The 144,179-nt window shown below is 38.1% G+C and overlaps 1 protein-coding gene across 1 annotated transcript; it reads left to right on the top strand.

The window, feature by feature from the left end:
* The first annotated feature begins 27,367 nt into the window (after positions 1–27,367).
* On the top strand, positions 27,368–136,320 carry IQCM (IQ motif containing M). Its single transcript, XM_075422097.1, is given in 11 exon segments — positions 27,368–27,453; positions 29,085–29,377; positions 37,058–37,148; positions 40,870–40,940; positions 55,732–55,827; positions 65,231–65,294; positions 71,212–71,401; positions 72,753–72,897; positions 77,227–77,361; positions 112,872–113,030; positions 133,326–136,320. Coding segments are annotated over 11 exon segments (1,428 nt in total). The 3' UTR covers positions 133,424–136,320.
* The last annotated feature ends 7,859 nt before the right edge of the window (positions 136,321–144,179 follow it).

The following is a 144,179-nucleotide window of genomic DNA, read 5'->3' as shown; positions in this document are numbered from 1 at the left end:
CTATGTACATTTTGACAAAATGTTTTGAATTCATGTAGTAATCAGGCTCCATAGAGTAATCTGGCAAAAAATAGTGCCATCTGAACAGAGGAGAATACTGTGGATTTTAGTTGGCCAGGTTGTAAAATACTGTGCTTATAAAGAATATATTTCTTTTTCTCTCTGGGAAAGAGACAATAACTGCTTCTCCAGGTGGAAACCTTCCTTTGGGCACTTTGAGTCCTAATGCTTGTCAGTTTAAGTATCTAGGCTGGCTGTGGGCTCTATGTCCTGCTTCTCTGCTGTTCCATGTAAGTAATACTTGAGATACAAGTGGCAAATAGAGGTTTTAGGTAATATTCTGGGTGGTCTAATAGAGAATCAGATATTTTTATGAAAAAAAAAAAAGAGACTTAGAATCCATTATTGTACATGTACTTAAGGTCACGAAGATGATCAGAGGGCTGGAGTATCTCTCCTACGAGCACAGGCTGAGGGAGTTGGGGCTGTTCAGCCTGGAGAAGAGAAGGCTCTGGGGTGACCTTATAGCAGCCTTCCAGTACCTGAAGGGGCCTACAGGAAGGATGGAGATAGGCTTTTTTACAGGGGTGTGTAGTGATAGGACAAGGGGGAATGGCTGTAAACTAAAAGAGGGCAGATTTAGATTAGATATTAGGAAGAAATTCTTCACCATGAGGGTGGTGAAACACTGGAGCAGGTTGCCCAGAGCAGTAGTGGATGTCCCTTCCCTGGCAGTGTTCAAGGCCAGGTTGGATGGAGCTCTGAGCAACCTGGTGTAGTGGAAGATGTCCCTGCTCATGGCAGGGGGGTTGGAACTGGATGACCTTTAAGGTCCCTTCCAACCCTTACCATTCTATGATTCTATGATCAATGTAATTAAGTTTTGGGGTAATGACTAGTGTTTTGAATAATACGAATACACTCAAGAAAATGTATTTCAATCTAATGTAAAGCATAAAGCGAAGCAAAGCAATTATACAATCAAACAGCAAATCGGATTCAATATCAAATAGAAATAGAAACATCAGTCATCAGAATAATACCTAAAATTCCAACATCATTTGTTTATGGATCCAAAACTTCTAGTCAGTGATATGAGTGTTTATATAGCTGTGTAGACAGAAACTAGATTTTAAATTTGTGTCTGAAATTCTGTCTTTCTTCTTGTTTCTGTTTCAAGTCCAACCCTTTCTTTCTGCCAAAAGGAGGTTTTATATTGCTGTTCTTAGTGAAAGTTTGATAACTTTTATGTATTGAGAGTTATCAAATGTACTAAAAGCAAGGAGAGAAGTCTTTCGTATCCCTAGAAACCATCTTCATCTCAGTCCTTGGAGCAGCATAGCTGTTTTCAAGCACTGAGAATGGCACAGCTTCTGAATCCAAGCTTGAAAATTATTGTTCTGTATGTGATATATGAGTTTACCAGCTTGGACATCTTCGTATCTTTTCCATATATGGTATAGAACGCCCTTTGGATGCCTTTCAGCTATGTTTTCCTTACATATCCACTAAGTCATCCTTGGAAGTCAGCAGCTTTGCAAAAAAGACAGGAATGATTCACTTAAGTTTGTACGATGCAATCTAAGTCACCTTGTTGCAGAGCTTGTTGAAATTAGTATGAATTGCAGGATCAGCTTTTCATCTATGCTCCAGATAGAGGGAGATGAGCGGGTCAAGATCATCTTTTGTTTTTGTGGAAACATAGAGAGGATAACCAGACAGACTTTACTGCATTACTTTCAATGCATTTCGTTCTCACGCTGTTAGAACACAACTGATATCATGCTGTTCTCTCTTACAAAAAACAGTGTAGAAAGGATTTTTATATAGAATCCTGAACATCATGTTTCTTGGAGATGGGGTCTTCTGCTGCAGGTAAGAAGAAAAATCTCTTGTATGTACTCTTGGCATAGTTGCAGTCAGACCTCTAGACTGTTAAGGCTTAGTGTAGGCTTTGCTCTACAAGGAGCCAATTCTCTTCTTTCACTTTCTTGTCTCTTTGTGCTCTGTATTCCTCCATGGCGTGGTTTGGCTGAACTGGACACCTTGTGGCTTTGGAGGGACATATCCGGGTTTTATGATTTTTATAAAACTGCAAATTTGAAGTGTGCAGGAAAACATTAGACAACCTCTTACAGAACATCAAGGCACGAAACTTTCTCCACTTATTTTTGTAACTCATTTGGTTGAAGCAGGTCCTTTTATTCAGCTGTGAGCCTTTTAAACAGTTAGAAATTGTTCATTTCTAATTGTATGGTTTGAGGGGTTTTTTGCATGCTTTTCCTTTTCCTGTTCAGGGGAGAAAATGGTAGTGTTAAGCAGTATTTTTTAGATGTCACTTTGCTTGTTTACTGGAGATACAATGAACTGTTTCCTCAAGGACAACGGGAATAAAAGAGATGGCAGTTTATTTTCTGTGTTTCATTATGATTTACAAATAGTACAGACTGTCTGATAGTCAGATGGTAAGTATTTTCTCTCACTGTTCTCCTGGCTTTTCTGGCTGTTTGGCTGCCTCTGTTCACACATCTGTAGACCTTCATCAAATAATAATCAGGTCTCTATCTTCAGTGCACAGTAAAAACCTCCTCAAACATGTGGTCTTACTACTGAGCAGATTTGTATGAGTACTGTGTTTTTAGGGGGAAAGTCTTACAGCTTCAGTTATTACTAAGCTTTTGAAAAGAGCTTAACTGCATTTTAAATGTACTCCAGAAAAAGGACGTTATTGTGCTACACAGTTTCAATGAAGCTTCACCCAACTTCCTTTTTAGCAATTGCTCCTAAAAAGTTATCTTTTCTTTATTTGAGAGATAAAATGAGGGGGAATCCTCATTTTCTTTAACAGGAAAATAATTAACTCTATAAGTGATTGAGTAATTAATGATTAGAGTAATCTAATTGTAAAGATTTATCATACTGTTATAAACTGTGCCTTATTTTTATTTCTCTCTCATGTGAAAAAGCCCATAAAATGATCTGTGATGCAGTCTGTGCTTTTGCCAACATCAGTCTCTTATCAGGAGACTCGTCTCTTTAGAAGAGGAATTGATGCTTGTTCCTGGCATCAAAACATGACAAAAAAACTATGTAAACTGGATTTTTGTTAGAGCCAAACCATTTCTTTTCTGTGAGATCAAAACGTGGGGCGTGAGAGTATGGAAGGAGGATTGCAGATAGGAAATGCTCAGGCTTTTATAAATGTTTAGTTTAGAGTAAGTAAACTTGGGATTTCAGGAAGCAGTAAGATGAAGTGGCCACTGTATTTAAAAATCTCTGTTTTCAGTTTAATTCTGGTTTCTTAGCAAATTGTCTTTTGATTTCTAGTTTCTCATGTTTTGGCTAAGTTTAGAGACAGATCTCTTGGTGTGTGTGTCTGTGTGGGGGTGTATGTATATATGTATGTACGTGTGTGTATATTTAAGACTTGAAAAATGCTAAGCCCAAATCCAAAAACTATTCATGTTAATATCTTTTGGCTTTGTATCCATCATTATTTGGAATGTGACTAAATCTCATTTACTTCACTGGGCCCAAAGCATGTGTTTAAAGTTAAGTATGTGCTCAAGTGTTTTCCTGAATAAGGATGCTTTTACTGAATGAGAATTTAAAGTGAATGCACTCAATGTGAACAGTAAACATCTTTTTCCATGTAATTGTTCAGCGTCATACCAAAGTCTGAGCTTCTGTTAGTATATTTTTCTTTCTGGTTAATGTAGAAATAAATATTGGATCACATGTGTTGAATTCCTTTTTTAACTGCATATTTTTTCCTGTAGTTATAGCATATATTACTATAATAGCAAACGTCTAATTCAGGGCTGCAAAGGAATAGAGAAATATTCTATAAATAGACTAGCATCTCATCATTGGTCTGAATATTTACTAACTTACTTGACTATTAGAGATTTGGTTCAGAGGGCTTATCCTTTGGTTATTTTCTCGAGAAACCTCTTTCATTTGTCACCTGTGCAGTAATTTATAAAACATTAAAGCTAATATATAGCAAAGCCAGTGAAGGAGTGTGTGTGGATTTTTTTTTAATACATTCTTTAAAGGTAGTATATTTGTACCTTATTACTACTTAGATAAATGGATGTTTAGGATTAATTTGTTTGTCTGTGACAACAATGGCTGTCATTTTTTAAAAGAAAGGCAAACACTTGCAGCATGAAAAAGGAAATATTTTCAGCTGAAGCCCAGCAGTGAGTTTTAACTTGCTAATATTTATTTTATAGGTGTGATCAAAAAAAAAAATGGCAACATATTGACTCCCTGTTGTGGAAATGCAATTTGCAAATTTAAAAAATCTAATATCAGTTATCAAAATTTAAAAGGTATTTAGGAATGCACATTGCTTCTAGGAACCTCTCTGTAATAATTTATTAAAAATTATGTTATTCTTATTATGAATATTTATTTTCCAGAAAATGTATTTGTGATTGCAAATTACTTGCTCCAGTAGAATATTTTCTGTCATTTAAAAAAAAAAAAGTCTGTCATTCTTTGTCATATTTCTTCTCAAAAATCCTAGTGTGTTCTTTACAAATTTAATGCATCTTAAAACCTGCAGTGAAGTTCTAATATTGGACTCTTGCAAACTGTTGAAAAGCAGGCTGATTGGAACCAGTCTCTGCAAATATAGTAGTCCAGTGCATCTCAGTCTGTGTTTCTGTAAGGAATTCTAGTTTGAACCTCATTTAGAAAACAAACAAACAAAGCGATTGAGAAGTGGTTGTGTTTTACATCTATAGATTAGACTGAGGCTTAGGGTTTCAAGTTGTCTTGAATTTGTCTGATTTTTATTTCAGAATTTGTCTTTTTAGTTTTCAGCATGATTACTTATGGAATCTAATTCACTCGCACCCGTAAGTCATTTTCTGGAATGACGACAGGGTATTTAATGATACACGGCAATCTTAGTTACCTTGGAGGTACCAAGTTCCCAGTGCAGCAGAATGGTAGGATACTCTTGAAGAGTGCAAGTTGCCTTTCAGGAGTCAAAAGATGATGATGCTCCTTTTAAGAGCATCCATATGCTTTCAAATCAGGTTCAAAAGACTATTAGAAATTTTGAGCACAATGAGAGCTGCCACAGCTCTTTGTTTTTTACTTTTTTTTTTTAGGTTTGGCATTGCCGCAGTTTGCCTGATAGCTGACATTCTGACATATATGTATGTTCAAGTGCTTTCAAATCCAATTAATGCACAGAGTGCAAAATACACCTTTCAGCAATTGTGTGAGTTACTTATGGCATCAGATGAACAGAAAAAGAAGACAAGTTTGAGGAGATACTGTGCGGTTTTTTGATGTCTTTATAGAGCATCCACCAAAATTATCTCTGAAACTTTTGGGAACTACTGTAACAGATACAGTAAAAATAGATACAATGAAAAATAATTTTTGGTAATGTAAAAGGATTTAATTTAAATTTTAAGAACGTTAAACTAGACCACTATGCTGATTATGTTGTTTAAATTTTAAGAACGTTAAACTAGACCACTATGCTGATTATGACAGAGCTACTCAGCTCAAACTAGCTGAGTAGCTCTGTCAGCGTCTTGACAAAAGCTAGATGTTGTTACATAAATGTACACATTAACTATTTACTCAGCTAGAAAAACTGAGTTCTGTGTAACTGCTTTTGCAAATAGTGGGCTTTTACCTCATGGCAGCGAATCTTCTTGGGCTGTTTTTATAGTGGGTAGAGTTGGTGGGGTCCTTGAGAAGGAAATTGTAAGAGTCTGCTCTTAATGTCCCTCTGGAGGAGCATATATCTCTTTACTGGAGAGAAAACCTAGGAGATTTGCCTCCTTAGGTGAACCTGAGCCCTTTGGAACCCCTTGCAAGGATGACAAACAGCTGCATGATAGATTTCATTTTTGCCATGATGTGAAAGGCTTTGGCAGCCATTAATTCCATTACTGCTTCTGCTGATTATTTTCTACTGCAATTGCTTGTTGCTGTTTTCTATTTATATTCTGCTCATTTCACTGGAGTGCAAGGTTATACCCAGAACATTCAGCATCTCTGCAAATCTGTTCTTTGTGGAGATACTAGGGACAGCATTTGATGTAATCAGAAGTGTGCAAACAGGGCTTGTTCTGGAGTCTCCTGAGTCAAGAGAAAGATTTCAGTGGGGTTCTATGAATTTTGGATCAGGCTGATGGTTCTGAAATTTCACCCCCCAAAATACTGATCATATATTTCATTATCTGTGAACATCAAAACATAAGGTAATTGAGAGTTTTTAAAATAGAACATATTATTACAATATATATGAAATGTATTGACTCTATTTTTTTATAGTTGTTTGCTATTGTATGTATATAATTTATTGTGCCTACAGCAACCCGAGGAAATGCTGGAAAATTAGATGATTCATTTCAAGTGTTTTATCCTAGTGAGCAAAATTTTAATCAGTCAGTTTTCTAATCCCAGCTCTGTTATTGGCACGCTCTGTAAACTTGGCAAAGTCATAGAAGGACTCCATTGCAGGCACAGTATTGCATCTCAGCTAAATCATTACTGCATATGTTTTAATTTATCTGTGTTATAAAATTTTGAAAGAAATAGAACTGTAGAAAGGTGCTTCTCTGATAAGCTATGCTAAAGGTAATCTAATAACATAAATTATGATGAATTAAAGATTCTTCTTGAGCTAGGGTTGCTATTTCCTATGCATTTTTTTTTACAATTTCATCTTAAAAATAAACTCCTCTAACCTAGTATAGAAGAAAGTAAAAATTCTCGTAACACACGGACTACTGTCTTGTCACTTTTACAAGTTTGTCACTACAGAGTTCATTGAGCAATGTGAATTATACTGTGTGGTGAACAGGAACTGTATTGTCAGTTTGCTGTACCTGAAAGCTTGCTGTTAGCTTTTATCAAGAAAATCATGCTTTTGACAATGTGGATATAAATTCAGAAATATAAAGTAGTCTAGAATCCAAAAAATAGTTGAGTATGTTAAATGCATGCTAATGATACTGTAGAAGATGTTCTAATTGCCTTAATTATCAGGCAGTAAATATCACGGAATCATAGAATCATAGAATGCTTTGGGTTGGAAGGGACCTTTAGAGGTCATCTAGCCCAACACCCCCCCGCAGTGAGCAGGGACATCTTCAACTAGACCAGGTTGCTCAGAGCCCCGTCCAACCTGGCCTTGAATGTTTCCAGGGATGGGGCCTCCACTACCTCTCTGGGCAACCCGTTCCAGTGTTTCACAACCCTCATTGTAAAAAATGTCTTCCTTATATTCAGTCTAAATCTACCCTCTCTTAGTTTAAAACCATTACTCCTTGTTCTGTCACAACAGGCCTTCCTATAAAAGATTGTCCCCATCTTTCCTATAGGCTCCCTTTAAGTACTGAAAGGCTGCAATCAGGTCTCCCCACAGCCTTCTCTTCTCCAGGCTGAACAGCCCTAGCTGTTTCAGCCTGTCCTCATAGGAGAGCTGCTCCATCCCTCTGATCATTTTTGTGGCCCTTGTCTGGACCTGCTCCAACAGGTCCATGTCCTTCTTGTGCTGAGGGCTCCAGAGCTGGACGCAGGACTCCAGGTGAGGTCTCACCAGAGCAGAGTAGAGGGGCAGAATCCCCTCCCTCGACCTGCTGGCCAACGCTTCTCTTGATGCAGCCCAGGATACGGTTGGCCTTCTGGGCTGCAAGTGCACATTGTTGGGTCATGGGCTTTTCATCCACCAGTACCCCCAAGTCCTTCTCGACAGGGCTGCTCTCAGTCCCTTGACCCCCCAGCCTGTATTGATATTGGGGGTTGCCCCAGTCCAGGTGCGGGACCTTGCACTTGGCCTTGTTGAACCTCATGAGATTCACACAGGCCCACCTCTCCAGCTTGTCCAGGTCCCTCTGGATGGCATCCCATCCTTCTGGTGTGTCAGCCGCACCACTCAGCTTGGTGTCATCTGCAAACTTGCTGAGGGTGCAGATTCAGCTCCAGCCATGCCTTGGCCCTCCTGACCTCGTCCCTACATAACTGGGCAGCAAGAAAGGTCACATTGGAGTAAAATTCTCAAAAGCATCCAGTGTGCTAATTTTAAAGGGATTAAAGAAGCCTAATATCCATTGAAAGCAAATATAATTAGACTCCAAAACTCATAATTGACTTCTGAAAATGTGTCATAGACTCCTAAGGACTCTTAAAAAGTTTTACCCACAGATGACCATGAAAAACACTAGCTCTTCAGAATGATAGACTGACACATCGCAACATTATATTGACAGTGGGATCATGAAACATAGAAATCATAGAATCATAGAATCATAGAAAGTTTTGGGTTGGAAGGGACCCCTAGAGGTCATCTAGTCCAACCCCCCCGCAGCGAGCAGGGACACTGCTAACTATATCAGGTTGCTCAGAGCCCTGTCCAACCTGGTCTTGAATGTTTCCAGGGATGGGGCCTCCACTACCTCTCTGGGCAACCCGTTCCAGTGTTTCACAACCCTCATTGTAAAGAATTGCTTCCTTATATCCAGCCTAAACCTACCCTGTTTTAGTTTAAAACCATTACCCCTCGTCCTTTCACTGTTGTCTCTACTAAACAGATTGTCCCCATCTTTCCTATAGGCTCCCTTTAAGTACTGAAAGGCTGCAATCAGGTCTCCCCGCAGCCTTCTCTTCTCCAGGCTGAACAAGCCCAACTCTCTCAGCCTGTCCTCATAGGAGAGGTGCTCCAGCCCTCGGATCATTTTTGTAGCCCTCCTTTGGACCCGCTCCAACAGTTCCATGTCCTTCTTGTGCTGAGGGCTCCAGAGCTGAACGCAGTACTCCAGGTGAGGTCTCACCAGAGCAGAGTAGAGGGGCAGAATCACCTCTCTCGACCTGCTGGCCACGCTTCTCCTGATGCAGCCCAGGACACGGTTGGCCCTCTGGGCTGCCAGCACACATTGCCGGCTCATGTCCAGCCTTTCGTCTATCAGTACCCCCAAGTCCCTCTCAGCAGAGCTGCTCTTGATCCTTTCATCCCCCAGCCTATATTGATACAAGTGATTACCCCACCCAGGTGTAGGACCTTGCACTTGGCCTTGTTGAACCTCATGAGGTTCACACAGGCCCACCTCTCCAGCTTGTCCAGGTCCCTCTGGATGACATCCCGTCCTTCTGGTGTCCCAACCGTACCACTCAGCTTGGTGTCATCTGCAAACTTGCTGAGGGTACACTCGATGTCGCTGTCCATGTCATTGATAAATATATTGAACAGCACTGGTCCCAGTACGGACCCCTGAGGGACTCCACTCGTCACTGGTCTCCATCCGGACATTGAGCTGTTGACCACTACCCTTTGGCTGCGACCGTCCAACCAATTCCTTATCCACCGAACGGTCCACCCATCAAATCCATGGCTCTCCAATTTAGAGAGAAGGATGTTGTGGGGGACCGTGTCAAAGGCTTTACAAAAATCCAGATAGATGACGTCCATTGGTTTTCCCTTGTCCACCCTTGTTGTTACACCATCATAGAAAGCCACTAGGTTGGTGAGGCAGGACTTGCCCTTGGTGAAGCCATGCTGGCTGTCTCGAATCACCTCCCTGGCCTCCATGTGCCCTAGCATATCTTCTAGGAGGATCTGTTCCATGATCTTCCCAGGCACAGAGGTGAGGCTGACAGGTCGGTAGTTCCCAGGGTCCTCCTTTCTACCCTTTTTGAAAAGGGGCACAATGTTTCCCTTTATCCAGTCACTGGGGACTCCCCCTGACTGCCATGACTTTTCAAATATCATGGAGAGTGGCTTGGCAACTACGTCAGCCAGTTCCCTCAGAACTCTGGAATGCAAACATGTTATATGCTGCATTTTTTTAAGCAGGTGTTCAATTTATTTACAAGGCAAATACAAATTTTGCCTTGGCTATCAGAAAGCAGAATGCATTTCAGATTAACTCCCGCATTAAAAAAACCAAAACTGAAACAACCCAAACCAGTGAATATTATTAGCAAATTATAGAAGAAGGAGCCATAAAACAAGAGAGGTATAAAAGGAATGCCATTTTATAGACTCAGAAATGTTTAGTAAGGCGTTAAATTAGGCAAATGTGTAAGCATGTTTCTGCAGAATTTGAGTGAGAAAGGCGCAAGTAAATTGATTCTAAGCCGGGAGGGAGATAAGGATTACATATATCATAATAGAGGTATTTATTTTATATATATATAGCTCTATGAGTGTATGGATATATGTATTATATCCACAAAAATCAGACTAGAGTTAAAAAAATTACTTAAGTCATACATCCTTCAGGTCTTTCCAAATAGCAGTTTCTATTAAAGCAGTTCCATTGATCAGCAAGTTGAAACATCTTTAGTTTTTAATATTATCTTATGATATATTGCTTTTCTATTCTCTGTTTTCAAAAATTTTCAACAATACTGCTCTCAAGCTCGCCTTTTGATTTTGTACTGCATCACATATACTGCCATTGCAATCTGTTGTGTTCAGTTTATGAACCTCTGTTTAAAACAAAGTGGCAGACTCTGATTGCTGGGTCCCCCAATCTGGCAGTACCACTTCACTCCTGTAGGAATGATGAAACCTGGCAAACAGGCAAGAGCCATCAAGAAAACTGTGGAACGTATCACATTTAAGATGCCAGCAATACTGACCCCTTATCATGTATTTATTCAAGCAGTAATTTTTGAAGGACAGATACTGATGACTAACTATAATTATGCTGGCCTAAGTGTTCCCATTTTCTCATTTTGCTGTTGTGGTATGCACCCATATAGAGATTATCATGTTGCTATTATTTTGTTTGACAGTTTGAACAATAAGCTTGTGGGAGAAGGTATAAACTACAGTGAGAATAATTTAAAAATATCTACCTTTTATGATACGTATTAGCTTCTTAAATCCTGTGCTGGACTTCAAGAGTTGCAAAACAAAACAAAAATCTCTTAGGGCATCTGAACTGCAAAAAATACTCAGTGATTGGGAAAACTAATGAGAATGCAGCAGCATAAGAATGAATGTTTTCTAATAGAAATGGCTTCATTCTAAGAGATAGTATAGAATTTGTGAAAAATGAGGAAGATAAATTCAAAAACATATGGAAGCTACAAATTCATACAGCAAATTGGCAGTTGGGTGGAATAACTGGCCCTCTCCTTGTCTTCCAGTGTTCTTTCACATTATTCTTGGTGCTTTAGTTTACAGAAAATTAAATACCAGGTTGTGGAAATGTTGAAACCATTAAGCTAGTTTTTGTTCTGCCTTATCACCTATTTATAATGCTATAATCGAGGAGAGTCTGCTTACAAATTTTAGTAGCAGAAATCTTTGTGCACACATATATGAGAGTGCAGAATGGAAGATTAAATCCGTTTAGTGTAGCAAGGCTCTGTGGCACATCCCAGTAGGTAAGTATATGAATATTCTCATTGGCTTTTCCATACAGGCAATATGCAAAGTTAATTAGCATAAATATACCAGCCATTTCTTCCAGATTTGGGTGCCTAAAGATGTACTCTGGTGTGCCCTGATGGGTCAGTTGAGAAGCGAGCGATAGTGGTTTTTTGAGCATAAAATGACCTTGATGCAAACAAATACCGTTTTATATAACTGACCTGTTAGTTTTCCGCCTTCGCTTACATCTGGCAACATCACAGTGACGAGGTTTTTATTGTCCTTGTTAGCAGCACTGGAGTGAATATTCAGGTTCCCACCCTGTGCATGGGCAGTGCCTTGATGTTAGCCTTGGTGACCTGTTTTGAGTGGTGGCCTGACAATATTGTTTTCTTTATAGCAGCTGCAGAACCATCTGGTCTTACCTGCCTGGGCTTTCTTCAGCCTAAGAAGTTTGCTCTGCCCCATGCTGAGCAAAAAACTCATCCATCCACTGCAGCACCTTCACAGCTTGTGCCTTTACCAAACGTGCTGGAACTTTGCTGACCTTAGTCTCACACTTGCCAAAGTCACCTGCTGGACCAGGCCATGCTTGTTGCTTATGCAGTCTATTTACTCCCGTTCCTAAGTGTGGATTTTTTGTTGTTTTGTTTTGTTTTGTTTTGTTTTTAAACTTTTGCTTCTTTCCTATTAACATGACCATTCATCCCAGCAGCCTTGGGGGACAGCCCTTGCTGGACTGGGGCATGGGACAGTGTTGGGCAGCTCCCAACTGCGCTGGTGCTCTTCCAGGGAGTCTAGTTGCCTCAGTGAGTTATAACACTTCCTGCAGGTGTGTGAAGCCTTGCAGGACAACATTGGAGGACTCTGAGAAGGTCCAGGGAGCCAGACCTGATGTGGTCTAATTCCTTTTGCAAGTAAGGATGAAATCGGGTGGGTATTGTGCTTGGTTTCCTCTGATGAGTGAGGCTGGTTGCACCAATATATCATGTGGGTGGAAGGTGGGTAGACAAAGATAGGGCTGCAGCATTAGAAATACTGCAGCATGACAGTAAAGATACACTATGCTATTTTGTATAAGGGAAGCTCTGTGTAGAGAAAACGTATATCTACTGAGCGATTCTCCCATTTTTAAATACTTGTTATTATGGTTGGGAAAACTCTCAGTAAAATTAATTATGGCTAATTATTTACAGAATACTGGAAATGTGGGCAGTTACAAAAGAAAGGAAAAGAGGAAGGCCTTTTGAGACGCCCCAGACTTCTGTTATGGGTTGCTAAGATATGACTACCAAGTGTTTGGCAGAGCAAGTAAGGATCCCTTGTGCAGGGCAGGGGGGCTAATTGGCCGACTTCAGTACGTAGCTGCACACGTACATAATGTCCTTTTTTAATTCAGCAAGATATTTAGGTCTTTATGGAAAAAGATGTCCTATCCCTGATCATCATCCAGACCAGGCAAAATTGTTTCTGCTTCTTATGCTTGCAGATTAAAGTTGGGAGATAGGTTGTGTAGGCAAAAGGGACATCTTCAGTTCTTCAGGAACTTTCTTTCACTTAAGGGTGAGAGCAGAAAAGACTAACTCCTGGGCTTGTCTCTAATGCACTTGATGCACCAGCCCTACCTCGGCCTGTGTTCAGAGATATAATCTGGCCTCCAAATACACAGAAAATACTGTTAGGGGTATTAACCATATAAATATTTTTTTATGCTTTCTTTTTAATGGCTAAGATAAAACATCAGAAGTAAAATGCCTGGCAATATTTTACTGGGTTTTATCATGTTGCTTTCATTTCAACCATAAACATCTATTTGCCTGTTCTCTTAATCAAAAAGGTCCAAAAATGAGTGGTGGTGTGTAAATTGGAATGAATTCATGGACCATTCTTTTTTCTAGTCTATTTTTACCTGTGTCTTTTGCCTTTCTACAAAATCCCTGCAATTTTAAAGAATTGTTCAAAAGTTGATATATTATGTTCTGGGAACAGAAACGAATCACTGATCCATTTTAATAAATACTATATTGTCACGCATTTGCTATCTAATTTATCCAGTGATTCATTAGTTTAACTTTCAATATACATAATACTCATAAGATTTAGTAGATCATATATTTGATTCTAAAGATGTATTAGATGTGATAGGTCCTGACTTCAGTTCAACATAGGATAACTTTATCTGTCTTATGAGGATATATGTGATTTCCAGAAGCAGTATATCTGTTTTTGAAAAATCCTCCACTGAAAAGGGAAAAAATTAATTTAGTGCAAGGAATGAAACATTCATTTTGGGAATCTGAATGTAGAAATTACCCACAATTATGTTAGAATTTCATATCAAAGCAATATACTGTGCATATCCTTGCATTTCATATACTGAAAGTAATATTTTGGTCATAATTTGACTGCATATATTGCTGAGTTCTGAACTGAAAAGCACTTTGTTCTATAGAATAGAAAAATCAATGTAGCATGAGGTGATCTAATTAAGTTCTATTTATCTGAGATTACAACAATTTAGAAGAAGACTGAGAGTAGAAGTAATTGTTCTTTTATTAATCCAAGTAGCTTTTAAAAAGTAATCTACTGATTAGGAAGCTCTGCTTGACTTCTAACTTGAATCTCCCAGGACATATTCCAGGAGTTTCTGATTTCAGAGATGTGTTCTGATGATACCATAAACAATTATGGTCATACCTTGCTGAAGTCACAGAAATAAGATGGGGTAACAGGTTAACATGATCTGTTAGTGTATTTCACTATTAATTTGCCATAGAAATGTTAATATTTTTAAGCATTCTGCATATATATGCTCTCTTGCCAACTGTTGATTTAGAAGCTGGAGCTTTAGGCAACCCTTTCACTTTTTAGGGATGTAGATTTCTGGTTTTAGTTTGAAAAATTAGTACAGTGTTTTGAAGATACAGTGCAATCCCCATGACATTATAAAAGCTATTTTGGAAGCAAGCTCTGTGCGCCAAGGTTGTGTTGCTGACCCTTATGGATGCTAAGTCCCTGCCTCCTGTTCTTTTGCATGTAAGGGCGTAATACTTCTTGCCAAACAGAAGACGAAAAGGGAGAAAGGACACCTACTGCTAGGAGGTCTAGACTTTCACATTACACCTCCAACATTGAAGTCCCTGAAAATGTCTTTGAATTTAAATCAGAGTTTTCTCCCCCCCCCGCAATTTCAAACCCATGATTTTCATTTGAATCTTCCTTTAGTTACTGTATTGGTAAGAGTGACAGGTTACAATACATTGGGCACTTAACAATTAAAATGTTCATAAAATTCAGCTGAAGAAGTGATGATTATGTTTTCAACTTGCAACTACAAATGTTAGCTCACTGTGTCAGTAAACATTTAGTTGCATCTGACAATTTTTGTCTCAGCTCCAGTGAATCAAATAATATAGCTGCTAAAGTGGGGTCATGCAGTATTTATAGACTTTTATTCATTAAACATTTTATCTGATAAAAGACCCTCAAACTTCCTTGCAGTGTCTCACACAAAATTCAACCATTTAAGTAAAGAACGTCAAAGAAGGCAGAAGTCCTCATGCAGTAACTAACCAAAACATTTCCTTGCCTTACAGGGAAGAATTGTGGACAGAGGGTACAGGAATAACAGCAAGTTTCTGGTTTATGAGTGTAAGCCAAAAATACGCAAGGATCTCTGTAACTGAGCAAACCCATGGTTTCTGTGTCCCAGATCCCACTCCACCTTGGATTGTGACCTGTCCTTGCACTCTGCCCCTTTGCAGGCCCAGCTCTGTTCAGCTGTATCCCAGTCTGGAGGCACACAACCTTTTAGGAAGGAGAACTTGCATATTTAGTGAAGTCAGGTGCCCTAGTTACTTTGATGTCTCTCACGTATTTTGCTTTTGGTGTTAGCAGAGAAAATTTGTCACAAACTGAGTTCTTGTATTACATCATCTGAATTTCCACCTAGATGGTGGTTTAAAAAGTGAGATGTGGAATAAATGTAGAGAAGACTTAAAAGGACTGGTGAAATGAAGTATTAGTTTAGAGGTATTTTTTTGCTTATTTGGAGATCTCAGACTGAAAAATGTGCTGGTGTCTTGCAAATAGACTTACAATTCTTACATAAGAGGCCAGTGCTAGAAGAATTCCTTTTTGGTATATAAGGCCGTGTCACTGTTTTATAAGGCTGTACAGAAGATCAGTGACCATGACTAATGTAGCTATTGTGCTTTTTAATGTTTTTGCTGCCAGAGTAGTATTTTAGTGATATTTATATTGTTATATTTTAATTAATTTTTAGTTTTTCAAATTTTAATGACTTTAGGATTTTATTCAATGGAAAGATCTTTATAAGTGAAATTGTTTCTGAATAATTCTAAATGAAAAGTTTGCAATTGTTAAAACTGGAACAGATGAGCAGGAAAATAAATATTTTTAATCCTTTCTCTCTCTCCTTTTCAGAACTAGACTGATGTCTTTGTGCTGCTTCAGTATTCCACTTTCACAGAAATGATCTCAAAAGAGATAACCTTTCTGATGTCTTAATCATCTTTGGTGCAGTTACTTTTTAATTTTTTAATATTTTCTTATACAAGGTTTGGAAAAAAATGAAAACTTGAGCTAAATTTTTAGAAGAGAGAAGTTTATGGGCTTTACTTAATTTGGTACTTGAGAGTACGCCTCTGAACAATAATGTCTTTAAGTGGTGTTGGGCTAGAAGAAGAGCTGAGCGAACAATGCAGGTTGCTTTAGAATGAGTCAATAGCTATTGTACCTTCATAGAGACATTTTAATTTCCAGAGAATTGATAAGAAAAGGAAATGTGGTGTTCCACTTTGTATGGTAGGACAGATTCCATGTAGTAGAATGGTTGCTGAGGGCACCTGAAGGCTGGCAGTCTCTTTTACACTGTTCAACAATTAGATTTTAAGATACCTATGTGTCCCTGACTGTGCTAAACAAGCCATTTATAGTTAATAATTTCTGCTTCCTTTAACAAAATGCTTAGTAAGTTTCCTACTTGGAGATTTAAAGTAGCTAGATGACTGTGATTGTGGGCGATTTCTCTATTGATAAGGTATGCTATCCTAACTTCTCATACTGTTCACAGAGTGGTGAAAGTAATATTGCTTTAAAAATTGAACTTATCTGTAAATCTCAAGTTCACGCTTCTTAAAACTTTAATTTGTTAGAGTATTTAGATAAAAAGAGGCACTGACTTAACAAAATGGAGCAAAACTGCAGTATCTCAGTATCGCGGTTCTGAAAGGAAGATTATTCTGCACCTCTGAATATTGAAAGTCCCCGTGTCGTAAGGTTCTGAGTGTGCATGTTGTTTCTGAAGAACTTAATTTTAGGTCTTTCATGTTATGTCTTGAACTTCGTGTTTCTTTATGAAGGGCTACTCTGCATATCCTTATGACATAGATATAAACCGTCTGTACACTGTTAAATCGAAACAACTGTACATGTCTGTGAATAGTGATGATTTTCATAATCTCAAACCACCCTTAGGAAAGCTTCAGAAGTTCTGTGTTGATAAGTTAAAATACAGGTGCTCAGAGCTGCTACTAAAATCTCTTATGGCTTTATTTTTGCGTCAGAGTACCTTTGCTTTGCCTTTTTTCTCCCTTTGTCAGCCATATCTATTATGTTCACTAGAGCATTTCTCCCATGCTGGACTTTTCCTAGTTGTGTGTCTTGTTGCTAACACCATTCTATCTCAGATGTATCTGTGATGTGGTACCTACTCTGTTCTGATGTTTTCCTTCAGTACTGCTTGTTGTCGTGTATTTTCTTTTCCATAGATACACGTGTTTTTCGACTGAGGAAAAAAACCCTCAAAATATGATGTTTACAGTCTGGTACTTGTTTTGAGCAGCTGTTAATGGTAGGGAGAGTTGGGAACCGATGGCTGTAGAGAACTGTGCCTCAGCACAGTTTATTTCAGTTTAGCAGAAGCTAAACAGAGAAGTCAAGTAGATTCATTCCACTGTTGAAGTAGCAGAAGAGACACAGAGATTCCTAAATCCCCAAGTATAGCCAAAGAAAAAGTGACATAGGATTTTGAAGGCCTAGAGTTCCCCTAAACATAAATAATCAGAGAGCAGAAAAAGGACAGCATCCTATGGCATGTTCCTTCAACTGACAATTCAGTGCTTGAATCTGTGTTACCACCTATGTTATTAATGCTATCCACAGGAGAGAATTTCAATTATTCCTTTAGAAGTTATAGCTCTTTCTAGACATGAATGTATTTCTTCACTTATTGCTAGTCATATTGCATAAATGAGGAAAGGTGGGCAGATTTTTTGTAATGAAAAAGTAACTTCTCTTACCTGTTAGTTTTTATTTTTGGAAAGGAGCCACTTGATCCAGCTGATCTGCACAGTATTTAATATTCACCAGCAATTTTTTTTGACATGTAGTGTTTTCATGCTGCTTTTCTTTCTCCAGCAGGTTCAGTTATTTGCAGCTGACCCTATAGTTTCCTCTTCTTTTCTTAGCCTTTAACATTTGCAGTTATGAGTCAACCTGATAGTTTTATTTCCCAAGTGACTGCTAGAGCTAATATGATTTTGGGATTGACCTGCAACTTTGCAGAAAGTAGCATTACCATGATGTCATTGTGTTTTTCTGCAATGGCCACAGAGTATTCTCATCTCTGCTCCCCCATTAAAAGAAACAAACAATCAAACAAAAAATCCCAAACAAACTAAAAAGCTGAGCACAGGTCTGTTGGAAGAACAACTAAGAGAAACTTCTTTATTAAAAATATTAGTTGTTTAAATATACCAGATTAGCAAAACCTTTTGTAAATGGTAATAAGTTGCTTTTATATACATTAGGAAAAGCATGAAAAAGCCAGTGCAGACCCAAGAGAAGTCAGGAGGGCTGTGGGTGATGTTCAAGGCTATTGTTAGCATTATAACAGCTGCAGAATGCTTTGCAACAGCTCCAGGGGTTGTGGTGGTGTCCATAGCACCATTCTATAGATGATGAAAACAAGATAGAGTACGCATAAAGCTTAAGTATTGACCTTGTCTGCCCTATGAATAGTCAGGGACTCCCTCTGCCCTGAACCTCTTTTCAAGGAATTGGCCAAATTCCAGGGCTTCTGCTATTGAGCTCCGCCTGAGACAATCACCCAAGGAACTTCAAAGAAAGGAGGGTTAAATTTGCAAGATGCTCAGCCCACCTAGTACTGCTGACTCATGCTGGTCTTCTTTCAGGAGCTGCTTTTGTCCTGTTAGTGCCTTTCATTTTTGACTTGTGAGAGAAAAACCTGTCACATTTGGTGTATTTCTTTGCACCTCTGACTGCTTGTGTACTACTGAAAAAATGAAGGCCAGGATCTGTTCTCTGGTCCTTGAGGTCAAATGAAACAGACTGGCCACATCCACGTTCCTGGGCATTTGGCTGTAGCCCATGTTTATCCATACTGTCAAATAAAAGAACAGTAGTCCAGTTCTAACACTGGACTCCTGCGGGATGTGATTTGTACTACTCCAAATAGATTTCTCAAAGAGAAATCGGCATCCCTTGGCCTCAAAGCTGGAGCTCGGTCCTGGACCACCATTTGCTTATTTCTGTGTAGACATAGAGGCTTTTATAGAAATTCCCCTGACTTCAAAGTGAGTGTTGAGGACCCACCTGAATGAAGTGCCGGAACTGGGACAGGAACTCCAGAAAGGCTACTTAGTAGTCCTGTGTTAAGACAGATCTTTTCAGTCTCATACCATCTATCTGCAACAGAATCTTATCTGAACGAGGAGTGGCAATGGCAAGTGAGATTTTGCCTGCCAAGAATTTGATGTTATATGGTTTCCAAGCAGTCTTTTTGAAAATTGTTTTATTTAATTGTATTTTTAAATAAGCCATAGAAAAATACAGCTGAAAAGACCCTCAGGAGGACTTTTGGTGCAGTATTATTCAGCCTCCAAGCAGCTGATCTGTGGTAGTTCATAAAGCTTCTTAAGGAGATCTGCACAATGACTCCCAAGTCTGAAAACCCTGCACATATACTCGTGAGCTGCTGAAATGCATGCTCAAGTATCATCATTAAAAAAGACTGGAATATTCCATTAAACTACATTTTACAAAGAAGTTAGTTTGTTTACCTGAAAGCTAAATACTTTATTTTTTCATAAATTTTCTGGAATGTGCCAGGTAAATCAGATACAAGATGACTCTCTTTTTCTGAAATCCCATCATCCACTCATAATTACAAAGATACTTTTTTATATATATGTGTACACCCAAAGGCAGGATCAGCTGTAGCTATACCATCCTGTATACGCTTGCCAAGCCTCTAACAATGGTGCTCAGCAGATTCCCATAACAATCCATTCCAGTGTTTCCTATCCATTACATTATTTTTCCTCATAATTAACCTATATCTACCCTGCTGCAAATTTAGTGGTTCATTTCTTGTCTTGTCAGTTGCAGATAGAGTATACCTTTTACAGATAACTAAAGCTCTTTGTTTTTCTCATTCAATCATTTTATTAATTGTCCTTATGAAGTTAAGGCATCTTTGTATGTGCGTATGTGTATGAACAACAGTGATTTTCTGTGAACAGGAATGGAGAAAATGGAAATTAAAGGAGAGTGTCCCCAAAAGTCTGCTTTTGCTTTCATCCTAAATGTTTTGTACCTTCGCACTAGCTAACTTCCAAACATATTGTGAGAGGCAATATCTTTAATGACAGCAGTCCAAGGTTATTCCTTGCTAGTCAATAACTGGTAGGAGTGCAGTAGGGAGCACAGTTAGAGTGAGACTAATCTGGGTTAAAATAATAGTTTGGAGGTAAAAATAGTGTGGTGAATTTATAAAGAATTGTAGATTTGTTTCTCAGAGACATCCCAAAAAATAAGGCCCTGCTCACTGCATCTGCTCATAGTAAAATCCTCCTTTGACTAAACACTGCTACTTCAACACTGTCATTTTCAAGAATCTGATCAGGAACTCCAAGGTCATTTTGATGAAGAAGTCTTTTCAATGATTAGAATTAAGAGACTTCTCACAGTCTCCTATTGCTCAACTAATCATTGTTTCAATAACAAGAAGTTACTCTGCAGTGATGGTATCAAACTTTTCTTCTTCCTATGGTGCAGTCAGAGGTCAGCTGCAATGAGAATATAGAAGTCTGTCTGACAGAATGAAAGGAAAACTGCAAGCTTATAAATCATCATGAAAGAGGCAAAAATTGTTGTCTTAAGAAACTAGGATTACTTTTTTGTTCAGACAGGAGGATAAGGGAACAGATTATATTCCTGGACATCTTTGGGAAAAGAGAGAAGTAAAGGGTCTGCAGAATTTACAGTGGTATGAAGTGGTCTTGGTTTTGGCTGGAATTGCCACAATGTGAAGGCTGAAGGTGAACTTTCTTTCTGCATTCCCCTTCACATTTTGAAAAATTATTTTCACCTATGCTGTAATTCTAAGATGATTTTTGACAAAAATAACCCATGAAGCTTTAAATTCAGGGACAGGGATGTTGATCAAATCCTTATTTTCAAATATGGTAGTCCATATTTGTGGAGAAAATGGTTGTGTCATACATCTAAATAACTTGATAATTTTTCTCTCGGCTCCTTTGCTTCCCTCTAGTTTGCCTCCTACTGGCTATTTATCATGGAACCTGCTGTCATGAAAATATTATTTTTTCTTTTCATAATTATAGATTTCTTCTCTCTGTATATTTTCTTTCCTTGCACAAGTTATCAACATTGTTATTATTATTTATTGCAATAAATAATAAAAAGTATTTGACAAAATAAAGTCAACATAATCTCAAATACATTACTGAAGCTTAATATTTCATACTATTCTCTATAGTAGAGAATCTTTTAAAGATATAAAAGAAAATATTTGGAAACTTCATACAGAATACTTTAGGCTTATAATAAACAATATTTAAACCTTTAGAAATGAAGCTGATGTTGAAAGCCTAACAAATTAAAAGTGTTTCTAGGTGATTAGTCAACGTGTGTACAGTACTTTGAAAATTAAATGCTATATCCTTGCTTAATTATGAGTGTCCTTGGTATTACTAGATGCAGTCTGAAGAAATGTGAAAACATATGTATGTTCATTTTAAATTCTGATGCCCCTTTTACCCTTTTGAGTCTTTCCTCCCCCTGTTCCTCTCATAAAATGTATTTTCAAGAAAGCCAAAAAAGGCTGCATCATCTACCTCTCTCCAGCAGGTGAGGATTCTTTTTGTATATGGTCTGTTTGTATACTCTGCCATTTCTCTCTGGTGCAACTTATGTTTTCTTGTTGCAGTGGGATTTAGGAATCCCTCTGTTCTTCAGAGTTGCAATGAATTCAGAGGCAGAAAAATAATCTAGACTGGCTTCCTGCATAACACAACTGAGGAATTCTTGCATGATGCCATAACTTTTGAAATGTATCTTTTAGATTGACATCCAATCTTTACTTAAATATTTCAAATTATGGCTAATCTAACACCTCTCAGTTTTATCTTGCAACAGGTACCTTCAGTGCAAACGAGTGCAATTCATTTTAGTTCTACACGATGGGTTTTGCTACACCTCTCTGTGTCTGATTAAAAATGCAGTTACTATTTCAAATCTTTCCATGCAGGCGTGTAAAGGCTGTGATTTGTTGCACAAACGTTCTTCTGTTACTACAGAAGATTTTTTCCCTCACTGTAAATAGGGAAATGAGAAGTTTGTAGTTGACACGCAGGGTTTACTGAATCTTTGTTGGGGGTAACACAGTAAGTGTTCTTGGTTTGCAAGCAAGCAATTAAATTTTTATTAATTTCTTTAAAGATATTGTCTGTATTTGGTGAGATGGTTCTCTAGAAATAATTCGTGCAGCTTTCTCTGTAGTTTTCTTAATTTCCAATGCTTCTGTTATTTAAAAAAAACACAACCCCCAAGACACCTCCCCCTCCTCCCCCAGCCACATTTAATGTCTCCATATATTGTTTCATTCTCTTTTCACATCTGAATTTATCTTGATTCTTCTTTGACTGGCTAATCCAGATACCTTTGTCCCTTCTTTTTGAAGGAGTGGTGAAAGAAAATACATTCCTCATAGTGTTTTTAGCTGGTGACTAAACTTGTTTCTTTTCTGCCTAGTCTAAACATGAGTGGTGATAAGGCAACATGTCTTCCTTAATGCTGCAGTTATCTGCTTTCCTGATTTCTTGGAAATCAACACTGTCAATCTCACGTTTTAAGATCAATGATACCCTTTATATTGAGCAGTGCTGCCATTCAGTGAGACCTGGACAGGCTGGGCAGTTGGTCGCAGAGGAACCTGATGAAATTCAACAAGGCCAAGTGCAGGGTCCTGCACCTGGGGAGGAACAACCCCATGCACCAGTACAGGTGAACCTGCTGCAGAGCAGCTCTGTGGAGAGGGACCTGGGTGTCCTGGTGGATGACAGGTTAACCATGAGCCAGCAGCGTGCCCTGGCTGCCAAGAAGGCCAATGGGATCCTGGGGTGCATTAAGAGAAGTGTGGCCAGCAGGTCAAGGGAGGTTCTCCTTCCCCTCTACTCTGCCCTAATGAGGCCCCATCTGGAGTACTGTGTCCAGTTCTGGGCTCCCCAGTTCAAGAAAGATGAGGAGCTACTGGAGAGAGTCCAGCGGAGGGCTACGAGGATGGTGGGGTGACTGGAGCATCTGTCCTAATCGGAAAGGCTGAGAGAGCTGGGCTTGTTCAACCTGAAGAAGAGAAGGCTGTGAGGGGACCTTATAAATGCTTATAAATATCTCAAGGGTGGGTGTCAGGAGGATGAGGCCAGACTCTTTTCAGTGGTGCCCAGCGACAGGACAAGGGGCAACAGGCACAAACCGAAGCCTGGGAAGTTCCAGCTGAACATGAGGAAGAACTTCTTCCCTCTAAGGGTGACAGAGCCCTGGAACAGGCTGCCCAGGGAGGTTGTGGAGTCTCCTTCTCTGGAGATATTCAAGACCCTCCTGGATGCGGTCCTGTGCAGCCTGCTGTAGGTGACCCTGCTTTGGCAGGGGAGTTGGACTAGATGACCCACAGAGGTCCCTTCCAACCCCTACCATTCTGTGATTCTGTGATACTAATCATAGAATCAATAATCGTAGGTTGGAAAAGACCTCTAAGATCATCAAGTCGATTAACAGAAATCAAGGCAAAACACCTTCTACAGGTACGTAACTATAAGCTGTTAAATAGTTTGATTGCCATCTATCTGTATGGATTCTGTACACACATTCCTCTAAACAGCTGAGACTTTAAGCTTATTACCTTCCACACTTTCTTCTAGTTTACTCTAGTTTTTCTCAACATGAGCAAAAAATTTTCTAGCATTCTCCTGATTAAACTAAGTATATTGACCTTCTCTGGCCTTAAGGCATATTTTTTAGGTGTCAAAATATATTTTAATTGACTTCTGAATATTTTCCATTTTTTAATATGTTTTTAAAAATGCAAATGCTAGACTAAACATAGTGTGACAGCACTGGTGACATCAGTTTTTGAATATGGAAATAATGAAAAGCATCTACATCTTTTCAATATTCCTTTACTTTTCCAAGGTTCAAATTAGTTCATTTAGCAACAGCTTTGCACTGTGAATTTGCAGACAGTTTCTTACCCACCTACAGTTTCACAATCACTTTTTTCAGTGTCCCATCCTGTAAATAGAACCTGCATTCCCTGTGCCTAGATTTATGACTTTGCATTTGTCCTTTTTAAAATTTATCTAACCAATCGAGACAGATCATTCTATGCAACATTTGCCTTATTACTTGCCAATCCACCAATTTTTGCATGTTCTTCAAGTTTTACCAGCAGTTGCTTTGTAGTTTCTTCCAGATCATTGAAAACAATACTTAGGACTTAAGACTTGATATACTGGCTAGCCCATATTAGAAATACTGTGATTAGGCAGGCATTCTCCGTTACAGCTGAAGAGGAATATAGAATATATCTATAGCAGCTATAGCTAATAACTAATTAATCATTTTAAAATAAACTTTAATCATTTAAGTACCATTTAAGTTATTGTATTTAATACTATCCACCCCTCACTCCAAGAAATCAGCAAGAATGTGGTAGCTCAGAATGTGGAAATAAGCCAAATGCTTTAGTCAGGTAAGTATAGTATATTAACCAATTTTCTTCTCTCAAGAAAAACTCTAAAGCTTGCAGCCAGAGTGCTCAAGGTACAATCCTCCATTTCCATAAAATCAATTAAACTTTTTTGGAAGATAAGAAAGCCACATTTCTCAGTCCTTTTTTCTACTAGTAGGATATAAGCTCCAAAATGTTATTTAAATTTTGAAACAGTGGTTTGTTCTAAGCTTGCAAAAGATTGCTGCATTATGATGTCCCTGCTGGACCATGAAGAATGAAATCTGAAGCCAGCAAGTGGTGTCAGGTGTTTTGGTTATTGGGATGGTGGCATCTCTGTCTCCTTGTTGGTCTGTTCCTATTGAAGGAACTCCAAAACAGAGTAAGCTGATCTAAGTCAGAGCTGCTGCAGTCCTTTTTCCCTCCCACTGCACAGAGCTGCGTGTTGTGTATCAATACCAGTGTTCACCTGGACCTATGGTAAGCAGGCTTGGAGAGTTAAACTGGCTCAAAACTATGAGGATGGTGATGATGATGATGCAGGAACCTGGCCAGCTCAGCTGTGCAGTAGCAGTGTGAGAACATGGTCTGAGCTGAGGAAGGTCAGCATGAGTGTAAATTGGATCTAGCAGCCTGTGCAAATATTTTTAGGTCTGTTGTGCCTTTCCATTTTGTAAACTAGAGTCACATGATTTTCCAATACTTAAACTGTCAGGATCTTAAAAAAATATTTGGGTTTGTCTAGCTCTGTTTTCTGCTGGAGTCAATGCAACTTACCTTCCTGCTAATGATGGACTGGGAGAGGAAGGAGTTGCTTACTCAACTGCAATATTTCTTTATGGAGCTAGTGTTCACGAAATAGTTCAAATGTGTAAGCAACTGTAAGGAGAAGCTATAAATCATTCTTTATCATACTGCACATTAATTTTTGTCATGCAGGCACCATCTTGGTGATGGTTAATTATTTTTATTTGTAATGAACAAACTATGCTACGTGAGTAAATGTAGAAATTACACAGAGAAGTATGATGTAATGGACATTTGCAAAGCTAAGTGACATGCATTCACAGATAATTTTTTTCCACAGGTAAATGATTGAAATTAAATATGTAATGTTGTTTTCCATAGAAACATATACTACAAAAAGAGCAGTTCAATTTGATTGAGCAGTTTATAGATGCTGTGGGCACATAATTGTCTATCTATACACAATACCTCAACCTGTAACATGAAGACAAGTTTCCCTTCAGTAATTTCCACTGCTTCATCTCTTTGGAAATCTAAATTCATTGACTCTGCAAACAGCAGTATTTACTTCATTTCTGTAACTACACCTCAAGTCACTTCTAGTCGGCTTTCTCTCTCAACACTTTCCTGAAACTTCTCTCAGCTACCCATATCTTGGAATTGCTTGGAATATCTTCCACTCTTTTCTCTCCTTTATTTTCTTTATGCTACTGTCACTTTCAGTTCAGTCTTTCCTTTGAAAATAGTATCTTTTGCAGGGTTTGGTGAAACATTCTTCTAATTTTCTCCCCACCTCTCTGCTTTATTCTACAGCATCTCTATCAGTTTGTTGTTTTTCACACTGTGAGAATGCCAGACGCTTTCTATCTGTCCCTAAAGGGCTTTCCATCTGCACTGCATCCACTACCATTTTTATATTGGTGATTTATTTCTGACCCATCTCCTGTAACTACCAATCTTGGTGCTTATCACCCATTTTGGTAGTCCTCCTGCCTCCAGCTTTACTATCCCCAGACGGTGTATCTCTCCAGATCATCTGTATTGCCCATCATACCCTTTCAATCCTTTTACTGTCTCTTTCCTTCTTTCTAAATTACATTGTTTCTATTGATTATCTTCGAGTTTCTTCCACAGCTTTGCTTTTGTCCTATGTACTTTTACCTCTACTACATCATCAGTACGCTCTAAGCCTTTCTAATGAAAACAAGTTTGATGAGTGCTCTATTTGTGCCTTTCCAGTGCCTGACAAGATCATATTCTTCTTGAGACAAGCTATATAGAAATTTGCTCCCTTTTGCACATCCCTTCTAAAGCTGGAGTAAAATTAGATGTCTCATGAAAATAATTAATTCATAAAGTTCAGCAGAGAGGCAGTTGAGGATAGCTGCATTTTCTGCCTTTTCCCTCATTTGATGTTGCTTGGTTTTGGTTAGAAGTGCTTTGAATTTGAGATTGCATCTGTACACAAGTTTGGAAAGTGACTAGCCCAGGATGCAGATAATGATTTTTAGAAAAGATTCAATTGAGTTGTGAAAAGCAAAACCCATCATCATTTTAAAATATTTAGAATGTTACTACTTGCAGTATTCAACACATACAGCCAAATAATAGTTAGCTGTCTTCTCCAAACAGTGCATTGTTATGGTGATTTTTATTGAAATACTTGAAAACTCACATGATTCTTCCAATTTAGAATCCAAATAGGCATCATTAAGCCAACAAACTCTTAAAGTGTAAATATCACCCAGCACTCTGAGTTACCAAGCAGAAGACAACAATGTTTCTGACCATTGAAAATTTTTTCATCTGGGCACTGAAGAAGGGATAAAGGAAGGAATGTTCCCCCTTCAAAAGGATGAAGTAACAGGAGAATGAAAAGTCTCTCTTATTGCATCTTGATCAAAGAGTTGGTGGGGGAGAAAGTCAGAAACTTCAAGGAGCCTGCAACAAATTCAGATTAAGGATAAAACTCTTGAGGAAGGTCTCAGATGATACAAATTGTCATAGAATTGGTTAAAAATTACCTCTCTTGCTTACTTTACCTTCCATCACCCATGACTATTAAATAATTATTAACATATACTCAGATGGAGAGGGACAGTCCAGGCTCAGGTTAAGCACAGTAGCCTACTGTATTTGTGCCATGGAAAGATGCGGTCAACTTGCTTGTAGCAGCGTGGAGAAGCATGTGCCACCATACAGAAGCAGCACAAACAAGGCTTTTGTTGCGGTGCAGCACCGACCAGCAGCTTCTAAAGGAGAGGAGCCAAGAGCTCGCCCTGGGACCACCAGCAGGTCCCATCCCTCCACCCCAGTGAGGGAAGCAGGGCAGCCCAGGGCTGCCATCACCAGGCAGGGACACAGGGATGAGCTTCACCCAAGGCTTGGCCGGGAAGCCATGCTGTGAGGGTGTCATTCCCTAGTATTGAGCTTGGGGTACTCATTTGTGAGATGTGGTTGCCATGGAAGGAGCATACGTGTTACCTGCTGGATCCCTGGACAGGGGCCTGGGAAGTCACCGCAAGGTTGTCTCAGAATGTACAGTGGGGAGAACTTAAGAGGGATGGATGGGATGTTGGACACATTTTATCAAGAACAATTCATTTTCAGGGGAGTGAGACAAAAGGGCAAAGGTTGGTGTCATTTGACACCAAAGTGGGAACTTGTTTATGTCCTTGACTAAAGCTGGAATTTCTGGGATACTGAATGTGTTGATATACATGACCCAGTTATTTATAAATCTGTCTTACAAAACCTCTCTCCCTTTGGGTTTTTTCTGCTCAACTGATGCCCTTCTCAAGTCTGGTCTGTGCTGTCTGTACCAGCACAGAGACTGATTGTCTCTATAGTCCCTTCCTACTGGTTCCAGTAGCAACCAGCTTAGTTATAAAAGACCTTTAGGATATTTTCACCTACTGATAAAGAGTAGTTGAGGCCTTGTGAATCCTTGTCAATGCACCTCTCTTTTGTGGTATTACAGCCTGCAGCAAAAACAGGATCAGAATTTAAATGGGAGAAGGACTCTCTAAAATACTGTGTAATTAGAACAGTAATTCACCTCTGCTGAACTAGCTATAGATATGTGTGTAAAATGATTGTCAATTAAACTTTTCTTCATTAAAGCTTTAGTAATTTTATCTACACGAGCATTACAAAATGCACCAATATAGTGATCCTTGTTAGAACAGGGAGCTACACTGTGTGTTCTCTAGATAAGACAGGGATCTCCCTACTTTGTGAGCTACTAGCCATGCTGTGGGTATAATACGATACTAAGTAGCAGTAACATATTTAAAATATAAGTATTTGACTACATTAATCCATGTCATAATGGGGCAGCTGCATTATTAGACTGTCCTTAGGAAACTGAATTACTCTAATAAATGTAAATGACTTGTTTAAATGGAAGACTATTTGCATAAAATAGACCAATGCTAAGTGACCAGCTGTTAAATAGGTGTAAAATCTAGTCTCAAAGTTCTGGGTCAAGAAGGGATGGGTTCTTGCCAAAGATTTTCATATTTGTGCACTTAGCCTATATATAAAAATTTTGCAGTTAAAAGAAGCTTTAAGATCCGAAAACTGCAGCTTAATTTATTAATTTTCCTTTTTCATATTTTTTATTTAAGAACAAGCTAGTGATTGTCATTTAACAAGATCAATAATTTCTCTTAAATGGAAATAAAGAATAAAAAGTCAGATGATACAGCTTCATTTAATACGAGAAATGAAGGGAAATGCCACTGTTGGACTTGTGGCATTTCTGAGGTAACTAAGCATTTGTTTCACTGTTACCTTATTTGATATCAGGGGCTTGGAGATAGTTCAGTGTGAAAGAAATAATTAAAAACTGTCATCATCTTAATAACATATGTATTCACTTTATCATCAGACATGCAACAGGTCCGTATCCTCCCAGCAACTTTCCGTACCTTATTCCAACTGGGGCTCGACTCAAACTCCTGTGAGTGCTCCTTCTATTTTGGAAAATAAGCCCAACTGTTACGACACCAAAGCTTTTGGAAAGGCAAGCTGGAAAAGAATTATTCAGCAAGATTCTTGGTTAGAAAAAAGGTTGTACAAGTTACCTGAAAGACCACTTTCTGTAACATTCAGCCCTACATTCCCTGAGAAGGCTGTCAAAACTTGTAAGGTTTACATCTACCTATCTGCACAGTACGCTATGGAGCAAGAAGGTGAGAAGTTTTTCCTTTCACCTGTAATTTTTTTAAACAGGAGGAAATTCATCACTTTACTGTTTGCCCACTGCTGCCTGTTTTGTCACAAGGCCAAGTTCTCCTGTGACTTGACATAAGTACTTTTCCATGTCCACTAACAGATTTATGTAGCTGATGAGCTACATTATAATCTTCTCGGTCTGTAAGCATAGAGTAACTTGGTGTATGAATAACTAACACTAGCAAAACTGCACAGTGAGAAATATCTTGAACAAAACACAATCTTGGAAAGATTTTTTTTTGTTGTTTTCTGTTTCTCACAAGTAACTTTTTCTGCCAAAAGCAGATAATGTAGATGTGAAATAGTAATTTCCTAAAAGCTTCAGTTTCTGTCAAAATGGTATCTTTTCAGCCAACAATTTTTTATATTGAATATGATCCTTATTCATTTTCTCACAATGACTTTCTGAGTCACTCTGATGTGGAAGAAAATGAAGCAAGATATCATGTGAATCATGTGACTGTTCTGTGGCATTCCTGTGATGTCATGTGATTAGTCCTGGTTTGGGCTCAATTTATTTATTCCATAATGTGGAAGGGAACTTCACTTTTGGTGAAGTTAAAGAATGTTTTTTCACTGAAGATCCTGAACTCTGTATGTCAGAAAGGGACACATTCTCCACACTTCTCTGTGTTGGCTGTGGCTTGAAAACTGGAATTTAATACCCTTTTAAACATGAGCGTCCTGGTTTCATGTGTTCCCCTGCCGTTTGCTAAAAAAGAAAACTACTGTAATTATAGATATTACAGAAATATTTCCAGAATTTTTAGTCCTAGCCAGCTGATAAGTTTAGCAACTTTCACTAGTTCTACTTGAGGTAAAACAAAGCTCCTTTAGGGTTATAAAGGGCAGCTGGATGCATATCTTTGAAGGAAAGTGTCTGTAAGTCTGACTTTTCCTTTTCTGTAGAGGAAGAGAAAACTGTGTTTTAGAGAAAATGCCTTCAAGGTTTACTCCTTTGGCCTTGTCAAGTATTTATTTAGAGATAAAAGGAATGAAGCCAGTAAATACTGCAGGATATAAATCTAATCTGGCTTCCTGTCATCTTTAACCTGTAATCTTTTATCTGTATTCTGTGCAGGTGGCCCGAGTCCCACAGTACTATGAAATCTGGCAAGTTCTGTGGGAAAAAAAAGATATTTGCGATTTAATAAGAATGCTGAGAAAGTTTACCTGGCAATTCTGAAGCCCCAAAGAGCCACTTTTGCAGTTACATTTGTTATTTAGTTGTTTTTTTTCCCATCAAGAAGGAGTTTGCCTCCCTTTGGTGGATTGCACCTCATTTCAAATACTCTGAATCAAATCAGGTTCTCCACAGGTATCCATCTACATATTTAGATAGATAACAAAAACTAAATGTATTTATCTAACATTAGATAAATAATCTAAATACCCAGAGTCAAACCACAGCAAACAGGAATAGCTAGAGGAGACTGGTACTGTGATATGTAGGTGAATATGCAAGTGACCACTTTGTGAAAGCTGACATGGAACTTACAGTGGTTCATTTCACTAGCGAAGTTTGGGCCCAGCAAGGAGGTGTTGACTGATACCTGCTACTTTATCAAAGTATGTGTGGTGAAGTAGTTCTCTCTAGGCATGAGAGAAAATAAAAGAGTTTCTGCACAGAAAGTATCTAGGGCAAAGTTGTTTCTACAATGAAAATCTCCAAACAACAGAGAAAAACGAAGAAAAGAATCTCTGAACAACAGCAAGAAAGGGGAGAATAATCTGAAATTTCTATTTTCATGAACTCATACTTTCTTCCAGTTTTGGTACCCTATTCCTTGAGTTAGTAGCACAGCAATAGCTTAAATTATCTCTTTTTCTGTCTTTGTTCTTGTACAGGTAAAAGTGCAAAATGGACATTATTAGCTCTTCTCTCTCTCAGTTAAAATTCCAGTTCTTTAGTAGATAATGAGCCAAGACAGCTCTCAGAGATTTTACTTTCACCCCTAAAGAAAGCTTTCTGAAACCTTGGATTATACTTGCCGAAGTGAAGAGAGTTATTGGGTTGCATCTCTTTTAATATTTTATTAATTTGAGAGCGCTTTCTTTCTCAGCATGAAATCCCTGTTTCTACATGTTGGAGTCGGCTTGAGCTGCTACTAAACTAAACTCAGAAAAGGTTCAGGGACTTCTAAAAACATAAGACCTACTAAGTGTGTTTGGTCACCTGACTATTTCCATAGAATCATAGAATCATAGAGGATTGTTTGGGTTGGAAGAGACCTTAAAGATCATCTAGTTCCAAAACCCCCTGCCATGGGCAGGGACATCTTCCACTACACCAGGTTGCTCAAAGTCCGATCCAACCTGGCCTTGAACACTTCCAGGGAGGGGGCAGCCACAACTTCTCTGGGCACCCTGTTCCAGTGCCTCACCACCCTCATAGTAAAGAATTTATTTATTCTATCTAATCAAAATCTACTGTCTTTAGTTTAAAGCTATTACCCCTTGTCCTATCACTACATGTCCTTACAAAAAGTCCCTCTACAGCTTTCTTGTAGGTGCCCTTCAGGGCAGGTACTGGAAGGCTGCTACAAGGTCTCCCCAGAGCCTTCTCTTCTGCAGGCTGAACAGCCCTAACTCTGTCAGCCTTATCTCATAGGAGAGGTGCTCCAGCGCTCTGATCACTTTTGTGGCCCTCCTCTGGACCTGCTCTGTCCTGGGTTTGGCCAGGACAGGGTTAATTTTCACCCAAATCCAGGAAGGGGCACAGCCGAGTGGGCTGACCCCACCTGGCCAAACGGAGACGGGTATTCCATACCATGTGCCGCCACGCTGGGTTCTGGTGGGGGGGAGCTGGGCAGCGGAAACTCACTCGTGACTCGGGAGCGCGCGGCACCGGTCCGGTCCGGGAGAGCAGCTCTGTGGGTTGTGCGGTTTGTGTTGTGTTTTCTCCTTATCTGTACCGTTGTTGTTGCTGTTCCCTTTGTTTGCTGTTCTGTTAAACTGCCCTCATCCCGACCCACCAGTTTCTGCCTGTTTCTTTCCATCCTCCTCCCCACCGCAGCGGGGGGAGGGGCGGCCGCGTGGCACTTTTGTTGCTGGCCGCAGCCAAACCGTAACATGCTCCAACAGGCCCATGTCATTCCTGTGCTGAGAACTGAAGACCTGGACGCAGTACTCCAGGTGGAGTATGATGAGAGTGGGGGAGAGGGGCAGAATCACCTTCCTTGACCTGCTGGCCATGCTTCTTTTGATGCAGTGCAGGATGCAGTTGGCCTTCTGAGCTGCAAGTGCACATTGCCAAGTCATGTTGAGCTTCTCATCAACCAGCACCCCCAAATACTTCTTGTCAGGGCTGCTCTGAAGCCATTCTCCGCCCAGCCTGTATTTGTGCTTGGGATTGCCCCAACCCATGTGCAGGAACTTGCAGTTGGCCTTGTTGAACATTGTGAGGTTCACACAGGCCCACCTCTCAAGCCTGTTAAGGTCCCTCTGGATGGCATCTCTTCACTCTGGCATGTTGACCGCACCACACATCTTGGTGTCATCAGCAAACTTCCTGAGCCGTTGACCGCAACTCCTTCAGTGCAACCGTCCAGCCAATTCCTTATCCACCAAGTGGTCCATCCGTCAGTTCCATGTCTCTCCAATTTAGAGATCAGGATATTGTGTGGGACACTATCAAATGCTTTGCTCAAGTCCAGGTAGATGACATCAGTTGCTCTTCTCTTATCCACCAACGCAGTCACCCTGTCGTAGAAGGCCACCAAATTTGTCAGGCATGATTTTCCCTTAGTGAAGCCATGTTGGCTATCACCAGTCATCTCCTAGTTTTCTATGTGCCTTAGCATAGTTTCCAGGAGAATCTGCTCCATGGTCTTGCTGGGCACAGAGGTGAGATTGACTGGCCTTTTGTTCCCCAGGTCTTCTCTTTTACCCTTTTTGAAAATGGGGGTTATGTTTCCCCTTTTGCAATCACTGGGAACTTCACCAGACTGCCATGACTTCTCACGTATGATGGATAGCAGCTTAGCAACTTCATCCGCCAGTTCCCTTGGGAACTGCGGATGCACCTCATCAGTTCCCATGAATGTGTGCACCTACAGGTTCCTTAGATGGTCTCAAACCTGATCTCAAACAGTGAGTGGTTCTTTATTCTCCCAGTCTCTACCTTTGCCATCTGTGACTTGGGCAGTGTGGCTGGAACACTTGCCCGTGAAGACTGAGGCAAAAAAGTCTATGAGTACCTCAGCGTTCTCCATATCCCAGGTAACCAGTTGTTCCACTTCCTTCCAGAGAGGGCCCACTTTTTCCCTAGTCTTCCTTTTATCACTGAAGTACCTATAGAAGCTTTTTTTGTTGCCCTTGGTGTCCCTGGCGAGATTTAATTCTACCAGGGCTTTAGCTTTCCTAACCTGATCCCTGGCTGGTTGGACAATTTTTCTCTATTCCTTCCAGGCTGTCTGTCCTTGCTTCCACCCTCTGTAAGCTTCCTTTTTGTGCTTGACTTTGTCCAGGAGCTCCTTCTTCATTCATGCAGGCCTCCTGGCTTTTTTGCCTGAATTCCTCTTTGCTGGGGTGCATCTCTCTTGAGGCTGGAGGAGGTGATCCTTGAATATTAACCAGCTTTCTTGGGCCTGTCTTCCCTTCAGGGCTTTATCCCATGGTACTCTATAAAGCAGATCCCTGAAGAGGCCAAAGTCTGCTCTCCTGAAGTCCAAGGTAGCAAGTTCGCTGTGCACCTTCCTCGCTTTCCTAAAGATCTTGATCTCCACCATTTCCTGGTCACTGCAGGCAAGGCTGCACTTGAGCTTCACATTCCACACAAGCCCCTCCTTGTTGCTGAGAACAAGGTGCAGCATAGCATCTCTCCTTGTGGGCTCCTCTCACTTGGAGAAGGAAGTTATCATTGACACAGTCCAGGAGCCTTCTGGATTGCCTGTGCCCTGCTGTGTTGTCACTCCAACAGGTATCAGGGTGGTTGAATTCCCCCATAGGGACCAGGGCTTGTGAATGTGAGGCTTCTCCTATCTGCCTATAGAGGGCCTCATCTGCTTGCTCGTCCTGGTCAGGTGGCCTTTAGCAGACCCCCACTATAATGTCACCTGTCTCTGTCCTGCCTTTAATCCTGACCCATAAGCTCTCAGTCAGCTCCTCATCCATCCCCAGGTGGATCTCCATGCACTCCAGCTGGTCATTGACATAGAGGGCAACACCCCCTCCTCGTCTCCCCTGCCTGACCTTCTTAAAGAGCCTGTATCCTTCCATTCCAACACTTCAGTCATAGGAGCCATCCCACCACATCTCCGTGATGCCAATAAGATCATAGTCCTGCAGGTGTGTGCACGTCTGTAACTCCTGTTGTTTATTCCCCATGCTGTGTGTGTTTGCATAGAGGCATTAAAGTTGGGCCCTCAGTGAAGCTGGCTTACTGGCTGGAATTCCTTTGTGTAGAGGCTATACAAGAGAAGCATCTTAAAGAACAATTACACATAGTCTTGATGGAACTTTTGTCATCATTTGACACTATATCTTGTGTATTAATATCAGAATGGCTGATCTTTGAACGAACAATACAATGTGCAAATTGTCAGATGTGAATCTGCAGTCTGGCAAGACTGCTGGTTTTGCTACTCTAGACAGAGAGCAATTATACTAGATCAAATTCTGGAATGCTTTCAGGATAATTATCTGTGTCTGACTACTTCACTATCTTGCTCTACATCTTTCTGTAGTGTATTCAAAGTTTTGTGGCATCTAGATATAGCAAATAAATGAGCTGTCTTTCAAAGCTCAGAGTGCTGATAGTGAAGTATGAAATGGAAGTGCCAAAATGCGAGAGAGATGTTGCAAACTTGCATGCGAAGAGGAGAGACAATCTCAGCTGGAAAAGCCATGGGATTAATACTAATGTTAAGTCTTCTCATAAAAGATGTGTACCTGGCATTCGTAACAGTAGTGTGTGGCATGCTGGGGAAGTTAGAGATGTCCTGTAAAGCCTTTCCATGTACTTGATGATACATAAAGAAATCTTGAGAGGTTCATGACAAAGATAAAATTTTTCTACTTGGGTTCTACATTTGAAATTAATACTCTCCCAGGAAAATTCTCTGTTAATTGAGGAAATAATGACATGTTAATAAGCACAAGAACAAAGAGACTGAAAGTTGTACAACTCAGAGGAGAATGGGTTTAGGGTCATTCTGTTTAAAACAGAGTTTGCAAAAATGCGTAAATGTATTGAACACAAAATTGAGGAAATATCCAAAATAAAGAGAAGAGAAGAAATATGCAGCCTGCCTAACTCACCCTGTGGAATACATGAATTTACTCACAGCACTGAAAGTGCAAAAACTTTTACCTGTGTTAAATCACCATGTACACATTTTAAATTCAAAAGAGGAATGAACTTTGATTTCGGAGTGATGCATTATAAAGTACAATGTAAACCAGGGGGAACTTTATATTCCTAAGCAGGTACAAATAAAGACATCAGCACTGCTACCCTAGTTTTGGCATACCCTAGTGTTGCCCAGGGAGGTGGTTGAGTCCCCATCCCTGGAGGTGTTTAAAAAAAATGTAGATGTGGCACTTCAGGATATGGTCTAGCAGGAATGGTGGTGCTGGGTGGATGGTTGGACTCGATGATCTTAGAGGTCTTTTCCAACCTATGATTCTATGATTCTATTCCATCTACTGGAGATACATGCTTTGGTGGTATTTTTTTTGGTTTGATACTTGAGTGTGGTAAGACTATACGGGCATATTACCAAGCTAATGGGAATGAGCTGTTAGTGGGTGAAAGTTGCATGTGCTGTGTTGCATCTGCTGCGACAAGGTGAGAGGAGTTCACAGGATGAGTTGAAATGGATTGGTTTCTGAATGCCCCTGTATCCTTCACTTTGAAATTACTATTCACACTTGTATTCCGCCTTGTTTTACCGAAATTAAAGGGACTTTATTCGTTTTCTTCCCAGTGTTTTGTTTCTTTCTGAAAAGTAAGACTGTTTGCAAAAGAGAACCTTAAATAATGATCTGTTTGCCAGTGTGCTGAACTGGTGTGTGGGTCTTGGAGAATTAAGCGTCTTCAGTTTTACCTCACCCATAGCGTAGTGTTGTATGATTACATGAGTATTAAAAGAAACAGAAAGATTCCAATTTCATCTTTCTGTGTGCATGAACACAGTACAAAATGTAAATTTAATAAAAAATTAACATATGTTAATTTGGGGAAGTAAATACAGAGGGAATATCTTTATTGTTTAAGGAAAGCTTCTGAAGGGAGTGAGGAGAAAGAAAAGGTACCTGTAGTATACATATTTGAAGGCTATTGAATGTTTTTAGTACCTTGTTACTTCTAAAACAATTGCTGTATGTGTACATTCCTAATAAGATCTTCTCTAAAGCAGTTTTTATGCATAAAAGTGGTTAGTTTTCTGTGTGCTTGTGAATATAAACCAGAGCTGTGTGGAGTGTGTGGTTCACTTGCGTAATGGTTTCGAGTCCAAAATTAAATGCAGAGCAACCTTGGAGAAGATGTCTGTTTGCAGTATGTGCATATGTTTGTATTTTTGCTGAGAAGTTTCTCATACTCTTGTAGAAGAACGTGATGACTTGGTGTTTCTCTTGAGCTGACTGTGCTGGTGTATTTTAAATATTTGTTATATCACGTGCCTTTTTCATAGAGAGAATAAGTATAACTGAGTTGTTGTCCGGGATTGACTCTGTGAGTAGAGCCTTGGAGAATGAGAAAAAGGAAAACTTCTCATCTCTCAGGTAAGACCTGGGATAATTGACAGGAGTATTAATTGGTTTTCCTCTCAAAGCCAAATAAGAAGTTCACTCTGCCTTTTTACAGGTTATATGTTGCATTTACTGTAAATTTCTTACTATAAATTCTTTGAGAAATTATAAAGTTCTACAAAATCTAGGAATACAAGTTCTGTTTGCTTGTTTACATTTATTTTTATTGAGTTAGCTATTGCCTCTTCAATATATAGATTATTCCCAAGATCGCACTGAGAAATGCAGGATGAGCTATCTTTGCAATGATATACTTGAAAGACTTTAGTTCTTACAGTAAGAAGAACTGAACCTTCCTTTTCATATGTATAAACTTACTAATTTAAACTCCTGATTTTTTTTCCCATTGATTTTAGTGGTCAAACTCCTATTTATATCCTGTCATCTCTGGTCAGGCCCTATACCTAAACTAAAACACTACCAAAATGTAGTAAAACACTACTGAAACGTAAATTAAAAAAAAAAAAAGCAGCACATCATTTTTAGAGTACCTACTTTGCCTTTTTAAAACATCAGTTATACAATAACCCACAATATCTACAAAAAGAACAAGATCTTCGATTGCCTTGACTTAAACAAGGTGGTGATCATTTACAGCAGCTGAAGATCTGACCCAGTTCTGCTCCCAAAAATCAGCTTTTCCCTTTGTTCTGTTCCTATCAGCATAGCATAAACATTCTGTGGCACATTTCTCCCTGGTGGTAGCACCACCCCTTGTGAATCTTCATAGACCTGGGCTGCGCAGCTCTTAACTGTTTTTGTAAGTATTTACCCATGGCCGCAGCCTCTGTGCTCTGATGAGACATGTGTGTGAACACATGCCCACTCACCAACATGAGTAATGGAGCACACCCTAACCCATTATAGACATGTATTTGCAATCTTGGCTGATACTTAGTGAGCTGAATCTTCCCAAAAGTTGCTTTATGCTTTTGTTAGTTTTAACGATTTCTCAAACATCCTTATTACCATTTCAAATACCTTTCTAATAATGCCTCAAAACTGTTGACAGCAACTTCCTTTTACCGTCTGAATTCTAGCACTTTAAGGAACATTCTTAGTAGAACATTTTCAATTTCAAATTGAGATTAAAATATTGGTGGAAAATAAAGAGATCTAAGTGTGTAGTTTTAGACACTTTTCATTTTATCTGTTTAGCAGGGTAATTATATTTGCTTTGCATAAGCACAATGAAATGGCTACTCACAGAAAATGATTCAGCTTTATCAGTGAGTTGTGGCTGCTTCTTTCCACATATCCTCAAAGCAAGAGAAAATTATAGCTTGTGAAATACCTTTTATTTGCTTCTGCTTCCATCCAAAAAGAACAAACCTTAATATATTTACCAAAAATTTTTTTTTTATGATTTTGAAGTGTTTCCACTGTTTAGTATCCCCTTTCCATCCCCCAGTTCTTGTGTGCACCTAGATAGAAAAGGGAAGTGGAATCATAACGAGGGGAGGAAGTAGGGAGTAACAAACAAAGACGACCACTATGAAGCAGAAAAAGCAGGGGGGAAGGAAAGCTATGTGCAAATGGATTTTGCATTGAGGTCTGTAATCCTCAGTTTTTGGGTTGCTTTTTTGATTACTTTGAGTTTATCTGTATCTTTGTGACAACATTTTGCAGACACAACCCTATTTACTTGAAGACCTTGTGTGTGTCTGTTACTATCTCCCACACTTGTGGTTGCATTTGCATCTTCTTATGGGAAAATAGTAACATGAACACATTGCCTAGCTAATTTAAGGGCACATGCACATCCACTGCAATTATATATATCTATTGAAGTGCAGAGACTTGGCTGAAAATAGAATTGAAAGTGGCCTACCGTCATTAGTACATGAACACTAAATGCAAAATCAATGGAAAATCCTGTTCAGAATTTCTCTTTTGCCTTCTCTTACATCAGGCCCTCAAGATTCTTCAAGAGTTGCAGGAAAGCTCATTTAGTGTCTCCAAATGCTTGTGAATTTATGTAAGGTTCCAGTGGTGACACTCCCAAGGAAAAAGAAAATATAGCTATACTTGTGATTTCATCTTACGTTGCTTTCAATGTAACCTCTTTACAGCCTGAGTATCTCAGGTAACCTTACCTTCATACTTGGAGTTCACAAAAAACTGAAGATCAGCCTCCTGGTCACTCCTGGAGTACATTATAAAAGAACATGAGAGATTTAAAACCAAGACGTATAATCTGGATTTTATTTTTGGAAAGTGTAACGTATCTCAGTAATAAAGCAGAATTGGGCATTATGATTCTGGATAATAACTGTTCTTGGTGGGTGTAACAAGGTATTGGGGTAAGCAAAAGGTTAAATACCTTTAACACTGATGAAATCTGACAAGCCTGTAGTAACTTTGTATACATATAGTATCCTAGATCTTCAATGAACATGAATTTGGCTATTGAATAAAATTGGGAAAAAGTGCATTCTTTGCAAGATGGCATACTTAAATACCAAACGCAATAACATACATGAGTTGTGGTAGTGATTTCCTTTCCATTAATTTCCTGTTGATCTTTTGATAATATCTGTGTCCTTCTGACCATGGTTGCACAGCAGGTGTGGAAAAAAGTGCTGAAGTTTTAAAAGGACTTTGTGTTATTGTTGACTATGGCAATTCTTGGTAGCCTCATTTCCAAGCTAGAGCTGAAACTGAGCTGTGTGTATCGCATGGAGGCTCCTGTGGCTCTTAGTTATTTCACAGCAGTTCTAGAAACTGGCCATGGGAACAAACTTGTTCCCTGGGAAGAGTACGTTTTATGCATCCAGCATTATGCAAAATTAACCACAGTTAAGCAGCTAGGTTAAAACACATTACATAAACATACTTATGTTAATATAATGTATTTATGTAGTTAATGGAGCCCAAAAGCACAATCTCCATGAATGAATTAAAATTCAGCAAGTATGTGACTGGTACTCACGAACAGTGAGTAGTTTTCACTAATTGATTTTTCAAATAGAATATACTTTTTCATTTCTGAAAATTCCTAACCATGACAGCTACACCTCACATTGTTTTAGTGGTAAAAGATATGAAACATCTGGGACTGACAGAATTACTCCACAGAGCAGCCTGTGAACAGATGAGGAGACAGATTGACATGACAATGAAGAAGCAAAGGCCAGACCAGCCTGCTCCCACCCATCCAAAAGAGAATGAAGCTTCCCAGAAGTCATTCTCCTTGTCTCACTGACACCAGTTATTCACAGCTACACTATATCTGTATGCAATGCCACTTGCCCAGTTTTCTTTACCAATATGGACAAATTTGTGTTTTGGAGTGCTACCAGAGAAAATGTTCGCTTACTTTAATTCTTTGACTTCCATACCCACAATTCCAACATGAGTGGCAGCTAATTAAAGTCACAATGAAAGAAGTCATTCTGTGAAGAACTAGAATGAAGCCATCAATTTATTTTATATTATCACAAAGCAGTTTTTAGACTGGAATCACTTTAAGCACATCTAACAGGAACAGCTAATTTAGAAATTAAAGACTCAAGCATTAAAAAGTCCCCAACCCAAAAGCTAGTGTTTATTCAAACAGTTACTTTTGACTTTTAAGTGTTTAAAAACATATTTTGAAGTGATATTTTACACAGTATGAGACTTCTGCTTACAGTTTAAGCTTGTAGAAATATAAAAAAAGATAAAATTTTGCTTTGTTTCTGTTTTTTTAAAGCAAATCCTTGGATTTACGCTGTACTTCCCCTAGACCATATGGTATTCCTGGATTTCAGATCACACACAAAGGTAAAGAGCAGTAAATTCTGTACTGATGCAGAGAGTAGATATTATCTGATTAACCTATACTGAGTATTAGAAAAGTTATCTTGAGTTCTAGGAGGCAGAGGTATTCTTTAAAAATTCCTCGTGTTGAGTGTATTTTTTCTAATGGTCTGCAAAACTTCAAAAGGCTTACAACATGGAAGCTAGAGAAATTTAGATTTTTTAATTTTAATTTCAGACTTTTTCGTAAATCCAAGTATCTCAGGGACAACACTCCTATTTATCTCCTAATCCCCTCCTACTGAATGGGCTTCTCAAGCTTACTTGAAACCTGTATGTTTTGTCCTTCAAACCCAGAGTTTGAAACCCCCTTTGCCAGCATTGACTGCTTGAATCCTGACTTTAGCTTGTATTAGCTTTTCACTGGGCTAAGCTGCTGTAGTAGAAGGACCAGCTGAGAACCTGAACTCCCATTCCTCCGTGCAAACTCACTAAAAATAATGTGACTGAAGAAAGATCTGCAGTAAGAGCTCCTGATGCAAAACTGGATGCTTAATGCTTTTGAGACCTAAGAAGCTGACTCAGTTGCATCTCTTTCAGTCAAAGGGCACTGAGAAGTGGATAAAAAGCTCTGATTCTTGTGAAAATAAGACACTTACCTGACCCAAGTTTTCCTTGACAAACAGAAACAATAACAAAAATGTGTTTTCCATAAATGCTTCTTAGGGCTTTCACAGACTTAACTGGGCTCTGAATCATGATAGTCACTAAACATTTTCTTAATCTGCTGCACTTAAAAGTCCCCAGGCAGGCTGTTGCTAGCAGCAAAATTATCTGTCTGCTCTGATCTTGCCTTTTTCTCTGCACTCTGTAATCTTGGTATAAGGAAATGTAAGACTATGAAAAGTCAATGGATTCTGTAACAAACAGGTACTGAGAATAAGTTAACATCCTTTCTGTCTTCCAATGCCTTCTGTTTAGGTCTTTTACACATTTTGAAATCTAAATTTTCATGCAGGCAGACAAAAACTGAACTGATTTAGGCTACCATCAATAGGATACTGCTGTCTTAATGAGCAGGAATGTTTAGACTATATCCACAATGTGTTTTTGCAGATATTGTTTAAGAAGGCAAAGGAAGGCTCTGAAAACCTGTATTTGATTGTTCTTTAGATTAAATTGCCGCATGACAACTTGCCTTAAACTGACTCAGCGACAGCCTCTAGTTGTCCTCCTCCAGATCAGGTCAGGCAGGGAGCTAGCTCTGAGTTACAGTTTGTGCTTTGGTCCTCCATTCATTACAAGGAGGAAGCAATCTGTTACAGTCTGTTCAGCACAGGATTACTTTTCCTTCCTAGCTGGTCCAGATCTGCTGGCCAACAAGGCTGGCTATCCTGCTCCCACGATTCACGCTGTGCACATTGCTGTATGCGATGAAGAGTAGAAACCTCTGTGGAGTCACTGAGAGAGCTGTGATGATATTCAGTGGAACAGAAAAATGTTAGACAATCTTGCAAAAAAATGTGACTGTCCTTTTTAAAGGATGTGGTTGTTTTTACTTTGCGATAGTCTTCTATTTGGCTCTATTAGTCAGAAACATATACTCTGGTTCTTTGAGCTGATATATGTGAGCAAGCCCTAGATAAGTGCAAATTTCCTGATGTAAATGCTAGCAGATTACATTGCAGTGCTGGGGTCTTGAATGAAAAGAGAGAGGAACATATTTTGACAGCATATTTTAAAACAAAATAACTGATTACTTTATTGGTACTACCTGCACATTTGTACTATAGTTAGAGGAAGCTGAAGATGAGTATCAGCTCAGCTATGAGATGATGTTTGTTACGTATCTTTTTTTATAAAAAAGCCTTATATCCTCACAATATCTGCAAAAATGTTAATTTCAAGGAAATAGTTTTTTAAAATGTGCTATTTAGTACTTTTAAAGCTTTTAAGTCCATGTGTTTGAAAAAATACGATTTTTTCCAAAAATATATTAAAAGAACACGAACTGCAAGTTATCCCTCTTTTTGAGGTAAAAGTGATTCTTTCCTTCGACTTAGTGGATTATGTCATTAAGAGCTGGGAACTGATAAATAAGTGAAAATGGCTGGGAATATGCAAGAAAAATATGTTTTCTAATAATTTATTCAATGATTGGTGCCAATATTCCTCAAACCATATTCAAGCAACTGTCAGACTAGCTGAATAAATCTTCGGTAAAAACCAGTAAATTATTTGATTAAAAATGTCAAGATTTATTCTAAAATGTTTTTAACAAATGACATTAGTCCAGCTGTCTTGTAAAGTAAGAGGACCAGAGCTTTTCCCATATCTCCTGGGAACAAAAACTGACTAATTCTGTAAATGTTTGTATGGATTTGGTTGTATTTCTTTGAGTCTAAACTGCATATTAAATTATGAATATTGTCATTCCTCTTGTAGAAGAAGCTTGGTACACTGTTATAAAAGCTAAATAATTAATTCAGTTAAAAATATGAGGCAAGAACTTCAAGGCTGTAGGCAAACATCAATTCTTGTACATTAACATCAGTTTGTGTGTATATCACTAGGCATATGTAGAAATACGTATGAAGTCCTAAAATCTGCTGATCCACTTTGCTTACAGTTACAGCAAAGTGGACATGGATACTTTGTTCATAGTACAGAATGGATACGATCTGTTTATTTGTTAATGTCAAACAATTAGCTAGCTGCCTTTTTTTAAACATTGATAACAAGAAGAATAACTCACTAATCTCACTAATGTTCTGCAAGCTTGTTAATATAGCTCCTTACAGTATTTCCATGACCAAGGTTCATAATACCATCTTGCAAGATGGAGAGGCAACACATACTTTTGTCGGTGTTTCTTGCTGTCAGTCTTCCTCCAGAACTCTGGAGAGACTGGGGGAAGAGGAGTAGAAGTGCTTCTTTTGCTGTCTTCTACTCACCTTTGTTGAGTAAAGTTCATATGATTAACAGGATACAGAGGAACTAGATGGGTTTAAGGTAGTGTAAACTGTGGAGTGGCCTTGATTCTTTTCTTCTGGTAGTACACTGTGGCCTGCAAGAGCATAAGGGACTTGCAGGTTGACTTGGAGCCTGTTTTTCATTCCTCCTCCTCTCAGCGAAAGTGTGAAATATTTTGAACGGAACTTTGAAGCTGTTTTATTTTTCTCTTTATTTGCTGCCATAAATTATTCCTCATATAAAGGTGATAGAATGCAGAATATTTCTCTTTCAATGAGCTAGATAGCTAAGGATGTGAGTTTAATCAAGAGTCTAGCTTATCCCTATCAGCCAAAACAATCCAAGCTAAAGGGTGACAAATATGTGAGAAATCAAACGTATTTGATGATAAGGAAATAATGCCAGAAATGTTGCATTGACTTGGTTCATGAACAGAGACGAGTCGCAATCAGGCGCTGGCTTGAGCTTAGTTCAGCTTTTTCATTCTGTTGCCCACCTCTATTTCTGTCACATGGAATAATGATATTCTAGCAGAATACAAGGAGGCAAGTTGGAATTCAGTTTTGGTCTAGTAGGCTGTTTTGGGGGATTTTGTTTTTTTGGGAGGTTTTTTAGTTTTTTTGTTTAAAGATACATATGCTCAGCAAAGAAAACTTCAGCTTCAATAGCTGAAGTTCCTCTAAGCAGTTGAAAACAGAGCATCGTAATGGAAAAGTGTTGACTAATTTTGATGGGAAGGGCTGGTAAGAATGCTTATTTTGCCCATTCGTGCAAAAGCGTGATTGAAGAAAGACTCACTGAACATACTAGCAGCACTCTCAATGTTTAGTGAGGTGCTTCAAATAAACCATCTGATTTATACTTTGAAAAAATAATGCTAAGATTGAAACACTTGCAAGATCACCCATCTTTTATGGCTGGACTTAATAAGGTTATACAGCTCTCTCCAGAATGGCTCACCCTGACCAGAAAAGCCTGGTTCAGATTCTTCATCTTTGTTTTAATTAATTGAAATAGCGTGCTTTTTCAAGTCACTGTTAGTCTATTTGTTTTCATAGTTAGGCTATGACAGATCTGGTACTGTAAAGAAAATAGGATCCCAGAAGCCATATACCTGTAAATATTTGCCAAACCTATGTTTTCTACAGGTAGGTCTTCTATGAAAAAATACATTAATATTAGCATTGCTGAATGCCCTGATGAAAATTAACCCTGATGAAAATTAACTATTCCAATGAAGTCAGTTTTCCTCCCCTGGCTTAACAGATGATGCTGATAAGAAATCTGTTTTCTGAATGAAAGACTTGGTGCAATAGAGGCCAGAAACTGAAAGGCCAGGAGTTGGATGGTACTGCTTTATGTATGACAGCTGAACAGTTTTGAAATTCTGATCTTCAGAGCTGAAGGATTGCCAAAAGCTAGAGGCCTTAGTATGTTGCTTGGGCTCACTACTAAATACAAGTTGCAGAATCACACTCTCTCTTGAGGTCACTCATTATGGAAACATCTGCAGTCCCTTTTTCCTCTGTAAAGGGACATTGGCTAGTGGCTGAGCTTCAGCAGAAGTGTAAGCCCAGCCTAATTCCCTTTTATGTCACCATTTTGGGTGATCTGTAGTCAGTCACGTCGGGGTAGAATGGAAGAATCAAGGCTGAGATTCAATCTGCGTCCTCAGTATAAATGGGTTTTTAAGAAACAATCAAATTACTCCTGTCCGCTTCAGGCACATTTACCTAATTTTTTCTTATTATGTAAGAGAAATGGCCAATTTTTCTGTCAAACAGAAAAAAAAAAGTGTCAGATGAAGAGATATAATCCTTTTTAGATTCCAGTGTAACTAGTTTTCAGTTGTGTGCTTCTAAAATAGTGATGGTATTGGTAATTAACACTATTACAAGTATAACTTCAAACCATCTAGCACAATTCGTGGGGGTTACATTTTATGATGGCTCGCTCTCATCTTACAACAGGAAACTCTGGAACTGATTATTTTTCTTGCTTGATTCATCACAGTTCACGGTCATACATCTATCAGAGAAAAATGTACTTGTTTAATAACATGAAGATGCACAAATGATTAGGCTTTTTCATGGGAAAGCATGTAAAATGTTTCATTTCATAAATGACAGCGTTAGCTGGAAGTAAGGTTTGCAGGAAGGAGAGAAGAGCTATAGCACTGCAAGTAATCAGTACATTTCAAATACAGCTTGAATCATGAAATAAAAAAGGTGAGGATATTTCACTTTCTAAGACAGGAAAACAAATTGATGTTTATGAAAGATATTCACACTATGTACTGCTCAGGCCCTTTCACAGAATCACAGAATCACACAATGTTAGGGGTTCGAAGGGACCTCCGTGGGTCGTCTAGTCCAACCCTCCCGCCGAAGCAGGGTCACCTACAGCAGGCTGCACAGGACCTTGTCCAGGCGGGTCTTAAATATCTCCAGAGAAGGAGACTCCACCACCTCCCTGGACAGCCTGTTCCAGTGCTCCGTCAAATCCTTTGATGCTTCGTTGGTAAAATCAAAAGCTATTTAGAGCAAATTAGAGTTAGCTTGATTTTGAAGTAATTGAAAAAAAATGAGAAGTTTGCAGCAGTGATAAAACAGACTTTTGCTCTTGCAACCAAGGCCACAGGTGTTTGAACTACAGTCTTTATTCTTTCCTCTGTTTCTTCTGACCCAGTATTATTTCTTCTTCGTCTTGTGTTTTTGCATTACAGTTTAAGAGAAAAGCTTTGCTGAATGGAACAGGGTTTGTTTGGGACTACAGCTTTGTATGTATTTCTAAAGGGATTTGTAGGCAATCTTTGAGCGCTGCTATATTTTTAGTAGTACTCTCACTTGCCTATTAAATACAGTGCTGAACGATAGTAATTACTGCACAAATACCAAGGTCCTAAAGTACCATTCATTTCAATGAAGAGCTACTGTGAAAGCACATTTGAAAAATAACCCGTGATGGTAAGAGATGGAGAAGAAGGGAAAGAAACTGTGGTTTGAATGGCTTTTTCTGAGGGAGCATAATTCATTCATGTGTATACAAGATTCCTTTCCCAATTGTTCGCATTTTCACTACAATAAAATGGGCCCGTGGAAGTGCCTTGTGAGCAGAAAGCGAGTTCTTTAATGGAAGAGTTTGTATGACTGAAGTAAAGAAACCTGGATCAGCTATGCAAGGGGTTGAAGGGAGAAGATTAACTGTGGGATCAGACTTAGAGAGTAGCAGGGGGCAACAAAAGACCTGCAAGGTGTAGCAGGAGAGATGTCAAGGAGTGTCAGTGAAGACACAGTATGTTTTCTAAAATGGAAATTTTAAGGCCGTCTGCCATCAATGTCCCTGTGCCAGTGCAATGCCAGTGAGGGACCTCCAAGGTATTCAGGCATGTGCTGGTTTAACTTCTGTTTTGTTTGTAAATCCAGTATTGCTTTGGTGAAGGTGAGTTGCTGTAGTGCCATAATATTTTCATTATTTGCGAGGTTGTACAATACAATGGAAAACTGTATATTCATTTGTTTTTTTCAGGTTATGTTTCTGCTCTTTCAAGACTGCTGCAAACTAAGAACTTGATTTTATTAAGCTTTTCCCGTTTTTAGAAATGAATGTTTTCTTGAGAAAACATTATTTTAGTTTTTTTTCTCGAGAAAACATTATTTTAGTTTTTTCACAAAATATATGTATTTTTTATTCCCATAAGTTTTTTCTATGTTTATGGAGCTTTTCTTTTAGATTATGAAAGGAATTAGTGAAGGAAATAAGGAAAGAGGAAAGGACATGCTTTTCCTTTTGTCCCCAAATCTTAAGAATATAGAAGATAGGACATTTGACATTGTTTTCACTCATTCTAGCATTTCACATTTTGACTTTCTTTCATACATTGTGTACTCCAGATCTCAAACAAACTTTTGTGTACATGATAATACTGTCTTGAGACAGGTCTTCTGCTTGGTTCAGTAGACTGCACCATCATTAGACTCTGGCATTAGGGGAAAACAAAAAGAGTCAGTGGCTTTGCTCATGTTTCCCTTCAAACAGGAGAGTTTTGTAGATCTGCCTCACCCAAAGTTTAACCAGTGAAGTAAAATTAATTGTAAAAAAACCCAAAACAACCCTACACAAGAAACCCCCAGGCTTGTAAAAAATGCTGTCTGAAAATGCTATATGGGAAACCTATTTATAACTAGATTTCTACCAGAAGGGTTGAAGACTCCATTCTCTTCCCTGGTGAGGTGTGGGTGTGCTAACCAAGCAGCTGAACTGGGTGAATGATACTCTGATATTACAGGCTCGTGGAAGAGGTTTCAAGATTTATAATGCACAGAAATAAAGCTGATGAGACTGTCATGACATAAACACTTAATATTCTTTGTAACACAAGCAGGAAATTTCACAGTTCTTCAATTACTGTGGTTTTCTAAGTGCTCTTGAAATGTGGGTTGGGTAACTGGACTAACACGTGCATTCCTGATTCTTCTTAAGTGATTGCTTTATTTGCCAATATCAAATTAAATTCTAAAGCCTAGGAAAAGTTTAAGGACATATAATTTCAACGTATTTTCTGCTTTCTTTTGACCAAAAATGTAAGACACAGTCTGAATTATTTATGATTTGAAACATGCTAGAAAAACCCACGTGACTTTAATTCAGGGTAAATTTATTATAACTCCAGTATGGGCCTCCTTAGTTTGCGGTATATACCACCTTTACCACAGGACATTTTATCAGAATTTATTCTAAGCAGAGAGCGCCATAATAGAAAGTTCAGTTTACAGAAAGATTGTTTATTTCAAGTATTTCATGCATGTAGATGTTTTCAACATGAGCTGGCAAAAACACTTTACATAAAATGTGCAACAATACCACTACCTTTTCTAACCAAAACAAGGTTGTTCTGTTTGCTTGTTAAGTCAGCTTTAGCAGCTCTTAGAAATGTCATTTATTAAATGTCAAACTAATTACTTGTAATATCAACCCTGAACAGCAAACCTTTGTGGGTGCACTTTGAGAAGCCTTACTCTGCCCTGTTCACAGTCTGTTTGATACATTTCTAGTAAATAAATTGATGTTTTTCTAAAGATACTAAGCTATTTTCTAAATATGTATCTTTGTTTAGAATATAGAAGGATGTTTAGTAATACTTTAATGAAAAGAAATGCACAATATCTTTTTATTTTAAATAACCAGGTTTTTAAAACGTGGCTATTATACACAACAAATGAATTCTAGCAAATATCCCATGTGTGGCAGGGACCAGTTCCACGTCTGTGGGGTAGCAGGGATTGGTTTTGTTCTTGCTGCTGGACCTGACACCAAAAGTACAGTTGGTGCCGATTCAATACCTATTTCTATACCATGAATCATTACATCTTACATTGGCTGCTTGGCACTGGAAGTGTGCTACCAGCAGTAACTGCACTACTAGGAAGAGTAATGGACCTCATTTTGTTAAGAAAAAGAGGTTAGTAGAAAGAAAATAAATTCCAATGTTATGGGTGCTTTGTCTGCAATGATATGTAAATCAGTAAAAATGAAATGAAAGTTGTGAATCAGTAGAAATAAAAGAAATGGATTGAGAATTTCTGTACTGTTTAGACTACAAAAACAGAATTCTTGCATGTGGAAACTCTTTAACAAGTTCTGAAGTAGCCTAAGTATGTATCTGCAAGGCAAAAATGATATGAGCACTGTCATGGCATGTTAGTTAAATCTAGTTTACATAGGTAACCATAAAGTCAAATTGCAGCAGTTCAAAGGAGCTAGTATAGGATGAAAATTGAAAGTGGAAGTGACAAAGGTTGAAGCTTGGAGATGAAAGAGCTTGGGAATAGAAACAGTAATTTTGACATTGGTAGCTGTTGTATCTACATGTGGGCACCAGTAGTTCCTGTTCTGGAAAGTTTGCATTCTGCATGTCAAAAAAGGTAAGTAAAATTAATGCATTCACAAAATAAACCAAAACTGAGGCTAAAAAGTTAGACTTTAGTAATGTTTTGGCATGTCAAAATGCGCCCTGAGCACTGGATTTTTTAAGAAAACCCATCAAGTTTTAATTGTTTGTAGATCCATATGGGAGTTAAGGTCTTAGATGGCTCAAAATTCCATTAGACAGATAGCCAAGTTTTTGTATACTTTTAAAGTTTGCCCTGAAGAAATGACGTGTCAAGGAAAAAAGTTAATAAGCAAGTGTTTTCAGATGAAGTTTTGAAAACAAAAATAGTCCATAATGAAGGAATTTATTAGCATATTAGATCTTTAAATGTTATGAGTTTCTGATAAGATCTTGGATGCTCTTATGTCTTCTATTACCTGAGAACTGCAAATACATCATAACATTATGTTAATTCTGGGATATTTAAATACTTTCTTGCTGCACTGAAGTTGTACTTTTAATTCTTATATATGTATATAATCTCTTACTATACATACACATAAAAATACATTAAAATTTACATAAATTTATATAAAGTTGCATAAAAATTTCCTAATTCTATTACAGCCTCAGCCACTGGAGACGTGCAGAAAATACTCATTTCTTGTTATTGCAACTTTATTTGAAATAAATGTAATGGTAGTAATGTAGACAGGGAATGCAATCTTCTCTTTTGGTGCTCTGTTGAGCCACAATCTTATTTATGCTGTTCTGGCAGTGTAAAAGACTGATATCAGAGTAGATGCAAACTTCAACTTCATGCATTCTGTGGCTGCCTTATATTTCTAGATCCTGGCCACTATTTTTCCTGTTCACTGTTTCAAAGCACTCATAGACTGACTTTATAGATACAATTGAAATGCTTTGAATTAATTCTCTAACACAAAGATATTAAACTAGCCCCCGCCTTTGAATTATATATATAAACTATGAACTGCTAATTCTATATTTTAGCTAATAATTGCTTGTAAGTACTACGGATTAAAAATGAGTGTCCTATTTAAAAATGCATTAACTGCTGTGAATTTTCATCAACTTCCGTCTCTTCCCTCCATGCACTCATTTTTGGAGTGAAATGGTAACTGGGAAAAAGAGTGCTTTTGTGAGAAGCTTGGTTTAAACTCTGGCTTTTCCCACCTATTTATTGGATCACATAGATGTATCTTTCACAAGATTCCTGCAACAACCTTTGACTTCAAAAAGGGTCCATGGAAGTTAAAACCACTCCTGACTGACCTTACAGAAATGTTCCTTATGGGAAAGGGCTAGATAAAAATGCCTGATATCAAAATGGAGCACAATGGGAATTCAGCAGAGAAGTTAATTCAGGACCTGATAAAGTTCAATAAGTGTCAGAGAACTTGGGAAGGTATAAAGAATATTAATTTGTTTATTTCTTTTTTTAAAATGAATTTTGACTCACTGGAATTGCAAAGGGATGTAAACTCATTGTTTTTTCCGCACCAATATTTTTTTGATATTGCTGATGTTTATTAAGTTCTCAGGCTCCAATGTAAATGGTGTTGTGCCTAATGGAAAAACATATTTCCAAGCTGTGGGACTAAACAATCAAAGCAGAGAGCCCCAGGTTATGGTGATCTCTGAATGTCTCTGCATTAAGATATTTTCCTGTGGTCATTACATGACTCCTTTATCTTCCATACCTAGGAATGTCTCAGACATTTTTCAAATATATTTTCTCTTTGTAGAGGAGGGATTAATGCAAATACAGACAATAGACAACATTCAGTAGTGTTCCATAAACGATCGAGGTTTTTAAAAGTGACTTAAATAACTGAACTTTGCAGTGGATTCTGTTAAGCATTCACAGAGTTAGAAGTTGTAAAATCCATTCCGCTAAACACAAACATGCTTAACCAAATACATAAAAGGTGCAAAAGAAATAGATGTATCTTTAAATCCTGTTCTTTCTTGCATGTAGAGGCTTAATGTCATGTAGCTGCATGTTTCCTAATTGTATGCTGTGCCTGCTCTATCAAATATAAAGCAGAATTTGCTATTTTTTTTTTTAAATATAGTCTAGGAGGTCATTCAGTACTATGTAACTTAGTAGTTAGGAAACTCATCTCTCCTGGTAGCAGCCGTTAGACTACCATCAGTTCACTGCAGGAATTAAAACTATGTTACATTAGAGAGAATGCTGGATCTAGCTGGCAGGGATGGCAACTTCTAGGCAACTTCTTTACATGGTCATCTTTCCCTAGTGTTTTTCAGCTTTTATAGTTGGTGAATCCTTGACATTGACAGAATTTTTGTTGGTTTTGAGTAGAAGGCTAAGCTGTCATGTGCTATTAAATGAAGTGTTGTGACCAGTAGAATAAAAGAAAGCCGATTATGATGTTAAGGGTTAATATGGCAAATGCAGAAAGAATAATAAAGTTTCTTCATAAATTACCAATGCGGACTCATCTGAAATACAATGTGCAGGCCTGGTCACAGCGTTCCAAAAAGCATGTATCAGAAGCAGGATGGCCATTTTACAGCCTTGACGATATTTACTTGGATAAAGCTTCAGAAAAGAGGACTCTGCTACAAAAAAGGAACGTTTAAACAAGTACACATGTCTCAGGCATGCTGAGTAGTAAAGAAAAGATGGATGAGGGAATTCCATCATCATCAAGGGATGTCAAAAACAACAAGAAGGGCTTCTTCAACTACATCAGCAGCAAAAGGAAGGCTAGGGACAATGTGGGGCCGCTGCTGAATAAGACGGGTGTCCTGGTGACGGAGGATGCAGAGAAGGCAGAGCTACTGAATGCCTTCTTTGCTTCAGTCTGCAGTGCTAAGACTGGCCCTCAGGAATCCCAGGCCCCAGAGGTAAGAGAAGAAGCCTACAAAGAGAACGACTTTCCCTTGGTCGAGTAGGACTGCGTGAGGGATCGCTTAAGCGATCTGGACGTCCACAAATCCATGGGCCCCGATGGAATGCACCCATGAGTGCTGAGAGAGCTGGCGGATGTCATTGCTGAGCCACTCTCCATCATCTTTGAGAGGTCCTGGAGGACAGGAGAGGTGCCTGAGGACTGGAGAAAGGCCAATGTCACTCCAATCTTCAAAAAGGGCAAGAAGGAGGACCCAGGGAACTACAGGCCGGTCAGCCTCACCTCCATCCCGGGAAAGGTGATGCAGCAGCTTATCCTGGAGGCCATCATCAAGCAAGTGGAAGAAAAGAAGGTTATCAGGACTAGTCAGCGTGGATTCACCAAGGGGAAATCGTGCCTGACCAATCTAATAGCTTTCTACGATGACATGACTGGCTGGGTAGATGAAGGGAGAGCTGTGGATGTTATCTACCTTGACTTCAGCAAGGCTTTCGACACAGTCTCCCATGATATCCTCCTAGGGAAGCTGAGGAAGTGTGAGCTGGATGAGTGGTCGGTGAAGTGGATAGAGAACTGGGTGAATGGCAGAACTCAGAGGGTTGTCATCAGCGGCGCTGAGTCTAGTTGGAGGCTGGTAACAAGTGGTGTCCCCCAGGGGTCAGTACTGGGCCCAGTCTTGTTTAACTTCTTCATCAACGACCTGGATGAAGAGTTAGAATGTACCCTCAGCAAGTTTGCTGATGACACCAAACTGGGAGGTGTGGTAGACACACTGGAAGGCTGTGCTGCCATTCAGCGTGACCTGGATAGGCTGGAAAGCTGGGCAGAGAGGAACCTGATGAGGTTCAACAAAGGCAAATGCAGGGTCCTGCACCTGGGGAGGAACAACCCCATGCACCAGTACAGGCTTGGGGTGGACCTGCTGGAGAGCAGCTCTGCGGAGAGGGACCTGGGTGTCCTGGTGGACGACAGGTTAACCATGAGCCAGCAGTGTGCCCTGGCTGCCAAGAAAGCCAATGGAATCCTGGGGTGCATCAAGAAGAGTGTGGCCAGCAGGATGAGGGAGGTTCTCCTTCCCCTCTACACTGCCCTAGTGAGGCCTCATCTGGAGTACTGTGTCCAGTTCTGGGCTCCCGAGTTCAAGAAAGATGAAGAGCTACTGGAGAGAGTCCAGCGGAGGGCTACAAGGATGATGAGGGGACTGGAGCATCTGCCCTACGAGGAGAGGCTGAGGGAGCTGGGCTTGTTCAGCCTGAAGAAGAGAAGGCTGTGAGGGGACCTAATAAATGCTTATAAATATCTGCAGGGTGGGTGTCAGGAGGATGGGGCCAAGCTCTTTTCAGTGGTGCCCAGTGACAGGACAAGGGGCAATGGGCACAAACTGAGGCACAGGAAGTTCCATCTGAACATGAGGAAGAACTTCTTCCCTCTGAGGGTGACAGAGCCCTGGCCCAGGCTGCCCAGGGAGGTTGTGGAGTCTCCTTCTCTGGAGATATTCAAGACCCGCCTGGATAAGGTCCTGTGCAGCCTGCTGTAGGTAACCCTGCTTCGGCAGGAGAGTTGGACTAGATGACCCACAGAGGTCCCTTCCAACCCCTACTATTCTGTGATTCTGTGATCATGTGCTCCCTTGTTCCTAACAGAAAACCAAAAGGGATTTTTAAAAGAGAAAAGAAACCCCCATACTTTTCACTAAAATTGCAATTACTTTTTGAGATAATTTTAAAATGAAATTTTTGATACTAAAATGTAATAATATCAAGAATAACTAAAATCCTTATTAAATGTAATACTAAAATGTGCTAGTGACATTAAACTTCATGACTGAAGACTAGCCAATCTAGAGAGGAGAAGGACCTCTCTTAATTGGAGATTTCTCTGTATGGTTTCCAATCAAAATTTTCTCAGAAGTGTTTAGTGTGTGCTATTTTTGGAAAATGAGTCCTGGACGAGAAGGACCATTGACCTGTTTTCAGTAAGACAGCTGCTGTTGTTATGTATGTAATAGGAAAAACTGGCACGATGAAGATTTTCCCTGGTGTTGCAATGTATTCACTGCAGTCAAGGTTGTATTTTCTTTTTGACATCTAGAGCTAAAAATTCATTCTCCCTTCAGAGTCAAAACTATTGCAGTATGGGTTAAGTGTGTTACCATTTCAAATGTGTGTTATTATTTACAGGACATAATGAGCACTACCATCGAATGGAATAACTGCTTACAGTCATTCATTTGCACAAAAACGTTAGATGATCTAATTGTTTTTGAGAATTTTGTAGATAAGTGCTTTATCTTACAATGTAACCTGGCAATTCATGATTTTAGGTAATGCATGCATTTTCATTAAATAAGATTGTATAGGAACCAGGAATTCAACACAGATGAAGCTGATAGGGAAGGTTTTTCTTAGAAAATAATGTAATGTATGTGTATTTTACCATTCAGAGTATTTTGAAGATGGAGTATATTATCACAGGAAGAACCAAGTTGTCACTTGGCACAAGGCACTCATACTGACTGTGGAGGAGCTGTAGTTTGATAAGAATTCAGACTGGCTCTTTAAAATACCTTCAAAAGCAGCCCTGTTCCTGGTTTCAGCCCTGATCTGCAAAGAGGTGTACTGGTTAGGTATTTTTCCGGAGATGAAAGAACAGTAAGTCTTGCAGCCAACACGCTTGAAGAGAAGAACAGGAAACTATGCTAATTCTTCCCATGGTAAAGTGGATGCAAGAATGCAGAGCTGCTTTTATGCCTCTCTGTGAAGGATATCTGAATATAAATTAAGCTTTTTATTTTTGCTTTAAAAATACTTGTGGGACTGCATTAAAAGCTATGCAATGAGGTGCGGACTTTAAGATCTTGCTGGTGTTGTTGTCATTGATCTAGATGGTGAGCTTGAGAATATTTAAAGTAATTTATGGAAACTGCTGACTGACCCAGTAGGAAGCAGATGTCAACTCCGCTTCTGGGAACTGAAGCTACTAATTCATTAGCTTGAATACAAATAATAATGTGAAGTTATTTGGATAAACGACATATTTTTCAAAAACACACCGATCTTCCCAACAGGCATAGTATACCAGGATTGGAGAGGCGTGATTGCACCAAATCCTGTGAAGGACTATAGCTAAACAAGGCAAAAAACCATGAAGGGCAAGGAGGTATGTAAAATGACCAAGTCTTGGTCAGGAATGATCATCTGTGTGTACATTAGAAATTCATGCATTTTAGTAATGAACTTTGCTTGCTGCATTACTGATCTATAATATAAACAATGTTGTTATCAAAACAGGGGAACAAAGTTTATAGCTGGGGCAGTAGCCAAGATTTTGGGTCCAGAAAATTCTCAGCTTACCAGATATCCTTACATGATTGTGAGTACTGTGCTCTACCCATTACTGTGGACACAGCAGTGCTTTAGTATTGGTGCACTACCATAAGTAAAACTTCCATGACTATTAATCTATTGCATTACGTACGTAGGTATGACATATTACATACAGACCGTCATATAAAAAACATGTCCCTGTTTTAAACTAAACCGAACAGTACATCTAGATTTCGGGAGTACGCAGACTTTTAAATGCTGATAGTCACCATGTCCTAGAGAACACAGACTAATGTCAGAATTGAAATAACTTTCTCTAGGTATACCCTTTCTTTAAGAAGAGGGAGAGATAGACTGATATTTAATTTCGAGTATTTGCATTTTCATGGCATGGCTATCTCGTTGTTTCACCAACTTGATTTTTACAACATACTGTCCAGAAATATAAGCTTTTTTCCCCAGTGGGCTAATAAAGCTAAAATTATTTGACCTAGCCTCATGTAACATAAGGCAGAATCTGGATAATTTAAATTAACATACCTTTAGAGCTATTAAAAAAAATATTTTATGAAAAATACTAAACACTGCAAAGAGCAAAGATTCTCAAATTCATCTAGTTAAAATGAGGTAAAACTCAGAAAGCAACATTTAACAAAACTTTACACAACATTTAGAAACTATGTGGTTTTGAGGTACAAAGATTAAATGTTAAAAGTAATTTAAGGTAGAAAGCAGCTGTTGGAGGTAACTTCCCTACTTCAAGTTTTCTGTTTGACCTTAGAACTCAGTAGATCCTACTATTTAATAAAATATTTTGAAACACATTTTAGCCTGTTGGAAGAACTTGTGAAGACTGAAAGGCTTGCAAGAAACAAAAGTGGAAGTTTTCTTTTTTCTTTAAATATTTCTTTCATTCTCTATCTGTGAATAAAGCAGAATATAAAACAAGAGAGAGACTTTGATATCTTAAATTGAGTTGGATGGGATTCTGGATAGTGGCCGCTGAAATTCCAGCACCTCTTCAGCTGAGAGATGTTATCCCTAAAAGCGTCTTATAATGATAGTTACTTTTAAATGAGTTATCCTTAGAGAGATACAGTCAGATAATTGTTCTCTGAATTATTTGGAAAACACTATGAACCTAGCCTTTGTATAAACAAGAACTTTTCTTTCTGTACTGTATTTCACTTATCTTTGTAAATTGTCCTAACAGTCAGTTAATTCATAAAGAAAGTGATTTTGGACTAATAAGGGTACTTTCACCTAATGAATCCGTGACCTTGCTGTAGGTTACTGTGCTGTTCACATGTTTATTAAGCACTAGTTTTCATCTAGTTAATTTTTTTTTTTCTCCCACTACTTCCATGGAAAAAACAGCTCTTGTCTCCTTTGGTGGTCAGAAACCTTCAGTTTTCATCCTGAATTTAGGCAAGGCCAGTTTGTACTTACTCTTTATTTTGTTAACATTGCCCTTTGGTTTTATAGCTCTTGTTTCTTCTTGACTTTTTACACCCACTCCTGCCTGAATCAATTGTGTCCACTGTCAGCCTTTGCCTTTCTGGTCTGAAAGAGGTGAAACTACTTTTTCCTCTCATATGAGACACTCTTCATTGCCTTAATTGTCCTAGCAGCCATTTCTCTGCGCTTCAGCCAGTCAGAATGCACCTTCCTGGAATGCAGAGTGACCACAGTGATACTGGCTATAACAATTAACAGAGTAGCATTAAGCTTTTCCTTGTCTAATATTTCTAAGATCAAATTTACTTCTACTCAGCTATGGCTTATTGTTATACTGGCAAATGCTGAGACATCCAGGTCTTCCTCACTCTACCATTATCTCTGACTAAAAAACTTGTATAGAATTTCTTCTCATTAATCAGTTTATAAACTTGCACTTTTACTGTCACTCTTTCTGTAGCTCCAGTCTATAATATCATGCAGTTCTTCTTTTCCTATATGATGTTTTGATCTTCCAGGTTTATTGGTGCTTTACTCCAACTATTTGTCACTTCCCTGGTACGCTCTTATTTTATGCTGCATACTAACAGAAGTATTATTATGTTTACCAGTGACACAGATTTTGGAAGAAATCCACCAACGATGTCCTCTTAGCCCCTAGTTTCTTGTTTAGATCAATGGACCACTCACTCTCCTTTATTCAGCTTCTTATCCACCTTACAAATAATGAGAAGCCACAGCTAGGAACTAAATCAGTTAGAATTGGTTTAATGTAAAAAAAATTGCATAGCTAAGAAATTAATTTTTTACTGTATTTGAAAAAAATAGGTTTGAAAGGGTAAATAACTGCATACCTATGCATACTAAACAACTCATGCTTGTATTTTGATATTTACTGTAGTTTTCCATCTTAAATTTTGTATTTTACAGGTGTCCTGTCAGAAATTATCTGCAAATTGATAACTCATATTGTTGTTTTGGGTTTGAAAACTGTACTAGAAGGCGTGCTGTCGAAAGATCCCTTGGATGACAATTCATCAGTAAAGACACAGAGACTAAAATTTAGTTTACAGAATGGAACAGACTAATTGCAGATAAGGTTGTTTTGGTAATATACTATTGTATTCCCAAGTCTGTTGTCAACATTAATGGCATGCCCAAAGTGTCACATTTAGTCTCTGCCACAAGCTTAGACTGATGGTGACTAAAAGCAAAATGTAATATTCGGCCTTAAGAGTATTCTGATAATTGGAATGTCTTAGGAATTTATGTTAAGGTCATTTAAGCTGCAATAGAAGTGTTAACTGAAGAATCTGGTAGATGTAGGAAATGGCAGAGTGAAGTAACCCTTGCTAGCTGATGTTGTGCAAACCTTTCTGTGAAAGCCTTCCTGAGGAAGAGTGAAAAGTCCACAGACTACACCGACATTTCAAAAATAGTATGGAAAAAAAATAGAAAAAAGAGAAATAAAATCAGATGGGATGGAATTAGTGTCCTTGTCCATCTTTAGATCAAGAATAATGTTTGGAAGAAGAAGTATTGCTGAATGCAGTAAATTTTCAGCTTTGACGGCATGGAATAGTCTTAGGGAGTCTAGATAAAACAGGTTACCTCTTGCCTAGAGAGGCATGGGTTCATTAAGTCTAAGTTAAAATTTCATTTTATAGTTATTTGTAGTGTGTTGTTTCTAATCTTGCTTCAAATGCCGGATGTTATCTTTCATTAAATAAGGAGTTTCTTCATTATTAAATTTGCTTGGTGTTAAAGATGAGATAAGCATAGAATGCTGCTTCTATGGAATGAGCGAAAGGAAGGACTGAGTTTCATGAGTAGATGTTGCTGAGAAACTGTGTCCCAGGATGAGTTTAGGGAATGCAGGGAGTCAGAGTATCTCCTGCTACACTGCAAACACTTGCATTAAGAACAGGGACTGACTTTACTGTGTAGCGTCTATTGAAAAATGTTTTTCTTTTTAACAAGGGTAAGCCAGCATTTCCTCTATGAGGAGCAAATGACTGAGAAATATATCCTGACTTCAGGCAAATCCTGAAGCTCTACACCTGAGATATTCCCCCCCCTCGAAATGAGTTTCAATGGCATTTTTGTCAAGAAGAATTTCTCAGGCCTAGAATATCTGCTGTGGGGAGGAAAGGAGAAAACAGAAATTCTCACCCTCTCACGAAACCAAGCATGCAGAGGGGTTTTTGGGTAGGCTGTGAAAAAGTGAAGTTGAAATCACTTTGCTGATTCATTCAGGCCATTTTATTCAATATGAGTTTCTGGCATCACAAGTGAATGAAGCCTTAGCCACTGTGTAAAATCTCTTGATTTTGTTCTGCAACAAAACAAAACCAAACTTTAAAATCTTGAAATGTTACATGAAGTTATGAGTGATCCTGTAATGAACACATTATCCAAAGACAGGGCAGTACTCTTAATTGTATGGATAAATGTAGCTAAACTACCTTCTCGAAAGAGGCCTTGGTGATAGGCCTGTATTGCCAATGCAATTATGTTGTTTTTGCAACTAAATCTGAAGCACATCCTTTCAATTATTTGCAACATCAATTCAGCTTTCTATTTGCAATACCCATGTTCCTGGTAGGTAAGTTACCATGTAAACTTATGTGCTTGCTTCATGGCATTTTTGTTTAATTAAAGCCAGCTGCTATGTTTAATCTACCAAGAAGAAAAACTAACCTGGATTAAAATGCAGACAAGAAATTGGGAAGAAGAAGTAGAAAGCATGTCATGCACAAAGACATCTTTGTTACTGAACATTTCATGTGAAAGAAGATCACCTTGAAGAGTATTTCGATGTCTGATTGCATTTTCTTTAATGAGAAAAGGCAACAGAGATCACTGTAGCTTATGAGTCTGGATAAAACTGTGAGTGTGCTCAGAAAGTGTCTGTGCCTTTGCTTACATCTACACACAAAGGGTATTGTTGTTTCAGAATGGCTTTCATGTGTTCTCTGAAAAATTAACAGAAACAAAAAAGTGAGAGTGGTTCATTAAACTTTAAAATATGCTTAATAAAATCTTTCCCCAAAAGACACATGAGGAAGAATGGGTTATAGACAAGGTGTTATGTTATCGGAATGCCATTATTTTGAATTATTGATTTATTTTCCTTCGGAGGAGAGAGAATATAGCTGTGGTGTTCTAAGAGCTGAAGTCACTTGGTTTACTTGCAGTTTGCACTTTATTAGGGTTTTGCACTTGACCTAAGATAGCAGACAGTTATTTAAATTGAAAGCTCTTTCAAAGCTACCTGTGAATTAGCCATTTCTGCATTATGATTCAAGGCTGATAAAGAGTTCTACTGTTCATCATGTGAAGTGGTTCCATGGTTCAAATTCACCAGTTTAGACAGAATACCATAATAATCTGAATTGAACAAAATATGAAACATCCTTTTCCAGTCTGTCATCTCTGATTCACAAGAGAATGATCAGCTTCTATTCTTCCCATTGATGAATGATGCCAGTTTCAATGTTCCAGTGTGTAACTGTAGGTGTTTTTCCTGTGCTACCTCGTAGGCTTGGCAGAAACTCTTTGTAGGTGGTCCAAAACAACCTCTTTAATACACTTTACATTAATTCTTAAGATTAACCTTTACCACACTGTCTATTCTAAAGTAACAACCATTAAGCTCCTGATGTACTATGACAACTCTGTCATGCCATTCAAAATCACTTCATTGTTTCCTTGTGTTATTTCCTCTGTTTATATTCCTCTGTTGTCTCTCAATTTTTACTGCAATTGTGGATTATCTGAATAGTAATTGTCCTATACTTACTGTATTTAAGCAGTGTCCAGCATTATGAGGCACTGAGACCAAGACTAAGGTGTTGAGTTTCTGTGATGTGGTACCACTGAGTATAACAGATGAGCTGAATTTTTTCTCTGATTGCAACCTAGTCACCTCCTCCAGTCTTTCATGTGCACTCTTAGTCCATTTTTTTTCTGGGCTGCAGTGATCTGTGGTCTTATTGGAAAAGTTCTTTTTTTTTAACTTTGGGACAAAAGTCTTAGCAGTCTTTTGAGTCATCAGTCCTGCATTTCAGCTTATCCCGATTGCAGAAATGCTGGAAATATTACTTTCAGAAATTGCTGGAATTTTTAATATTATATTTTGAGTAATTTTTCATTCTTTTTGTAGATTAATATCATTATTATATCCATATATGTCCTGTCCTACTAAGAAAATTTAAAGCATTCACAAATAGATCTTGGGCCCTGTACAAAAAAGAAGCAGACTAGCAGAGCTAGTATGGAATAAATGAGTTTGCTACCCCTGATTCTGGAGTAGCTTTCCATGCAGACATTATTCTTAAATAAAAGTTTCTTTTATTCCAGAATAATTATTCTGCTCACAAAGCAGCACCAGCTCTGAGACAAAGCTGAGACTTCTAACACTTTGTAAGTTTATCTCTGAACTCCTGCTGTGCAGATGGCACAGTGGGCTGGGGAGCAGCAGGACTGGGAAGCAATATAGGATTTGGCAGGTTGGCGAAGAAGATAACAGGTGGCTTGTGAAGTGGAATGAAGGTCTTTATTGCAGGCCACCCTTGTCTCAGGCAGAATAAAACTTTGAATTCAAAGTGGGGAGGTAGCCTCACATGAAAGCATATGCAACCTATTGGACCACATACTGGAGACTTCAAAGGTAGTTTGGGAAGTAAAGTAAAAGAATTGTGAACTTTTGATTGGCCCTAGGTAGAAATTGGAAATCTAGAGGGAGGAATGACTGTTCAAAGGGTAGCTACACACTGACATGGTGGACCAGCACAAAGGGCAGTGGAAGAAAAATACTATATGAGGTCTTCAGATGAGATAGCTTGGATGTGTTTTGTTTTTTTGTTTTTTTTTTTCTCTCAGCAACCTTAGTGTACAGATTGCTGTAACAACCAATTAAATTCCTTTTGTAAGTGGGAGGCAGGAGAATGAACTCAATTGGCAAGTGGCTCATCATAGTGTGAAGCAGGAACAGCTTATTCCGAGTCTAACACATGCTTCACTGCACTGTTTTATGTGGAAGATTCTGAGAAGGTAAAGCCATTTGACTCCTTTGTTATAGCAGTGTGTCAAGTAGCTTGGCAAGTGCAAAGTGGAAAGAACCTCTATGTGTATTTCTCACCACCCGCTTTTCAGGGGTTGATGATACAATTTTCTGTATTGTTAAAAGGGAACATACTTCAAGCTATGTGTTCAACTTACTTTAAGAAAGTAAGGTAAAATATACCTTACTTAAGAAAGAATGTGTAATACTTAAGAAAGTAAGGTGAAAAATAGTTTTCACTCAGCTGTATTAAGCCTTATGGGTAGCAGTCTGCTAATCAAAGGTTTATCTTCTCAAAATGTTCATTTGTTGAAATGGACAATACCTGTAAGGGTTTGAAACTTGATTAATGAATATCAGAGATATTCAGAGATCTGGTCCTGGCACATACTGATCGCATGCATAGTAGGGTTTTAGTTTCTGTTGTCAGCTCATAATCAGAATCACATATTGATAAGCACAGCTGGAGAACCTTCAAGTCCTTTGGACAATGTCTTGATAGCATTTGGGAAATCTTGTGTGAATTACTAAGATACATTTGCAGCAACTTAGAAAGTTATCAACTATCTATCTTGTTCTGAATTCATACATTTATGCCCAGACATGTGCGAAGTCACTTACTGTAGTGCTGAATCTTTGCCCGGAAATTCATTTTTGGACAATGACTCCTTAGGTCTTATGCAGATAGTATGCTTATTGCACCTCTATGTCCACTCTTTTCTCATGTTTTCTCTCAGACAGCTGGTGTTAATATCCAGGCTGCATTAAAATGACTAGTAACGTCTCAATTGCACAAGAAGCGTGATATCATCTTCGTATTAAATCATAGATGGTAACTTTATTAGGCATTGGCTTGGCTTTAGAGCACATGAACTAAAATGTAGACTGCCTTTCAGCATATGACTTACATGCCTGACGGGGTTTCTAAATGGATGAATGGTGTTGATAAAATGATGGCTTTAGCCACCCTAGTTCTGGGAGGAGGAACTTGAGGACTCAAATCCATAGATCAAAGCCAGAAGTGAAGACCAAAATATAGCAAGCTAGTGTAAAAGCCAACCAAACTGGACAAGACTACTCAGTGGTGACACAGACCAAAGAACTGTACACCTGTAAAATGAGACACGAAATATGACTATTCCTGAGCATGGGCATGCATTTTAGCTCTCCGACTGGATAACAATTAATTGCACTGGTGGCTGATGATCCTAAAATATACAAGGGTGTGCAGAGTTAGGTCTTCTATTTGCATTAGCAATTGCTTGAAGTGCAGTAGCAGCTAGCATGTCAGGCATGCAGTCTTTCCTTCAGCTTATTCAATGTGTCAGGTCCTTAAGAGATAGGAAGACTCGTGAGACCAGCTGTAGCGCTGATAATCTAATTGGATTTTACTAAGAATATCAAAGTACCTGTGTAGCTGGCTGCTGATCAAGATAGAGTGCCTACTACATCCATAGTACACTCATGTCTTAAATATCACATGCCAGTCATACTGTCCTAAAAAGAATAGGAATCTAGAAGGTAGTGTATGGGATATCCACAGGTGTGGAATAGTTTCTGTCATAAAACAAACTAAATAATCTAGGTATCATCAGGTGGGAAAATGTTTCATGCTGTATTTACTGATAATGGAAATCACATAACATTTTACCATCCATTGATTCAGTATCATAAAATCTAGGTGACAGAGGTAACAGATCAGGAATAAAAATCTTGAAAGTAGGGCAAGGGCTAATAAAGAATAATACATATTGTTTTACTAGCTCAAGAACTGGGGGGGGGGGGGGCTGATGAAATTGTCAGGTAGCAAATTTAGAACAAAAATACAAAAATCTTTTTCATATAATGCATGATTGAATTGTGGATCTTGCAGCTACAGGTGTTGTAAAGTCTGAAAATAGAAAAGAGATCAAAAAGGGATTAGATAATGTGATCAATTTGATATCTGATTGGTTATTCAGTGGCCGTTAAAGGTAGAGATGCTGCCTCTAGCACAGTCACTAAATGCTGATAATTAGAAATGCCATGTTTCTTATGCCTGCCTATACTCCTCTGTTGGCTGTTGTTAACAAGAGCATATTGGGGTGGGTGATATTTTGATGTGATGTTAGATATCTGTTCTTTAACATGCTTTATTGCTGTGTTTCAGGAACACAGGGATTAAAATGGCAAGGACTTTGAGGGAGTTATAGTTACATGCTGCAGTTATATACTGGTTTGGTTGGTTGTTTTATTATTTTTTTTCCCCTGAGTCTTTTACAGATGATGGTATCCTTTCTAAGAGGTAGCCAGATCAGAAATGCATCACATGAAAAGCCAAACCCCCTGATCTATCCAAGTGATAGCAAATGTTTGTGGGTTTTGTGTTTTCATAATTCATTAAATGAAAACACTGTTAGAATTAGAAGGTAGCAGGACAGGGAGTAGTCATCAAGGAGGTGGAAAGAAGAAAGCAATGTTTACCCTTTTTGAACCTGTACATCTGAACTTAAAGCAAAGTATTGCTAGGTTTATTCCTAACATTTGCTGTTACTGATTAGGTTGGGTTCATTTTTTTGAACTTTTTAGTTTTGCTTAGTAAAGCAGTAAGTCCTATCTAAATTTAAGACCTTTTAAAGTATGTGTACAGTTCTTGAAATATATGGCAGTTATAAACTGTCTTAGATTTAACTAGCTAATTGACTAGGTCTTTCTTCTGTCTTTGCAGATTATGGTAGACTTCCAAGCCGACAAGAAGAAGAGTGCTGCATCAAGTGTTAAGTCAGAAAGGAGGAATATGAGGTGCTTTTCTCCTATTCATCTTTTGTAGAAATGGCAGCAGATGAAACTGATTTACTTATTTTCAAAATAATTTTTAAACATTTTTCTTTTGGAAATTAATACTGAAAACTGACAAAGGCATTAGAAAACATGAATAGGTCTTAGCCATCCATGTACACTATTTCAAAGTAGAATTCATAGATTCTCAAAGTCATTAAGTTGCAAAACCTGAGAATGGTGATTCTGGGTTCTTCTGTGTGATAAATGAGATCTGTTTGTTTGATCTCCCATTAACATCATTGCAGCCTCAGAAAACAAGGCAAATTTTAGTATCAGGCCCTCAGACCAACTAAACTGGGCCCACTGAAGTTGAAAACTGTGTCTTCCACTGGAAGTGAAAGCTGCTGCTGTGCCTGTCCTTATGGCTTGCCTTTATTTCTCCATGTTGTTTCACTGTCACATTTTGTCTTCCATGTATGTCCTGAGTGAATAATTTGGGAGGTATTTTTGAGTTTAATCAGTGTTTCATCATCTTTCTATTTTATGTCTGCATGAATTGTAATTAGCTGGTCGTCAAAATTCTACTCAGCCATACATTGATTATGTATATGCATATCTTCAGATTTTATTTGTAAAGTGATAAATTCTGGATTGAGAACATACTGACACTTATGAGTAATCATTGGGCTCCAGTTCAGCACTCCATCTGTATACAGCAAAACACTTAAGCATATGCTTAATTTTAACTTTAGCTCAGGGAAGCATGCAATTGCCTCCATCCAAATTCAGCATAACATTTTAAGTATATGCCTAACTTTAAGCATATCCTTAAGTCCTACTAAAGCTGAAATCAAACACATCCTTAAGTGTCTTAATGAATATGCATAATTACTGAATGAGGTTTGATGAAATAAACTCTATTGGCCATTAAAGAACAAGAAATACCTGGCCATGATTTCATTAATGTCCTACAGGCAGTGAAAACATAGCAGAGAATTAAAGCAATCTATTTGTTTCTTGAAATTCTAATAGCTGAACTGTGTACTATTGAAGATAAAGTATTTTATAAACCGTGGGAAAGTCTTTCTATCCCTTAAAGAAGACTGTATCAGTAGGAAATCAACATTTCATTCTCAGTGTTTCATCAAGGTCAGAATGTTCAATAAAATTCTGTTTCATTCTTTAAACAGGACATTTCAGGTAGTGTATCTAAGTCTGTTTAAAAATTACAAATCATAATGAGAGCGGAACTGGTTGCAGAAACTTACAAAGAAAATGAGTACACTGTATACAGGTGGTAAAGATGTTACGGCTTATAGCACGTTTTCCATGATTTTGTTTTATTTTCAGTGCTGAAGTGCTATATTCACATCACCATTCTTTGTTTCAGTCCATTTTCACTTTTGCTGCTTCAGCCTCTACAATTGTTCTGCACTATTTATGTGAAAAGCTCTTTGCACTTTTTATTTCAGATCCTCTTCTATTGCAGTTCATGAAGTCTTTCATAAAGTCTTTAACAGTAGACTGTTAATCCTTTACAGATTAATATGATTTCAGTGATAATCTTCTCATTTGTTGAATTTTTAAGACGTATAATCATTGAAGAAAGCACTTGATAGGTTTTCCATTAAAGTAATACAAAGCAGGTGGTATGTCTTTAATGTATGTCGGTAGCACTTCATGTTGCTCATTTATAAAATTAAATTTGCAGGTGAAGCAAGTAAGCCTAGGGTTAGTTACTGGTCTTTTCCCTTGGGTATTACAGTTCAAACCCAGTCAAGGAAAAAAAATTTTTCAGGGATTTGAGAACAAATCAGGTTTAGAATATCTGTTTCAATGCTCTTTTCACAACTCCGTTGCTACTTTTCGTCTGCAGTAGGGGTCAGCTTGGGTTCTGTCCTGAAACTGTAAATCATCAAGTTAAGTATATGGGGAAAAGCAGGGCATAGTTTAATATGTGAGATTTGCTTTCATGTAAATGGTATACAGGTGTTATTTCAGCTCTCTGTAGAAGACTAATTCTTGTCTTCATTTAAGTTAAATTTATGACTGAAATACTCTTCCCCAGATGGAACTGAAGTCTGTAAGTATCTCGTAATAAGGGCACACATATATCTCTTGCCATTAGGGGTTTTGGTTTGCTGTTGATGCCCAGCTCACAGTCCATGACTGTCCTTTTAATTCGAATTCTTTACCCTCTTTTTTGTCTTCTTTTTCCTCTGATATTTGCCATATTGAGTTATTTTTCATTTTACTGTTCTTTTATGCACATTGATAAAACAATAGATAGGAAGAGAAGGCACAAGTATTAAAATACAGTGATACCGAGTACTCTTGTAAACCACATTTTAGTTAAGATCTCAAAAACAATGCTTTGAAGTTAATATACAAACAGCAGAGATGCTTTTTAGCTAGAGGTGTGAAAAATATTCAGAGTTTATTAAAACCTCTATTTAAATGAATAGGTAGTAGGTGTGGTCTATCGTAGTAGGCTGAATTTTTGCTTTTATATGCCGAAAACTCGTAGATACGTCAGGCAGAAGGGAAAAGAAGCAGACACCACAACTGTTTATGAAAATCAGGTCCTGAACCTGGCAAACCTATAGCTGATTTTGTCACATATTTGCAGCTTTAAAATGATTTGGCCTTTGCAACAGCCAAAATAAGTGTCCTTTAATCACTTCCAACCTATTAACAGATGGGCAAACAGCTTTTGTAAACGGGGCATACAAAATACTCCAATATCAGCCAAAACTAATTAGTAGCATTATCTGAACTGAAATTTGTAAGTGATGGAGTATATATTAATGCAGATAAACTGTTGGTTTGATAGAAACTCCTTTTCAAACATCTTGCTTGGTATTTGTTCTCCTCTAGTATGTTCTAAACACTTATTAAATAAACGCCTCTTTTTTTTTCTGTTTAGCTATTGTCTTTATTAAAACAACAAATTTTCCTGTGAAAGTTAGAAGTAGTGTAACTGAGAGAAATCACATTAAGCAAAAGGTAGTTTAGTATGGATATTCTGTGGCGTAGAAGAGAAAAATAGTGTAACTTGAACACAACTTTAAAAAAAACTTTATGAACAGCACAAAATACTGATATAAGACATTATTTATACAGCAGTGCCAAAGCATATTAAATATATCTTTACACAGCACTATTAATCAGAATATGTAAATTGCATGAAATTAAATTGTGGGATTATAAAAAAATTACCACATGTATAATTTAGTAGGAAGAGCCATTTAATGCCATCCCATCTGCTGCATGAATTTGATTTTACAAAGACATCTTTAGTGCAGACAGCTGCTGTACCTAAGTGAGGATTTGATTGTACACTTGATCTTTCAAACAGCCACTTGTCCATATCTTTTATATAACTTTTGTTATTGTGGATCTAAAATAGAATGTAATGGTTACAAAATCAGAAAAATTCTGAAACACATTTTCATTTAAAAAAGTTTTAAATTTTTTGATTTTAGGAAGACTTTCTCTCCTTCCATCTGAGTGCTGTGCCTTCCCCAAATAACCTACCTCTACCTCAACTTACATAGTGATCATGGGTTGCCCAGAGAGCCAGTGGAGGCCCCATCCCTGGAAACATTCAAGGCCAGGTTGGACGGGGCTCTGAGCAACCTGGTCTAGTTGAAAATGTCCCTGCTTACTGCAGAGGGGTCGGACTAGATGACCTCTAAAGGTCCCTTCCAACCCAAAGCATTCTATGATTCCATGATTCTATGATTTGAGGATCTTGCTTGAAAAGTCAAACTATATCTAGAATGTGAAATAAATCGGAAAACAATGTGAAGAAAACATTTGAAACTTTTCTTCCTGTAAGACAGTACAATGGGACTTTCCCTGCCAACGTAGATAATTGCCTCTGATAAACTTTTTCTCAAAATTTGGAAAAAAAACCCTATAGAAATACCGTGTATATTCTATATACCCATGTATCTAATAAGTCAGGTAGTTCCTTTCCTGTCCATCAGACAAAATGTTGTTCCTTGGTCTTCGAAGACAGTGAATTTGATCAGCCCAGAGACGTAGCACTTGGATATCCTCATGCTTGTTGCATTCTCATGTCTCAGAGTAGATCGGCATCACCTGCAGACTGGCGAGACTTGTCTAGAAACGGTTGTAGTGATGAGTCCACTCATTCCCTGTGCAACCTATGAAACTGCAATTTCTTTGTAACCCTACAAGCAAATTAAAATGCTGCTGTTCTCTGACAGAATCACTGAGGAAAATAATAAAGCACAGCCTCTGCTGTTGTGGAGCTGAACTAAGCTGATAGAGGGTTCAGTTCTTCATTCAGTGGAAGAGGTTAGAGTGTGTACCATATTGTAAGTGAGTGGTGAAATCGTGGTCCCATACTCTAAGGTTATATGAAACACCTGGAAGATTTTTTAGCCAGTAGAGAGATCAAGACTGGTGGAACAGATTTGTCTTTGTGGCATGCAGTGGAATGATGAATGTGTGCAAATGGTATTTTTTAATCGTAAGAAGATGGTCTGATGAGAAATCCTGCAGGCACTTGTCTAGAGGGAGAAAGTGCTGCAGAATACTAGAAAATAACCAGTTCGAAATTTGTCACCTAAGCTACTTTGTTTAAAAAAAACCACCAATATATTATAACCTCAAAACCAAAACCAAATAAAAAAACCCAGCAAAAGACAAAATTTTGAGAAATACTCAGATCTCAATTTCTTAAGCATTTTACCTGACCAACTCCTTGCTTAATTAAGACCAGGCATCAAAAACCCATATTCCTCTCACTTCAGTGATATTTCAAGCAGTTTGGTTTAGTCTTGGCTCAATCTGGATGTGGTAAGTAAAATTACAACTGACTTTACAGCACAGAGCTACTTATGACCTTAACTATAAAATGACTATTTCTGTTCACAATCATACCTTCAGAAAAAAGGAAAGCTCTAAATGTGGTCGGTAAAAAATCCTCAGCTACATTTTGGTTAACATTTCTGCCAGTTACACTGCTTGAAATGCAAAATTTAGCATTTTGATTATTTATCGCATAAATTATATTTTGATCATTTCCTCAGTTGGGACATAGTCAAGTAATCACACAGGAGGACTGTAGAGATGAAACTTTGGAGAGGTCCTTTCTGCTCATTCTGTACCAAGACATAGTTAAAAACTTTCAGGGTTTTAAAATTACTTCTAGTAGTTTTACTGTAGCAAATATATGTGCAATTCAGGTTCTTGAATATCTTGTTTTTTCTGGTGTTTCTGCTGTCTTGTTTTGATAGTATAATCTTCAATACAGCCTTTTCTGGTGTGTTCTTATGAAAAGGATTAGTTTCAGTACTTTTCTATGTTCTTGTAAAATCTTTATTTTTGTTGGAGGAGGGGGGAATTTCCTGGCAACTTTAATGAATACATGTTAATAAAATCCATGGAAGTTAGCATTCAGGTGGAAGAGACATTTAAAGGTTTCAGTGTGTCTGTCTGCTATAGTTCTTATCATTAGTTCAATTCTAAGAGCTGATAGGTTATTTTTTTAGTCTTACTAGAATTAATTTTTTTGAAATAATGTATTTTCACACAAAATATGACTTTTTGTGTTCTCCATTTTGTAAAAAACTGTACAATTGAATAGGAACTCAAAATTTTAACAATGTTTAGAATAGTAACTTAATCCTTACAGTTTACAAAGCCGTGGGCATTTTGCAGATCTACGCAGCTGCAGCAGAACAGTTGGCAAGTGAATTTGGGTGCTAATTCTGTAATTGTAGATGGTAAATGACCAACAGTTCCTTTTCAATCTTTTCAAGCTGTGCATGTAAATAAAAGGATTCTACATGATTCTGTAATTATTTTAGGTGTACATTACAATTTCTCTTCTAGAATTTTGATTCATGTTTCAAGCATTTGTCCACCAAACTGAAAATCAAATCTTCTGTACTTCAATTTCTAGTGACAAATGCCTTGACCTTCAAACTCAGAAGAAGGTGAAGAAAAATGTAACTCACCTGGAAGTCTATGAAGATTCTTGTGATAGTAGAAAGCATCCTAGCAGTAGAGAAGTACTTAAAGCAGTCATTTGCATTCAAAGATATGTGAGAGGGTGGCTTGAACACAGGACATTCAAAAGAGTAAAGCTTTAGGTAGTGTTTTGATCATTTAATCTAAGTACCATTTATATTCTAGTAGTGTAAGAGTTCTTGATTATTACTGTTTTGCTATGAAAAGAACCCCATGCTTCGCTAGTCTGTTTGTCATGGCTGTTCTGGACCTTCAAGGTTAAGGAGAATTCGGTGATGGCAAGTGCTCTGCTGGGACCCATTTCCATCACTTGATCTCAAGAAGGTTGTCTTAGTTTTGAGAAGAGAATGGCCTCTGTGACATTTGATCCCTCTGCCTTCAGAGAGTCTTGTTGCACATGTGTATTGTACTGTTAATTCTGGGGATTGCAATTTTTCAGGGAGAGAAACAGGCTGTAACTAACAGACTATTTACTGCAGTCTTCTCGCACTCTGTTTTAAGCTTGAATTACTGAAAACATATTGTGGATTCTATAGAATGACTATTTTTCATGTTTGTCATCTAATATTGCGAAATGAAATGCCAGTTCCTGAGAAATGACATACTAGAATGCTGTAATATGCACTTTTGCCTTCCATCTCAGAGTTTATACTAAGTTAAAAGAGCTTATGCACGTTGCAGGTTGAGTGCTAATGGAAGCTGCATAACTTCAGTTAACATACCATTTTTCTGGTGATGTCAAAACCTCCTATCTAAGAAGTATACCGTAAGAAAACTTGTACCTATTTCACATAAATGGGTCAAGCAGGAACTAAGTCATCCATTAAATAATCTGTTTTATTAGTTTTCCAGAATCCTAAAATAGGGTAATAAGAAATCAGGTCATATTATTTGGTAATCATCAACCTTTAAAAATACTCCTTCACTTTACGTACTGGAGGAGAGGGAGTTTTTGCTGCTAATATAATTAATGATGAGGTGAGACAACATTTCTTGATATCTGCTCCTGGGCTGTAGAAGACAAATATTTTTCCTCCCACAATTTACTTTTAATAAAAAAAATTAATGTTGAACACAGAGTTTCTCACCTTGCCAATTTTCACTGTTCCACTTTTTCTCTGCTGAGATGCAGAACCTTGTCTTTCCTGCAAGACTCTGATTATGTGCAGGTAGTATTTCACATAGTTCGTGATCTACTTCTGCAATTTAGGATAAAATGTGTTGACCCCAAAATAGTTTTATCCAATAGTTTTATCCAATTACCTTTGGAAAGGATGATCTCTTATCAGCGCTATGGAGTAACTGTTTTTACGTGTCTGTCCATATGACTACAGGAATGGAATTTGTTCTTTCTTTCTTTTAAGATTTTCTTATACACTGTACACATCTTAGTTTGACCTCCTTATCTGTTTCTTTAGTCAACCTCCACTTATTTCTTACAGTAGTGAAAGTGAAACATATCTGTAATTACAGTCTACAAGTCATGGACCATCCCTACTAGCAGTTGTAAGGTACTACCGTAAAATGACAGCCCTCATCAAATGTGGAGCTGGTGTGTTGGATCTCTCTACACCACTTCAGTACTTTGAATTGGAGGAGTGGATGGACAAGAAAAAATGTAAGTAATCCCATTTTTTAATAGAATTATCTTTTATTTTAGTTTCAGTGGTCTGTCTATTCTTAAATAATATTCCATGTCTGCAACACAATTATCTTAAAGTGATTTTTAGTGCAAGGAGGATTTCATATCTCCATATGTACAGCTGCATTTCCAAGATATCATTTTGTCACTGCAGAACTGTAGGGTTTAGCTTGAATAAAGAGATTTGGTCACTTGATGAACAGATTAATTATCAATTATTAATTATTATCATTAACTTTTATCACTTGCACGATGCACTTTTTGATTGTGTTGTTGTGTTGTGGTTCTTAGACTGTAACTGTGTTAAGTGTTAAATGATGGGCAGTGTCACAAACTGTCAGGAATAATGTGATAGTAGGTGAGAAAGTGAAAAAACTGGGTATCATCACAATCTTCTTAACACTTATCCTTTTCGTTTATTATTGCCAAGATTTTTTTTCTAGTATTATTGCCCTGTTATATTTTTGAGCAATTGTGTGGAATATGAGTAGCACTTAAACATCTCCCATAATGAGATAAGTAATTTGGACATTTAGAGAGTGTCTTGAAAGAAGATCACGTTGCAGATTTTTTTGAGCAGTCCCTGTATTATATATATTCTACACATGGAACTAGTTTTTATGCCTGCTTTTGTTTCTGCTATTTCCTCATCAGTTTGATGGCTTACTGTATAGTCAAGCAAATGTGGTAGAGAAGATAGATGTTGTGGTTCAGCTGTATGGTAGAAAATTCATGAACGCACACAATAGAATAAACAGCAATGGGCAGGAGCAGCATAAATGACAATAGCTTGATGCCATGGTCAAGAAGACACAGACACAAAGGCTGCTTCTCCTGATACATAAGCAGAGAAGTGTTAAAAAAAGACGTAATAGTTGATTAATAAAAACCTGCCTGTGTCTCAGCTCCAGATGCTCTGCTCACTGCCTTCTGCATTCTTCTGAAGTTTTCTATTTGTGTAGTCCTTATTACCCAAGGATGATAGGAAGACATTAAGGAAAATAAAAAGCAGTTTAGACTGAAAAATCTAATCTAAACTTCCTTTTTGTCTGATCCATTGCCCTTCAAATTCCTCTTCCAGAGTAAGAGGTGGCCATCTCATCACAAAGGATATTTAAGATTAGATGAGTGCGTATGCTGGAAAGTAGATTTCCTGATAGGAAAAAGCTGAGAAAAAGAGAATTAGTATGAGTTTTCAACCATGCATCAAAATGCAATACTGCAAGTTGGACTGAGGTGACCGTTTTCGTACCTAAGGGCTAGAAATGTACTGCTTGCTTTTTTTTTTTTTTTTTTTTTTTTGTCTCTCCTCTAAATAGAACCATAGAATCATAGGTTGGAAAAGACCGCCAAGATCATCAAGTCCAACCATCAACCAACACCACCATGCCTATTAAACCATATCCCAAAGAGCCACAACTACACATTCTTTGAAAACCTCCAGGGATGGTGACTCCACCACCTCCCTGGGCAGCCTATTCCAATGCCTGACCACTCTTTCAATAAAGAAATTTTTTCTAATATCCAATCTAAACCTCCCCTGATGCAACTTGAGGCCATTGCCTCTCGGCCTATCAGTAGTTACTTGGGAGAAGAGACCAACACCTGCCTCACTACAACCTCCTTTCAGGTAGTTGGAGAGAGTGATAAGGTCCCCCCTCAGCCTTCTCTTCTCCAGACTAAACAGCTCCAGCTCCCTCAGCCACTCCTCATAAGACTTGTTCTCTAGACCCTTCACCAGCCTCTTTGCCCTGCTCTGGACACACTGCAGCATCTCAATGTCCTTCTTGTAGTGAGGGGCCCAAAACTGAACACAGTACTCCAGGTGTGGCCTCACCAGTGCCAAGTACAGGGGGATGATCACTCCCCTACTCCTGCTGGCCACACTATTCCTCATACAAGCCAGGATGCCATTGGCCTTCTTGGCCACCTGGGCACACTGCTGGCTCATGTTCAGCCGGCTGTCAACCAACACCCCAAGATCCTTTTCTGCTGGGCAGCTTTCCAGCCACTCTTCCCCAAGTCTGTAGAGTTGTATGGGATTGTTGTGACCCAAGTGCAGGACCCGGCACTTGGCCATGTTGAATTTCATACGGTTGACCTTGGCCCATCAATCCAGCCTGTCCAGATCCCTCTGCAGAGCCTTCCTACCCTCAAGCAGATCGACATTCCCGGCCAGCTTGGTGTCATCTGCAGACTTACTGAGGGAACACTCAATCCCCTCATCCAGATCATTGATAAAGGTGTTAAACAAGACCGGACCCAAAACTGAGCCCTGGGGGACACCACTTGTGACCGGCCGCCAGCTGGATTCAACTCCGTTCACCATGACTCTCTGTGCTCGGCCATTCTGCCAGCTCTTTATCCAGCGAAGAGTACACCCATCCAATCCATGGGCAGCTAGTTTCTCCAGGAGGATGCTGTGGGGAACAGTGTCAAAGGCCTTACTAAAGTCCAGGTAGATGATGTCCACAGCCTTTCCTTCATCCACTAGGCCGGTCATCTGGTCATAGAAGGAGATTAGGTTGGTCAAGTAGGACCTGCCTTTCATGAACCCATGCTGGCTGGGCCTGATCCTCTGGTTGTCCTTCACATGCCCGGTGAACACACTCAAGGTGAACTGCTCCATAATTTTCCCCGGCACCAAGGTCAGGCTGACAGGCCTGTAGTTCCCCGGATCCTCCTTCCGGCCCTTCTTGTAGATGGGTGTTACATTGGTGATCTGCCAGTCACCTGGGACCTCCCCCATTAGCCAGGACTGCTGATAGATGATGGAGAGTGGCTTGGCCAGCTCCTCCGCCAGTTTCCTCAGCGCGCTTGGGTGGATTCCATCCGGCCCCATAGACTTGTGAGTGTCCAGGTGGCATAGCAGGTTGTTAACTGCTTCCTCATGGATTATGGGTGCTTTATTCTGCCCTCCATCCCTGTCTTCCAGCTCTGGGGGCTCAGTACTCTGGGAATAATCAGACTGACTATTAAAAACTGAGGTGAAGAAGGCATTAAGTACCTCAGCCTTTTCCTCATCCTTGGTGGCAATGTTCCCCCCCGCATTTTTGTTATCCCTTATAACAGCAGCCAGACTGAGTTTTAGCTGGGCTTTTGCCTTTCTAGTTTCCTCTCTGCACAACCTTATGAGACCCCTGTACTCCTCTTGAGTCACCTGACCTTTCTTCCATAAGTGATAGATCCTGTTTTTTTTCCCATGTCCCAGCAAGAGCTCCCTGTTCAGCCAGATTGGTCGTCTTCCCTGCCGGTTCGTCTTGCGGCACATGGGGACAGCCTGCTCCTGTGCCTTTATGACTTCCTCCTTTAAGAATGTAATAGGCATTAGCATTCCAGAGAAATAAAAACATACCACCCATTAAGTACTGGAATTAGGTTCTTATTGATTCTTACACCTTCTGAGCTTGATATGTGTTGATTGTTTGTATCTTGATTCCCATTGCCATTCAGTCACAGAATCACAGAATCACAGAATGGTAAGGGTTGGAAGGGACCTCTGTGGGTCATCTAGTCCAACCCCCCTGCCGAAGCAGGGTTACCTACAGCAGGCTGCACAGGACCTTGTCCAGGCGGGTCTTGAATATCTCCAGAGAAGGAGACTCCACCACCTCCCTGGGCAGCCTGTTCCAGTGCTCCATCACCCTCAGAGGGAAGAAGTTCTTCCTCACGTTCAGACGGAACTTCCTGTACTTCAGTTTGTGCCCATTGCCCCTTGTCCTGTCACTGGGCACCACTGAAAAGAGTTTGGCCCCGTCCTCCTGACACCCAGTCTTGAGATATTTGTAAGCATATATTAGGTCCCCTCTCAGCCTTCTCTTCTTCAGGCTGAACAAGCCCAGCTCCCTCAGCCTCTCCTCGTAGGAGAGATGCTCCAGTCCCCTCACCATCCTCGTAGCCCTCCCCTGGACTTTCTCCAGTAGCTCCTCAAAGCTATAAAGTAGGAGGATTTTAATACTTAATTTGAACATCTTCAGTTGGTAGCCTTTGAGTTCCCTCCAAATGCCTTACTGATGCAAATCTTGTAATCTGAAGATTCATGGCATAGCCTCAATTTTGAGTTCTAAATTCCATAATCAGGTCTTGTTTTCCTAACATCACATTAAAAAAAAAATGTATAGGTATATAATTTTATTTTCCCCATATGTTAGAAAAAATATCAATAGAACTAATTAATTCCTAACTTGGTTCTGAACAAAGTATTTTTCAAAAAAGAAGAAAAGATTCTGAAGAAAATAGTTCTAAAAGAAATCAGTGCCTAGTAACTTATTGTAAATATAACTAATGGTAGCTGCTCTTCTTCAGTGTATGAAACAATGTTTTCCAAGAGAGAGTTTGACAAACAGATGGACAGAAATGATCTGCCTGAATTTTTGAGAGACTGTGGATACTTAATACCTGCTAGTGGAATACAGCGTGTCTTCCATCTGGTCTGTCCAAGTTAGTGGTTTCCTGAAAATGCTTTGCAATGGTACAAAATTTCAACTGCAGACACTTCAGGCTTTGAGGAGTTTGTTTTTTAACTTGTATGGGTAAAGAAACCGCTATTCTTAAAAGCATAGTCAGCACAAACCCTACCACATGTTGATGATCTTTTTCAAAACGTAGTATTTTATCATTAGACTTGAAATAAAATACATTTTTTAGAATTTCACAGTGTCTAACAAGGCTAAAATATAATCCCATACTATCTTGGAATATACTTAAGAAGGTGTAGAGCACTTTTGTGGCAGGTCTGCACTTGCCAATGTCTCCAGGCAAAACATTTGCCCCCTTTGTAAAGTCAGTGGTGCTTGCGTCTAACATCCTTAAACAATTCATAGATGAATATTTGTAAATAAGATGTCACAAGGCAAGAGTCAAGATACCCTGTACTGTAAATAGCAGGAAGATCATTACCCTTTAAAAACAGAAACAAAACTGTAACCGATGAAGCCCTTTAAATAAATCTAGAGTCTCATCTTCTGTATGGCTTTTCTTTTTCCCAAGGCCGTCAGTGGAGGAGCCTGCAATGCTCCGTTCTTAGTGTAGAGCCGCAGCAGCAGCTCCTGGGTGAGACTTATGGAGGCAGCCTCTTTGGACACCTCACAAGTTGAGGGGGGAGATGCTACTTGCAATTTCTCCTTTAGCACACTTCTGTAGTGCACTTTTGGTTTGTACTGACGTATGTAGGTGCTGTGGACCAAATCTGGTCAAAATATGAATTTATATTACCACTGTGTCTTACTAAGTTTGGCAGTCATCACAACTGGGAGATTCTTGTGGACAGTGATCTTCTTTGGAAGTTATGGTTAGTTTTGTGTATCAGCAATTCCGAAGAATGCTTTTTATTTAGTGAGAAAAAACCATGTTTAACTGATGCTTTTGAGTTGTTAATGACCTACATGTGGATTCTTTTTATCATAATTTTTTGTATGCTTTCTTCCAGCCAGCTCTCTGTTCTAGCTGCATCTTTGAGAAGGTGGTCTCCTTGAGTGTCTGACCACACATCATACTTGCACACTATCTGCTTCTCAGTTTTGCCTCCTAGTAAATGCTATTAATTTCTCATGGAAAATCATGTATTACATGTCATTTAGGTCATGTTCCTAAGACAGTGTGAATAAGACCAGGTATTTTTAGTCATTTGCTCAGTCCCCATCACTATGGTAACAGATTTTGTGACTGTGAGACAGATTTTTGTCTTATATCCAAGATTTGGGAGACTATTGCTACTTTTCACTGTGTTCACGGACAGACTAGGAAAGGTTCATGCTTCCTTACTCATTATTAAATTTATTTAGTCTTTTAGCTATGAAGTGTTATCAAGACTTGTTCAGCAATTTGAGTCAGTGTGTAGGCTTTTTACTCATTTTGAGTTTAGAACTCTCCCAAATTATGAACGTGTAAGTGATGAATAATTGCTGAAACATGGAGAAGTGCCTGTGTCTAAAGGGCACCCATAAAATGATTTCTAACATGGGAGCATTTTGAATAAATGGCACTTATCTGTAAAGTGCCCTCTTTTTCTCAATTTTATAATACAAATGTCATTATTTCTGAAGAGAAGTTATTAACAGAGTATAACCTTGCTGAATTGCCTGGGAGAAACACTGCAGCTGGTTGCATGTTTTGAATTGCTGAATACTGATTTGATGCAACTGTCTTCTGTGCCAGTGCCGAGCATTCCATACCATCAGACTGCCTATTCAAGAATGGAAAGAGATGGGAGAGGATGAGCGTATGTTTCTGGGCAGAATGGTGGAGAGATCTACTGATAATTACTATATTGACCTTTCTTGGGTGAGCATTGCATCCTGTATGGCCATGTGACCAATCCATGGAAGGTTAAAACAAGAAGAGGGAACTTGGCCTCGTGGCTGTTTAGTCTGAGCACAGGAAAAAAAAACATTCAGATATTCTCTTGAAAATTTCTCCATCTCATTTTACTCTTACTGTTGCCTTTTTTTTTTTTTAAATGAATCTAAACATTGTTGAAAAAACAGTCTCTGAAAATAAGTGCCCAGATGTTAAATGTCCTGTCACTTTTTCATTTCCAGTAATGAAATGATGAGTACTGTCTTTGGGTAGCAATAATTTAGGCAGGAAAAGCTTGAAGACTTTATTTTAAATGTTCTCTTGAGAGTTTTAATTACATCAGTCGTACATAACTACAAATCTGATTTGTATGGGATCTGCTTATTTGTTGTAAAGGTTAGACACTGAAGACAGTAAAATTTTCAGACTAAAACAAGAATATTTGTACCAAAATGCTAATATTCATCATTACATAACAAAGAGCTTGCTGTCAAAATAGGAAAGAAGACTATGTTATAAAATGCCTGCAAAATTTGAATTAGAAATATTAGGTGGAATAGAAGAAATATGGAATATATGGAAGGCTACTAGATATACTGTTTTGAGTCTGTGTTTATACAAGCAAAGCTAATACAATAATTTGAGCAAACAAGACTATAGTAATGACACGGTCAGAAGTTAAAGAAGACATTGGTGCGTGGAGTGTATTTATGGGTGCTGAATGGAGGATTATACAGAAAAACATGTTTGCTATCTCGTTTTGAAATCTGCTTTTTAACTTCTGGGGAACAAAATGAATTTCCTTTAGGCTTTAGGTCAAGTGAATTTAACCACAGGTGATATGTATAGATGTATCTATACATATCTTGTTCTCCGCAGTGTGAAGAAAAATAAGTGACTGTGTTACTAGCTAACAAATTGCTCACTGAGAAGTTAGGAACTACGAGAACTAATTGAATGATTTTCTATTAGTGGTGAGGTTTTGCTTCTGGTTTCAAGAAAGAGCCAATTAAAATTAAGGTCATAGTGCAGTGATATTTAGATTTCATACACAAGTAATGATGCTATTTCATTGTATTTCAAACCAATTTGTGCTGCTACTTCATTCTGCTGTTGATAAGCAGATTGCCATGCACTATGCAGTCAGGAGAAAACCTCAGTGCAACACTGCTGTACTTTGTTTGAATAAAATAGGAAAAATAGAGGTAATGAACTAATCAATTCTGGTGATATACTTTTGAGTATCCATTGAAATTATACCTAATTGTTATGAAAAATAAGTCTTTAAATATCTTTCAGAAAGCAGTATTGTAGCCTGTGTTTAAATATACCTTTTAACTCTAATTCAAAGTGCTACATATTCTGATCAGGTAAACATTTACATTGAGTTCAGAGGAACTATGCATGCATGTAGGTTAGATACTGGGACTGCTAGTTATTTTGCTTCTAGATTTACTGAAAAATCCAGCAGCAATATCTAGTTTAATGTATTCTGCAATCACTGGAATTACTACTATTAATGCTGGTTCAGGCTGGCTTAGGTAAATAGTTGTGAGCTGATCCTGGTGTTAGTTGTTAAGGCAAACTGTTCACAGTTGCAGCATCGTGATAATTGGAATATTTTCAAATAAAATGTGAACACGGTGATTATTTTCTCTGCAATTGGTCCTTCTGAGCTGCCTCTGCTAAAAAACAGATTTTTCCATCTTCATATTTGTGATCTTGGTAACTAGTCTTGTATCTATACGAAATATCCAGTGTTTAGGCTAAGGGTAAGAAATATCACATATTCTACTTGAATTTAAATCACTGCCTGTAAGCCATCTCAATTTATATCAGCCTTGCCTCATTGCTTATTGTTCTACATTTGCAGGGAGGTAGTAAACCATCTCTTCATTTAAGTACAGATCCAAAATTTTCATATATTTGAATTTTCGTATATTAGTGAATTGTAAGGTTTTTTACAGAAGCTTTTAGATTGCAGACTGGTCTGGCTTGATTTGAAACAACAGATGATAGTGCAAAACAGTGATCTGCAACAGACATGCCAAAGCAATGTGTCTGCATTAAAGTCAATACCAATTCCCTTTCAAGCTGCATACAAGGAGGGGAGAAGCAGGAGGTCCCCGAGGAATGCTTCCCTGCATGAAGCCAATAGAGGGTAGTAGTGCAGTCCCACACTGCCCTTGTCACAACCTGTGGTTCAGAGCTTGACTCATGCTGAACCTGTACCATTCTTCAGTCCCACTGGGCTGCTCCATGATAACTGGTGCCTGTTACTGGGGCTTTCGGAAAGCTCTCGTATTTTTGGAGGTTCAGCTCAGAAATAGCACCAACCAAAGCTTTCCCCAGTGCACCCCGCAGTTATTTTCTCTTTGAATTCTTCCTTACTGTGGTTCGTATTTGTGATATCTTATGCATAAATTGTTAAATATAAACATCACCTAACAGCGATTTCTGTTCCAGTCATGCCAGAAAAGCCTAATTTATGGAGCAGAACCCTTCTGTGTTGAGTACAGTGTGCATTCTAAAGAAAAAAATGCTTCCTGCATCACTGATGGATAATTGCCTTCTAAAACTGTTTATTTTTCATTAAACAAAATCATACAGGACAAGCAACAGGAAACTATGAATACTGTAATAGGTACAAAGGTGTAATAGCTCTCATGCATCTGGCAGAACACAATATTCGGGAGTTTCTTTCATTGTACTGTTCTTTAAAAATGTTCTCCCCACCTATGTGGTAATGAACCTGGAGTCTGACGTAGGCTATCATTATGACCATTTAAGTCAAATATAACATCAAGAGATTTAAATTCCACTGTGGAAGAACTCTACAAGTGAGTCAGTGATAATGAATAGATGCATTAATAAAATATCTTAATAGAGCTATTGCAAAACTTTGCATTTCCTACATAATGGTTGCTGGATCAAAGCTAAATGCAAATCTGATCTAATGATCCCTTCAGGTCTTAAAGACTGTGGGTCATTCACTATCAGTTGCAGCAAAAGGAAATAATATATATATAGTATACCGCTCTCCTTAACTGGTGATTCTCTCACAAAATAATTACAGATTAATATGAGTTTAAAAGGTTTAAGAACTCCCACAACACCTGGGATGTTTGTCAACAAGCATGCAAGGATCCCTGCTGGATCCAAATGCTATCATCTAGTCAATGTTTGTCCACAAGCATCCCTTCTAACCTACCACATATATACAAACATAAGCCTGTGTTTCTCTTTTTGTTTTTTCCTATTAAAGGAAGGTAATTTTTGTGCTTAAGAACTTCATTTGCGAGAGTGTTTTGCTGTTATCATATCATCAGTATGCTCCGCCTGGGGTTGGCATATCGAAAGAGGAAATACAGTTTGGGTTACCTGCACAGCCCAGAGTACCCTAGTCCAGGCACCAACATTGTTTTAACATGATTAAAATTTCATTTCTTTTTGACAGTAATAATAGTCCAAAACATCATTATGGATTTATTAATATCTTTTGATAATAAAGTTGAGACCTAAACAAAAGAAATTACCTACTTAGTTGATGAAGAGAGTTTTTGCAAGTCTGTTCACATTTTGCATCATATTTAGAATTATTCTAAAAACCTACTTTGAAACAACAATGCAACTATCTGAGAAGTAAATTTTCTCCTTAAAATTCTCCTTTGCTACAATGTCTACAGAATAGTTGACAACAGTTGAAGTAGTAGTATGCGGACACTGCTGCTTGTCATCCAGACTGATGCTGTCTTATTTATATTCTCCTATCTTGTCTCTTCCTCTTACAGCTAAGCCATCTTGGACTGGCTTTTTGTTCCATCTGTGTTATAATGTGGCACTGAGGGTCTTGTTCTTTGCCTAGGGCTCCTGAGCACTATTCTGTTACTTACAGATTGTACATATAATGATGCATTGTCAAATCTGCTTTAAAGAAAGTCGGAGAATTTTTAAATTTAAATGATGGACCTTCTCTACACCCGTATATAAGTCCTTACATTTGACTAGCTTTCTATGCCAGCTGTGTCACTGTGCCTGCAAATATAGGAAGGATGGTACCTATCACAGCGAATCCAGTGGCAGGTTATGAGTGGGAAGCACAACAGGATTGCAGTACATACCCATCAGTGTATGGCCAGTGGTGGAACACAGAGCAGTGTCTGTGGTCTGGCTGCTTTTGAGACCAATGGGCTGAAGATTAGGGAGAAAGTACGTTCCCTTGGCCAGCATTTTTCACTGCAAATGCTTATCACAAATTTGTGGGGTATAACGTCTTGACTGAAGCTTGGCAAGTTTTTTCCCCTCTCTCTCTAATGGCACCATTTAGCATCACTGCAATAGAGTGACTTGATCAAGTTGCCCATCTTCTTTTCTTAGCCCTTTGGCCTGTCTCAGGCCCAGAAGGATAATTTCATCAGACCACATCCTTGTCCACCTGGCAGTTTGTGTTTTCATTAGTGTCACTACAGGGAATTTATATTTTTTTGTAAATATTAGTGGCTCAGTCTGCTAATACATTTCATGCAGTACTATCAACTACGATTCATTCCCTTGATACTGATACCTGTAAATGTAAAATTTCCACTTACCAGAGTGATTGTAATTAAACTAAACTAGATTCTTGCTGTTTTGAGAACACAGGAAAGCTCTAAGATAGAGAGGCTCCTAAATAATTGTACCCCAGGCAGCTCAGCTTTGGGAGGGCAGATGTACCAAGCTACAGAGATAAAGAGGCACCAAGAGGGCAACAAGACCGGAGCAAAACAACCTGGAAGGACACGGTATACGTAATCTTAGAACTGAGTCTGCACAGAAACAAAGGTCAACCAGCAGACACTGTGATGAAGAGTATAAGCCTTCATCTTGAGACCCCCAAAGACCACCCGAGGACGCTAACAGACATGCATGAAAGATATCAACATATGCTAATTAGTTTTTCGAAAAGTCATGAATATGCTAAGCATTTCTTGCAAATACAATGAATATGTATATTGTGATTGTATTTAACCTGAAATGACAGGGTGTTTGGCACACACGTTTGGAGGAGAGATCCCCCGCGTGCCCGGCGCCACGATAAAGAATACCTGCTTAATAGCCCTCTGACTATTGAGTCTTCAACTCCAGCTTTTCACAGCATCAATACAATAGCACACACATTTTAAAACCTTTTTAAAGATGTAAGTAAATTAGCTTGTGTGCCAGACTGAAATGGTTAACAGGTAACCATAATGCTACATTGTCTATTTTGCATTTGCGGACTCATTATGTAGGAGATTTTCCAAATCACCAACTGGTACATGTAGGCAGTCCCCGTTTCATTATTATGGACAAACATAGAAGTATTGCAGCAGTGTGCAATCATTGATTTGTTTCCAGCTCATCCTCATCTATCTCTGGCCTCAATTTTTCTCTTTGCTGTGGCTAGATCCTATTCACCTGTTGAAATCTCTGACTGTTGGTGTGTTAGTGTCCACATGAATTAAAAAATGAAGTGCCTTCCATCAAGTTCACTTGTGTCTTACTGGCATTAGCTTTTAAGACTTTTTTTTCATATAGAATTTGACTTTAGTTCCTTACTTGGATGAACTGCTCTTGAAGGCCCACCAATACTGATGGAACAGGTTCATTGCCTCTTATGCCTGAATGGCAGCGTATCTATTAAAACACCTTAGTATAACATTTGCTCTTTTTACAACTGTGTTGTTAACTGCTGTTGTGTTTGTTGTCCTCTGTAGCACAAGTCTTTACTGCTGCCTAGGCAGTTTCCTCCATTTTAGAGCATTTGATTATTTCTTTCCAAGTTTAATACTTTGCACTTGTCTTTATTAAATTTAATCTTGTTGATTTTGGGCTATTTCTCCAATTTGTCAAGATAATTTTGAATTTCACTGCTGTCCTGTAAAGTGCTTGTAACTGCTTCCAGCATGGTGTCACCTACAAGCTTTATAAGTGTCTTCTCCATTCCATTATCTTAGCAGTCATTAATGAAAATATTAAATAGATCTGGACTCAGGATAGACCTCTCTGAGACCTCACTTTTATACTTCATCTCAGTTTTGACTGCAATGTATTTATCCACCCTTTGAGTAGGATATTTTGATCCCTAATAAGAGAAAATGAGCAGTAAATATGAACTTAAAGATTACGTAGCTATTAAGAGATTCACAAATTCTAGCACAGAATAGTAGTATGTGGGAGAGAAATAAAATGTTCGCCATTTATTGCTACAGATATATCTTTTACATGATTTAATAACATTTATTCTCCAAAGATACATGAAAAGATTTATTATTGCCGTATTCTTGGTTAGAAACATATATTAGGTTTTCAAAGTTCAGAGAACTTCTTGCTGTCTGTGGGGACATGGACCATATAAATTGACTTAACTATCACCTCTATTAAAATACATATTGTAATATCTATAATATATTTTAGTATATGGACAGTACAATGCATCTATACAGATATGTGGATATATATGTATAGTACATATAGAATATATAAAAATAAAGTTGAAGACTTACATAATATGTCTTGAAATAAAAAAGATTTCTACCTAGGGAACAGAAATCACTTGTTAGGAGGAAATGTGAATAATCGCTGCTCGCAGACTCCAAGATCTCTTGACAGGGTAATGGATGTAAAGATTTTAAACATCTTTTTTGATAACTATGAGGGCAGAATCATTCTAATATCCAGTTTATGTATTAGTTTACGAATAGCATTAGTTTCATCTTTTTGGTGATTTTTATCCATACTTTAAAAGCACAATAATATTTCCAATACTGCTGTGTTGTAGATAAGTATATATTATTATTTCTCAGATGGAGAAATAAAGAAAAGAGTTTAAGTTGTTTACTAGAACCCTAAAACCATAACTTTGCTTTGTTTTTTTTCCTGTTGGGTTTTGATATCTTGGTGCTATCTAGGCAAATTCCAATCTGTCAATGATAACAACATTCAGCTTTTTGTCATGATTACAAAAGTAGGAGCACAGGGTCTATGCCCCATTAAAATAACTTTGCTGATTACCTCTATGTTATGACACAGGATCCTTCTCCACTTGAAAGCAGTGGCAAAAACATCTTGTAAAATGGAACAAATAAGACCTACAACAAAATTATTTTAACTGTAAAATTGGTGTATACAACTTTATATGAAAAATAACAGGCTTGTTCTATGCTGTCACCTGCTCAATACTTTATTTGCAGTATTCCCTTAAAATTTTTCTTACTTCAGCAAAGCTAGTCTTTGCTTTCTGCTGCTATATAAATTATATGAGTAACAACATTTTGTTATTTAAAATGTCCTGTCTCACATTCCTGTAATCCATCATTGCATTTAAAGCTCTCTCAGGTTAGATGGCATAAACTTAATCACTTGAATGACGTAGATATGCTTCGTTTTTTGAAGAATAGCCCTCTATGAAACAACTCATCCACCCTTTAAACCTAAAGCAAAAAAGAATCCTGTAGCCAAATTATATTGTGCAATGTCATCATATCAACCATTTGTGATATGTAGGATTGATGTTGATACAAAGCATTTCTGTTAAGTTCATGTCCAGACAAATATCTTGAGCTTATAGGTTAAGGTTCTGCCCATTTCACACCTGGCTTAATAATGACAAAGCTACAAAAAAATGTGAAGAGCTCTATAGTTATGTGAATTCTATCATTTAGGCGTTCTGTGTATCAAGGCTTATCAAGACTTTTGTTTCCTTTCAGATTGTGATCTTTTTGTGTTCTGTTATTGTAGTAGCTCTATATGGAGTAGTATTTCTCGACAGTAGTATTCCTCTAAATTATCTTTTGCATTCTGTTCAGTAGAAGGATTAAATACTTGTCTGACTATTAACAGTTGTATCTGCTGCATCAAAACCAACACAAAACACCCTCTTTAATCGTGTAAGCCTCCTAGAGAATTACCAGTCCTTCTACCAGCCATGTAATTTAGCTATCAATGTTTGTGTTTGTCCTAAAGAAAATGGACTTGGTTGTCAGTTTCGATGCTGAGTAACTTTTTGGTTTTCTGTTATTTGGTGTGCTGGAATTACACTGGTCTCAGTTCTGCTATTCTATCTGAAGCTGAGTATTAGTGTAGTGTCGCTAATAATGTCTGTCACCCAGCAAGAAGCTATGTTTCTGCACTGGGGACATCTATCATCATGGCCATCGTTGTTGGAGTTTTCTCCTCTGGCTCATGAATTATGATTTTAATTTCCTTAAATTGTGCTGAAAGCTGCATACTTGTGGTAATTTCTTTTGAATCCATTGTTTGAAACTGCATCCCTTGCGTTGGATACCTTTTATATAATGTTGTGATAATCATCCAACTTCTTGAAACAAAGTCTCTAGAACATATGTGGAGGATAAGATCCAAGATGTCTCTGCTGCAGTTCAAGACAGCATCTAATAAATCTCTGTGTTGTAGATGACTGAATACTTTAGGATGCCCATCAACAGACTGCGTTTTCTTAAAGAAAGTCGTCAACACTATCAGCTAAAAACTGCACTTAATATAGTTTTACCACTTTGAAAATTATAATAAATGATCATTTTTTGCATTTCTGTATTAATAAAAGTTTTATTTTAAATGGAAAATTTAAAAAAAACTAATAAATTAATACCTATATCTAGATTTCCTAGTTTTTTATCAAAGAACATGCAATCATGATATATGTGGTTTAATATAGTGATAGATAACACATCTGTAACTCTTTTGTTAGAAAACATTCCAGACTAAATTATTAAGTCTTAAATAGATATTTCAAAGTGTATTGTTTTCTAAATATACAGACAGGCCCTCACTGGTAGGATTTAATCTAGAGGCCAATGACATCAAGAGAAAAACTGATTCGAATTAAGCTCATCACTCCAAATAATTGGTCCTGGCCATAGGTTCAAAGACATAGGGGCAACTCTTATCTAAGTATTGGCCTAATACTGTCATATTAATTAAATATTTGTGTGAAAGTAGTTAAATAATGACTGAAGTCACTTATATCCCTTTTAAAATGGTTCATAATATTAGTTTAAATCTCTCTAAAACTTAAGTTGAAAGTTTATGCTAGTATAATGAATACAATTACTAAAACTGCTTATGCTATTTTTTTTTTTGCAGTACTGAAAAGCTATTTGAATGTAACAGAAAGGGTCTAGATAAAAACTTAAAAATTTAAAGTTAAGGTTTATATTAATGTCTTTATTCTGGAATAAAAGGAGCACATGTGTTACACAGCTTTACTTATGATCCATTCCATTAAATTCTGTAGAAACAATTGCAGGAAAGTCTCTGGAAAATGCTGATATTTATGAAGATTTATCAATTTCATCAATATTTCCAGGTCAAGGAGAAAATTGGAAATCTATTATGAAATAGTATTTTGACAATATTCTGCTTTATTAACAGTTTCAGGCCTGCTTTTTTCCAGACCTTTCTTCCAATGAGGAGTCAGGAAAGAATCTCACTGTAGAGGAATTAGTGGGAACCAACTGTTTTGGTTGTGCATAATCCAGAACAGAAATTGAATTTTTACTAATTTTGCTGTCTGTCATGACATGAAGTCTTTACCATTTTAAGATAAAATTGCACCTGGGTAACAATTAGAAGTTATTTAGACTTTCACAGCTTGATCCTATGCTTCCTTGAAAACAAATCTGCTGACAATAATGATATAGGAAAAGAAATTTTTACTTTCATAAATGACCAAGAAGCCATTGCTACATGTAAACTTGTGTTTCTTAAATGCAAGCCACTGCTTTTATATTTCCAATTTCATATGGAACATCTGTACATGGAAAAAGTGCGATTTTCAAAAGCTCATAGAGCTGTTTGGAATGTGTGACAGATTGCGGTTTGATACCCTTGAAAACCGGGGACCATCAATCAACCAGGGCAGAATTAGGCCTTTTATCAAAACATTCAGAAAAATTGTGCTTATTACACTGGTTCTTCCCTGCCCTTGAGTATGGAGTAGTAGAGCAATACCTCATGCAGAGGAAATCTACATGTACATTTTCTGTTATTAAATGCATTGTCAGTGATACCTTAACATAATAGCTCATGAAATGTACTGGCCACAGATGTAATTATAGAAATGACAGGGAAAGGGAAGAATGTAGAAAATGGAGATAGCTACCCAAAATTCTCTGAATATGAATCCTAATAGATAAATTGACTTTTTGGTAGAAAAAGTACAAAAGTTCAACTTGGAACAATATGAAATTATTTTGTTCTTCTGAGTTCAGCTCATACATTATTAAAATTTCACAAGAACTATCACCTGCACGAAATTTCAGCCAAACAGTGAAAAATTTGGCATAGTAGCTCATCTTCTGTTGCATTTAAAGGTAGAAATTTCATTAAGTTTTAGTGGATTGCTGTTTAGAACCTTTGGCTCTGTCAAATGCAAACATGTTCCTAATTCATCTTCAGACTTCATCCACAGCCTAAACAATTCTGAAGGCATATAGTTATGTTTGCACCCCAAGACTCCTGATAGTGTTTGTTTGTATACCTCAATTAGGTGGTAGTAAAGTACATGGAATTTTTATACTTTTTCTAGGTGGTGTAATTCCCCCATTCTTTTAAATGAACATAGAATTAAGGTAGATGCTTTCTTAAAGTTCACAAGAATTAGCAGGCCATGGTGCTCTGTGGAAAACCTGAGATGGAGTAACACATGTAATAGCTATTTCACTGACACAGCCTTTGTCTGTTGCCTTAGGAGATGTAGCTCATCTATGTTATCCATTTACCCCTTCTCTAAGGCATAGTATGTCCTAGAAAGAATAAATTGCACAGTTTTCAAAATACTATATACTGTATGAAATATAAATATGTAGAACTGGCTTAATTACTGAAAGCTGTTTAACCTTTCAGGCTATCAAAATGCCCTTTGTAGAATATGGTGAGTTTGGATGCTTTTGTAAAACAGTAAATACAAAATCATATCTTACGATATTATCCAGGGCCAACATTAGGACTTGCTCTCTTCAAAAGCAGTGGCAATGTTCTCATTAATTGTAACGTTGAATTATTAGGGCATAACATATGAGACTCATAATTAACTTCCATATGCCATCTACATCTTCCCCACCACCCTTAATTTTTATCAACATGGGAGATGGCATTAATTTGTATGAAGTAACAGCTGAAGCTTTGAAATTCTGGTGTCTTTTGTAGGTTCATGTCACAACCTGAGTGTTATTTAAAAATCTACTTTTTTCATATTTAATTTTTTTCATATTTAATACTGGACAATACTCTAGATGCCTCTTTAAAAGACCTAATGTTCCATTTGGCACTGAAATCCACTTACCTTAACTGACTTCAACCTGATTCTCAGAGTCACAATAGTAATATTCATTTTAATGTCCCAATAGGCTCTTTGTATTCATCAAATATTTGATTTACATTTCTAATAAGGCTTATGGAATGCAGAAACATGAAACCCATACTCTGCCATGATTCTAACTACTGCCTCTTTCATTAACACTGTGAATTATTTCTCCAAAATAATTAAAACCTGTAATTGAATATACTAGAATAATTTTGGAAAATTAGTTTATTTATTCCAGTGCTTCTGTTTGGAAAGATCACATAATTTATAATAACAGAATAGGCAAATGTGAATTTATTTTCCCAGAGTTTTTTTGTTTATAGTTACCTTTTAAGAAAACATATATACTTGAAATGCATATGCTTGTTGAGCAACACATTTACAAAGTAGATGTTTTGTACTCCAGAATTCTACTGGGAAAAAAAAATGCTCAGAATTACTTCAACAATTAATGTGTTCTTCCCTTGAGGAATGTGTTTTTTCTATATGTGTACTGTAATATAGAAAGTATTCTTTACCTGAGCTGTTCTATATTTAGCCAGAGTAAAACTGAGTAAGCAAATGAAGCATGTATACTATATGAAATTTACTTATACACAAGAAATCACCACACTGTCTATACAAAAACAAAAGTGCAACTGAAATAACCAGGAAATTCATAGAAAGGGTTAAAAATTCCTGGCATATCCACAGGTTTGGAAGCGTACTGCTGCTGTGTAGGCAACTGCAAAGTCTTGCTAGGGTTCACCAATGGCTTCCTGTGTAAGAAACTAAGGAGGTTTGTGATTCATCAGAGACATGACCAAAAGGTCTGAAAACTGGGCATAAACTTCTGAACAGCATTTTGCAGCTGCCACTACAACATATTGAGTTATGGGACCGAATGCCTTCTTGACCGCTATAAACATAGGCAGGAAGTGTATTGGAGAGAGCAGAAAAACTAGGCTGAGAGAAAACCTGAACTGGAAAATTGGTAGGAAAGAGAACTGGAGTGAAGGAACAGGATGGCAGATCAGTACAATAATAAAGAGATAGATATCTCAGTAACTTGAAAACATTGAACTCGAATTGAGCGTCTCCATCTGCCCCAGGGATTCCAGGCAGTTCTCTGGCATGGTGCGAAATGGTACCCACTGGGGACCTGCTCCCAGCAATGATTATATCTAAATTATTTGAGTTATTGGACTGATGTGGCATGGGTAAGCACAGGGCATGCACAGTTATACCAGTGTGTTTCTCACATGTCTAATTCTAGTTATACAGAGGGCTCGCGGGTGAATGGCTTCCAGGCTGTGCCTGGAAACAAATGCCTCATAAGCTACTGATTCCTGTTGTGGTAATCCTGATATGACACATTTCTCTTGTGATACACCCAGCATCTCTCATTCACAACCTGCACTGATTCCTGTATTTTTTTTTTTTTAGTATGGTTTGTAATGTTAGTTTGAACTTGTAAAATTTTAAATGTCTTGAGTGTATGTTACTTCAGAGGTTGCTTTTGCTGCATGATGGAGTATGGGTTATGCCACTGCAGGGCTAGCTCTTGAACAAGGACAATACCACCATGCCAGCATATTGCAAAACCTGGACTAATTAGCCTTGCTGAGAGACATGGCTAATTAGTTCAGACTTAACCTAAATCTCATCATGCTTCTGGGAGCTGAGCTGGTATTGCTGCATGGTAATATGTCAGCCTGCTAACTCATGCAGAGCTCTCTGTGGGATCTCTGAGTGGACTGAGTCATCAGCCCTCAGATGGCTCACTTTCTGGGAGACCTTATGGCATGGAAGCTTTAAAGCTCTCACCAGGTTTAACCTCTAGGAACTGACAAAGGTGTCCAAGATGGCTTCCTTACGCTGAATTTTGTTTCCATACTCAGTCTGCCAACACTTTCTGTTCTTCAGTTCATGTCAGAGGCTTTTTTGCTCTTCCAGACTCCTGATCATTCCATTCTTCTCTTTCTCACTGGCTCCAGCAGGTGGATCTTAAGTGGCAGAGTCCACTTCCCAGTCCTGACAGGGCCATAAGCTGTGTGCAGGGTACAGGGGACACTATTCATTAGTGCACCCAGCTTTCATGTTTTGGCTTGGTCGTTGTGAAACAGCTGAGTTATGAGACAGTCAGCAATGAAGAGGGTCAACTGCTGGATCAGGCACCCACCACAGGTGTCCTTTACAATATCCTTCCTAACCACAGTATCAGGAAAAATGGGATCAGATTTTTTTGTCTAAAGACAATTGTTTTCTGTAGTAGTGATATGAGAGGAAAGGGTTAGAATCCTTGATTCTACTTAATTTCAGTCTCTTTTAAATCACTAGTTGGTATCTTGTCACCTAACCTTGCGCAGTTTCATATTTGACTCCTGCAAGCTGTACGAAAACGTTGCAGACTGCAGCATAGGAAGGGCAAGTAAAAGCCATGTGAGGGGAAGATGAGGTGCATGGTAGGAGAGGAATAATAGGATATTTCACTGTGTTCTTCCCTCCAGGCAAACAATGTTAAGTGGTTGAATTGCTTACTGAATATTACTCTCTTCATCTCATCTTATTCTATACATTTTATGAAACTGAATAATGATTATTAATAATAAGTGAGATTTTAATAGGTCTTATAAAAATACTGTTCCATGTAAAATTACTGATTTAGCCCCGAAAGAGCTATTACAACAGCTGTGTATAATCACTTTTTTTCTGAAAGAAACACTAGAGTTTGGACAGCTGGGGCTGCGTGTGTGCACTGGGGGCAGAAAATAGCTTTTATTGTTGCCCTATTATTTCAAGAAAGGACATTACTGAGTAACCTAAGAATTCTTGGAGCTGTTTAACACTTCCCCTGTTCATGCCAGAGAATCGCACTTTTACTGCTAATGAGCAGAATGCAGCTTTATGAATTTGTCTGAATATTTTGCCTGATATGACTTCCTTTGCTACTAAACTCATTGGCAGAACCTCTCTCCTTTTGGTTTTAATGAGGAAGGATTGGACCTTTAATAAGCATCACAGTCACGTAACTTTGGGGTTTGTTTTTTTAGCATAGTACTTTTTAAGTCTTTTTAGTTACTGCCTGCAGTGTATACAGCTGTGAACTTGGATAATAAATAAGGATTATTTCTATGAAGAAACCTTTGGCAGCAAATTTTGCTTTGCTGAGGTAAGCTGTTAGTCATCTGCCTCCAAAGGGTAATCAGCTAGATTTTAAATATTGCTGTGTCTTTCTACTTTTACTGTATTTCTGATTAGTCAATAAATACATGTTCAGTCTATTTCCAAAGCTCAGCAATCAGTATAGATCCAAGATGCATTGCTGAAAAGAAACGAACCAACAACAGCTAATTGTAAAGCTTTTGGTAGTTCTAAGAAAAGGTTGGGCTTACCTGGAAATTAGTGGAAGGTGGCAAAGCTTCATTATAAAAACATCACAACCAAAAAATTGTGTTGACAGCTGGTAAAGTACATTTTCAAGACTGAATAAACTTATTCACTGATTGTAAAAGTGAAGCCAGAGAAACTGCACTCCCTTATACTAAGGGTGAGTTTGAGCTTGGGTACCCTGCAGGCAAACAAAATTCAGATTCAAAAGCCTAAATTTAGACTTTTAAATCCATATTTAGGAACCTGCTTTAAGTAGTAGTACCGAGCCAAAGAGAGTGTCTTGTGTAATAAAATGAATATAGAGATAAGAGAGAAATGGTAGTATTCTATTCTTGCTTGTTATGAAATAATTCTGAGCCAAAAGTCCTTACCATCCTAACTCTTCCTCCTGAATCCCCAAACAAAAAGTGCTGAAAAAGTCTAAGAAAAAGTTACAACAAAATGTACTGTGTAAATGGAATTATTTCGCATATTGAGTAAATAAAAATGGCAAGGGCCTGACATGGTTAAAAACCAACAGATATATCCTGGCTTATAGGTAGAGAGTTAGGAAATTAGCTGTTTGTGTCATTACTTACCCAGCCAAAAAAAGAGAGAGTTATTTATTACATTACAGGTAAACTGGGCACGTGCTATATTCAGTTATTGGATATACTGCAATAATACACCAGGTAAAACATAATGGTTTAGCCATATCTAAAGCAGCTTTTCTAATAAATAAGGAACATGGTGTATCATCAGGTATTTTTCTGCACCTTTGCTACTTTTTTCCATGATATGGATGCAGAGAAGGACACGTGCGCTATACGGATGACTTTTAGTTCATATCCAGTTTGACTAAACGTCTACTTGGTATTTTAACTTATAAAGCCTTTAGCTGATTGCAAAAGATTGGGATGCATAGTATTGCTTCACCTTAATAAAGCAGTGCTTGCTTACAAAGACTTAATTCATTGCCATAATCAAGGCCGTATCTGTTATAATGTAGTAAAATCTTTCTCTTTTCCACCCAGTTCAGTAAGAGGAATTTTAATTTTTAAAAAAATTTAAATAGGTAAAATAAAAATTGCCATTGCACAAAATAGTCAGATTTGATTATGCAGTTATAACAGATATGAAACTGGGAGCACTTTGAGGCCCGTGGGTAAAATTGTCAAGAGACACTGCTTAAATATTCCACTTCCAAGATGTCAGTCAAGTTTGTAATATAGGTATGGATGCTTGCAGATCTTCTGCTATTGATTTTCCACCTGTATCTTCAACAGTTGCATCAGCATGTATGTCATACGACATACCAACGATAGTTTTGAAGGTTTCAGTTAAATGACAACTTTTATTTTATGCCACTTTTTTGAGACTATGACAGTTTTTAGGAGAAAGCTGTTCTTCAGCTGTTTGGTCTACCTTCAGTCATCGGCTGTATTTCAACAATACATCAAATGAATTGTGCAATCTGAGCGTAGAAGATGTATTTATTAAAAGAGTGTGCACCACATTCTTCATTTTGCATACCCCATTTGGTCTTAATCTTTGGAATATAGTAGTGCCTTAGAAGACATCGTCGGATAATGGTAGGCCAACCTGTGATTTTGAAAACTTACAATATTACCAAAAAGAAAGTAAAAGAGCCATGCTAAAATTACGAAGCAGTGTAGAGAATGCAGTAGCATAAGTGATTCTGACACACAGCAGTAGTCTGAGGAAAATGGGAGCCCCTACAAAGCTGGAAAATGTATTGCAGCCAGCCAGTGCTTAGCTAGCATGGATGGCAGAAGAATATACAAAAGGATTAGTTTACAGTCAGGTCTGGGAAGCAGGGCACAAAAACAGAACTGCAGAAGCTTGGGAATTACGCCCAGTTTTGCTATAGTCTTACTAGGCAACCTGAAGAGTTGTTTCATATTTTTGTTTCTTCCCAGCACAGAATTTTGACTATTCCTGAGCTGGTATTACGATATGGATGTTGAAGGGAAATCAAGGTTTGGACTGTAAATTCCCCGGGGCAGAGCACCATCCTGTGTGCTTGTGCAGAGCCTGGCATAATAGGGCTTGTGTCTCTGTGGGGGACTGAAGGCATTACTATAATATAAGTATCAGTATTTTAATCATCTGCCTTATTTCATCTGTTATCTCACAATTGTTTAGAATAATTTGGACAATTTTTTCCTTTGCACATTTAAAATGGTCCCAGGGAGACTTCAGCGGATTGAGGTTCATGGATAATGTGGACCTGATTATTCAAATTCCCTGCACCTGTGGGGGTTTCTTTTGATATTGCATGTTTCAAACTGAATGTTCACTAAATACAATGAATTTAAAATATGGAAAAAATGCATTAAATGAAAACATTAGAACTGCATCGAAGTTTATAATCAGCATGATGTAGGGGATGGAAATGAATGTGGAACCCAGCTGAACAGTGTGTTGGCATAAGAACTCTTGACTTACAGCTGTTCCTTTGTTCTTTTTTGTTAGTTTTACAGCATTTTTTTTTGCTAGAAAACCTTACTTTGCATGAAAGACAAATTCATACTAGAAGATTGTTTAGCTTCATGCATCATAATTTAAACAGAGTGAATTGAATTTGTTAAAGTTGCACAGCATTCTGATGGTGTGGGCAGTTTAGCCTAATAGGTCACCTCTGTCCAAAATTAAAAACTAGTCTTTTGTGAAATGTAAAAATCAACTTAGACAGAAATATTCTTACCGTCCAGTAAGGCTAACGTGTCTTTAATACCAAAATTACTGTGATAAAAGAAGAAGATAAATATCTGTTACAAGAACTATATGTGGAAATTGCCTGGACTTCTCTGGACATTGTGGAAGAATGAAACATATGGGTAAGAGTGGAGGACTCTGTCTGGTAAGCGTTCCTAGTCTACTGCAGGTAGTTTTGAGGTCCTCCTAAGGCATGGTTTCAACTGTTGCTTTTTCCACAGAGTAACTGGTGAGGAAGGGCACCACTCACTTTTCCTGTGAGAACATAGATTAATTCAGGTTGGAAGGAACCTCGGGAGTTCTCTGGTTCCGCCTCCTGCTGAAAGAAGGCTTAACTGTGAGGTCATACGAGGTTGATCAGTGTGTAATCCAGTATGATCTCGAAAACCTGCAGGAATGGAAACTGCACAACCTTCCTGGGCAGGCTGTTCCCCTCCTTAACTGCCCTCAAGGTCAATAAATTTTTCCTTTTATCAAGTCAATATACTTTTTTTTTTTTTTTTGCCTGGGACATGATATTTCAAGTTCCAATGCTTTACCTAACCTGAGAAGATTCAAATCTGTGTTTCCAGTCTCTTGGATTAATCTCATAATTGTTGTGATATAGGCTGGTTGGGTGGGTTGAACTGTATTACCTGTTGAAATTGTTCTGCTGGGCATTAAGTACTCCATGAATCACTTGACTAGATACACAGATTTAGGAGCAGCAGGAATCTAATCAGCTAGGGCTAGGAAGAAGAGGCGTTTGGTTTCTGGTGTGTACTTAATAACTGTTATGCATTTCATGTTTCACTGGATTAAGCGCATGAACAGAAACATAACCCAGGTTTCTTGCCACACACAGGAGTATCCTGTTTACTGCATTAAAAAGTCATGTCATGGTGCTGGGGTTTTGTTTCTTCCACAGTTTCATCTAATGAATCTTGAATATTTTTTACTGAGGTTGTCCAGCTTAAACAGGAAAGGTATCGTATTCTGTATAGCCAGGTGGTGAGAGATCTAGTCAAACAGATGGACTTTGAGCCTCCTTCCCCTAAGGTGGTTTAGCCAATCAGTGCTTTAGCATCAGTGCTGTTACAGAACAGAAAGCACTTTCACTGGCCCCTCTCCTGGACATCTTAGTGAAAGTGCTGCATTTGCTACTCAGTTCTCCTTTCTGTAGCTACCTGTCAGCCCATGCTCACAGAACAGCCACTGACTGTCTCCATCATGAGGCAGGTTTATTCCCTGCCAGGTTTGTGAATGTGATTCAGGTTTAGGTATTTAAGTCAGCCTTCATTAGCTTTAATGGCAATGGTGTTAGATGAACAGTGCAAGTGTCTTTTCCACCAAAATCTGCCCCCAGGTTCTCCAGTTTGCAAGGAATTTAGAAAACACAATAACCAAAATATCTCTAGTTTCTCAGATTATTATTATTTCTGTCGGTTCCTTCCTACCCTTTTTTCGATTGCCTGTTCATTTGTTGTAGAAATTGCAGTGTGCAAGGTGCAGAACTGTTGGGTGGAAGTGTTAGTCTCATGGTTCAGGTGACTGAGTGCCACTTCAAAGGACTGGGTTCCTGTCCTACCTTCACCACCATGTTGTAATAGAATCATCAGCAGATTTCTTCAATCAGATTTTTCACAGATTTTCTACAGATATTTTCTGTTACGGACATACTAACAGCTCGTGTCTAAAGTACAAGTTAAATGTGTGCACTGCTATGTAAATTGCAGCTTCTTCCCCCCGCTAGAATACTTAGTTGTATCAAAGCAGGCACCCAAATTAGTGAATATTTAGCAAAGTGGCCTTCATCTCTCTGTGCATCAATTACATGATTTCTTAGAGGTACTGGGAGAATAGATTAATTATAGTGAGAGCTGAGAGCACCACAAAAAATCTGAGAAAACCACAAAAAAGCCTATGAAGAAAATGGTAATTTTGTATTCAGTGCAGGGTTTTGATGATGTATGCTAAATAAGCTCTAGATTCAGACATAGGAGGATGAAGATAAAAAGAAAAACTGAATAGCTCCCAATTCAGTTAGTGTCCATTTTATGCACAGAGTAAGTCCTGTAAGGACTTATTTTTCCCCTGTAAGGGGGGAAAAAATGCAACATTAGTTCTCATATTTTATAACTTATGACTTCTTGAATCTATAAATTTAATATTTGTGTAGCATGAGATCAGAGAAAATGCACAGCAGAAACGGCACAAAAGAGTGTTCTTCCTTGAGGACATCTCACAGATTTCATTTAAGCAAGATATAAGAGTTTGTGCAAATTTTTATGTACAAAGAGCTTTTGTTATTGTTGTTGTTAGTGCCGGAAATGAAGCTGCTTGTTATCAGTAAACTTCTCAGCAGCTGCCTCACCAACAGGCTGCCACGTTTCCTTGTCCAGCTACACGGTGCTGTGTATAGCAAGTACATCCTGGCGATAGTAATTAAACTTGGAAGAGATGTAATATTCCTGAGCTGACGTGATGGGCCTGCCTTTTTGAGAAAAGGAATTGAAGTGTGGGATTCAGATACATGGGGGCTTAATTTTTAAGCTTTATAATTAGAGGTACAGTCTTTACTGCCCTCACCTGTACTCTAACTATTTAAGTCTCCTGTGTAAATCGCAGTCCTCTCTGGAATCAAAAGGCAAAGGAAGCCTCAGTTTTTAATTTCTGCCTGTCAGTCTCTCGAGCAGAATTGATGACCCATTCACAGGGATTACTAAAGCTATACAGGCAGGAACCCATTTGATAGGTAAAGGAAAACTCCCTTTTTGTTTGGTACCTTCGTGGCTGTAATTAACATTTCTGGTTTGTTCTAATTATAGTTTTAGTATCTTAGCCGTTATGCTAATGGTGTTGTTCAGTAGTATGTGAGACTGCATTCATTATCACTGGTGAATTAAACCTTTATTAAACAAAAATTCCCCCAGGCCTCATTCTGAAGTTAAGTAATTATTCATCTGGTTTTATCCTGGCAATTAGCTTATATACTGTAGCACTCATGATGGAGTTTCTATACCTCCCCAGATGAGATTAACCCACGACGGTAAATAAATGCCTTAGAGCTCCCAGCATATTGTTTTAAGCGCATTATTATATAGCAAAGAACAGATTCATCATTCAGTAACACAGCTTTCGAGTTCCTAGCAGACAATACATTCAGAAAGAGATTGTGCTGGAAATCTGGGGCTCTGTGGAGCAACAGTAATAACAAATTAGTTTATGAAACCCTCGAACAGAGCAGTTAATTCTTTCTTCAACTGCAGTGACTTCCTTGGTCAGTATGCTTCATAACTGAGAACTGCACTACATTCAGCCACACTCACATTGTAAATCAAGCCTTCTGAGAGCTTCCAGGCATAAATAAATTTCCTGGATGAAGTAGCTTAGCTCTCAATCATGAGAGGGGAAAAAAATGTCGAGGAAAATCTGATTCATCCACCCCTACATATTAATAGTTTGTGAATGCCTCACAAGCACTATTGAATTCAACAATACTTCCCTGAAGAAAGATGACTTTTTATGTCTATTTTACCACCAGAATATGGAGTAATGGAGAAATTAGGGTTTTACCAACAGTCACGCAAGAGATCATCAGTAGAAGTGGATTCTGACTGTGTGGATTCTGTTTTCCTGTGGCCTAATCAGATGTTTTACTTGTGTTAACAGTTTTCTCTCTCATATCTCTTTTTAGCACACATTCAGTTTAGAAATCTCTTACAAAATGCGAGTCAGAGGACTTGGAAGTTTCTTTTTACTGATCCAATTAATCTTACACGGCTCTATGGGGAGAGGCAACCATTGTCCTGCCTTTAATTACAGCTACAATTCTTAGAAGTATTTTTAAATGGAAACACCTTAACAGCATTAAACAAATCAATCAAGCATCCTTGATTCCATACAAGACTACAGTGATGGCTCATATATAATCATTGCATAAGGTGAAAACTTACGATGTGCTACCACAGCCAAAACATTAGTCAACTACTTGAGAGTTTTACCTCAAGAAGTATTTTAGGATTTGACCCTGAGTTTGGGTAGCTAGTGTATATGAAATGCCGGCAATACCTCTACTGTGTTGTGAACCCCGCAAACTTGCACAGATAGAGAAAATTAGAATACACTGAGTTTTGATAAGCATCATTTAATCCCTTGTATATTCTGGCAATGTCTACCATATACCCACAGGATCTAGGAACCATCTTAAGCATCTCCACTTCCAATTCCAAATGCAAGCTGCATCTCATTAGCCTTGCCTCAATATCAAACATGTGAAGCACGGCAGACATAAAATCAAGCAATGAAAAATAATTTTGAAAACTGCCACATGATTTACCCATTGGGAAATAAAACGGAGAAAAAGAGAAAGGGAAACAGTGCGGTTCCTGTCCTTTAATGCGTGTTATGAAAGAATTTCACTTCAGATTCTTAAAGGTTGTCTGCATCACCTGCACTACTATCAATGGAAGTTGCATACCTAAATATATTTGAGTTTCTGAGCTGCAACTCCATGCAGCTGAAGGTAGGATGAGAATTGGAATAGAATTCAACGTTATTAGTAACTATTTTTAAATTATATATTATATGTGGAGTTATAGATCACATAATACAACACAATATTGCTTACAGTAGGTGTTATCCCACCTCTTGGGATACTAAAGTTGTTGACTGATTAATATTCATAAAAGTTTTAAGATAATAAAGTGGCAAATATTATTGTACTGTACTGTATCTCCTTACTCTAGTAGAATCATAGAATCATAGGTTGGAAAAGACCTCTAAGATCATCAAGTCCAACCATCACCGCAACACCTCCATGCCTACTAAACCATATCCCAAAGTGCCACATCTGCACTTTTTCTGAACACCTCCAGGGATGGTGACTCAACCACTTCCCTGGGCAGCCTGTTCCACTGCCTGACCACTCTTTCAGTAAAGAAAAGTTTCCTAATATCCAATCTAAACCTCCCTGACACAACTTGAGGCCATTTCCTCTCATCCTATCGCTAGTTACTTCGGTTTCAGTTGTGTACTGTAAGACTTCCAGACACAAGTCCTTCTTCTTCAAATGTGCTTTGCAGACCACTGCATCCATTGAGGGCTCAGTGGCAGTATGGTACAATGATCAGGGAGGTTCAACTTCCAGGCTTTGCTCTTAACCACTTTGTGGAGTATCAATTACATTACTATGGAAAGAAAACTCTCATCAATAAAAGAAAGGAAATTGCAGATATGACCTCTTGATCGATTAAATAATGAGTGCTAACTGCTATTCAGGAGGAAAAGAAGGAGTAAACTTGGGTTTCAGCTGAAAAATCATTCTGTCAGATTGCACTAAGAAGGCTTCCATGTTTAATCATGTGTTAGTTATTTCACAGCAAACCTATTCTGCTTATCAGTAAATCTATTTTTGATTTCCACAATAGCAAAGGAATTCAGACTTGGTTTTTGTCCCTCCTGCATTATTAGAAATCATGCATTCATGGTAATGAAATTTCTGAAGACCAAATTATTTTTCACTGATGCCTTTTCAAGCAAAATGCTGTATGTGTCCTGACCATCCAGTGTTGGGATGCTAGTAGATGATGCCATGCCCCAGGAGATCCATTGCAGTTGTGCAAAAAGGCAGTAGGTTTGCTCCATATATAAATTATCCACAATATGATAGTCCTTTCAATCGTGGCCCCTCAAAGTCCTCCAAAAAAGAGAGTGAAAAAGGAGAGAATAAAACTAAAACTCCAGAATTTTCCACTGAAATTGTCTTCTGTTGACTCTTATCGTGGATTTTTATCTCTGCAAGAATGGGACACCTAAACCTGCATTCTTAACTGAAGAGAGACATTTTAAAAAACATTGTTAATGACACAAGTGGTATTCACCTATCCTTTGATGGTGGGATGTCAAACCAGCTGAGGTAGGCAGTGAGCTGTTAGGTAGAGCCTGCCAATGCGTGGATTCTCTTTCCAGACACTTTAGCCTCTACCAAGAAGTCCGTTAGCTGCTGTGCATGTTTCTACTATAGCAGATTAAGTTTTACAAGCTATTTAGTTAGCAAGACTGATTATTTTTCTCTTTTTTGTAGGGAAAAAAAGTGCACCTGTTTGTTCTTTTGAAAATGACTTTCTTATTGAAATGCTGAATTTCTGTTAATTTTTTCATAACTGTAGTCAGTGTAAACAGGAAACATTTGCACTTTGAATCAGGCTATCATATAAAAGTAGAAGGTATTTCAGTAGGAGAATTTTTGAGAAGTCTCTTTGAATGCTCTGCTGTTTTATGATGGTACTATGGAGAAGATGCTAAGAGGTGTGACAGGAGTGAAGAGGGTTTGGTTTGAGCAGTTTATTGCCTCTGGTAGACACTCCAACACTGTGCAAAGTATTTGAAATTGTTATTATCGTTCAAGAACGTAAAAACCATAACCAACTGGAGAGAAAAGGGCATTAAAGATGTTCAAAGCTAGCTGTTTTAATTGCTAGGTGAGCATCATATTTCTCTCAGAGGCCCTTGTATGTTAAAGTATTCAAAAATATCAGTCTTACATTAGAGTAAGATCTAGTGAAATTGGAAAACAGTGCAACTCTAGGTTGTTTGTTGCTTTGAATCACGGACTTCAGTGGTGGTCGTAAAAACATATACAATCATAGCAACAGTCTTTACTTTTAGATTAGTAGAAAAAAATTCTTGCTAAAAGGCGACGTTGTTGATTTTCTGTTAGGCCTCAAGTCCTTGAAGTGGCAAACTGTGAAATGATGACTATAGGGGTTGATTAGGAAAGCAGGCCTTGCTTTGTAGGGACAGGTCCCCAGCGCTCTTGCCTTAATGAAATCTGATAATCTTGAGGAAAGCTTCCAGATATTCCAGTAAAAAGGTGCTAAAAATCTATATTTGCTAACGACCTTTAGAAAAATGTTAGCTTCATATTTTATATGCCATTGCCTCATTCACATCTGAATCACACCAATTCTCTGAAATATTCAGAAAATACATGTTACTACATTAGTTATTTTCACAATTCCTTACATTTACTAGATATGGAAATCCTAAAAATTTAATATCTTCATTCAGGCTGCTCTTCAGCTGTAACAAACATTACTTTTTAAAAGATAAATTAGAAAAACAATTAATTTCCAAAGAGTATTCCTGAATTTACCTACAACAGGGAAGTCCAGGACTACAACCTTTTTATTTTTAGAATCCTTTTCAGAAGGTGGTCCTTAACCAGGGTAGACTTGAAAATAATGGTGGCCACTTGAAGTCAGGGATCTTAACTCTGCAGGATACCAAATGTGCTATCTACAGTTAGGGTACAGATGATATTAGTCAATTTTTCTCCTGAAATTTCCTTTGTCAATAGAGTGAAAATTGGGATATACTTAGATTCTACTGTCGTAACTCTTGACAGATGTTGGCATGTATAGTCACCATTATAATACGCTTTTGAAAACCTGCAAGTTTGTTTTGCCTCCATTTGATTCTGTCTCTTAAGTTTCTAGGTATACATCCATGCATTTACTCCTGCTGCAAAGAGGAAGAGAGTATTAGGAAAGTTTTAGTAAATTATCAACACTACTTTTTATAAAATTTGAAAGGTGATTCAGATTTCTGCTGACATGTGACGAGAGCTAATCTTCAAGTAGAGAGACTGTAACAAGCTGTGCATATGAGCAGAAGGGCCTGTTTTTATTCCTGGCTGATACTTCCTCTTTTCCAGATTCCTTAAAATGAACTGGACAAATGACACCATTCTTGAACCTTACTGAAGCACATTTGAGTTCCATCGTAATAATGATGAAATTAAGTTTCTTTGTATTTAGGCTAGGAATGGATTTCCTGAAGGAACAGAAATAAAACCAGTTTCAAATCAGGACAAGCTTTTGCTTACTGTTTCCACAGTCAGGTGAAGTAAGACCTTAGAAGGTTCAAAATCAGGAATGGAAAACCTGCAAATGACTTTGCCATGGGCAAATGTTTAGTAATGTTAAAATATTGTTAAAAACTTTTTTGTTATATTATTTTAGGAGGTTGCAGGGTCAAAAACAGAATTTTCAGCAGGTCAAAATATCAAAGCGTATTTTTAAAATCACTTTGACATATTAGTGTTTTTAATGCACATAGCGTGGTAATGGCTTGCTGCCAGTCAGACACATTCTGCTTGCTTTATTTACACATCGAGGTCAATGAGATTTTAAAGCAGGATTACTCATTTGTCCCTAACAAATTTAGATTTGTCAGTGAAGTGACCTATGTTGTCAGCAGTATTCTCTTAATCCAAAGATCCTGAGTCTGTGCTAAATGACTTAAAGGGGTTACTAGTATAATGGTGATCATAATGTCTTTGGTAGACCTACACTCTTCAGTTTGTTTAAAGAGTACCAGTTATTATGACAATAGGATATTATAACATTAATATTGCAAACAGCATGTGATGTGGTTGGCATTTTAATGATGTCCTTTCCATTTCTGGAACCCTGACTTGCGGTTATGAATGGTCAAGCATCTTGCATTGCCTGACTGTGGTGCCAAGGTGCAAGCTTGGAGTGACTTTGAATCCTTTGGTAATTCTTATTTGTTTGTCTTTTCTACATGGGTAACCTTTGCTCCAAGGTTTGTCAACACACAATAGGAAACACAAATTTTAGATCACTTTTGTAATTCCCACTCCTGGGTTTTGTAAGTAACTAATACCTGGGTTAGGTGTTAGGACCACAAGAACTTGCATTAATGCAGTTTCTGTCTGCGTAACATAAATGTTATGTTTTAAATTTTTTTTTTTTCATGCTATTTACCCATGGAAGGTATATTCCTTTCCTTTCAGTGCTGGGTTAACATAAAATGTGTATTAGCTTGAAAGTGATAAATTGCTTAATGTAATTTCGTAGCTGCAGTCTTTGTCATACTCAGAGGCTTGTTATTTACCCATCCAATTGTATAACCAATTGTTCCCATAATCCTCAGCGTTTAAGAATAAGGTTTCCATGGTAATCTTAGATTTTGTAAATGCTTATAATTTCCCTAAATGGGTAGCTTAAATAAATAAGTCATCAGCTATCTTGTAGCCAGAATATACTTTATTGGTACAAAAAGCAGAAATATACCTCTGTTATAAAAATAGAATAGTTTGTTCAACCATAATAAGTTCACAATCTGCAGAATCATGACCCTACTGATAATGTTAACAAAAGCTTGCTCTGTAATTATCTGCGTTGTATTCAGCTGCTGTTTCCCTCCTAAACTCAATTATAATTCTAATAGCAGCTGTGCTGCCATTGTTTGTTGCAATTCATTTTAAAAACGTTTGATTGGATGTCATTGGTCTTTTTGACTAAATGTGCAAGGTTCAAAGTATCCACTGCCACTAATAGCCCTCATCTCATCTCAAGATTATACTAATTATTTACATAATTATATATTACACATTATAGAGCTATTATGTATTATTTCTAAATGATAGTTCTCCATCAAAGATGTTGAACAAAAGAATATATATAGTTTTATTGTCCTTACACATATTTCAGTGTTGGTGAAGTTATGCTTGTGATTACTCTCTGTTTCTGTTAGCCAACAACTGAAGTATCTTCCAGTACACTGGAAATTCATTAAAGCATTCAGGAGTCTCTGTTGCTTCCAATTATGACTCTTCATTTATTATTTCTTCTGTACATCTCTGTTGCTTTCAATTATGATTCTTCGTTTATTATTTCTTCTGTACATCTATGTCTGCAATGAATGTGATAAGCAAATACGTATCCAGGAACAAAAAAGTCCTCTGATGTCTTCCAAGTTTTGTTGTCCTATTATATGACAGATCTTAGTTCGATGATTTAATATAATAATAACAACAGCTAGTAGAAATACACTTCATGATTACCAGTTATATAGTTGGAAGAAGCCAGCTCATCACTAGTGTAATGTAAGAATTTATATGATGTAGTATTTCAGGTCATTTATACAAGAGTAGACAAAAATAAATGAAGAAATTGCTTCAGGTCTTGGGTTTTGGATTGGATTCCATGTGTGGAGCTAGTTCTACTGAATTCATATCACTACGACAAATAAAACTTGATTTCAGTATAACTCATATATGTCAAAGAAAATAAAGCAGTAAAAAAAATACCTTTGATTATCTTAAGATAAGTCTATCTGTTTAGATACAGAACTACATTTCTTTGATGTTATAGGTGACTTGAAGTGGCAGTTTTATTCCGAGGACTGTGGAAGCCTGAAGTTTGATTTGGGCACATCTAACACAAAGGCAAGGCCATGAATTCTGCCTTCTTATAATGGAAATGATAATGGTTGCCTGCGTGTATGTGGGGCATCAAAAGGTGCTGTGCCTGTTGAAAACTCTGGACTGTCAGTGCAATAAATCATGAGGGCAGTCTTACACTTTTTTTCTGTTTGTTCTTTCTAGCATCCTAAGTGATACCACTCCCCCCCCCAACTACTCCACAAAGCATTAAAAGAACACTGTTGGAGTTGCGAAGTCAAGTGGTTTATAGTTTGCACATCAGCTGCACGGTGTATGCAAATTGGCTTCTACATATATACATAGCGTAATGGTCTTCAGTTGCACAATCATGTACATGTTTTTGAGAAATTGCTGCCCCATTCAGTACAAGAGATTCAGAGTTTATGGTGAAAGAGATTGCAGTCAAGACTCCTCCATTTTTTGCAAAAGCTAGAAGGTACATAGCAAATGATGATGAGAATTGCAGGAAGAGAATGGTTACATAGTTAGACTATTCGAAAATTGCCCACAGCAGTTCCACAGAGTTTCTTTTTGATGATAGTTCATTTATGTAAAAGTGTTTGCAGAGGTGTTCAGTATTTTTGGATGCCTGACTTGGAATTTTGATGACTGATATGCAGAAATGCTGAGGATTCAGAGCTACAACTGATCTTTAGATTTCTGCGGCAGATTGAAGCTTTTGTTTAAAAGCATATAAAATGTTAGCAGAATGCTGAACACTCTGAAGATGAGATCCAAGATGTCTGAAAGTGGGACCCTACTGAACATCTGATACTGTTGTGATGAGTCCCATGAAGTAAATTTTTAATTCCATCTTCAGCTCAGAGCATGAGGACTGTGTGGTAGTCAAGTCCTGGGATAAGACACTGAAAAAGGAGAAAACAAAATTCATAAGGTGAACACCGACAGCTTGGTGCAGTGAGGGAGACGGGGCTCTTGTGGATCATGAAATTAAGGACCTTATCATAATGCACATGCAAAAGGGACTCCTAATGCTTGAATAGCACTTGACTTTGCAACCTTAGTAAAGATATCAGGACACAGTTCTTTTATGTGTAATATTATATAAAGTTTTGGCTGACAATCGTTTGGGAAAATACATATATCTAACTTATAGCTCTGCCACCTGTTATTAATAGAGTCTTCCTAAACTGGAGGCAATATAAGCTTTATTACACCTCAGGCTGTCATATATCTATATTAAGGGAGTGATGAATGCACTTTTTCTTTTTTCAGAGTTGGCTACCAAATACTTAAAATTGAAATCCTCTGGAAAACAAATATGAATCTGGATAATGAGACAAGCCTGCCATGTTGATGAAAATAAATGTAAAGTTTATTCTAACAGAGCTTCAGAAGCACAATCCATTTAGAGGAGTCTTGTATATCTGTTCCAACTGTCTGATTGTACGGAATATGAAAATGTATTTCAGAGTTATGCATGGCATTTCACACTGGATCCAAATTTTAATCATGGCTTAGGATTTAAAGGATAATTTCATAAGGAATAACCCCCCCCCCCCATTTTAGTGTGAAATCTATATACACAGACACCCTCCCATCCCCCCACCTCCCCCTTTTTTTTTTATTGTGTTCTTGGTAGCTCTGCATATCTGGAGCTCTGGTCTGGACTTGACAAATTCTGTAGATTTCCTTAGATTTCTGTTCCAATACTATAAAGTAATTATTTTTTGGATTCCTTCATACTGTGAACATACTTCTGAGTACTTACGGAAGGCAACCAATGTGTGGGACTCATGGTCATTTTAGTGTTATTTCTGCTGCTTCTTTGCTTGCCTGGTGGATAAGGAAGAGCTAGCAGTTTTACCATGTGACTCCACTTTGAAGCAAGAGCTTTCAAAGGTCTTACTTTTGTCCCACAGATGAACATTTTAAAATAATTTAATATTAACTGGGGATTCTGGCAATACCTTGTATTTGATTAGAATCATAATTCAGAAAATACAGACGAATGTTCAGAAGTAAATCTGGTTTTTAATAGCAAAGGCATAATATTTTAAGAAAAATAAAGTATAGGATGAGAGTAATTATAAAAGTAAAAAAAGAAATCAACAATGGATACATTTTTACAAACATGTCACCATATAGTTTTTGAAAGAGATGCAGCACTAATGGTAAGAAAACCAAGCACGCATTCTTATGATTATTGTATTATTTGCCATTCTAATCAGCTTTAACTATTCTAGCCTATTATTTTATGTCACATTAGAAAGAATTATTATTATTTTGTATTAAAATAAGTGATAAGCATACATATCTCTGCACATTTTATATATTCTCATTGAATACAGGATAGCTAAAAGAAGTGAGGTCTGCAAAATGAATTTATAACAACCAGAAAATTTCTGAATAGCAGTAAGAAATGCTGCTGTGACTTTTATAGTCAGGTGATACAGACCCGATTCCAGTAGTAGAAAGCATTTCTGTTTTGTAGAATTACAGAGGAAATGCTCTAGTCCTTGCAAGGAGGTCAGTCACTCACTGCTTGTGGAATGGGGTAAAAGATGTTAAGATAGCAGCAGCATACGTCTGCCTAGTTGAATTTGCACTTCTTAGTAGCGTAGTAAGGTATCTGTGTTCCTCCTGTTTTCTGACCTTGCTTATGTCTGGGATGATCTGCCTTACTTGCTTTTAAGAAGCACAAAAATTGTTTTTCCTCCATCAGTTTGCAAAAAGTCCTCTCTATATGCTGTATTCCATCATATGTATCAGCACAGCAAGAGTTAGGATCTGAGTCCCTAGACCAGACTGAGACCAGACATACAGAATTTACTTGTGGCGTATATAGGAAGCTATGATATGCCAGAAAACAAGCTATTGGTAACAAAGAAGCAAAAGTAAAATGGTTTGTCTGATTGTTCATAAAATGGCATGTATGTTCATGTAAAGAAGGAGCTTTAAAAATGACTGTTGGATTTTTTCAAAGTTATATATAGTTGTTTGTTAAAATGGAGAAAGTTATTTATTTTCTGTATCTTTGTGATGTATTCTGGAATAGATGAATTCATTATTTATCCAAGTACTTTAGGGCTGAAGTAAACAGGGAATCCTTTTTTTTGTGTTTCCTTATAAACCTGACTTTCTACGTGTTTCTGTGTTTGCTGGTTTCTAGATCCATGTCCTGTGGAAGCAAAGAGGAATCTCTTTTTATTGTTAGATTTTCAACATGAGAATCTACTTGTAAGTGGCAGGCAAATGACCTTCCTAAAACATGCAAATCAAAGCCTAGCAATTGGTTCTTAAACTGTTTTTGTAACTGATGAGATTGTAGACCTAATTCCTATATAGGAATATTCCAGTACAAGTGTGCTAGATCTATGTTCCATCTTCTCTTATATGTTGTAAGTCTTTTTAATGTACTCAGTATGCAATGTAAAGCCTAGTATTTGACAAATGCAAGGCGGTCTAATGTTGTAAAATGTTTGAGTGGTACAAAGGGACATTACCAAAATGAAGTTTTTCTGCCCAAGTGCTGGGAAACAATGAGGAATTAGACCGGTAGATTGTTCCTCCTGAAATCTGATAAAAAGTGACGATTGTAATTGCTGGCACATGTGAAAATGTCTTAAGGCAGCCTGATTGTACTAAGGGATTGAGTGGTAGCAATAGCACTGAGCAGGAGGCCCATGTTCAATAATATTTATGCCATAGACATGCTTTGTCTTTGACAATTCCTATTTCTATTGTTTATCACCCACCTTTCAGCATGCCTTTGTAGCAGGTTGCAAACTGACTGCTTTGCTAGCTAACTTGGCAATTTGAATTTGAATTCTTTGTTCTGTAATTCCTCTGGTGGGTTGGCTGGTTTTTATTTTTTCTCTTCAAAATAGGTAATATGGTTTGTCATTTCCCAGCTCTGGGACCTTGGCTGTCTCCATTAGTTCTGAAGAATAATATCCAGTGGCTCCAACGCTAATTCTGCAAGTTCCATTGTATCTTAAAAGATCAGTTATTGCATTACTTAAGAAAGCCTGGGCAAATCTGCTCTACCAGATTTTTTAGGAAGAAGGCTAGGAACGTGTGTATTAGTGTCTGGATGGCAAGTGGGAGCTGGACTTACAAAGGTAAACTGAACTGCTGCAGTGATTCTAGGAGGCAGAAATGTGACATATCACAATGTAGCAGGTGAACTGGCCAATGGTACATTTGGGGATGTTGCACACAAATTAAGTATCTTTATAAATAATAACTATTAACCATTACTCTTATTCAAAATTGGAATGGTGACCAAAAAAATGTATTTTTAAAATTCTTTTTAGTAAAATGAAAGTGCTTCTTGTTTATAAGCTTGACCCTTTTCTAGTACATCTGCTTGATTAGTCCTGCATCTTAGATTGCAAGTAAAGTTTTAATGATCTTTGTTGTCCTTTCTCCTTGTCATGTACTGTGTACATTTAATTATGATATCAGAGAGCAATGATTCTTACATTTATTTTCCCAGACTGTATCACTCGATGACATGATTCTGAAATGCTTTTTTAGCAGTTTTGCCCTTCAGCTGTAAATTGTGATTCTGCACTTCTTCATTAATGATCTTGGAGTGCTTACATAACTATCTATTAAATGTAAGATGGTTCCATTAATTTAAGAGCAGGGACATTTTATTTAGACTCTCCTTTCCTTGCTCAAGGAGTACAGCATTTTTCATTTTTATAAATGATTTGCCTTGTTATAACTTTTTTAACTAATGGGTATAGAAAAAAACCCTGTTAAATAAAAATGGTGTGACAAAAAAGTGTGACATTCACTTTATTTTGTACAGAAACAAATGAATGTTACACAAAGTGATTTTATTGACCTGCAGCAACAAAACTTTGGAAGTTCAGTACTGAATTGGCCTTGAAATTTATTCCTTGTGTAATATAGAAGCCTTCGCTTCCAGATACAGGTTCAGATATAGCCCAAACGGTTAAAGACCAAGACTCCTAGCAATGCAGTGCTATAAGGCATTTGGATCATTTCCCTTTTCTAAAAGATGCAACAGGTGTTATTACCCTGTGTGTCAGTATCAGCATCCTGGACATGCATTGCAGTTAGATGTTAATCAGGAGGGAAAACTGCACACCTCTCTCCCCTCCAACATGCTTCTAGAGTTTATTCTAATTGTTGCTACAAAAAGGTCATATCCAGAAATTTACATTACTTTAATTGTCCCTGCAGTCAGGAATAAGGCTGTAGTTTCCAAGGAAGTGAGCCCTCCATATGTGAGTGCCAAAGTTCCTTGCTCTCATGAGCACTTGTGCTTTCTGAGTGCAGTAGAAGTACATGTGTGAGGTATGCTTACAGGATCAGACTCCTTTGTGGACTTCTTTTTCACGTCAGAGTTGCTCAATTTTTAAAAATACGTTATGATCAGTTACTGTTGAGATCAATGTACTAAGTGTGGTAGGAATAGTTCTTACTCGAAATCCTAGCTCTTTCTGTTTTTAATAGGGTATTAACAAATATTTCATTTGACCATGTAATTTAATGGTCTAACTTCAGGTATGCTACAGATTGTGATCAATAAACAGCAAGTATCAAGCTTGAGATTTTCAAATGGGCTGAAGAAGAATTACATACTACTCATCTCCCATTAAGTTTTGAATGCCTTTGAAAATTTTAGTCCTGCTTATCACTGGACTCTACTCAGATAAGATTGAACCATATTATTTAGTGAGTGTCATTATAGAACACATCTGCATATTGTACTAGCTGAAGTATTAGAACAGTAATCAATTAAATCTTTCCAAGCTGGACATCTGTGTCCTTTTTTTAAACCACATCCAACAGCTCCACAGCTTATAAGCCTACATAGATCTCAGCCTTTTAACTTGCAGAATTTCATAGTTCCATCCTAATGTGTTTCAGTTAAGTAATAAAAGGAAATGTATCTGTACAGGCTATTACTGTGAATGTCAATTGCATTTATGTATATATCAGAGGAAAGATGTTGGTCATTGTACACTTTTTTCTTTTCTTTAGCTTCCACTGTTGCTGTAAGAAGCATCAAAAAGCATCAAGCAATTGAAATGGCTTTCATGTTGTTTCCTCCTCTTGGTGCAAAAGTGAAGAACCTAATTCCAGTGCCGCTACCATGGGTGCATCCTCTCATAGATGGAAAAGATGGATCCAAGAAATCAGGTAAAAATTTCAACCCCTCAGAAGGATAAGAATATAATGAAGGGCATGAAGGTGTCGCACCTTCCACATCATCTATTAGAACCCATGTGTGTGGTATATACATCTCCATAAACAAATTCACCATCACCACTACCACCCTTGCCAATGAAGAACTGATGTATACTTTCCAAAAATTGAGTCAGTTTACCTATTGGCTTTCCATAGGATGAGATAAAATCCTCAGGTTTCAGGACTTTCCAACACAAAACCTACTAATTCAGCAACTGAGCCTCACACTTAACCTGTAACAGTTTTTCTACGTGTTAATATTAAGAAGGACATGTTCCGTTGTCATCTCTTTGAAGTTTCAAATTCACGGGCAGAGCTGTTTTTCTGCCACTTTTTTATCAAAATCGTAGGCAGAGGAACTCCATGTTTACAAGCAAATGAATCTGGATGTGCAGAAAGAACCCACAGTGTGTGTGCTGAAGAGAGCAGGTGAAAAGGATAGAGAGAAGAATGCCTCTCCAGGCTGTGCTAGCATTGAGGGTGCAGTGCTACTGCAAAATCTAAACTGATGCAACTCAGTGTGTCTCAGGGCATGATTACATGGAGAAAGGGGCGATGACTGCAGTCAGGGATTGTGTGAGCAGGAGAGAGCTGAAAATAAAAGGAGAAAAATAAATTAAAAACCTCCACAAAACTATGAAGTGTGTAGCAGGCTGGGTTTTGGGTTTTTTAATGTCAGAATAAGAAGAGTTTTCCTTGTAGCAATCTTAGAGTCAGAGAAAACATCAGACTAAAGTCTGTATGGGAAATGGTCCATGATTTGCACTTCTGATCACAGAATCACAGAATCACAGAATCACAGAATAGTAGGGGTTGGAAGGGACCTCTGTGGGTCATCTAGTCCAACCCCCCCGCCGAAGCAGGGTCACCTACAGCAGGCTGCACAGGACCTTGTCCAGGCGGGTCTTGAATATCTCCAGAGAAGGAGACTCCACAACCTCCCTGGGCAGCCTGTTCCAGTGCTCCGTCACCCTCAGAGAGAAGAAGTTCCTCCTCATGTTCAGACGGAACTTCCTGTGCCTCAGTTTGTGCCCATTACCCCTTGTCCTGTCACTGGGCACCACTGAAAAGAGCTTGGCCCCATCCTCCTGACACCCACCCTTCAGATATTTGTAGGCATTTATAAGGTCCCCTCGCAGCCTTCTCTTCTTCAGGCTGAACAAGCCCAGTTCCCTCAACCTCTCCTCGTAGTGGAGATGTTCCAGTCCCCTCACCATCCTTGTAGCCCTCCGCTGGACTCTCTCCAGTAGCTCTTCATCCTTCTTGAACTGCGGAGCCCAGAACTGGACACAGTACTCCAGATGAGGCCTCACCAGGGTAGTGTAGAGGGGAAGGAGAACCTCCCTCGTCCTGCTGGCCACACTCTTCTTGATGCACCCCAGGATCCCATTGGCCTTCTTGGCAGCCAGGGCACACTGCTGGCTCATAGTTAACCTGTCGTCCACCAGGACACCCAGGTCCCTCTCCGCAGAGCTGCTCTCCAGCAGGTCCACCCCAAGCCTGTACTGGTGCATGAGGTTGTTCCTCCCCAGGTGCAGGACCCTGCACTTGCCCTTGTTGAACCTCATCAGGTTCCTCTCTTCCCAGCTCTCCAGCCTATCCAGGTCACGCTGAATGGCAGCACAGCCTTCTGGTGTATCTACCACACCTCCCAGTTTGGTGTCGTCAGCAAACTTGCTGAGGGTACATTCTAACTCTTCATCCAGGTCGTTGATGAAGAAGTTAAACAAGACTGGGCCCAGTACTGACCCCTGAGGGACACCACTTGTCACCAGCCTCCAACTAGACTCAGCGCCGCTGATGACAACCCTCTGAGTTCTGCCATTCAGCCAGTTCTCTATCCACTTCACCGACCACTCGTCCAGCCCACACTTCCTCAGCTTCCCCAGGAGGATATCATGGGAGACTGTGTCGAAAGCCTTGCTGAAGTCAAGGTAGATAACATCCACAGCTCTCCCTTCATCTACCCAGCCAGTCATGTCATCGTAGAAAGCTATCAGATTGGTCAGGCATGATTTCCCCTTGGTGAATCCATGCTGACTACTCCTGATAACCTTCTTTTCTTCCACTTGCTTGATGATGGCCTCCAGGATAAGCTGCTCCATCACCTTTCCCGGGATGGAGGTGAGGCTGACCGGCCTGTAGTTCCCTGGGTCCTCCTTCTTGCCCTTTTTGAAGATTGGAGTGACATTGGCCTTTCTCCAGTCCTCGGGCACCTCTCCAGTCCTCCAGGACCTCTCAAAGATGATGGAGAGTGGCTCAGCAATGACATCCGCCAGCTCCCTCAGCACTCGTGGGTGCATTCCATCGGGGCCCATGGATTTGTGGACATCCAGATCGCTTAAGCGATCCCTCACACAGTCCTCCTCGACCAAGGGAAAGTCGTCCTCTCTGTAGGCTTCTTCTCTTACCTCCCGGGCCTGGGATTCCTGAGGGCCAGTCTGATACCCTTTCCCCTTATTTTGCCAGGTAACAGCAGCCAAGCTGTATGTTAGAAACTCAAGGCCAAAATCTTGTTGGTTGCTCCCATACCTTCGTGGGAATTTCCTGCAGTTCGTTTAGGCTCTAAACCTATTTCTACGATGTTGGACCAAAGACAGCACTCTGTAGGTTGCACAAAAATGTGGAATTTAAGGACACAAAGACAAACATCCATCTCTGCAAACACAGATTATTTTTCAAATGTGTATATGAATCAGAAGATTGATGGAAAGAAGGAATAAGTGGGAGAGGAGAGAGGGAGCCATCCTTTGTCCAGACAATGTTCAATGTTCTTGTACTGCATTCAGATAAAAAGAGCACTGGTTTGAAAGACAGTTGTGCTCATCCTTGATGTGTTAACAAGATAGTCTCCTTCTCCTGTCACTTTTCACGTGTCCTCATAACAGATGCTGTGCTGAACAAATCATTATTCAAAAAATAACTTTCTGTCTAACTGGAAATTTAAGTTGTGGGATCTGTTTTTCAACAATTTTTTCATTACTGTGTTATCATAAGTAATAATTCATGACTCTTAACAGCTGTAAGCCTCTTACTGAAAATGAAATGTAAAAGGATTTTATTTTTTTTACCTGCAGACACAAACCATACTTCCAAGGCAAAAAGTACAAAAGCTTTTCCTTGTTTTTGAAGTACCATTAGCACTGTCTTTAGCTGTGCTTGAACTGGTACTGTGATACGCTGAACTATACTTTCTCTGGGCCAGATTCCTGTCTGCTGGAAATAGTCATAAATTTATTGATTTTAATGCAGCAAGGCTGGTATGCAACACTTGCAGACAGGTGCCATTTTTGTGAGATTATTGATGTCTGCCAAGACCTGAAGTATTTAAATGCTCTCCTCATGCTAGTCAATATTCTAGATAATGACTTTTCATTTAAAATGCTTATTCAGATCTTTGAGAACACGTTGGTCTGTCAGATTTTTATTATAATATAGACAAGAAAGTGGAGGAGATAGAAATAGATCTTCAAATGAGATTATGATATATATTGTAACCTAGGAAGGCTTTTGAGCCTTTTTGCTCACTGACCAGAGTATTGCATCTTCTTGAGTTACAGCAGTTATTAAACTGGTTGACAAGAGAGATGCAGTAGTTGCCTTGAAAAGAGATTAGTCTGTTGAAGGAGGACTTTCTGTAGCTCAGAGACTCCTCTTCCAATAAGCGTTTTAGCTCTGTATAGCGCTGGAAATTTATTGTGTGTTGCACCATTAATAATCATAAACACATAAAAGATTCATTTTTGCTTACTGTGTCTGTTTCTGTGGCTTCTGAGATACATTGAGCTTTCAGCGGGTAACTGTGAAGCAGTGAACACCCACTTACCAACTCATCTGTAGGCAGGACTTTTACTATTTGTTGAAGATCTAAGCCAAGATAAACAAGACTTTAACTGTGATTGTATTTAATTCATAAGTGGAAGTTCCAATAGACATATATTTACACCACATACGTAAATTATGGATACTGATGCAGTGTACTGTTAACTTCTAATCTGTGTATAAAAATTCTACATGTGCTTAAGTAAGCAGAAATTAAGCTTTTAATTTTTTTGAAATACAATAGGTTTTTTTCACATTGTTGATATACAAGGCATGTTTTCATAACACTTCTGCACTTATGTCAACTATTATTGCTTCTACATTACCAGTAAGTATTGTGCTAACATCTCTTTTAAGGATGAGTAATCTTCACTGTATTTTTTAACTGGAAAACGGAAGATAATATTCATTTCCTCTTGGAGAAAATGACTATGTGAAAATGCATCTTCCTACTCAATTTACGTGCCAGCTCTTGTATTCAGATTGCTCTACTGCTTAAAGAGTCAGGACATCGAGGTTTAATTCACATTGAATTTTGTCACTGTGGTAAGTTTTGCAAGCATTTCAACTTTCCATATATCCCAGTTTTGATATTTGAAAATGGCACAGTATTTCAGATTCACTTTTCTGAAGTGTTTTTGGTGAAAGAAGACATGTTTTCCTTGTTTAAATAATGGCATGGATGACTGATCAATACACTTATTTTGCTGTGTGAGCAATTTGAAATACATACTGAGCTGTAGAACACTATCAACGATGACTTAGAGGCATCTTTTCTCTATTAGGCTTCTGGTACAATATTTCCTTTTGATAGTTAAAGGAAAGACATACATATTTTTTTACTTTATCTGTTACAAAAGTCTTTTCCTCTATGGAACTAGGAGATGGGGGGGAGTTACTTTGCCATAAAATAATGTTTTACTACAACAAAGAAGTAATACCACAAAAAATTAGTGTTATTGTGCTTGCTGGAAATACATATATACCTTGAAATTATCAATATTGATAGTACAGCAATGGGCTTAGTGTGGTTAATTCAAATGAAGAAGCAAGGTTGCAAAAGGTTTCTGAAGAGAAACCTTTCCTTGAGGAACTAATTTAGAAATCCACTCTTTACTACCAGAGCCTCTGGAAGTCAAGGAAGTGTTCAGTGGTGATATAGATCAGTCCCTTACGACATGCTGGTGTATGCCCATGGCAGTCTGTTCATTTGTCGCTAGCTATCTCACGGTGTAAAGAATCTCTGCCAGGGATGCTTTCCTGGAGATGTTCAGAACAGACACAATTCCATCAACCTTGCCTTACGCTGCTAGACTAAACTGTGATAAGAAGGCCCTGAAAGTACCGTGTCCGACTGATTAGGAGAATTGTAATATTGTTCGGTCTTATCATGTACGTAAGAAGCTTTGTAAACATAGACTCAGCAGTTCCATGGGGAAAGAAAGAAGCAGAGAGGAAGCAATGTAAAACTGAAGGCTGAAGCACTCATACTTCAAAGGGTAGAGTGATTATTCTACTACCTGATCAAGAGAGGATATGGCAGGTGTTGAAGTGTCTGTATGTAGTGCGTATTAGCTCTTTTTTTTAGATTTGATGTGATTTTCTCAGTTTAATTTACATGGTATAGCTTCAAAAATTAAAAGAGAAGATATTGAAGAGCTATCATGGAAAGCTTTTCATATGGTGTCAGTTTGGGATAAAGGAATAAAAAGTTCTAATAATATCTTTCAAGCATTAATCTCTGCAAGATGTCATGAAGACCAGAATTAGAGCAATATGTGGTCTTTGCCAGCTTTGACTGTTGTGACTCAGAGAGACTTTTGATCACTTAAGAAGAACACTTAAAAAGCACACAAACCCTTAAACTTTCCACAACAACCCAGTTCCCCATTTACATCGCAACAGGGTCAATTTTCAATGCATTTCCCATAAGAAAAAATATACTGTTCTCACGATTGTTTGTGTGTGTAGTTCTCCATACCCCATGCTGTAAATATACCCCGCAGTGTTAGATCCATGCTGTGACCAACAATATATTCCCAGTGGGCTAGGCTAGCAATATCTACTGTATGTTGGTTTTTTTTCCTTTGCATTTTTGCAGAGCTGCTTCTTCCTCTGTCTTAGTCTGGCAGTATGGCTGGCTATAATTTGGAGGATTGTAAAGCTGTCTCTAAAAAGCATATTGAAATGCAGCATTTGGACTCAAAAATGAAAGCTCAAGCTCTCTACTACAAGGCCTTTATTTTCTAAATGTTTGCAGGGTATGCAGCAGGACAGAAGAGCTGCACATCAACACAACTGTAGAAATTCTAGGTAATACAGTGGCATCTTAGTGCCTCACTTAAGGTGAGAATTGTGTCTGTTTTACTGTGTGGCATTTCACATTAGAGTACACCTTAGCTTCTTGAGCAGTGTTGGTTAGCAAAGGAATCTGAAGTAAAATTCAGCCTAAAAGTCCTTTTAAAATATTGGAAGTGACAGCTTGACTGCTCAGCAAGGAAGAATTTTATTTCACAAACAGTGAAAAATAGTGTTTGAAATTTCTTTAGAAGAAGGCAAAAGGGAGATGTCACATCCCTTCTAGTCCTATTTTCATATGATTCTGTGAATGTGGCACTGGGGTTGGTAATTATTTAGCAATGAAATATATCCAGTAATTTGAGAAAAGTCAACACTGGTCAAATTTTGTATTAAGAGGTTCTTAGATTGGCTGCAGTTCTCTAAAATTTCATCCATCACATTGCAAAGTTGGAGTTTGGAATCTGACCTGTATGCTTATTTGTGACTCGTCAATTAGATCTCACATTTCTGTTTCCTGATTTGTTTAACTGAGCCCACCAAAACACAAGTAATGGAGCATGAAGACTTCATATTGACATTCAAATAGGCTTTGCATTACTCAAGCCTGTTCATCTGAAAGTTTGCTCAAAACATGCCCAAGGTAGAGAATTATGGAAAAATGCAACTAGGTACTCGCATTATTCTGGATGTGTATTCACAGTGTCAAGCCTCAACCATTTTGAAGTGTTCTAGGATTATCTAGAATCCTAGAAATGCAGATTTAGGAGAATTTCTAAACTCTTCTACATCTAGTAAACTAAACTAATATTTCTTAAATGTAAAGCATAATTCATTGCAACTTGGGAGGACTGGTATTAGTGTTGCATCTCTTTTTCAGTTTTTGGAAACAAACAGAACATAATGCATCTGCTAAGAACAAACTTTCCAAAAGACTTTAATAATGAGAAATAGAAAATTTTATATATATGTACATACATGCATTTCTGTGTAAATATATTATATACTAACATTATGCATATAAAATTATTTATTTTATCACATAACATTGTTTAAGGAAAGTGCAGCTGCTGATTTTTTTTTTTTTTTTGACTGAAGTAGTTCACATCATTTTTTCTGCATCCTCTGGGTGAAAGCTGTCAGTATTCTTCAGTGATACTTTTTTGTTTAAAAATCTCCTTCAATGTATTTGAAATAAAAATTTCAAACCCTTCAAAATCAAAGACAATTTTTTTAATCAAGCTGTCACTTTCTTAGAGTTCTACTTAAGTATCATTATTTCATTGTGAACCAAGACAAATTTTAAAAATATCAAAGATAACAGCCAAAAATATTTGTATGTTCTTTTCTTAACTGATGTTTATTACTGGATGGTCATTTGCTGCTTATCATGAAGTAAGATATAATATTTTCTAAGGAATGATGATCAAACAGTAACACAAAGAGATTTTTTTTTTACTTGCAATTACAGGATTAAGCGGAGTTACTTATCAACGTAGTGCACCAAGAACATGAATCCTAATTGAAATCCAGAGTCAAGTTAGTAATTGGTAGAGGGTTTATAAAATCAAGATATCTTAAAGGTCTGCAAGGATCTTACAAAGAGATCATAAAGGATTGCAGTACAAATCTAGCTGGATTTCTGCCCTTGAATTAGGGATTTAAGGTTCTGAGAAACATTTTTGATGAATTCATTGCAGAACAAGAAATATTTGTCTTACTCTGCAAATACTCTGCAGGTGATTTGTGTCCCAACAGTTACATACAGAAATCTGTTCTATTAAAAAAAAAAAGGGGGGGAGTGAAAATAATTTTTGCTTACAAATTAACCAGAATGCTGGAAAGTTAGTTTAATCTAAAAAAATCTGCTTTTAGTTACAAGAATATAGAGTTAAATTAACCTCCTGAACAGGAAAGATAATGAAATTGTCCCATTTATTAACTATACCACTAGTCCATTCATTAGAAATACTAGGAAAATATATGGGGTTTGTTATTGTTCTTGCCTACTGTTTGAGAGCTCCCTTGAATAAGGATTTCATAATTCATATAAAATAGTAAAATGCATGCAGTTCTTTGTGAAGAACTGATAGAGTAGGAACACCTTGTTATCTTTTAGTCCCTATTTTAAAACATTACATACAAAAGAAAAATTTAATTTTCATCTTTCGTGGGTACTCACATAGATGTGCAACCACTAAATCAATTGATTTGCTAACGTTTTTCCCAGTTCAGGGTATACAGCAGAAGAAAATTCTGAGCAAATTCTAAAAGGCATTCAGATTTCATTCTGGTGGTTGCAACAAAGCCTTAACTTCAGAGGACTATAATTGCCTCAAAGAAATTACTTCACTGTATTATATCAATAGCAAATATACAAAGACATACAATTTTAATAACTTAAAACTTTGAAATTCCACAGCAAGAAGAGCTGCATTTCAAAATCCAATTGGGAATGATACAAGTGTGACCCTGAAATAAGATCCATTAGAAACCAGAATTGCAATATTACAGTTAAAGAACATGATGCTCAGAATGATGAAGCTGTAAGCAATGCAGGGTTTCAAAATAAAAATTGGTTTTTAACATCACAATTGCCACCTACCCTTCGCAGACAGCTTTTTGGAGATAGCTTAGTATCTTCCTGATAATTTTAAGAACAGCAAGGTTGGGGGTGGGGACTTGAGAGTGGGGATTGGGGAGAAAGGTGATTGTACTAGACAGGGGTTTTATTTAAATGAAACACTTTTTCAGTTAACCAAACACAAATATAGCTTCCTGGGTACAGTCAAGAAATTTGGTACTGTCAAATCTGTGATTCATGCTTGCAGTCCTTTGAACATGAAATCCATTGACAAGATTGATTTCTAAAATGCTGAAAGCGAGTTATATTTTATGAAGCCAGAAATTCTTTAAATCCTACACTCTTGGCTCTTGAAACATATTTACTTTTTATTACCATGTACTTATTTATATTCTTTTTGCCTGATCTAACTAGTTAGTGTGCTAGTTTTCACAAATATGTTAGTGTCATTTTTCTATAATGTTTAAAAATTAAATTGTTTAAAAATATGCAGAACTGTTAGTGAATTAATTGTCTGTCTTTGAAATCAATGTAAACTAAATACTAAATACTATATACTAATTACTAAGTACTAAATCCTGCTAAAATGCCTGCTTTCATTTGCTTTGGGTTCTATAGGCAAAACATTCCTTACCTCTATTTCACTTGATGCCCATGGAAATTTTTAATATAACAAGAGTCACATTGCTGAATATATTCTATGGCCCAGACATTCCACTTTCTAGTATTTATAACTGTTCTTAGGATTTCAATCACAAGAAGAAATGCTGAAGCTGTTACTTAGCAGGCTCCGTCTTTGATCAGCCGGAAAGACATTTCGGGAGATATAATTCAAATTAAGAAATTTGAACCAATGATTTTAGTGATCTGATTGAGTTCCTGATGACATCTCAATACTGGCTCACGAGTCTGACAAATTATCTGCAGAGACATAAGAAGCTGCTTACCTGCAATTATTTTCATTGCTACATCACATAAAACCAGACTCTGGGATTCTTAGACTCATAGATCAATAAAACATTGGCCACGTTATATGAAAGTGCTAAGCATCAATGAGAAGACAGTTCCTATTCAAAGTACTAGGAAAATAGGAATCCATTCATTTCAGGGCATTTTTTTCCCCCCGGAGTCATTGTTACTGGCCTTATTCCTGTATCTGATTTGTTCTTTTGAATAATTTCCAGCATGTGCCATATTTAATACAAATGCTTCCAGTCCTGAGTAACGTACTGGAGTTAATAATGTAGTGGCAAAGTTTTAATATTTGCTAATCTGTTTTCAGTTGGTTATCCTGAAAATAATGTCTGCTTTCCCTACTGGCAGCTCCAAAGACTATAGTGAACAGGTGGGGCATTTTCTTTCCAGGAAACGTCAGTTTGATGTCTGGAAGCAGATGTAGTTTTCCCCGACTTAGTGCGGTCTATCTTCTAACTTAATAGGAGCTCTAAATAGCTGACAGGTGATAATACATCTAGTCAGCTCAAAGCATATTCTGACTATGCTGCCAGCTAGTAAATGGGAAACTTTCACTTCTACAATGGTGATCTTAAAGAGAGCACCTTTTAGACCAAGAAATCATGTTTGAAAAATGTTCGGATTAGAAAATCAAGTCAGCTACCTTCACAGATACAAATAATTGATACAGCTACGTGTATAGAAACATTATTTTGCAAAACAGCTGATATATTGGTTATCTGATATTAAAAATAGCTTTCAAGGAAAAGGAGATTATTTAAATCTCCATTGTAGACTCCTCTTGAATGAAGTCTGTATCTAATCTGACCTCTGATGTCAGCTCCAGAGCAAAGATCTAAGCCTAAACTGGTAGTAATTATTTTATTCCAGAAACCTATTTTCACTTACTGAGCATTTTGGAAGGATTGAGTGCGGCTCTGTGAGTGCAGTTCTCATGGGCTGAAGGCTTTTTCTCCAGGCTCTGGTACTCTTTTGATTACTTCTGCAGTCATACTAGTTATTCCAAAATTGCATTATTTAGATTCTCTGGGAGAAGAGGGGGAGGAGAGGAAGATGAGGGAAGCAAGTTCAGGTATTAGTTTTTTACACTTGCTCTCAGTCTTACTGTCTCCGTTCAGTCTTCCCTGGTCTGAGAGAGAACCATCTGTTCCTCTCACCTTCCAATTTTTCTCAGCAGTTGGTCAAGCATTTAGAAAGCAGTATTTTCTTCTAGATACAGTAATTTGTTCTCTGAGAGCTGCACTGCTGAGGATGCTCAGCTAATACCCAACTTTCAGTCCTGCTCCAGCTAGTTCTTGGTGTACGTTACTGCAGACTGTGTACCCTAAAGAGACTATTTGATGTCATATTGAGATGTCATCTAACTGCACATCATGGTCAATTCATAGCTTGGATCACAGCCTACTTAGAAAGCAGAAAATCCATTTTAGGGTTACTAGTACAGCATGTGGAAGCAAAGGAGATTTAAATCTGAGGCAACTGTTCTAGCACCATAAATATGTAGGACCAACAGTGTAATGATCAGATTTGTGTAACAGAAGGATTCTTCACATTCTAACTGCATGCAAGGCAGATGGGCTATTTGGGTTAGCTAAAGAAAATCCCATGGGAATGTAGGATGTAGAAGGTGTGAGAGTCGAGCTGTACTGTAGGTGTGCTGATGTTCTTCAAGCGTGGTAATCGGGCATCCGCAATCACAGAAGATCACAGAATGTTCGGGTTGGAAGGGACCTCTGTGAACAGGGCAGAGCTCTGAAATGTGGTAGCAAGGCAGATCTTCCAGGTGAGGCTTGGAAGTAGTTTGGAAATGTCCGGTCAGAGGCTTTGGGACTTTTTACTTTGGGCCTATGTAAAAAAAGGACTACAGCAGCTAGAAGACTGTGCTACTTGGGTCTTTTGCAAGGGCCTGGAGTGATGTGAATGAAAGGAAAGCATAATCAACAAAACAGGGCTTAAGCAGAGTCACCTCAAGCATTTGCGTGTAAGCAAGGAAGTGTCTGCAAGGCACCATTATGGGGAACCCCTGCCCCGACCCTTTCTGGAAATCCACATAGTGGGGTGAGCTGACAAGAACATTGAAAAAGAAAGGCTTCAAAATATTGTGATAGTCCTGAAAGAAGTGGACTCCCTGCTGCACCCATGGCAAGGATGAAGTAGAGTTTTCAGGAGGCTTCCTCAATAACGATGAGTCGAAAAACTAAGTTTCTACTCTCAGTCTACTTTCTGAGGGTTGGAGGACGTGCCAAGAATACAGCAAATATTGGGGCATGACAGAGGGGGAAAATATACTCGCTCGTGGAAGTGAGCATCCAAGTAACTGTCCAATTTGCATTTCCAGTGACTGTCCCCTCTCCTCAAATAACATTACCTTATGTTTTTCCTGATAATAGGGAAAGATCCTAAATGTCTCTACAGATTTTGTATAGAAATTATTTTAACTACCGTATTTATAGGGCTAAATACAGACCATAAATGGAACTGTATTTGAAGTCAGCTCAAATAAACAGAGTGGATCAAGAGGAGGGATTACTGTGATTTAACAAGGAAATCCAGTCTAATATATTTTTAGTTGGTTGCACGACATCCATGCGTGGCTTATAACCATCATTGTAATGCTGAAGACAACTTTCCATCAACTAGCAATAATAGCCCTTAAAAAAAAAGAGTCTTTGTACTGTTCTGCCATTTCTTTGCTTGCTCTGGAAAGATCAAGAAAGATAGAGGTAATTGCCACAAGTCTCTGCGGTTTGCATGAAAGTTTCCCATTTTCTGACAGTGGATGTCTGATGTCATGAATGTACAGATCATAGTGTTTAATATTCATACCTTCTCAGAGCAGAATTATTCTAGATAAATTTTTGTATGTATGAGAGCTGAAAATACAGAGAACAATAATATTTAGAAGCCCCCAAAGCATAAAATATTTTTATTCATAGTTGTTCATAAAGGTCAGTTAATTCTGACAGAAGACTAAAGTGTTGTTTCCCTTTGGTAAAATAGTAAGTTGTTACAGGACAAAAGATGTGTTTGTTGCTAATTATGTACTGGCTTTCAAGTGATGAGGAGTTTTTTGCTCCCAGATGTAAAAATTATTGAAAAATATGTCTTGGCAAAATGGAAAAAAATGCAAAGGAATTTAATTGAGTAATATGCATTCGCTCTTAAATTCTTGATTTAGCATTTTTATTTCAGCATTTCTATTCCATCACCTGACTCTCCAGCCACTATCTCTGAAAGAAAATGTTGACTTTTCAGGAAATTAAGACCTTTGTTGAATAGTTGGAATTTGACTAAAGGCTGACTAAGGATTACTTGCATGAGAGAGATTTTATAGAAACAGCTTCCCAGATGTGTGGGTACGTTTGCATGTTTCAGGAGCATTGTACGAGGATATGGTCTAATATTCGGTTGTGAAATGCCAATTTTTTCAGTTTCTCAGAGATCAAGGATTTCTTGCTTCAAATGCAACGGTAGAAATAATACTGTTCTTTAGCAAACATTCTTGGACAGATTACAGAAATCTGTTAAATATTAATTCCATTAAGGATGAATATTCAACTAAAATTAATTGCAAAAAGAAGTAAAAATAATTTCTTGAATTTATTTTAAAAGGGATGCAATGAAATGTATAGAAACCTGTAAGTAGCATTTTTAATAATACAGTGAAGCTTATGATAATTTAATTGTATATTTGAGGGTAATACAGGTACAAACTTGAGAAGAAAAGCATATATATACACTTACATATCTGCATATATACATGTGTATGTGTGGATGTTACACACACACACACATACATATATATAAACATGACACGTGAACCAGGAAATAAAGCTGACAATAAACTGCTCTTGGACAGCCAGCCCACAGATTTCATATCTGTGCTTGTCCAGATTGTGAATTCCTGCATCTGTTCTCACTTCCATTTGAACCTGTTTGCACCTTTATTTCCTGGTATGTGGATTTTAGCAGCATGGAATTATGACTGGATAGGTGCTGATGCCTGATCCGGACATTTGGGGAAGCTGGTTACTGGAGTATGGTGTAGCAAGGTAAATTAGCAAGGAGGTACAGATGCAGGGGCTATGTCCTCAGTGAATATGATTGGAGACGGTAAAGAATTTTGAATATTGGGAAAAAATTGTGGTGCCTGTTCTCCATTTGCTGCACAGTTTTTTAGAGGAAATAAACATTTTCTTTGGTTTTTTTCCTTGCTCAGTATTTCTCTCTGTCCTTTCTCATGTGGCCCATCAGCCATGTGGATATTTTGTAGAAAGAATAAAGACAGATATATAAGTAGGAAGTAGGAGAGAAAACTCAGTGTAACTGCATTTTCCTTTCACATGTGTCTTTTCTTGTGGTATATTTCCCCTCAAGAGCATTCACAGGGTGAAAACAATGTAAGGGCTACTGAAAATGTGTTGCACTGTACCGCATACTTATTATCCTAATTAATTCAAGACAGATAGCATTTGAATGTAAAATAGCCCTCAATATCACTACAAAAAATGGAAATACAGGATGAGAAATGCGGTATTTGTTTCAACGATCTTAGCGTGAGGTTCAGTGTACCACAAGGGACTATGGCATAAATGTTCAGAGGTATTCATTCTTCCCACCCTGCATGTTAGAGTGTTCAAGAGAAAGCTCTGTGAGATGGATAATTTGCTTTTCCAAACCATAGAGGTATGTAGACACTATTTCTAACCACTGACTGGAGAGTGCAGCCACTGTGGAATTATTTGCTCCTGGCACTTTGTTCTAGGAGTACATTTGACTCACAGCAAGCAATGTTACCCAGGTGGTGTCTTGCCCTAGCAGCCTTATATACCAGTCCCAATGAAAATATGTATAATATTGAGGTCTAATCTTCTACAGAATAAGATCAAATAAAAGCCCTTCGAACAATCATGAAGGAATTAGAAAATGAAAACCTTGTGTAAATCACTAGAAACATCTCAGACTTTACAAAATTCCTAATTTGATTCTCTGACAGAAGAACAGCAGCCTGAAACAAAACTACTGAATCCTCCTTGGTACAGGTAAGGCATCCAGCTCCAGGGTCGCTATGTTTTTCTGTGGAGCCCTCACTCTGATGTACCTGCCATTGAGTGGTCCCCTTTGAACAACACTCAGGACCTGCTGTGCTCTTCCATTGAAATCTCAGCTCTTCAGCAACCTTACATTTTTACTTTGCATCTGATAAACTTATTCTTGGAAAACTGAATTCAGGATCACATGCTCAGAGCTTACTCAGCCTTTCTAAATGAAGTCAGTCATCTCCCATGTTAACTAGATGATTTAGAGGCTAGTCCACAATTAATTTTACACTGAAAACAATAGAGATAAATATTCTCTTGAGAAAAATCTGAGGAGTTTTACTTTAGTTTGTTTGTGAGGAATGGCTGGTACAGGGAGAATGTGAATTTGTATTCATTATACTACACACATATTACAGGGAACATATTCCAATAGCAGTGTTATTGTACAGCATTATACAGTAGAAAATGTGAGCAATAGCATTTTCTGGACCTGTAAGAAAAGCAAAGATAATGCCCTCCCATCCTTCTACCAAAGTTTATTAGTCTCAACACCAATAAGACCACCCTTTATTGGCAAATGCAGTTATCCCACTTGGCATCAGAGAAGCTTAAATACTAACCAGTCTGTGACTTTTTCTTCTCTCCTTAATACACAGAGGATTACCCTTGTGAAGGACTACATAAATAGAAGATGTGATGGCTTTGCTTTAACTACATTAAGCCTGTCTTTTTTTCTCCTGGCAACAGTTTTAAGCATCAGTGTTGCATCCATATTAAGTGTGAATTCCCTGGTGTAAATCCCATTAAAGCTTATAGAATTTTAGTTTTACTACTTAATAAATTTCAAAGTGGATTATCTTGAGAAATATGTAACCAACCATAACACACAGAACACAATCCCATATCAGCATACTGTAGCTAAGATATGGAAAGTGCTAATGGAGACATGATGAAGCAGCTTTGTATTATATGTAAAGAAAATAGAATAGAATATTTTAAGTTTGTAACTTAGCTAATATTTCAGTATTGACTTTTATTGTGTGTTGCTTTCTTTTGTCACTTCTACTCATATTGAAATTACATTCTTTCAGCTTTTGTGCTTCTGCATTTAAAATAATAATGATTTGAGACACCTTTTCCAAGCTGTTAGATCATAATACATTCTTATATACACGGTAGTCATTGGACCTACTGGGGAACTGGACAATGAGAGAACTGATACTCAGCTGCATGTATTTTAAGAGGATCGTAGAATCACAGAATTATATTTTAAGAGGATCCATGACTCTATGTCACATACATAACTATGTATTCACACTTTCTGAATTTGAAATTGGTTTATAGTATTAAGTATAGGCTTCCTCTAAAATTACTGTGTTTGTCTCTCAGGAGCTTTCAGGGACTCGGGCCTTTCTGTAAGTGCTGCTACATTGGATTTGCCAACTTTAAAAGACAGGTTTCAGGTAGAGGAACCTGTTTTTCATTGAAGGCAGGCAACACTCTTGAACTTTAGATCAGTGGTGCTGCTCTGAAGTCAAGGTGAGGCTGTGTCTCCATGGGCTGGCACCCTTTCCCCTGTCCCTCTGTGGGGCAATGCCATTCCTCATGGGTGAGGGGCAACTCTCTCTTCTCAACCCCAAATTTAGCTAACAAAAGTAGGCAAAAGGTCTAAGCTTTCTATGCTCACCCGTCTCTGCATTTCTGCTAGAATTCTTTGCTTTTTCCCATTGTTCACATCCCTCTGTACATCTCACGTTTTATTTGTGTTGCCACCATGGTGAGTTGGGAAGTATCACTGTAAACTGCAGCCAAGGTCGTGAAAGAGCAGACTGTGATTATTAGTTATATTCAAGAGACTGACCCAAAATGTCATTACAGGCTTCCATATTTATTATCTCAGAGAATTCCATATCCAATAAGAATATGAATTTTTTTTCTTTACATGCCAACCCTCTAACTCTGCCTGTGATCTGAAAGTCAAGCTGTCATCTTTGCTTTTAATGATTTTTTTTGCCACAGAAACTTACTTTACAATATTGCTGCTAACTTGAGCCAGCATAGGACTGAGGCTGGTTTTGTAACTCTATTGCTTCTGCAAAGAGCTGAAGTGAAAAAGGAAAGAAGTGAAGAAGAAAAAAACCCCAAGAAATTACATTTTTTATAAAAATAAACAGTTATGATACTGAGTACTTACAGGAACACCAGTGGTTCAAAAATAAAATGGTGTGTCTTCATAGTCCTTTTTAATGACTATAACTGTATTTACAATGTCTTATGGCAGTAAACATGAAATAGCATCCATTTAAACAAGCAAAGTGACTTATGCTTCTCTAATGCTTGTAATATCGTAAAATTGAAAAGCAATTTAAATATGATTCATTCATGCTAACAAGAATTAGCTAGGAAGCTGGAAAGAGGTATCACTCAAGATTTCAGCCTATAGCTTCCTTCTCATGGAAGCATCCAAACCAACCCAGTCTGCTTTACCTTCCAGTGTTCCAGGTCATGCTTGATTTAATCTTGAATTTCAGCAGTGTTCAGTGGCCAGCTGTGCAAAGTCTGAATACCTGTATTTGTGATACTAGCTAAAAATGCTTTCCCTTAAGAATAATTTGTAGATCTTCATCTTTCCTCTGTGACTAGAACTTGAAGTTAGATTTGCAGCTGACTGTGTGACAAAGTTGTACAATTCTGCGTTTCTTCAACTGAGGGTAACTTTGTCCAGGGTGAGTTTGGCTGCTGTACCTCTGATGCTGACAAATGTAACATGTATATTTGCTGCAGCGCTTTTACCACCAAGTGATACATAATTTTTCTATAGCTTTTTAAAAAAATAGTAGGTAATTAATGTTTGCTAAAGGGTTCAGTATTATCTTAACTTTCAAGATGAGGAAACTGAGGCAGATGACCAAGGCAATCTGTTACAGTGCACTACCACAGTCACAAGATTTTTTCAAGGCATTTATCAAAAGCAACAAATAGTTGCAGAAATGGACATGTCAAAAACAATTCACTTAAATGATCTCTTTTAGACTTCCCTAAGTTTTTTGCCCACAGGAAAAATATTCAGTATCAGTATCTCATCACAATGTGTCATTAAGAAGGTGTAAAGTGGCTGCCTCTGCTGTGAAGTATACCTGTACAGCTTCATGTGTGAACACTACAAGTTAATTTTTAGGTAGCATGGATTTATCTTGGAGAGCTGGCTTACAGCAGCTTTTTGTTTGTCTGCTCTAAATGTATCTTGAGGAATAATTGTGAAGGATACTTTGTATGGTCAGTTTTTTGTTGGTTTAACAACATACTGTTCTTGGGGTTTTTTTAATGAAATACTTCTGGCGTTGTTGCGTGTACTTCCCACTACCCAGTCCCACTTCTGACACTTCTCAGTGCTGATGAGACTTTGAGAAGCCGCAAGTACTCTATCCAACAAGGAGAGCTTTGGTGAGAGAGTCTCCATCTGCAAAGCCTGGACAGGCCAAGTGCACCATGCAGAGGAAGAAACCAATTTCACTTGACCTTTGTTATTTGCAGTTTTCTAAACTAGCAAAGGTCCATTTTTTTTTTCTTTACCTGAGCAGAATAGGTAATAGCAAAGTTTAAATATGTGTATGATAATGGATTATTTTATACGGTTCAGCTCTGTGTATATGGGTCTATTTTCCACAGATCGTGCCAAGAGACTTCCATTCTGGGGCTTTCTGCTTATTTCTTCCAGCTGCTTCTCTTTCTTATCCCTTCTGTTGTTCCTCTCCTCCTGTCTCCTTGTTTTCACTACTGATGGAGGAGAATCTTGGTTAGACATTGAAATCATAATGTGAATGTTCTTGGCAATTGTTGCTTTCTATACTCTTTATAATTATTCTCCAGCTATTCCAATTGTATTTTTCAATTGGAGACCGTCACTGAGGACTGCATTGCTCAGTCAGAATGTTAAAGTTGCAAATAATCTTTCAAGACGATTCGTAAGGAACATGTCTGACATTGAGACACAGCAGGAGTAATATGGTGGCCAAAAAGGGTGCTGGCTGTGTTGACCAGAGTGATGCAGGAAGGAAAACTCTTTAAACAGGTCTTCATTTCCTGCCTAGTCCCTAACCTACTGTACAAAGTCTGTCTGCAATGGAAAGCCTCCGTCCAATCTCACCTTGCAAGTTCACTATCAGCAATAATAGGATTTGTGGGACTTGTTGACCCAACCTTCTTCAATGGTGTGGTACTGGTTAAATGCACGAAATGAGGGTGTGCGTGCATGTGTCTGTGTGCATCATTTGAATCCTCTATTGTATTAATGACAGATAGTTTTAAAAGAAAAATGAAAAAGTTGGTTTACATCTGTGGAAGTCATTTGACTACCTGTTAGTCAGATGGCATTAATCGTAGTCTTGCCAGAAGTGAATCAGTCCTCCTTGCTGCAAAAAATAGCTGACGTGGAGGCAGCAAAGTGCCGTTTTCTCACATGTGAAAGTATTTGCGGAACAAAGTCCTTTGTTTGTTTGTTTGTTCTGTGTGTGTGTGTTTGTTTTCTCTACTTTTGGAACATATTAGGAAGCATCCTGCTCTTGTTATTTCTTTTGAATAGTCTATTTTCTGTAGAAAGTAATATCCACATGGTAAACTCCTATTCATCGAAACTGCCAAATATGTGCCATTTTAAAGCTAAATATATGTTATTTTATTTTACTTCAAAGCAAGCCAAAATACATACCAACAACATAGCTCTGGATGGTGTTGGTCATATTTTCAAATGAGTATTTACTGTGTGAGGCACTTCTCTGAAACAAGCTGAGCTGGTAAGGGGCTGCTTTATGAATGCAGTACAGAATGCAGCATTTCTTCCTCCTCTTACTGTGGACTTACCTTTTCATTGTAAAAATACGTATTTTTCTGTTCTTGGAAGCATGTGAAGCATGACCTTGTGTGCCTAATGCAGTCATACTTGGCTCCCTAGCACTCCTCATTCACTTGCATTTTAGGAGTGTTTCTCCAGGGGACATAAAGATTATGAAAAAGTGTTCAGTTTGGGGGAAGTGTTAGTACTTAGGAGCTTCTGTGTGAATTCTTGCACCCTTCTGTAGGTATGAAGGGCTGTTGTACAGAAGTGTATTTTTGGTCCTATTTTTCTTCCCTCTTGATAGGTGCTAATAAGTCTTTTCTCTCGTCGTTCTGGTGATATTTTCTAGTAATTGAAACTAGGAATAACTTAACAATTTCACATCCTACTTGGATGCTTGAACTGAACTTTGCTTGTAAATGCAACGTGGTCTGTAAACAAAGTCAGGTCAAGTCACTCTGGCTAATAATTTGTTTATTTTGAATATGAGCTTGGTCTCCCTGAAACAGTTTGAAAATTCATCCTAGGTTTTCAGAACAGTCTCAGTTGGGAAAAGACATTCATCGGTCTTCTCCCAAGACTGTAGAATTTGGGGGTTTTAGTTTTGAAATGCTATGGTCTCTGTTGTCAAACTTCTAATTATTAAACTTCTGATATACTTCTGATTAATAATTTATTTTTTTTTATTGCAGCATTTTCCCATCGAAAGTCAAAGAAAGCTCATTTTCAAGTTTTAGCTGCATTGGCGACTTCTTCAATGAGAGAGTGGAAAAGAAAATCACCTCTCTGATCAGGATTTCTGTTGCCACTGCATGACAAGTAGCTGGTGAAGTCTTCAGAAGTCAGGTTCCAATGTAGAGACACTCTTTTGCAGGGAAAGAATATTACATCTGAGAGTAAGCAGGACACAGGACTCTTCATATTGAAGACTTCCTTAACAAGGACAAAAATAAATGTGAAAATCCACCAGGTTACATAATTTCAGGCCATTTTTAAAAACATATGTATCAATTTGCATATGATAGGGTGAATCAGTGTTGCAATGTACATAATGGATTCAAAGATCAAAACACTATGACATAGTTAATTGATAAGAAAAATGTAAAATTCCACCAACCAGTAACCTTCCTAGAGCAACATGTAAGCCAGTGGGTTTCTTTTTTCAGGTCTTTTTTCTTTAACCTGTATAAGGGTCAAATCTTTATTCTGACAGTCTTCCTGTAAGTGGAGAGACAACATCTTCCAGTAAAAATTCAGTAAATATTTTGGAATTTGGGGCCTAGAAGAGTAAATGACACCTCCAGTTTTTCTCAGTAGGTGCAGTGGTACCTCTGTCCCTGAAACTGGCATGTCAGTTGTGCAACATGGAGGCAAGTATTGAGGACTGCAGGCAAGGATTGTTTCTTTTGTCCTGTAAGCACGGCTGACAAGTGATGCAAGAAAATCGTTAAGGGATATTATTTTCACAGAGTTTTCTTCCCAATTGCTGCACAGGCACACCAGCAGCTGGTTCAGCATCCGGCCCACCTGGTGGTGCGAGGCAATGGGTACCCTCTGAAATAGATGTGCTGCTTAGGGAGATGTGTTTATCCACTGCCAGCTGAAGCCCTTTAGGAGTTTCCAACGGTCCATCCCCAGCTGTTCATGCCCCTTCTGCCAAAACAAGGTGCTTAAGCATCTGGCAGAAGGAAGTCAATCTATAATCATTTCTGAGTTTAAAAATTACCTACCAGATTATCGGTTAACCACCCTCCTGCTGTTTAGTTTGAAGGCATAAGCATGTTACGTGTGAACAGATGATGCTGCAGATTTGGGGGTAACCTGGGTGCAGAGGAGAATTTGGAGAACAGCTGAAGCGTTTGCTGCTGCTGCATGGATTGTTCCTGCTTTCTCTCAGTGGAAATAGTAGGGTAATTGGAAGGCTTCTTCTTTCCTTCATCCTTTTTAACACAAATGTGAAAAGTAATCTTCTGAATAGATGCTACTGTGGGACATGTACTCTGGCTCCATCCAGTTACTAGAAGGAGGGTACATGTGTTGCCCTTTGCCTGTTTCAGTCTTTTTCAATATTTTAATTGTTATTATTTTCCAGTATTTCTTTTTTGCTATTATTTTTTATTAGTAACAAAAATTTTCTGTTATTGTATTTCTATTATTTTCTAAAGATTCTTCTGCCGTGCTCTTGACCTTGTAAACAATGCTTTCCAATAGCAAACACCCTAAGTAAAGTAACCAACATTAACCTAAGTGGTTTACTTCCCCTCATCTTCTCCAGAAAGTGAGTGCACTGGCTGTTATCTGTTATCACTGCTAGTGTTTTGGGTATGGTTCACCACTGGTTCCTCTGCTTCTCCACTCACCATAGCACCTGTGCGAAACTGTATCAGGGATTGAAACCTGCTTGGCGTTCTCTGGAGCCAGCTGCAGCCCACGGCAGGGCGGTCACCTCCCTCTGCCTTGTCAAGCTATGTTTGTTCCAGCAGCATCCACTATTAGCAGTGGCATCCAGGTTATCCTTGGCAGGCGGCTGCCCTCTCTCCCCACTCCTTCCAGCCCCAGGGGAGAGTATGTCTGTCCAGCTGTGCTCGAGGTAGCAGCAGCCCCCCTCACCTGCAAGTTGCCTGGCCCAGGTGCTGTGGCACTGTGGGGGTCAGCCCCCCCCGTCCCCCAGTCCAAACCTTGCTGGCTGCTTTACAGTAAATGCGGTGACTTGCACTGCCAATGAATTCAGCCAGGGCATTTTCCTATGAAACTTAACAATTGTTTTGATGTTTCTTAATACCAGCATGCCTTACGTGCCTCTTTGGAGGAATAAACTTGTATTTAGCGGAATGACAATACGTCACTCCCGATCTACAAAAGACAGTGTAAGGTCAGTGAAGAGAAGCCTTCACTTTCCAATAGTCGGTTTCTATGTATAAATTAGCACTTGATGCTCATCAAAGAACAAGAAATATTGGATGTGCTCTAAATGTCCATTGTATTTTTGAGCCAGCTACCTGATGGAAGTCATCACTTATATGTAAATGAACTGTCAATGGCTTGCCTCCGTTGGCAGTTGCTGGACTGTGAAGGGTATGCCTTAATAAGAATCAAAGCTCTTCACAGACTTTGATTTACTGGAAATAAAATAGAAAAGTCCTCTGAGACTACAAAGGACACTTGTTTCAGATAAAATGTCTAGACAGCAGCAATATATATTTGGGGCTTTTATTATAGCAAAACTGCAAATTAGAATAGAGTGCTGAGAAAGTTCCTGTGACCCAGCCGAGTTCAAAAACACTGTTTCAGACTGATTCTTGAAACACTTACACTCAAATGAAGTTCATGAGCATTCAAAAAGGGACAGAAAAGATCTGCAGGGTCAATGTTCAGGTTTGCTAGAACTCTAGAGCTTCTCAGATTTTACATTTTATCTGACAAGGAGGGATTTGCAATTCAGCTGTGATTTAAATCAGTTAAAGAAAACAGAGGTCACGCGTTGTGTTTCAGTGCATTAGATAACAAGTCTGCTTTACAGTCCGTTGCTGGATGATGGCTTTTTTCATTGATTATTGAAAATAAAACACAAAATAGAGATTAATTCTGTAAAATGTTACATTTCAAAATGAAACTGAAGCCTGCTTTTGCTAAGACATATCTGTCTCTTGCTTTAAGGAAGGCAACTCAGATAGCATTTCTGATAAAGATGTGGAAATTTCAGAACATCCAGTTTACCTGAAAACTATTATTGTTACTAAAATCTTGGTTTTATTTTTACCATCACTGGCAGTTTTTTTTTTTTGGAAGCTTTACTGAATTAAAAAAAACTTTATTGGGTTGAACCTATGCCTTTTATCATAGTCTGTGTAACCTGGGCTCAGTATTTTTGCCCAAGCGAATTTAGATGCCAAATATAAATACAGTATGTGAGAGCTTGGGTACTTAAATTAGAATCTTGGTCACCTGTATGGCTAATGGAGAATCCAGAAGGCAATGCAGTGAAGCATCAATTTCCAGCACCAGAGTTCTCTGAATCATCTTACTTGTGATTTATCCCAGCTTTCCAGGAATCATCCTGCACTCCTTGTGATCACCTTCTTTTCCATCTGTACAGAGATCAAATGGAGACACATGGTAGTGCACCCTACCAGCATTTCTTCCCAGTTGCTACCTTTGGTATTGGAAACTCTGGCTTTGTAACACATCAGTCACTACTTTTCAGAGGATTAATGTGTTTGTGTGTCCGCATACCTGAAACAACAGCTCTGGGATGTGTGAAATGCCTGGGAATCTATGTGTCACATTGCATCAGATAATTAAAAAAAATCAATTTTGTTAGCCGTCAGGTTTTTTCATGGTGCACGTTTATGGTGCTTGAGGAAGTGTAAGTCATCTATGATGTGGGTCTCAAAGAGGAGACTTGTATGGTGCTCTCATTCTTTGAGTGCTACTTTTGAAGTGGAAGGTCAAGGTGGGATTCAGACAGAAGGCTGAATAATTTTTGCTGACCTGATTGAGATAATCAATTTGCCATTGCCATCCAAATATAAAACCAGAAATAGTTCAAGAGGATCAGGCTGAGTCTGCAAGCAATCTGAAATTTGTCTCTGAGAGGTACAAAAGGCCCCTTCCAATACAATAGGCTACTAACTCTTAAAGCTGAACAGCAGGGATTTGGTGTCCTTTTGAGTGCATAGAAATCTAGATCCAGCTCAGTGCTTGTGTACCTAGGTAGTTTATTAAATGATCACGGTCTATGTTTTTGGTTCCACTGTAAAATTAATATAAGCCCTGAGGTTAAATGGTACACATTTTCAGCATGATGACTGCATTAGCTGTAGCTGTTCCAAAAATAAAATTTATTTGGTAGTAATTGAATTTCTACATAGTCCAACAGATGAGTCATCAGATAATGTCCACAGAGATCAATTTTATTTATACTTTCAGAAGATTAATATTCACTGTTTTCTAAATCTAGGGGTATGTGTAACAACAGACTGAATTAAATCTAAGAAATGTAAATGGATAATCAGAATGTCTTTTGGGCTTTCTACTGATTCAATATTTGATACTCTGATCATAGCCACAGTGTACCATGTTATCTTTCATTCTGTCATATGGCTGGTAAATACCATTACAAATACAAAATTAATGGACTCAATCCCATACAAGTATAATTTGATGCAAATCATGGTAGATTGTTTACAGACTCCTCAAGAAGACTTTGTACTCCATCTATCCTGGCATGCAGTCCTTCAAATATTTGACAAGTCACTGTTGTTGTAAAGTACAAAGCATGAAAAAAACACATGCAATATTAGAAATTTCAGGCTAAAAAGCACAAAGAAATCAGATTTAGAACATTATCTTTAAATGAGCAAAGGGCAATATTCCTACCTATGTCTTCCTTGTTTTGAAGTATGTGATTTGAACATACTGTCGTCACAGAAATCATGAAAAGGGCTGTTTTCCCCGATTCCCAGGCATTATACCTGTAAGCAGTACAGTGTTGTAGTAGTTTCACTGCGTGAAGTATTATCTGGAACATCTATTTTGTGTTCAAGTAAGTTCTATATTTAGAACCTATTTTTAGTCTGCCTAAAGTATACACTACACTAGACCTTAATGTACCCTCTAACACGGGCACAGAAGATGTAGGCTAAAAACAGTTATTACTCTAGAAGCAATAATTTTTTTTAAAGCCATCACCTGAATTCCCAAGCAATAGTCAATGATTAGGACTCGCATGTCTTCCCTGCTGGAGAGAAATCCTTCTCAGCAGATCCACTTTTGCAGTTGGCAAATTTGAAATTTGTACAAAAATAGTAATAGAAAAAGTTAGGAAAATTTCAGCATGTCATTATTTCCTGCAGGAGGATGAAGTACCGTTTGTGAATTTCTCCTGGCACTAGTTACTTTTCAGTGCTTTATTTTCTCCATTGGGAATAAGGTAATTATCAGTGGGAGGAGCAGTGAGGAAGAAAAATAAAATTGTTTATTACTGGATGAATTGAGCCCAGTGAGACGAAGGCCAAATTTTTTTTTGCTTGTCTGAGTTTGATTTTTAGTCAGTCTGGATGTGTTTTTTGTTTAGCAAAGAACTTCAGTGAGGAGTATGTTACTTTATGACTGAGGCCAATAGAAAGTCATTGGCGTAATAAAACTGCAGATTTTACAATTTCAATGCAGCTGCTCTGTGACTTTTAAGCAACTGTGAAATCACATTGTTTAAACTGTGTTTATAAGGACTGATGTGTGGATCCATCTTTTTTCTTCCTTTTTCCTGGAGAATTCAACAGAAATCCCTCAGATCAACAACTGGTATTGCAGCCTAACCATTTTGGTGAGTGTTCACAAACCTCCATTTAGAAATAACCACCTGGTCACACACTCATGTATGAAAATGAACATGACGTTGCCACTACCATCAGTAAATTTGCTAATACTAATTCACCAATGAAAATCCATTCATTAAATTACAAACACACTTGTTTGGATGGCACACTGATTACGTGCAATGCCCTGAGCAAACTGGCATTTCAGTTGTTTTTATGACTATTTTATGACTTCTTAAACTGTAGCAGTTGGTGGTATTTGGACATATTGTTATACTGCATTATAAAGACTATATATGTCCCATTTATAAGAAGTATTTCTTGCTTCTCATGGACCAAATTCTTTGTAGTGAGAGGTGAATTCTGGACTTCGGCTGTAGTCAGGACCTGTGCCTTCCTGCCCTGAGCCTGTGATCCTACAAACGTCCAGATGTAAATGTTTTTGCAAGTGATATCTAAGTGGTTTGTTTTTTTTCTGAAATCCCAACACTTGAGTAAACTTACTTGTTTAGCAGATTAGGACTTTAAGCTAGATTTTAGGTCTACGATCCGAAACATTGCATGTCAAAGTTGAATCCCCGCTTACTGACAACAGAGTATCCATGTCTGGCAGATCTCAATGAATTAAGGAAGTCCTGAGGGTTCAACCTGCTGCCTTACCTCTGCAGGTGTGTCAGGTCCCACTCCTACAGCTGTGGATGCAGCTGGGGAAAGATGAGTGCTTGTGATAAAAGGGGCTAGTGATGTGGGGAGGAGAGATGTGAAGCCAGTAGTTTTAGAGTGCTTGCCAGAACAATGGTAACAAGGAATCGCTTGTCTACAGTAAGGGTCACTATTAAGTTACAGGGTAGAAGCTAATTCTTGTGGTGATTGACCAGTAAGATTGAGAATACCAAGGGGTCAAGAGTCCTGTAGAAAGGTGGAAATCTAGTTCGGAGGTTTCTGTATATTTTGCTTGGCTTTTGAGCTTTGTCAAGAGCCTCAAGGAAGGACCCCAGCAGCTGCTGCCCTGAAAGAAAAATGAGATGTAGAGGAGCCTCTGAAGAGACAGGAAAAATGCGGCAGAGCATTTGAATTGGAGACAGCAAGTTTGTGATATATTTGAAAAGGGCACAGACTTCAGAGGAACATAGAAAAAAGACACCTTTATCGGTATCTTCTGGGATAAAAGTACTGAGGATGTCATCAGGATGGGGTACATAAATCATATGATCAACACAGTGAGTGAAAGTGGAAACTCCAAGAGCTCAGTTGGAAAGGATTGTACAGCAACTTTTTAACTGTTTCTTATGACTTAAAAATTAGTACCAAGGAATAAAAATCTTCAATAGATTAACTCAGTTTGCTGTATCTCAGATACAATACCATTCCAAGGGTCAAATCTTTTTATTTACACAAGTTTTACTCAAGTGGGGTTTGAGCCTGATACCTTGGTAGACAGAAAGGGTGTGTACTCCCAAGGCTTTATTGCTTTGCAATATGAAGTAGTTCCAGAGTGTGCATGGGGAAATCAATAAAATAAGGCATGTTTTAGATTTGAGTCATGTATGCACAGACTTCCTCTGGGTGTAGGGGAGCTTTTAGAGCTGTAGAGCCATCCAACAATACCATCTCTCTTTGGTGTTAATATGGCCATCAGTAGTGGTTATTTATTTCTCTACTTGGATTTGAATGATGCCTCCTGAGCATTGAGAAGGGAAGAGGGAATTGTTACCGTTTCCCTTGCATACAGTTCTCCTGCACAACTGAAGAGACACATCATTAAGCCTGCAGTGCTTAAAAGGTGTGGGTTAGTGCATGAAATTTACTGGTTAGATAAAACCTCGACCCAAGTCTGATATATTTTTAATACGCATACAAAAATAACAACTCAGTTTCTATTTTGTTTTTCCACTGCACAAAGAAAACAAAAGTACATCTGTTGCTAGTCTTTCTCACTCATTTCTTTGCCATCTCAAATTAAGATGAATTGCTTATGCATGTCCCTTGAACAATAACACTGCTGAAGTATATGAACTGGGACCTCCTTCTGACAAGTTTCATTTGTGCAATGAGTCAAGATGGCATTTACCTAGACACGTGCAAAGTCTCTATTGTCAGGCTTTGTCTATGCTGCATTAAAAAACAGGAAGATGATTTTCACAAATGTAGTGAAGAAAAGGTATGGCATTTGCAGTGAGCCTGGAAATGTAAGCACCATTTAAAAACTTCCCAGAAATGCATGTAACGAGCATATTAGGTTCCCTTGCAAGGAAGGGAAGAGAAGGCTATATCCAAGTGGCACGTCAGGAACTATCTCCTGGGTCCGTGCGTAATGGTAGGAGAGGAGAGAGAAGGTGGATGGGAAAAAAGAACCCGGTAAATTCATAAACTGGAAAAAGCAGAGTGCCCTGCTGCTTCCTGAAACAGGAGTCTGTTTGAAGAGGGTGTTTTCCCAGAGTTTTCAGCAGCATTCGGGAACCGGATTTTATATGTATCATTCTAAAACCAGGACCATGGCTAATGTTTAGCATGTTTTTAATATGTGGGATTGTATTCTTTCATAACCATAGAACAAACAAGGGAATGAATGAATGTAGTACTGAATGTCTAGTCCCGAGGACAGAATATTCATCTCAGTTTGTTAATACACGCTCAAGCATGGTACCAAAATATGAAAACAAAATTATTCAAGAAATCCTGCACCTCCATTCATGTCTTTCAAGGCTGCCATCTTGCTACAACATAGACATCAAACAGCAAAACATCTGGACAGCCCCAGAACTGGAGTCAAGAAAAAAGTACAGGAGGGGATACCTACAGTGTTCCTGAAACTTGAGAAGAGAGGCAGAGTAGCATGTTGGCTTTCTGGTCTTGATGAAAGACCTATGTCTCTGAACTTCTTGCAATCTGAAATGTCTTATATGCACAATGTGATGCTTGATCTATTAATTACTTGCAAGCCTAAAAGCTTTGTTATAGTGACATGAATAACTAGCAATTACTGGCAGAGAGAATTCCTCTGAAATTATCGGCGCGATGTAGAATTCACCCACGTACTGCTGACCTGGGACGTACGCAAATGAGTTTATACTTCCTGCTCACATCTAACCTACTGGCTGCAAACATACCCCAAATTAAACACATTTAAATTGTATTGGGCTTTTTCAAAGGTAGCAAGATTTATTCTGGACTTGACTTTATGCCATGAAATATAATAATAGATTTTTGCAATAACTTGGTATTATGTAACTGACACACAGTACAGCACACACAAAAAAGCAAATATTGAATTCACTGTGCTCTACAAAATGACATTTGAGAGACTCAGGGACACATCAGCATGATTGGTTAGGATGGGGCTGCACAGCAGAGACTTCTCTGAGTGGGTAAGGAGCACCTTTAAACCTACCCACTAAAATGAGAATGGATTCGCATTTCTTTCCTTCATGTTCGGCGTAAACAGAAAGAAATTGGTAAGTAGGAAGTTTTGAGACAGCAAGGTTATAAAAAGCAAGAGCCGTAATTTTCCAGTAGAAGTGAGGATCTGGTAACATTTATATACTTTGGTTCGGTTTTGCAGAACACGACATGCATGTTGCTTTCCACGTAACAAAGAGAAGGTGGTGTTTTATTAATAGGAATTGGGCAGCTTTTATTTCTTCCTGGCTTCTCCATTTGCTTTATTGGTTTTCAAAAACATGGTGCAAGAATTGAGTAAGCAGGAGAACAGCACTGATGCAATCATAAAATATAGATTTCAGAAAACAATAAAAGCAAATACATTTTAAAAAGCAGGGGAATACTTGATAGCCTACATATTTATAATTGAAAGCTGTTCAGAAAGGAATTAGTTTTTTGTTCACTCTAAATTGTTCTAATCCCAAGACAAAAATCTTCCTGGATTCCAGGAACTTATAAATCCATCAATCAGCAACCAAGGGATAAAACCACCTGAAATTGCCAATAGGAAATAAAAGATAATAACAAGAACCCTCTATTGGAAATAAATGTTTGTAGAAAGGTAAAATTGGTATTACAGAAAGCAGAGTCCAAAATATATCTGGGTTTTTTTCTTTTTTTTTCACTAAAGCAGGTCAGTGTCCTCTTTAACTATGGGTTTCTGAGCTCTTATTGTTTGGTGTGATGTCTTAACAAACCTTTAATGAATTTTTGGTGGGTCCATTTAAAAAAGTTATCCCCACAGTTTGGCTGAATTTTAATCCATGAACTAAAACCAGTCTGATTTTGCAGCAAGACGATCTGAAAGTGGCTACAGTGCAGTTCTTTCATTGATATCACATTAGCTTTTGGAGCTAATCCAGGCTCACTGGAGGTTTACATGCAAACCTGACTCACTATGGGTCTTCCGTTCATATCTGATGTGCTTCCAGATCTGATGTCAATGGAAGCACTGTACACTGTATATTCTATGCTGCTGCTATCCAGCTTGGCGTACCTCCAGAAACTTAATGTTTTTCTTCAGTTGCATCAGTGCCTCTGAGCAAAAAGAGAACGACATCCGTATGTTTTAAGATTAAAGCCAAGTCAATATTTTACATGAAAAAAATGTATGCATTTGTAGACCTACAGTGATATGGTGAAAGGGTGAATTTCTTGAAATAACAGTTTTGGTCTCAAAGCTGCTGAGACCATTGTGTATGTAACATTTTCTTGAAAGAGAAAGAGATCAGCAGAGAGATACATGTAGATTGCCATGGTTTTCTTTTGGAAGCTAAATTTTGAACCATATAATTTACTGTATTTTTTAAAATCAAAGAAGAGAATTTGGTAATAAATATGTCAATAAACTCCTGTTTAAAGCAAGTGAAAAAGCAGTTAACTCAGCTGACAGAGAGAGCTAGGAGTCTATTGCTGCACATGAACAGGTGTTTTCTGAGGAGAAATTTGTATTATTGCAGTTGCAGAAAGCAACAAATGCAAATAGATCCCAACCAACACAAGTCACTTGCATGTACAGTGAGACAAGACCGGCAATTAAAAGTAATTTATTGAAGAGTTCTTCCAACTCTCCCACAAACATTAGCATTAAACATACCAGTCTGAGGAGTTTTATGTTTACCTAAATGTCCTCCTGAAGGGCAGTGCTGCACTGGATGTGCCTGAGCACCTCTGCCACAGGGATCATATAAGCTAATGTTCCTTCCAGCACTCAGAGGACTGTGATAGGGAACCAGTGGTCCCTCCACTGTGTAAAAACATCATGGACAGAGATAAAGTAGTTATAAA

The sequence above is a fragment of the Opisthocomus hoazin genome, chromosome 5, assembly GCF_030867145.1.
Source record: "Opisthocomus hoazin isolate bOpiHoa1 chromosome 5, bOpiHoa1.hap1, whole genome shotgun sequence".
NCBI lineage: Eukaryota > Metazoa > Chordata > Aves > Opisthocomiformes > Opisthocomidae > Opisthocomus > Opisthocomus hoazin.
The sequence above is the reverse complement of the archived record's forward strand: the minus strand, read 5'-3'. Positions and strand labels throughout refer to the sequence as shown.